The sequence below is a fragment of the Spermophilus citellus genome, assembly GCF_964194105.1.
Source record: "Spermophilus citellus genome assembly, chromosome: 10".
NCBI classification, from domain to species: Eukaryota; Metazoa; Chordata; class Mammalia; order Rodentia; family Sciuridae; genus Spermophilus; species Spermophilus citellus.
Genome location: NC_138197.1, coordinates 125,274,884 through 125,416,785, shown reverse-complemented (window position 1 = coordinate 125,416,785; position 141,902 = coordinate 125,274,884). Strand labels below are relative to the sequence as shown.

Here is a 141,902-nt window from a genome sequence, read left to right as displayed (position 1 = left end):
GGGGGAGTCACTAGCCCTCTCTGGCCTCAGCTTCCTAACTCTAGAGCAGGAGATGATCCAGGGTCTATGGGACTCTACAGGTCAAACCTGTTCCCTCCCATGCCAAAGGGGAGAATCCACTACACACTGCAGGAGGGGTTAGGGTTAAGGGAGATGGTTCAGGCAGGGTACTTAGCAGCCTGGTACTTAGCACTCCTATCAGTCTAGGGCTAAGCACCACCCCCACAGCATAATAGACACAAGCACTGGGTCCCCTCACAGTTCCAGTATCCACTTTGAACTGACTTATAGGCACAATCCAAAGTCCACAGTGGCTGGGGATGGCCTATTCCAGCAGTCACCTCCATCCCCCACAGCCATCAGCCACTGGGTGTGCGTCACTCCTGCTGTTGAAATGCCATTTAACAGATGAGGAAAAGTGGCTTGGGATGTTAGGAGATGCCACAGTTCCGCTGTGAAATGGTCCTGCCAAGGCTTGAATCCACACTACCCCTTGTCTTCAATTAGAATTAGGGCAGGAGCACAAGATCTGAAATGAGATCACTTTTGCTTTGATTTTGTCCTTTTCCACAGCTGTGTGACCATCTGTTAGTTACTTAACCTCCCTGAGACTTTCCTTATCTTCATCAGGACTGAGGTACATATGTATAAAAACTTGCTGTGACCTCAAGGACCGTCACTTCTCTTATCTGAGCCTCAGTGTTATTAGGAAAATGACTTCCTTGGACAAGCATCTCTGGCCCTAATCCCCACTTAGTAACTGGCTGGAGCTGGGAAACACCTGCCCCACCCTCCACATGCCTGTTCCCACCAGGCCACACATACCTTGAAGCCCTTCCGGGTCACCTGGCCCCTCTGGAAGTTCCTCATGAACTCTGCATTCTCTGCCTGGGCGTGCACCTCCTTGGTGGCCTCCTTCAAGGCCTCGGACAGATCCTGGGGCAAGCTGTGGAGGCGAGGGAGGGAGGGTAAATCAAGGGTGGCTGGGGTGGGGTTCTCCCCTAGCTGGCCCCTGAGCTGCAGAGTGCCACCTGCTGTCCTCAGGGCTTCAGGAGGCCGCTTCTCCCACAGATCTGTAGAGTTTATGACAGGCCACCATCCCAGCCCTGCGAACACTCCATCATCATGAAAGCACTATGTAATAGTCCCCCAAACAAGGGGGCAATTCCTGTCCCCAGTTGCTCCCAATGAAGGAGAGGGGTGAGTGGGAGCTGGCCAGTGGGAGCACTTGAACTTGACGTTAGGTCCTAGGGATGGGACCCAGGAGCACTTCACCACTGAGCCACATCCCCAGCCCTTTTTGTTTTATTTAGAGACAGGGTCTAGCTGAATTGCCTAGTGCCTGCTAAATTGCTGAGGCTGGATTTGGACTTGGTATCCTCCTGCCTCAGCTTCCAGAGCAGCTGGGATTACGGCATGTGCCACTGTGCCTGGTTGCATTGAACGTTCATTTTTTAGGCCTAATATTTAATTCATTTCTTCAGCCAAAGTTTCAAATACAAATCTCAGATGAAGGGCTGGGGATGTGGCTCAAGCGGTAGCGCGCTTGCCTGGCATGCGTGCGGCCCGGGTTCGATCCTCAGCACCACATACCAACAAAGATGTTGTGTCTGCCCCTAACTAAAAAAAAAATAAATAAATATTTTAAAAAATTCCTCTCTCTCTCTCTCTCCTCTCTCACTCTCTTTAAAAAAAAAAAAAAAAGCACCACATACAAAGAAGTTGTGTCTGCCGAAAACTAAAAAATAAACACTAAAAAATTCAAAAAAAGCCCACAAATCTCAGATGACACCCCATAACGTTAGGTTCAACATCTCTATATTAAAAAGCCAGAGAAATTCTGCTTTACTCAAAAGTCCCTTACTATTGGGCGCCGGCCTGTAATCCCAATGGCTCTGGAGGCTGAGGCAGGAGGATTGAAATTGGAAGCCAGCCTCAGCAAACTAAGGAAACTGTCTCTAAATATAAAAAGGGCTGGGGATGTGGCTCAGTGCCTGTACCAAACAACAACAGAAACTCTGGGAGCATTTCTGCCATGTGACCTCCCCATTGTGAAGAAGTGGCTTCTCTTCCGCAGCCCCCTACGCAAGCCGAGAAGGGAACGTGGCAGCCTCGGGAGCTGGAACATCGGGGTTCCACCTGCGAGCTGCCCAGCCACAGGCCAGGTGATGTAGCGCTCTAGTCCTTGCGGCTGCGCCCCCCGGAGGCGACACTGTCCGCCGGCCCGGGAGCCGCGGGGATGAGCGCAGGCAGAGCCTCCCGCGGCACCTGGGAAGCTGCTTGCCGACGGCGGGCGCGCCCGGGGACACCCCGCTCGGCTCGTCGCGGGGACAGGCCGCCTGTCAATCGCCTCGTGTGCCTCCAGCTGCCCCGGCTCCGCTCCCCTGGCGGCGCACCCGGGCCCTCGCTGTCCCCGAGGTTGCGCCGTTGCTCCCGGTCCTGCGCACTCGCCCCGTCCCCCGGGTCCCCGCGTCCCGGGCTGCACTTGCCTGTCGCTCTGCGGGCGGTCCATGGCTCGGGCTGGCTGGCTGGCGCGGTGGCTCTGGCTGGCGGTGGCTCTGGCTGGCGGTGGCTCTGCGGAGGCGGAGGAGCAGGCAGCGGCTGTGACTGCGAGGCGCGGGCCGCGGCCTTTTATGCTCAGGAGTCACGTGGGCGGCGCCCAGCAGAGGCCCAGGGCGTTGCGACACCCGCCGCCCGCCCCTGGCCCCTGGCCCGCAGGGAGTTGGGGGCGGCGGTCATGTGACCCGGGAAACAAAGCGCGGCCCCAGCGCCCCTCCCTAATCTCTGCCCTCCCCAATCTGGGAGACACCGGATTACCCACCCTTCTTCCCAGTTCAGGCAGATTGATCTGTCCTTGAGCTCACACCCACCTGCAAAGAAGTAATCCAGACTCGGGGGATGGGACCCGAAGATCTCAGAAATGCCCACCTCCCAGATTAAAAGTGAATGACCACTCCAACAGAGACCGCGTGGAATGTCGCCTTTGAATCTGGCTTTAATAGCCCCCTGTTCCTACTGATGGGCAGAATCACAGCCTCTGGGACAGGAGTCCCCTGTAGCAGAGCAATATACCTTTTTCTTTTTCTCAAAACCTCTATATTGGATTGGCATCAGGGACAAGGACCAAGCTTTCCATAACAAGATGGCAAATAAATGGCTGTAACATTTCTGGGCTGTCAGGAAGGACCATCCCAAGCTACAGTTACCCACTGTGACCCAGCCAGGAGCTATGGAATGCTTCCCGCTGCAGAACCCAGACTACACACCCCCACATCTAATCCTGAGAGCAGCCACACCCCAGATATGTGCAATCACCATTTCATCTCCTTTTGTCCATGTAAGCTCCATGGCACAGACAGGTTAATAATGTTCCTATGTCACACAGCCAGGGGTGGCAGGGCTAGGATTATAGCAGTTAGAAGCCAGACTGTACCCTCCTGTCCCAGAGTCCAGACCCTCTCACAGAGGGTCCAGGATTTAGGCGGAAGAGGGAAGAGGTTTGAAAGCTGGCCACTTGCAGGTCGAGGCCTATCAACTCAGGGACCCCAGAAGGTCAAGTTCATCTTATTAAGTACCTGGGGAGCAGGGGCCCCATGCAGGAAGGCCACAGGCTATGCCCTCATTTGGGGATGGAGTCTTCAGTGACCCAGGGTGCCTGGCTCCTGGCCCCAGTTTATTCCCTGGGAGCCCCCAGACTTTGCTAGAACAGAGACCACACAGAGAACGCTGGGGCTGAGGCGGCCCAGGGCAGTGCTGGCGCAGACCTATGTCATAGTTCTGAGCTCCTGAACCTTGCCCAGCGCTGACTCAGCTTCCTGACTTCCCCTTCCCTTTCCTCGGGCAACCCAATGAACCAAGTGCCCTTCTCCCAGCAGCTGGAGGCCAACAAGACCCCCAGAGACGCCCACATCCCCAGGACCTGCGAATAGGTTGTCTATGTGACAAAGGACTTTGAGGATGGGGTTAAGTCAAGGATCTTGAGATGGGAGATTATCCTGGACTGTCCTCCTGGGCCTGATGTCACAAGAGCAAGTCTAGATGGCTCCAGCGGCAGGAGGTGATTCGACAAAGGAGGTAGAGGGACACTAAGGGATTGGAGGTGCTGGGCACCCAGCTCTGCGGACCAGATGGAGGCTGGGGGCTTCTGAAAGCCTGGAGCTCCAGCAGAGGCCCAGCCCTGCCCCACCACCCAAGGACTTTTGACCTCAAGCACCCCAGACAATAAGTTTGTGCTGTTTTGAGCTACAACACTGTGGCATGACAGACCCCACTCAACACCTGCCTTGCCAAAACCAGGGCAGATGCTCAGCTTCGGGAAGCTGGGAAAGCATGGGTAGAGGCCCTGGGGGCCCTGGGGCCCTCCTGCACCCCCATATATCTCCTAGCATGAGGTCTGTTGTTCCCACCCTGGAGCTTTGCTGTTAGGAAACCCGCAGCCTCCTCTCAGCCCTCTCTTGTCATAGTCTTCTGTGGCCAAAAACCACAGAGCCCACGTGTGCTCAGGATCCTAATGGAGGAAATATGGGAAATGACCCAGGGAGGGGCATGGGTACCGAAGAGGGCTGCATGTGTGCAGAAATTGGAAAGACTTTGCATTCGAGGGCTGCCCTCAGCCAGGCACTCCCCCAAGCATATCTCTGTGGATCCTTCTGTAACAGTGTCCACTCTGTGCTTTGAGTACAGCCCTTGCTGCTCGGTCACTATGACTTATATTGGGCTGGGGATACAGCTCAATTGGTAGAGGGCTGCCTTGCATGCATAAGGCCCCGGGTTCAATCCCCAGCACCACACACACACACAAAAAAAAAAAAAAAAAAAGAAAAGAAAAAAGAAAGAAAAGAAATGTTTCTTTCCCTCCCTCTCTCCCTGCTCCTCCCTAATCTCTCCACTCCCTAATCTCAGGGAAAATTGGGTCACCTTTCTTCCCCATTTTAGGCAGATTGATCTGTCCTTGAGCTCACACCCACCCAAACAAGTAATGCAGAGTTTGTAGATGGGACCAGAGGTTCTCAGAAATGACTATCTCCCATGTTAACAAGTGAATGACAACTTCTACAGAGAACACGTGGAATGTCACCTTTGAGTCTCTCTTTAAAAGTCCCCTGTTCCTACTGATGGGCAGAATCACAGCCTCTGGGACAGGAGTCCCCCGTGCTTCACCTTTGCTAGCAAAGCCATAAAACTTGTTTTTCTTTTTTCTCAAAAGTATGTCCTGGTTATTGGATTGGCACCGGGGACAAGGACCAAGCTTTCCATAGCAGTGTGTGTGTGTGTGTGTGTGTGTGCGCGCTTGCACACGTGCATGTGCACTGGAGATGTAACCCAGGTCCCCTGCAAGTACAGCACATGCTCTACCACTGAGCTGCACGCCCAGCCCCTCATCTCATCCTTACCAGCCCCAGGGGATGGGCTATCCATGGTGGAAGGAGCCCAAGCCTGGTACCTGGAGCCTGTGTCTGTTGGCACATATTCATACACATGAAAGAGACCAGAGGTGTCAAGGAGGACTCCAACATTTTTGCCCCAAGCCACCGGGAAGAGGGAGTTCCAGGTTATTGCCATCAGACGTGCTGGGAAGCCTAGTAGTGCCCCCACCTCGGCTTGGAGAGACGTGCGCCCGGCTGTGCAGACGTGTACAGATCCAGAGATAAACAAGAGTTTTCTGCTCGCTTCTGGAAGTTTCGCTTCCTCGTGCTGACAGCTAAGGTTGCCCTTTCACCAACCATCCAGAGAGAGGCCGGAAAGCAGCCGTGACTCAGCAAAATCTGCCTCCCTTTGTCTCCGTCCCCCTCCCAACCGTGACACAGCAGAATCGCAGCTGCCGGCTCCGCGGAAACCTCGACTCAGCACCGCGCGGCGCCGCCAGGAAACAGAAGTGGTTTGGGCTGAGGGAGGGCGGGCGCAGCTCCCGGAAAACAGAGACGTGGCGCAGCTGCGGCCGGGACGTGGCGGGGGACCCGGGAGCGGCCCTTCTCCCCAGCTAGGTGACCATAAGGAGAATGGGACCCTTGCCTGGAGAGTCTCTCAATCTCTTCTTTTTTTTTTTGTACCAGGGTTTAAACCCCAGGGTGCTTAACCACTGAGCCCCATCCCCAGCCCTGTTTTGTTTTGTTTTGTTTTTTTAATATTTTTTTGGTTGTTGATAGACGTTATTTATTTATTTATATGTGGTGCTGAGAATCGAACTCGCTGCCTCACACATGCCAGGCAAGTGCGCTACCAATGAGCCACAACCCCAGCCCCGCCCCAGTCCTCTTTGCGTTTTATTTTAAGACAGGGTCTAGTTAAGTAGCCGAGGCTGGCTTTGGACTCACGATCCTCCTACCTCAGCCTCCCTGGGATTACAGGCATGGACCACCACACCAGCTATATTGCAGGGTAGTCTCAAGCAGGGGACCTCACAGAGGGTGTCCTGACCCATGCAGATCCCCGCCAGTCAGGGACCCCAGTGATGGTCTGCAGCCTAAAGGGAAGGAGAGGTAGCTCAGCCAGGCAGACACGCCCAAATCCTAGAGAAAATGCCCCTGGACTGAAGGGCAAGGCACACTCCTGATGGCAAGAGACCCAACCCCAGGCAGATAATGCGCTAGCCACACACATCATGGACAAGAGATGGACATTCCTAGTAAAAGAGCTCCCCGAAACAGAGTGACAAGAGAGGGCCACAGCTAGCTGGCACCTGGCACAGGGCCCCTCCTGAGAGAGCTGGGGGGAAGAGCAGAAGGGGGCATCTCTGGCAGGATACCTTTCCACTTCTTCTCCCTTTGACTCCTCTTGCCCCCTGGGTTTGCAGATAAGGCGCCAGGTCACTAGGCCACTCCTCTAGTCAACATTCTCCATAGTTCCCCACCACCCCACGAGGCAGAGCAGGCTCTTTATCCTGGCCCACCCAGCCCACTGGCTCCCTCACACTGGCTTGTGCTAGTCTCAGAGGAAGGCTTACTAGCCTCTGGGCCTGTGATGGGGTGGAGGAAGCCTGCTCTTGCTTCTTTACCAAGCTGCTTATCTTCAAGACGCTGCTCAGAAACAGATCCAAGACATAAAAGAATTAACTTTATACTATATACAGGATCAACCATAGGAGAGAACCTTAATGACCTTAAGTTTGGCAAAGATTTCTCTACACACATACACAGACCCAGAAACACACAAGCTGAGCATCAAGGTATATGCCTTTAATCCCAGCTCCTCAGGAGGCTGAGGAATGAGGATGGCAAGTTTGAGGCCAGCCTCAGCAATTTACTTTTTTGTTTTTTGTGGTGCTAGGGATTGAACCCAGAGCCTTGTGTATACGAGGCAAGCACTCTGCCAACTGAGCTATATCCCCAGCCCCAGCCTCAGCAATTTAACCAGACTGTCTCAAAATTACAAAAAAAATTTTTTTTTTCTTTTTTTTTTTAATATTTATTTTTTAGTTCTCGGCGGACACAACATCTTTGTTGGTATGTGGTGCTGAGGATCGAACCTGGGCTGCACGCATGCCAGGCGAGCGCGCTACCGCTTGAGCCACATCCCCAGCCCACAAAAAAATTTAAAAGGACTACAAATGTAGCTCAGTGGTAGAGAAGCCCTGGGTTCAGTCTCCAATACCACAAAAATGAAAGGAAAAAATAAACAGGTTTTATAAAATTAAACTCTTTTACTCTACGAATCATCGAATCATCCTCTTACAAAAAAATAAGAAGCAAACCAGAAACTAGAAGAAAATATTTGTAAAACATTGTCAACAAAGGACTTGTATCTAGAAGAGATTAAAATTCATACAATTCAATGTAAGACAAATAAGAAAATTATCAAATGGGTAAAAAGTTTGAATGGAAAATTCACCAAGGAAGATACATGAGTGGTGACATCGCACAGGTCATTAAGGAAGTAGATTAAAACCGCAATGGCTAGAAGTAAAAAGATGTGCTATTCCCATTATTATTGAGGCTGTAGGCGATCAGGACGGGACACCCCAAGACATGCCTCATTGACATAAGGAGTGTTCCAGCTGAGGATCCCTGGGAAACAGACTCCCAGGAGAGCTCTGTGCAATGCACCCCCAACCCTGCCAGAAACAGATCCAAGACATAAAAGAAAAAGTTAACTTTATACTATATACAGAATCAGCCATGGGAGAGAACCTTAGTGACCTAAAATAGCAGTCCTCCAACCCAGAGAAAGCACCCAGAGGAATCTACCCAGGAAAACTGCTAAGCTAAACCTTACCTTCCTTAGTTCCCCCATATATTTTTTTCCATCAATTCTCCTCTTTCTTGAGATGCTCCCCAAGTCCAAATCTAAACACTCCTTGAGTTACTCACCCGAGTTTCTCCCAGGTGTACGCAGACGGTCTGTGTTCATCACGATTATTATCCTGTTCACCTGTCATCTGTCAGTTTAATTTCCAGGCCCCCAGCCAGAGAACTAGGCAGGTACAGGGAAAAGGTCCCTGGAGTACAGTCAGTGTGTAAAACAGTTTGGCAATCTCTTGTTCTTTTTTTTCTTTTGGAAAAACTACTTGGGTTTGGACACAGGGTGCTCTACCCCTGAGCTATATCTCCAGCTCTTTCTATTTTTTGAGACACCCAGCAAGGTGGTCCACACCAGTCATCCAAGCTGTTTGGGAAGCGGAGGCAGGAGGATCTCAGGGCCCAGGCTGACTTTAAACATGCAATTCTCCTGCCTCTGCCTCCCGAGTTGCTGGTATTATAGCCTGTGCCAGGGGCCTGGCTGGCAATTTCTTGAAAGGTTAATCATTCACCTCCCATCCAATCAGGGATTCTATTCCTAGGCATTGACCTGTGAGAAATGAAAGTGTAGTCCACACAAAGACTTGTTCAGGAATGGTCACCACAGCCTTATTTTGGGTCTAAATATATTATGGATATTCAGGAATAAGGTCATTATAATTCAAGGTCATGAGAAAACTTTTGGGAGAGATGAGTATGTATGAATGACTCTCAAAATGATTACACTGTGGGGCTGGGGATATGGCTCAAGCGGTAGTGCGCTCACCTGGCATTCGTGCGGCCCGGGTTCGATCCTCAGCACCACATACAAAACAAAGATGTTCTGTCTGCCAATAACTAAAAAATAAAAAAAAAAAAATTAAAAAAATGATTACACTGCATAAAACAAAAGGGTGTTATGACATCATTTCATTTATAAAATATTGCATATAACCTGTATATAGGACTATATAGAATTCTAGAAAATGTAAGATAAACCAGTCAGATCAGTGGTAATCTGTAAAGGGCAGGGATTGCCAAGATCATGAGAAAATTTTGGGGAGTGATGAATAAGCTCATGATCTTTTTTGTTTTGTTTTGTTTTGTTTCTTTTTTCTTTTTTTTTTTTTTTTTGATACCAGGGATTGGGCCCAGGGGCTCTTAACCACTGAGCCACATCCCCAGCCCATATTTTTAATATAATTTATTTTCATACAGGGTCTCACTAAGTTGTTTAGGGCCTTGCTAAGTTGTTGAGGCTGGCTTTGATCCTCCTGCCTCAGCCTCCCGAGCTGCTGGGATTACAGTCATACACCACTGCTCCCAGCAAGTTCATGATGTTGATGGGTAAAAAGTTGTGAGGCTTGCTGATTATGTAGTATGTCAAAACTGATCACAATGTGTACTTTATTTATTTTTTAATTTTTTTTTATACCTTTATTTTATTTATTGATTTTTATGTGGTGCTGAGGATCGAACCCAGGGCCTCGCACATGCTAGGCAAGTGCTCTACCGCCGAGCCACAACCCCAGCCCCCCACAATGTGTACTTTAAATATGCACAGTTGATCGTATGTTATTTTTATCTTCCACGAAGCTGCAAAACGGACTTGGCCCGGGCTTTCCTGCAGTTCTTCTGTTCACCTTCCACACAGCCACCTGTGCCCCAAGCTGCCCCCACCCGTTCCTAAATTTGAACTCCTGGAAGGCAGGGAGGACCATGGTGGATCCATTCCTTGGTCCAGAGCTGGCACCAGGCAGACATCCACTACATATCTGATGGATGAGGCTTGGCAAGCAGGGTTAGCCTCCCTGCCTAAGGTCAGACTGCTCACCTGGTATTCAAGGTCAATCTCAAGACACTCATGTTCATGACACCTGTGGCTCAAGAGCCCCTGGGCCTGGGCATCAGGGGTGCAGAAAGAGAATGCCTTTTCCAAAGACTGTCCAACCTCTATCACACAGACTCGGGGCCTGAGACCTACAGCCAGTACAGCCAGGCAAGGCGGTAGCTGGCCAGTCTGGAAAGTGCAGGCCCTCAGGATGCTTCTGCCAGCATGCAGGCTGACCATAGCTCTAAGACCGGTTTCCATCCCATGGCGGGACTCCTCTTCTAGATTGGCTAATGCAATGAACTCTAAGCAAAAGATCGCAGGCAAATCCGGGATCATGACTTATCAGCTGTGGGTACTTGAACCCCCTAAGCTTCTATTTCCTCATTTGACAAAATGAGGATCAAAGACAGCATAGGCTGAAGGGGATGTGGTGGGATTAAATCAGTTTAACATGTGTAAGAAGCTTAGAAATGGGCCTGGCACAGAGGAAGTACACAGGAGGCTTAGCTGTTATGTTTGGTCACAGAGACAGCCAGTTCCCCTTTCATGATTCAGCTAGAACCTTTTTTCCTAACTAAAAATTTTTGGAGGATTCTGCACTTATGGGGGTGAAGGGGCATTAACATCTGACAAATGTTATTCTCTATCACTAATTTTGTTTTTGTTATTGTTGCAATACTAGGGGATTGCTGAGAGCCATAGCCCAGTTGGAATGACACATGGCATTTTTTCCAGAGTGGAATGATTGAGAGGTGACACCAGCAAGCCATTGAGATGATGATGGTTATGTTAAGCTGTGTATTCAATTGTATATTAGACCCCTGTTGTCTGCCTCAGGCGCCAGCTACTTTGGAGTTCTCTCACTACTTTGGAGTTCTTTCGGGGATTCCTGGGGAGTTCAAGTTGGTTGGGGAAGTGCTGGAGGAGGGATTTCCGGTTGGTGTGGTGTCCTGGGAGAAGGCCGCGTGTGTGGCGTTTGAAGGAGTTCAGAAATAAAGTTTGTTCCTGCTTGAGTGGCTCGTGATTTGTGCCCAGCCAGACTGTGGCAGGGGATTGAGCCTTAGTGGAGCTCTACCACTGAGCTACATCCTCAGTCCTTTTTATTTTTTATTTGAGGCAGGGTCTTGCTAAATTGCCCAGGCTGGCCTCGAACTTGTGATCCTCCTGCTCAGCTTCCCAAATTACTGGGTTTACAAGCAGGCACCACTACCCCACTGGGTCTCCTGCTTAGGAAGAAAACCTGAAGTGGGAGTACCTTCTGGCACCAGATTTTTTTAAATGCCTTTATTCCCAAATAGTCCTTATGCCCAAGTGGCATATTCCAAACTTCTTAATATAAAGTCTATTCTGTGTAAAAACGCCACTAATTAACACCTTTTGTAGCCGGTTCTCAGCTCAGGGTCCAACACACAACTCTGCATGTCAGGTAGTCGCCCAGCCTCTGTGATCTTGAGGCCTTTGTTTCATGACCTTTATGTTTTACAAATACACAGGACAGTTCCATTTATTTATTTATTTAGGTACCGGAGGATTGAACTCAGGGGCACTCGACCACTGAGTCACTCCCCAGCCCTATTTTGTATTTTATTTAGAAACAGGGTCTCACTGCTTAGTGCAGTCGTCTTTGCTGAGGCTGGTTTTAAACTCGGGGTCCTCCTGCCTCAGCCTCCCGAGCCTCTGGGATTAAAGGCCGGCTTTTTGCAGATGCCTCTGGGTCTGAGCAGCGCCCCACCTTTAAGTGGGTTTGTGACGCCCCCACCGGCGCCCGGATTTGAAGTGTGCAGCGCCGGCACAGCGCCTGGGAGACGGCTGAGTTCTCAAGGGCTGCGCGCGGGCAAGGCGAGGAGCTGAGGTGCTCTGCGGGCTCAGGGCTGGGAGGACGCGCTGGCCCGCAGATCCCTATCAGCGCGACTTCGCCTCAAGGGATTAGGCTTTGAGCAGCAGGAACCGTGACTCAGCGAAAAACGACCTCGGGACCGTGACTCAGCAGAAAGCCGCCGCGGACGTGACTCACGGGAGGAGCAGCGCCGCTCGCCAAGGATTACTCAGCCCGGCCGCCGGGGCGCGCGCTGCAGCCAGAGCGGCGAGACTCCGCCCTCCACCCGGGCCCCGCCCTCCGTCCTCCACCCCGGCTCCGCCCTCCATCCCAGCCCCGGGCTCCGCCCTCCCTTCATCCCGGCTCCGCCCTCCATCCCAGCCCCGGGCTCCGCCCTCCCTCCACCCCGGCTCCGCCCTCCACCCCAGCCCCGGGCTCCGCCCTCCACCCCAGCCCCGGGCTCCGCCCTCCACCCCAGCCCCGGGCTCCGCCCTCCATCCCAGCCCCGGGCTCCGCCCTCCATCCCAGCCCCGGGCTCCGCCCTCCACCCCGGCTCCGCCCTCCATCCCAGCCCCGGGCTCCGCCCTCCAACCCGGCTCCGCCCTCCCTCCACCCGGAGCTCTGGCGACGCGTGGCAGGTAGAGGCTGGCTGGGCTGCAGAGCACCGTGGATGTCACCTGGCACCTTAACAAAGGGTCGCAACCAAGTCGCCCATCGCCGCAACTGTGCTGTGAATCGGACCGTCGCCTCCAGCTCAGTTCAGCACACCTGGCTGTCCCTCTGGTGCATCAGTGTCCCCATCATAAATTGAGCAATAAGGACGATTTCCCGTCCACTTAACCTTCCAGGGATCCATCCATTATCCTTGACTTTTAAATAAAATTAAGAAAATAATACTAAAAAAAAAAAAACCCGGGAGGGGACTATGTCTGTTGGTCAGTGGCAGAGCTCTTACCTCGTTTGTGTGAGGCACTGAGTTCCATCCTTACCACCACATTAAAATAAATAACAAAATAAAGACAGGCTGTCCATCTGCAAGTACAAAAATAAAAATGAAAAAAAAATTGGTGTGTGGGGGGGTACCCGGGATTGAACCCAGGGGTGCTTAACCACTGTGCCACATCCTCAGCCTTTTTTATATTTTATTTAGAGAGAAGGTCTCCCTGAGTTGGTTAGGGCCTTGCTAAGTTGCTGAGGCTGGCTTATACTCTGACCCTCCAGCCTCAGCCTCCCCTCCCCCCATGCCCCAGACAACTTAACATTTTAGGGTGTTTCTTTTTTACTTTCTTACTTTTTTTTTTTTGGTACTGGGGATTAAACCCAGGGGTACTTTATCCCTAACCCCACCCCCCTTTTTTTGGTACCAGGAATTGAAGCCAGGGACGCTTAACCACTGAGCCACATCCTCAGCCCTTTTTTGTATTTTATTAGAGACAGGGTTTGCCTAGTTGCTTAGGGACTCACTGAATTGCTGAGGCTGGCTTTGGACTTGAAATCCACATGCCACTCAATCTCAGCCATTGAGATTACAGGTGAGCACCACTGTGCCTGGCCCCCAGGTCTTTTTATTTTTTTTATTTTGAGACAGGATTTTGCTCAGTGGCTGAGTGTAGCCTCAAAGTTAGAATCCACCTGCCAGAACCTCCTGAGTTACTGGGATTACAGGTATGTGCCACCACCACTGCCAATTTTAGAGTGTTTCTTAGAATTAGAAACTTTAACCATCTTTTTCTATGGAGATTATATATCATTACAATTGCAATGTGTATTTTGTATACTTTTTTCTTTTGCTTTGCTTGAGTGTTTTCCCAAATTATTAAAAGCTCCTTGTAGATATCATTTCAAAAATGTTGTACAGAAAACCATTGAGTGAACATACTCATTCATTCAAGGGGTAGTATCCTGGGGGCTGGAAGTGTGGCTGGGGCTTCCCTGTAAACCCAGGGACTCTGGAGACTGAGGCTGGAGGATCACAAGTTCAAAGCCAGCCTCTGCAATTCAGCAAGACTCTGTCTCAAAAAATAAAAAGGGCTGTGGGTGTAGCGCAGTGCTCTAGAGTTCCTGGGTTTAATTCCCAGTACTGAAAAAAAAAAAAAAAAATGCGGGGTAGGGGGATGTTATTGTCCTGAGTGCCTGCCTCTCCTGTTAAACCTTCCAGTTGTTTTTCCCCCTATTCAGCTGAGAGCCAGGACAGGATGGGGCGTGAGCAGGGGAGACAGCAAGAAATGGACAAGGAGGGGGCCAAGGCCCTGCCCAGGCCTGCGAACTCTGGACTGCACAGCTTGGAACACGTGAGTGGCCCCTGGGCTGCCTGGCTGGCCCTCTCCCTCCCAGCCTCTGGTCTGTGCAGAAAAGAGTAACTGGATTTGGCTGAGAAAGGCCTCTCTGCCCCTGTGGAGTTGCAGGTGGCACAGCCTTAGTGTCCCAGGCAGAATCTGTCCCTCAAGCTCACATGTGGAAGCCCTGACCGCTCACACTTCAGACTGTGTGGAGACTGTATTGAGGCCCTTATGGAGGAAGAGAAACCAGGCCTTCAGCATGACCCACAGTGCAACCTGGCTGGTACCCTGATGGGAGGAGAGGAGGACAGACAGGCGCAGAGGGTGGCCGTGAGAAGATGGCCATGTGCCAGCCAGGAGAACGGCTTGGAGGGAACCAGCCCTGCTGCCTCCTGGGCCTCTGGCTTCCAGCCTCAGCACCATGAGGAGAGGTGCTGTCCAAGCCGCCTGGTGTGACGGCTTTGTCACAGAGCCCTGGCCAGCTCCTCCAGTGTCCTAGACTCCATGGCTGGAGAGCCAAGCCTGAGACACCGGCTCACCCAGACTCGTCTCTACTAGCTCTTTCTCCCTTTTTAATGTGATGATTTTCAGATGACCAAAAATCCAGGAAGAACACCACCATTCACCCACCATGCTCACAGCGTGCTGGCCTTCCGCTCTTATTTACTTTTCCCCCTGGAACCGTTTGGGGACATACTGTAGACTTCAGGACTTTTCCCCACTAGGGCAAGGCCACAGTGCACACGGCCACTTTCACCTGGGGGCATCACGGCAGTGCTAAGGGATGGAACCCCGGGCCTGGTGTACACCAGGTGAGTGCTCCCCACTGAGCCACAACCCAGCCACTCTCTGTTCTGTGGCATCTGGAACAGGCCTGACTCCCAGCTGGCTCCCAGGAGGCCTGCCCCCCCCCCCCCCAGGTGGGAAGGTTCTTGTTATCTGAGGCTGGGTCCTTCTGCAGTCTTCTCTACATGGAAGAATTGTTTTGCTGGGTGTTGTGGCCCATGATGGTAAAGCTGGAGGATCTCAAGTTCAAGGTCAGCCTGGGCAATTCAGCAAGACCCTATCAGAAAGAAAGGAAGGAAGGAAGGAAGGAAGGAAACAATAAAGAGGGCCAGGGGCGTAGTTCAGTGGTAGAGCACTTGGCGAGCATGCACAAGGTCCTGGGTTCAACACCTAGTACTGAAAAAAAAAAATTATTTTGAAGAGAGGGGCTAGTCGTCTGAAAATGTCCTGTGTTCTCAGCCAGGAGGCCTTTCTCAGCACAGTGGCACACGTCTGTAATCCTAGGGGCTTGGGAGGCTGAAGCAGGAGGATCATGAGTTCCAAGCCAGCCTCAGCAATGGTGAGGCGCTAAGCAACTCAGTGAGACCCTGTGTCTAAATAAAATAAACATAGGGCTGGGGAGGTGGCTTAGGGGTCAAATGTCCCTGAGTTAAATCCCTGGTATCCCCCCACCAAAAAAGAAGAAGAAGAAAAAAGGGGAGGAGGAGGAGGAGGAGGAGGAGGAGGAGAAGGAGGAGGAGGAGGAGGAAATGTCCTGTGCTCTGTGTCTGTCCTTTTCCTCCAGGTTAGATTCTGGCTAAACACTCCAGGCGAGAATGCCACATGGTGATGTTAAATCCCCTGGTAAAGGAGCCCAGGAAACCCACGAGCTGGAGGCGGAGTTTCGATACATCCCAACGCTGCGGGATGCCAGATGCCCACTTGCCTGAGAGACAGACAGTGCCCTCGTGTGAAGTGGCAGATTCTCCCTGGACAAAGGCCAGTGGGCTCTAGTCATGTAGATAATGCCGCCGCCCCTTCCTTATGAAGCCTGGTGCTTAAAAACATTTCCAGGCCTGGCTTTGAATCCATGAGTCATGAACCTTTAATGTCATTTAGTGTCTCTGGGCTTCAGTTTTCTTATCCATAAAATTGGGCTAATAATAACATTCCCCTCCTAGGCTTGGGTGACAGATAAACGAAAGAATTCATGTTAAATGATTAATATCTGCCTAGCTCTTTGTGATTGTTTAGTAAAAAGGAATTGTGGGTTTTGCTTATGATGATTGGCCAACAAAAGTGCCCTGACCTGCCGCCTGCCTTCTTTCCCTGTCTGCGGAGCACCTGAGCAGGGGTCAGAGGTGGAAGAGTCCGATGGCCTGTAGCGTGAGCTTGAGCAGAGTCCCACACCAGAGGAAGGCCTGGCCTCGGGAGGAGTCCAGGCCTCAGGAACACGGGACAGCACAGGTCCAGAGGCTCAGTGCATCCTGGGAACTTGTGAATGGCCCCTGCACGGGGTGGCGAGAGCCTGGCTGCTGTTCAGGTGGCCCAGCAAGGCCGCGTGAGTCCATCCAAGGGGCATCCGGGCCACTGACTCCTTGCTGTACAGGTGAGGAAACTGGGGCCTCAGAGAGGAAAGGGGACCTGCTAGTGGGGGTAGGGCGGCAGAGGTGGGGTCAGACCCTCACCTCCTGCCTGTCCTGCCAGTTTCCAGAAAGTAGAGGAAGAGGATACTAAGGAGGGTCACCAAGGCTGGAGGGCTGGGCTGAGCCCCGCATGCTACTCTCTGAATCAGAGCTAGTTAAACTGGCTCTCTGGTGACTAGTCTGTGGACACTCTGTGGACTCTCAAGTGCTGGGAAGCATTTGGTTCCCGGCCCTGCCCCAGCAGGCAGCTCTTGGAAAGCGTCTCTACAAGGGTCTGAGGGGCCTCCTTAAGAAATTCCAGCTGAGCCCAGCTTTCTACGGAGGAGGCATCAGTCTGGGAAGCTGGTCTGGGGCATAGGGTGGGTTGCATCTGGTCTTTGGCATCAGACAGCTGGGTGAGGGGTTCTGTGTGGCCTCCGTTTCTTCATCAGGAAAATGGGACCAAAAGTCTCTCAATCAGCCAGAGTCAAATGAGAACATGGGTGTAATTGCAAATTCAAAGCCAGCCTCAGTAATTTAGCGAGGCCCTAAGCAACTCAGTGAGACCCTCTCTCTAAATAAAATATAAAAAGGGCTGGGGGTGTGGCTCAGTGGTTAAGTGCCCCTGGGTTCAGTTCTCTGTACACACACAAAAAAACCCAACAACAATAAAAATGACCCAGTGATTTCAACGTACACTGAGAACATGGGTGTAGGAGCTTGGCGGTGTGTGGCGCAGAGCAGGTGCTCAATTGGGGACCCTGCTCCCCTTCCCAAGGAATTATTCATATTGAATAATCAGTAATATTGAATGATCAACAATGGCCATAATGATCAAGCACCGTGGAGCACAACTGTAATCCAGTGGCTCCGGAGGCTGAGGCAGGAGGATCGAAAGTTCAAGGCCAGCTTCAACAACTTATCGAGGCCCTGGCTCAGATAAAATAAAAACAGCTGGGAGGGCTGGGGGTGTGGCTCAAGCGGTAGCGCGCTCGCCTGGTGTGCGTGCGGCCCGGGTTCGATCCTCAGCACCACATACCAACAAAGATGTTGTGTCCGCCGAGAACTAAAAAATAAATATTAAAAATTCTCGGGCTGGGGATGTGGCTCAAGCGGTAGCGAGGCCCGGATTCGATCCTCAGCACCACATACCAGCAAAGATGTTGTGTCCGCCGAGAACTAAAAAATAGATATTAAAAATTCTCTCTCTCTCTCTCTCTCTCTCTCTCTCTCCCTCCTCTCTCACTCTCTCTTAAAAAAAACCAAAACAAAAAAAAATTCTCTCTCTCTCTCTCTCTCTCTCTCCTCTCTCACTCTCAAAAAAAAAAAAAAAAAAAAAACAGCTGGGAATGTGGCTCAGTGGTAGAGCTCCCTGGATTCAATCCCTGGTATAATAATAATAACAACAATAATAGCAATAATAGCATCAGATGTTGCCCGAACAGTTTGGTGTTGAGCACTAGGACTTGGGAGGCAGCCGGTGCAGGTCATTCCGGCTCGGCCACTCCCCAGCTATGTGACTGTGGGAAGGTGAATGGAGAATCTGCCTCGGGCCTTATTTTTGTGGGACAGGGATGGCATCAGAGCCTGTCCCCCAGGCCACCCAGAGAACTGAACTGGGTAAGGCCAAGCAGTGGGAGTCCCTGTGGGTACACACCTGCTCAGCTCTCTTCAGATGCTCTGGGGTCCCCCAGCCGTGGTCCACCTCTCCCCTGCAGGCCACCTGCCGAGAGCAGGCTCACCATGAGGCTCGTCCTGAAGACCTTGCCCTGACCATTGCGGCTCCTTCCCCAAGTCCCTCACCCTGGGGTGGTGCCTCCCCTTGCCTGCCTCTCCCCAGACGCCTTTCAACCTGCCCAGCTCAGTCAGTGGGCCGTGCCCTGGGACCTTGCCTCTTCCGGCACAAAGAGTAGCCCATTTACGATCAAGAGGCAGCTGGGGGAGAGATGAGTTGGGACGAACCCTGGGAAGGTGTGGATTGTGTTCTGGACCCTGGTGACGGAGGGAGCCCCTCCTCTGGCTGCCTAGCTGCCCAGCCCCTTTTCCACACAGGTGAGCATGCCGTGCCGCCCGCCAGCAGCGCCCCCCAGAGGTTGTTTGAGGAATTTGAGTGAGTGCTGAGTGGCCCGTGGAGATTTTAAATCTTTCTGGTTCCAGATGAGTTTCTTACTAGCCGTGCAACCCTGAGTAAGTCACTTGCCCTCTCCGGGTCTCATCAAACTCATCCATGACACAGGGATGTTGGATTGGATCAGGATCCCGAACTCAGAGGCATCCAGGGGCTGACAGGCAGCCTGAGTGACAGGATGGAGCTGGGGGGTGGGACTGAGGCCCGTTGGAGCCCAAATGCCTCAAAGCGGGAGACAGACTTCAGCTCCCCCAACTCTTCCAATTATTGTCACAAAGAATACCCCTTCATCATCATCATCATCATCATCATCATCATCATCATTATTTTGGTGCCAGTGATTGAGCCCAGGGGTGGTTTACCACTGAGCCACACCCCCAGCCCTATTTTGTATTTTATTTAGAGACAGGGTCTCACTGAGTTGCTTAGCGCTTTGCTTTGGTTGAGGCTGGCTTTGAACTTGCGATCCTCCTGCCTCAGCCTCTGGAGCTGCTGGGATTACAGGCGTGTGCCTCTGTGCCCAGTTTAGTATTATTTTTAGACCTTGACAGTAAACTGGATTAAAAGTAAAACCCTCTGTAAGACCTGACTTGGCCCCAGGGCCACCAGTCAGACCTCTGGCTTAGCTGGGTCTCTTTCCCTCCTGCTGCCTGGCTGGCTGTGATTGCGGGGTGTGCCTGTGACTCCTGTGTGGTTGTTTTTTTGGGTATCTCAAGTATGACTGGGTGGGGTTTAACCCTAATTCCTGCCTCCTCTCTGCTGGCACCTGCTGCCCTGTGTCACCCGACATTCCCGAGGTTGCGGTGTGCACCTGACAGTCTGTTTGTGCAGAGCCGAGGAGCCACAGTCATCTGGGCCTTCGTCATCCACCGCAGCCAGGGCTTCAGGGTGGGCCATGGCTCCAAGCCCAGCACCTGGGCTGGGTTTCCTGGAGGCAGGAGACCTGAAGGTTCAGTCGATCAATCAGTCAATCGGCCAGGGCTGCTTTTCTCTGATAGTCCCTGTGTCTGCGAGAACAAGGGCTGTGACCTACTCCCCGCTGTATCCTCAGAGCTTGGCCCACTGGGGTCACAGTGGGGGAGGGGACAGAGGTGGGATTTGAAGCTGGAAGCACCGAGCCACATTACTGAGCCAGAGAGGGGGCGTTGAAGGAAAGCCCCCAGGGTGGGGGGGCTGGGGTGGGCGTGCCAGAGTCAGCCTGATGGCAATTTCATTTATATATATATATAAATGACCACTGAGTCACATCCCCAGTCCTCTTTATTTATTTATTTTTATTTAGAGTCAGGTTCTCACTAAGTTGCTTAGGGCTTGGCTAAGTTGCTGAGGCTGGCCTTGAACTTGTGACCCTCCTGCCTCAGCCTCCCCAGGATTACAGGCGGGCACCACTGTGCCGGGCCCCAGTCCTTTTTATTTTTTGAGACAGGGTCTCGTTAACCTGTGAAATGTTTTCATGATCTCAAACTGAACCTCCGAACCCATCAAACACTGGGACCACCTGAGTTTATGGCTTAACTTGCGGGTCGGTGCTGGGCTGCCCAGGTCACGTGGCCCCCGGGAGGTGTGAGTGCCCTTCTCTGGGATGTGCAGGGAGGACCTGAAGGCACCCTCCCGGCCTGGCTCGTGAGGGGGCGTTGTGCCTGTGGGTTGTGTTTTTGAGTGTCCAGAGGACGTGACTTGATCTGCAGTTAATCTGCCTTGCAAACAAGCTAGTTCAAAAGCCCCGCGGCACCTCGCCGGCCTCCAGCTCATGGCTGGGCAGGTTCAGCGCCCAGGCGTGGCGAGTTGGCTCTTGCCCGGGCTGGCTCTATAGCTTTCTAGAAACAGCAGCCCCTTCTCTCCTCCTCCGCCAACGTGGGCGCGTTGGACAGACCGGCCCCTGGTGATGCGGCCAACGTGTTGACTGTCCCACTTCCCTGGATGGCAGACCCCCAACTGGCTCTGGATTCAGGAAAGGTGGGCCCAGTGCCAGGAATGAGTCACTTTTGTTCTAAGGTATAGACTCTACGACATTCTATGATTATTCCATTCCTCTTTGCCTGTGTCATCGGGAGGTGAATCCCGTGACGGATGAATGACCCACCAGGAGATAAAGAGCGGCTGTCTGAGGAGATGACACTGTAGCAGAGCCCTGAAGGATGAGTGAGTTAACTTGGAGGTGTCCTACAGGACATGTACAAAGGCCCTGTGGTCTGGTGCTGAGACTTTTGAGGTGTAAAAGAGCCCATGTACCTGGGTGTGAGGGGGCCAGATCCCAGGGGCCTTAGAGGCCAGGCCAGGAGTGGGTCTATTCTATTCTAGCTGTTTGCGGAAAGTGGTCCTGGGTGGGCAGTGTCCACACTTCAATCCCCAAACTCCAGGGCCAGTGAAAGCCCGAAGTCCTCCTGAAGATCTGGGGCCCAACGTTTCTACCACGACCCCGCCCCAGTGCCCATGCTTCTTCCTGGGTGTTTCTGCTCAGTCCTGGGCTGACTCAGATGTGAAACTTCACCCTTCTCCTTTCCACAGAGCCCTGCTCTTGACAAATAAGCGTGACCAGGACACTTGCTAAAGATCTTGGTGTTACAGGGAGGGCTGGGATCAGGTGACATCCGGGAAGTGCCTGTCTCTCCTCTGGTCTTCCCCTGCCCTCTGCCTGGTGCCCATCTTGCCGCCCCCAACTCCCTGGCCTTACTTGACCGTCCGTCTGTGGCAATCGCAGACCTGGACTGAAGCGCAGCTGTTTCCTCTGTGGCCTGGGACCTGCCCTGCACCCTCTTGTGCCCCTGGTGAGCCCCAGGAAATTCTGCTGACGTCCTTGTCACCCTCAAGCATGAAGAACTCCAGCTTCTGTCTGTTTTGTTCAGGGCTGGGGTGGAAGCCGGTCGCTGTGCCACGGAGCCACATCCCCAGCCCCCTATTTTAGGTTGACGCAGGTTTTCACGAAGTGGCCCAGGCTGCCTTGAACTTGGGATCCTCCTGCCTCGGCCTCTGAGTAGCTGGGATCACAGGCGTTGCCCCCACACGGGGCATTTAATCTCACATCCAGTGTAATACCTACCTCCTGCCCCGTCCCCAGCACTTCAAGGCTGCCGGCAGGTACAGGGGTTGGACCCACAAATGGCAGGGTGGTAGATGGGCCATGGGTGGAAGAACAGGAGGAAGGGACACGTAAGCCCAGCAAAGCGGATCCCACCCCAGGAGCCTCCTCTCTGGAGTCTTTGAGAAGCTGCAACGTGCCAGCTCTGTGGGCAGGGGGTGGGCTCCTGGTTGGAGAGTGGCTGGGGAGAGGGGAAAGCGGGACTTCTCACTTGGCACTGGGTGTCTAAAGGCCCAAATCACCAAGTTCCAGGGATGGCGGAAGAAGCAGGGCTGAAACAGGAAGCCACCTGAGCGCCCAGGGACCCCCGGAAACTGGTTTGTAGAGTGGAGAGCAAAGTCATGTTCACGTGGGGCCAGTGCTGGGCCAAGGGTCACTGACGGGGTGTCCCAGGAGCATGACGGCCGAGGTGGGCAGCAGCGCAGCAGAGCCCCTGGCTGGCACCGGAAGCCACTCCCCTGAGCGCCTGTGCTTTTCGGTTGGGGTTTCTGCTCCAAGCCAGGGGGCCATAGGCTGTGCCATCGGAAGATGAGGGGACAGTTTTGGGGACAGGGCTGTGGAGTGACTGGAGCACATGGGCTGGAAAAATGTCTGGGCAACACCCACAGTCTGCTCCCAGACGAACGGGAAGGGAGATAGGAACTACTCCACCCCTTGCCAAGTGCCTGGTACAAAAGCATCTGCAGCCTAAATCCCAGGTCCCGGGGAAACCCTGGTGGTGGAGCTCCTCAGGGACAGGTTGGTGACCCTGTGGGTTAGTTGGTGTCCGAGCAAAGCCTTCTACAGGAGCAGAAGGGAGGGTGCTGAGGAGATGCCCCGCTGCCCTGTGTCCGCATCTGGCCAGGTTGCTCCAGGCAAGTCCCAGATTCTCATTCTTGTCCTGTGTGGCCTTGGGTAAGTCTCTGCACTTCTCGGGGCCTGAGAAGGGACCTGCTTTGGCACGTCCATCTCTATGGCTGGTACAGCGGCCCCTGCCCCAGCCCCTGCCCGGGCACTGCCTCTGCCCTGCAGCTGCTGCAGACTGAATGGCACCATGAGGCCCAGCGCATGGGGTAGCCTACGCGCACATCTGTGTGCCTGAACACACACACACACCACACACACACCACACCACATACCACACACCACACTGTGCAGGCAGCACGCGCGGTGCCTTTTCTAGCCTCACCCTAGAGTAAAACGCTCGTCGCCCTGACCGCCCTCCACCCAGTAGCCAGGTTCCCCCTCTTTGCAGGAGAATGTCTCAGAAGCTCCCCTCAGCGGCGTGACAGCCTGGTGGCCTTTCTGACTTACCTTCCGAGGGCGGCAGGGAGGGTGGGTGCCGAGGGAGCTGGCACCTCCTGGTCCTGCCGCTTCCCCTTTCTGGGGGCAGGGTGGGGGGGAGGGTCCCCAGCCTGGTTTCGCTTCCTCTGCGGCCCTCTGGCTCCTGCCTCTCAGTCTTGTCCCATTGAGCCCCTTGTCCCATTGAGCCCCTGCAGTCCTGGGGAGGGGGATAGACCCAGGGGCCCCGCACCCCCATCTCCGTAGATGTCAGGTTCTTCTCTGGAGGGGGATGGTGGAATTTGGAGACAGGATGGAGTAGCAAAGGCTGAGGGGACCTTAGGATCCTGGTCACATCCCTCACTTAGCAGCTGGGGAAACTGAGACCCAGAGAAAGGGCTTGGCCCAGATCAAGCAGTAGGTGGGTGGCCATGTGGGCTGGGCATTCCTCCACACAGGACCTGCCTGACCAAGGCTCTGGCTGGAGTCTCACCCTCTGTCCCTGCTCTGCCCTCTCTTGGTTGAGGCTGGGCTCCCTCTTCCTCAGGCCAGGCTGGACACGGAGCCTCCTGGGACTGCGTGGGGAGGGTCCCCTCTCTTCCCAGCTGGCCCCCTCTCTGGTACATTCCAGTGACCTCTGAACGTCTAAGGGCCCCGTTGGCTTGACTCTAACCCACTGGGGAGTTGGGGTGCAGGCCAGCCTGGGCTCCCCGCCTCTGCTGGCCAAGCCCAGGCTAGTTCAAGCAGGGGTCTCTCAGCCACCACAAGGCCCCATTGGGGGGGACGCTGGTGCTACATGTGCTCTCATCTGCAGAGCTGGTATATGGGAGGGCGGGCCCCAGGCCTGGAGGACATCGGTACATCTGATTGCTGTTGCCTGAGTGTGTCCCCACAGGTTCATATGCTGAAGCCCTAGTCCCCAGAGTCCCCAGACCTCAGCCGGGGACTGTATGTGGAGACAGAACCTTTGAACAGGGCCTAAGGTAAAATGAGGTCACTGGCTGGGTCCTGATCCAGTATGACTGATGTCCTTTTAAGAAGAGGAAGCGGCGGCTGGGGACATAGTTCAGTTGGCAGAGAGCTTGCCTCAAATGCCCAAGGCCCTGGGTCCAACCCAGCACCCCCCCCACACACACACACCAAAAAAAAAAAAAAAAAGGAAGAGATTGGGGACAGGACACACAGGGGGTGGCCACCGAGGACACAGGGAGACAAAGGCCACCTGCAAGATGCTGAGAGGCCTCAGGAAGCACCCTGCACACCTGACTCTTGGGCCCCTGGCTGCAGAATCAGAGAGAACCCACTTCTGCAGGCTCAGCCCCGTGGGCGCTCCCGGCCCGGCGCTCCCCGCACACACTGACCAGGGATGGGGTGAGCGGGTCGTCTGGAGGTGCAAATCCTAGAATCAGACAAACCCCTGTGTGGTTTGTGGGGACGGTGGGACCCGGATGTCACTTCAAGGCGCTTACCCTGACCATCTGCTGACACAAAGCCTCCCCTTTCTCTCTCTTCCTCCCCCATCCCTGGGTGGCCAGGCAGGGACTGCTCCGAGGGCGTGGGGTGGGGGCTGCAGCGGCCCAGAGTGGACCGGTGCCTGGGGCTGGTGAGGAGTGGCTGTCCAAGCAGGGCCACGGGCCACTGGAGGATGGCGGGAGGACATCGGCAGGGGCTGGGCAGGGGCAGTAACAGACTGGGGACTGAGCAGCCAGTTAACAGAGGAAGGACAATGGGAATAAGGCTTGTCGCCTTTGGACCAGGGCGTCACAGATATGGAAAGAGGAAAGGGGAGGGGATCCGCTGGCCGAATGCAGCTAGAGCTGCTGTCATGAGCGCCGATGGCCGAATGCAGCTAGAGCTGCTGTCATGAGCGCCGATGGCCACATACACACAGAGACGCGGGTGCCCACTCAGAAGAGCCAGAGCCCGGTCCCAAGGAGTTTGCCTGTCGCCTGCCCACCCCAGCTCTTCCCCACAGCCCCTGAGTCGGGAAGGCGTGGGAAGACCTGAAGTCCCTCGTCCTATCACAGCTGAACCAGGCTGTGGGGCCAGGTCCTCCGGCCTCTAGCTCCCGGCCCTCTGCCATTGTTATCCAGCCTCACGGGGCCTGGGGGGCACACCTGTAATCCAACAACTCAGGAGGCCGAGGTGGGAGGATGGCGAGTTCAAGGGCAGCTCAGAAACTTAGCAAGACACTGTCCGCCCCCCCCCCACACACACACAAAAAAAGGCTGGGGACATAGCTCAGTGTAAAGAGTCCCTGGATTCAATCCCAGGACTGAAAAAATTAGCCCCACCAATAAGGTGTGCATGCACGCGTGTGTGTGTGTGTGTGTGGGGCAGAGGGCGGAGGGTCAGGAGTTTGTGTGGGGCAGTGCTGCAGCTGGCAGCCACCCTGCCCCTCCCAATGTCATTATAGAGTGGTGGTCCCGGCCCCGAGTCCTGGTAGGATGGATACATGCAGCACTGCTGCCATCTTGTGGTCACCATGGGATACTGACCCCGGACCAGGGCCTGCAGCGCCCAGCCAGAGCATCTGGCCACCTTAGAGAGGCAGGGCTTCCTGGAGCCCCCACTGCACGATGGCACGCCCCCCCCCCCCCCCCCCGTCTGCTCCTGTGGCTGGGATGAAGGCAGCTGGAGCAGCCTAAACGAAGAGGAGGGGCAGGCACATTCTCTGGTTCTCGCCTGCTGGGGAGAAGGCAGAGAGGTGGCCCTGAAGGGAGAGACCACACAGGAGAGCTGGGAAGATGAGCCGGTGTCCCTGAAATTACCCAGGACCAGGGGGCAGTGCTCTGAACCGGGTGTCCGGAGCAGGGGCCATGCTGTAATGGACAACGGGATGACTCTATGTGGCCGGCGCTGTGCTACCTGTTTGCTCAGTCAACCCCCAGACCCCTGTGATGGAGCAACTGTTATTAGCCCATTTTATGCATGAGGAAACTGAGGCAGAGAGGTAAGTCATTCACCTGACCACACACAGCTCAGAAGAGGCTGCATTAGGACTTGCTGATGGGTGACAGCTGGAGAGGTCAGGACGTGGACACTGACATGGCAGGAGGTAGAGAGGTCACTGTCCAGGCCCAGGGTCCAGGGTGGGGCAAGGGTGCAGGTTCTGCAAGAGCTTCTGGGCGGCTCAGGTGAGCACTTCCTTACAAGCCCAGGCTGCCCTCAGGGGCCTGGCTTGGCTCTGCTCCAGCCCCTCCCTGATGCCATCTTGTCCCTGGCCCGCGGTGGCCTTCCAGTTGTGACCAGGACCAAGGGGACAGTCACACTCCCCTCTGCCACCCAAGGCCCCACCAGGCAGCTGCTCCTTTCTCATGGGGCCACGATCACACTGTTGTAGGATGGGGACTCAGCCTGGCTGTCTTGATGGCCTCTTGCCAGGGCCTCCCTCACCACCGCCCAGCCCTGCAGCCTCCTCTCTGGAGGAACAAAGCTCCCTGCAGCCAGTCTCAGCCAGCGGGAGCCCAGGGACCCCACGGGGCCCTTTCTGTCTGCACCCCAGCTCTCCGGCTCCACCTCCACCAGCCTCCCAGCTCCCGACTTGGTGCTGGCATCCAGTGACCCTGTCCTTCATCTCACAGCGGGAACATCTGTCGGGTGTCCTCATTGCCTCTGTCCTGCAGGAGCACCATGTCCTCAGGCTTCCCTCCTCCCCAGGACCACACCTGGGCACAGCGGGGTTCAGGGAACCCGGTCACAGGTGGAACTAACCACTGCAGTTTTAGCTTCTGGTGGGGCTGGGGGCCCCTGGAGCCACCCATGGAAGGTTCCTTGGGCTTCCTGGTGGCCACAGAGAAGAGGCAGCTTTGGTTTTGATCCTCACGAAATCACGATTCCCCTAAAGACTCAGTTGTGGGGAGACTGAGGGAGCAGGCTGTAGGGAGCGGCAGGGCAGGTGGGCTGCAGGGTGAGGGGACCAGGGTCCCTCTCTCCCATCAGTCAGTGCCTCCCGGAGCCTCAGCCTCCCCACTGCAAGTGGTGTTCGAAGCACGGTCCCCACTGGGATGTCGTGAGGGGTGGCTAGGACAGGCCAGGTGTGACGGGGCCCTGGTTCATCTGCAAGCCCTGAAGCTTGGCCTGGACCATGAGATGCCCTGGGGGCAGCACTGCAGGCCTGTCCCCTGCGTGGGGGACAGGGTGGGCCTGGGGTCCGTGGGGCCTGCCTCGAAGCCGCTTTCTTTGCCTCCGCTGTGCCTGCAGGGCTGGGCTGCATCTGATCTGCCACGTGCCCAGCTCCAGGCCACGCCTCAGAGCACAGGTGCCACCCAGACAGAGAGCGCTGGAGCAGGAGCTGCCCACAGCCTGGCCACACTCGGGAGCCCCGCCCTGCAGACCTAGGTGTTCTGACCCTGCTGCTCTCCTCAGGCAGGTCAATCTCTGGGGCCCTGGTGCCAGCTCTTCTGACCACCACCAACAGGGCTGGACCAGAGGGTGCCTAGAGCCCCACAGCAGGCCCTCCTGGGGGCCTGGTGTGGAGTCTGGACCCAAAAAGGTGGTGCCCCAAGACCCAGGCGCTCTGCTGCTCAGAGTGACGCAGCCAGCAGGGTGGTTTTCTCTTTATTGGAGGATACAAAAGGCACCTTGCCCTGTACGAGGGATCTTCCAACAGGGCATGGGGCTGCCGGGAGACGGAGAGGAGGGGAAGGCAGTGAGGGAGTGGGGTCCCAGGGCCCCATGGCCTCATCTTGCAGCTGTGGGCTGGTGAGGCCTTGCCCCTAGGGTGGGTAACCTACCCAGACAGCAGCTCAGCACAGCCTCCGCCCCTGGCCTGCACAGCAAGCCAAGGCCTCCGAGCCCCCCGAGGCACCGGGAATGGGTAAGGCCTCGGTGGGCAGTGTGGGCCCTGAGGCTCCTCTGGGGACAGGAAAGGAGAGCCACACTGGGGCACCAAGCAACCAGGCAGCTGCCTGGAGCCCCCCAGTTCCCAGCAGCTGCGGTGGCTGGTGTGGGGAAGGGGCCGAGCAGCCGGGGTCCAGTGGAGAGCCAACCCCGTCCCCAGTGCATCCCGCCGTCCCCCTCCCCGGAGTAGCACGGCCTAGCTCCATCCTCACAGAAAGAGGGGTACCCAGCCACAGCACTGACGGGGGAGGGAGAGCCCAGGGCAGGGAGCAGCAGGCCCTGGCTCATAAGGCAAACAGCATGTCCTCGTCCTTCTCCTGGGTCTTCTTCCGAGGGGCTGTGCCAGGAGGGGGTCCTGGTGGGCCCTCGGCTGAGGGGCTGAGATTGGGCAGCCGCTCGGCAGCTTTGGCCCGTTCTTCCAGGAACTTGTCAAACTCTAGTGGGAGAGAGAGAGGGGTGGGCTGGGAGGCAGGTCCCTGGGGGACGGGGGTGGGCGGGAGGGGGTTCTACCTTCACTGGTGACGCCCGTGGGCTCCTCGGCGTTATTGCCCTGAAGAAGAGGGAGACAGAGGTCAGAGGGCCACCGGGGCTCATCCTTCCAGCATGGCCCTGTGGAACTGGCCTGGGTGACACACCCGGCTCTGACCCTGGCCAGCCCAGGACCGGGGCCCGGGTCCCCCTTCCACTGAGCTGCAGGTCTTGGGTGTCCCCGACTTCCTTGAGCTTTGGTTTCTCCTTCCTTCAAGCAGGGAGGCTGGGACTAACTTGGCGAGCTACACACAGACTGTCCGGCCCTGGTGTGCTGCCCAGGGACCCTCGGTGGGGCTAGTTCCTTCCCTCCTAGGGCCCAACTGGGTGGACAATCTGGCCCCATGGAGGGAAGGCTGACACCCAGATGTGGGGCCACTGTGCTGGAGGTGAGGGCTGGGGAGGGGCTGGGGCATCTGCCCCCAGACAGGAGGCCCCGAGTCCTCGCCCCTGGCTGACTTGGGCACCGGCCTAGTCTCTCCGCTGGCAGAAGCAGCCTCTGGCCCCAAGTTCCAGATTCTTGTCTGGTCCTTGGTGCTCAGAGAGGTGGGTGGTGGATACTGGAGTAGGAGCCCTGGTCACTCTGGTCTCCTTCTGGTCTCCAGGGGCAGGGTCGCAGGGCTTGGGGGCGTGGACGCCTGCCCCGGTGCCTCCATTAGAGACGAGTGGCGAATTGCCCTGGGCTGGGCCCCTGTAGCTGCCTGGCAGTCTTCTGTCTATGCCAGGGGGGCAAGCTGGTCTCCCTGACAGTGGCTGAAGTCTCCATGGGTGCTGCAGGGACGGTGACTGGCACCGCTGATCGTGTCTCCCCTAGGGGGGCTGATACCCCCTGGAGCCTCACACCAGGATCAAGAACCTGGAAGGGTGCCGTGCCAGGGGGAGGCAGATGGTGGCCAGGAACAGGGACCAGATGTTCACCCTGGTCCCTCTGGGGGACAACTCTACCCTCATCTTTTTTGTGTGTGGTGCTGGGACTGAACCCAGGGCCTTGTGCATGTGAGGCAAGTGCTCTATTAGCTGAGCTGTGTCCCCAGCCCTCTACCGTCTCGCGGCCGCTCCTTCTTTCCTTTTTAGAGCCGCACTGGGCGTACTTAATGGGGGTCTGTTGTTGCACATTCATTTGGGGCCGCTCAGTCTTCAGGAGAAAAATGGGATTCCCTGCCAGGACTCACCACGTCGGCAGACAGCCACTGCTCTATGTCCTCCATGAGGCAGGCCTGGGTGACAGGGATCTGGAAGGAAAGGCGGGGGTGAGGCTGGGAGGGGCAGTGCTCTGGGTGACCAGGCAGAAGCCCCAGGGTCCACCAGCTGGGTGGCAGTGGCCATCCCCATGCCTGCCTGAGCTGCTGCTTCCGCAGACCCTGGGATTCCCTCCTTTGAGAGCGCGGGACCCACCACCTGCCCTGTGCCCGGCTGGGGAGGGGTGCCCGACCAGGAGACCAAGCAGGGGATGGGGACGGGGTACTGGAAGCTGGATGAGGCCAGGTCAGGGGGAGCCGCTCCCCTGAGTTCTGACACGCCAAGGGCGCAGTGGGGCTCCAGGCTGGGGGAGCCCCCTGCAAAGGCCCAGGGCAGGGACTACCCTGCCCACAGATTCTCAGAAGCGAGGCCCAGGGAGGGACCAGAGGTCTCTCTCTAGCCATCAAGGTGGGGGTAGGGACAGGGTCGGTGGCTAGGCACCACCAGGTCCTGTCCCCTGGCACCTGCACAGACTCAGCTGATGACAGAGGGGAGCAGAAGGGCCCGAGAGAAGTGAGGTGCTGGGTGGACCAGGCAGTGGCCTCGGAGGGTGGCATTCTAGACGGGGACATTTCAGTTTGGACCTCAAGGATATGGTCTCTGCCACAAGGACAGTGGTTTCCTTCTCCACCCATTCTGCAGCTGCGGGTCACGGGCACAGACTTGGAGGCTGGCTGGTCCTCAGAGCAGCGTGACTCCTGGCAGCCTGCGGAGCACCCTTGCGCCTCGGGTGCCCTCACCTGCAGGGGCACCGCCCTGGAGGCTGTGATGGGGGTGGGGGAAGCGGGGGTGGGGGTGAGGCCCACGGAGCGCTCACATGGCGCCTGTGCGGAGTTGGGGTTCAGGGGCCGTGAGTTGCTGCTTGACCGCTTTCAGAGAGAGGGAGAGTGAGTCTCTCCAACCAAGCCAGCGTAGTCTCCAGCCCTGTCCCCCAGCCCTGTCCCCCAGCCCAAGAGCCCACTGGGAGGAGCATAGCCCAGAGAGAAGGCAGGGCCGGCTGCCAGCAGCAGCAGGGGCTCCACTGCCCGCGCTGCCCCGCGCTGCCCCTCTCTGCCTGGGGAACCCCGACAGCCAGAGCGGAGGGAGCAGGACGGTGCTGAGTGGCGGCCAGCCCAGCCAGGAGTGGCCTAAGCCATGGCCCCTTGGTGTGTAAAAGTGCTGAGGGGTGGTAGGCGCCACTGCACAGACCGGAGGCCTGGAGTCCCTGCTGGGTCCCGCCGACCCTGCTCTCTGCATGGCTCTGGGTGACTTGCGAATGGCTCAGAAGCTGAGACACAGGAGGGAGGGCCCAGTCCCCAGAGTCGCTGGGCTCCTGCCTTTCCTGCTGGCCTGGGGACAGGCTGGATGACTTCCACAGCCTAAAGGGTGTCCCAGCTCCCTTCTCAATCCTTTTAAAATCAAAGTCAGATAAATGTCCCTCCTGATCTCAGCACCTTCCAGTGACTTCTACCTCACCTAGGGCAGAAAACAGTCCTCCCAGCCACCCCCAGGCCCTGCCACCTCACATTTCCTCTCCCACCGCTCGGCCCCACCTGGCCTTGGAAGCGGTCATGACCCCGTGCCGCCCCTGGCCCTGGCTTCTCCAGCTTCCTGCTGTTCCCAGCAGCTCCCGGGAGCCCTGCCCTGGCCAACTGGAAGGGGTTCTCACACTGCCGGACGCACAGGCAGAGGTACAAGGGTTGTGCCTGGAGCTGTGTCCTCAACTGACCACTGGGAATAACTGCGTTAGCCACATAGGACCACTGGAGAGCCAGAGGGGGAAAGGCTGTGGACTCTGGGCCCAGAGCCCAGCAAACAGCAGGCCCGCCTTTGGGAAGGTACCCGGTAGGACTGGCCCTCTGCTTACCCCTCCAGTGCTCTGCTGCCGGGCGTCCAGGGCTCCAGCCAGGCCATCTGTTGCTTGTGGGGCTTCATACTTGACCCTGAAACACAGAGGCATTTGTGGCCATCAGGTGCTGCCCCGGCCACACCAGGCCTGGGCAGGAGATGAGCTGGACTTGGAGTCCCTGTGCGGACTTGGGTGGGGCCCGGACAGGGGCAGCTCAGACCACAGGGCAGGTGTGGGCTGAGGGCTCCTCCTCCCAGGCCTGCCTGGGGATGGAAGAAAAGACCCCATTTTCTGCCTCTGGGGACCGGCTTAGGCACTTGAGCTGTGTGACAGGCGCCAGCAAAGCTGGAGAATGTAGGGGGGTCTTTGGCTAAAGACCCAGAACAAGATCCCCAGTGGCTACGGCCAGGTTTGGCCAAGCTGAGAAACGCTCCAGGATCCACGCTCACGGAGAACGGTCTGGGGGGCCTCTTGGGAGCATTTCCTGTCTCATAATTTCATCAATTGGTTCTGAAAGGTGGCATCTGAAGGGCACCCGCTGGTCTGCTGCTGAAAACTAGGGTGTGGGCTGCCGGGGGAGCTGCGCCTTGCCTGGCTCACCAGTGCTGGGACCCTCCCTGATGACCCGCCATGGCCCTGCCAAATGTTGGGGGAGGCCAACCTGCCAGGCAGGGTAGAAGGGGTAGGGCTGGGAGGGACAGGGCTGCTACTCGGCTGCTGGCCGATGAGGAGAGGGTGGGAAGTGTGTGCTGTGACGGAGGAACAGCCCCAGAGGGACCAAGGGCATCACCCAGAGTGGGAGGGAAGCTGGGCCAACAGGGCGTCCAGGCGTCCCTCCCTGCTGTGGCGGGGCCGTCCAGGGCAGGCACTGGGACCTGCCCTGGTGTGGAGAGGGTGGTTGTTCCCACTCTGGGCAGCGGTGAGGAAGCGAGCCACGGGCCCAGCCCAGGAGAAAGCCCGGCGCAGTTAGGGCTCAGGCTGCCCTGGTGAGGGGCACTGCTGCTCTGCTGAGGTGGGGACTCGGGAACTGGAGCCCCAACACGTGGAACGGGTGCAGTGCCAACGTGCCTTCCTAGGAATGCAGTAGGTCTCACTGAAAGGGGCTTTTTTTTTTTTTTTTTTTTTTTGGTGCTGGGGATAGAACCTGGGGATGCTCTATCACAGAGCTGCATCCTCAGCTCTTTTCTTTAAATTTTTAAAAAAATTTGAGAAGGGTCTCGCTAAAATGTCCAGGCTGGCCTCAAACCTGTGATTTTCCTGCCTCAGATTCCCAAGTCACTGGGATTATAGATGTGGCCTGAAAGAGGCTTATTTTTTAAAAAAATTAAAACCATTTTTATTTTTGGAACTGGGGATTGAGCCCAGGGGCGCTTAACCACTGAGCCACATCCCCAGGCAGTTTTTTAAAATATTTAATTCAGAGACAGGGTCTTGCTAAGTTGCTGAGGCTGGCTTTGAACTCATGATCCTCTTGCTTCAGCCTCCTGAGTTGCTAGGAGTCCAGGTGTGTGCCCCTGCACCTGGCTGAAGGGGGTTTCTTGGGGAGACCCCCACGTCCCACAAGCACTGCTACACACCCTCCCCCAGAAGGCGCAGCAGCTGGTGGAGTGCAACTGTGGGCTGGCTCATCCTGTCCCTGGTAAGTGACGATTTGCAGGGCCATCCAGAGCCAACCTTGAGGCCAGCGTGGCCTAGGGGTGTGCTCATTCCCTTAGCATCCTTGGCTAAATCTGGCAAGAGCTGTCGAGAACACAATGCCAAGGATCACACACCCTGACCCAGAGGCGGCTGCTAGTGGGGGGCAGGCAGCAGCCTGGATGCCGCCTCTAAGATATGCCAGGTGCATGTGGGGAGGGCTGGGTGAGGCTCGCTGGCCTGGGAGACTTGGAGAACCCTGCTTCCCTTCACTCCAAAGAACTGCGTGTTCTTTCCTGATTCCTTCTCGCCCTGCCCCTCTCTCCCCCACAAGGAGTAGCCTGAAGCCTGAGGCTCGGCTGGGCCGGGGATGGGCCCTGCAGCAGCAAAGGGCAGCACAGCCTGTGGAGCGGCCCTCGACCTCCTGGCCAGAGGCTGGCTGCCCCAGGCCAGCGCAGGAGGGAGGAGGGCCTCTCTTCAGATGGTTCCTGTGAGGCTGCTGGGCAGGGGACAGACGGGGCCACTTGGAAATACACTCATCTAAGAGCTCCAGGCCTGGGTGCTTCCTCCCCTTCCCCTCGCCCCTCGCCTTGTCTGTCCTTGGGTGCCCTCTGCAGAGCTGCCCACCCTGCTCTGTGCCCATAACGCCCGCCCCTCCTGCAAGTGCTCCCACAGCACAAGCAGCAGCCGCAGCACAGGCCACTCTCCCGGGGAGACTGCACTCTGCAGAGCAAGCTCCAGGTGCCATCTTCCCTGTCCCCAGGGCCTGTGCCCTGGAGGAACAGCCCAGTGAGAGCACCCTCCAGATAGGCTGGCACCGGAACACTCAGACACACTCTCCAGTGTGCCAGGGCGCCTGTCCCTGGGGCCTGTGTGCACGGGCCACCCCACAATGGCAAGTCCCCCCTGACCCATTAGCTTCCACCTGCACAGCAGCCTCAGTAGCATCCCTAGCTCCATGGCAACCGCGAGCTGCAGGCCTGGGGCACCTGGGCTTGAGTGTGTGCACTCTACCAAAGTGAAGCCAGCCTACGGGGCATGGTGACAATGCGCACCTCCAGTGACAGCTACAGCTACTCAGAGGCTGAGGCAAGAGGATTGAAAGTTCAAGGCCAGCCTTGACAACTTAGCAAGATGTCTCAAAATTTTTCTTAAAAAGGGTCCAGGGATGTTACCCTATAGCTCAATGATAGAGAGCTCGCCTTGCATGTGTGAGGCCTGGGTTCACCCAGTACCAAAAACAAAACAACACAAAAGACATAGCTGCTGGTGGCCCAGGGCTGGCTCTGGTTGGGGGCAGGGCAGAACACCTTGGATCCAGGTTGTGGAATCCTAACTTGGAGGGAGGGCCCCTCCTGCTGGCCATGGCCTATCAGACTGGACCTGGATTTGCTGGTGTGGGCAGGGGATCAACACAGAGTACCCAAAGCCAAGTGGCAGCAGCTCAGAGGATCTTAATCTAGAACTTTCCTTGGCTGTAGGAATCCTGGCTGTCCACAGCTCAATCTGGGTGGTCATAAGCAAAGGGATGAAGAGGCCACTAAAGGAAATGCTTCCCCGACAAGCACGTGGGGAGCCAGTTTGGGAGAAGTCAAGGCCAGGGGTGGGCCCTCAGACACACCTGCCTCAGCTGCTGAAAGCAGATCCCCAAAATGGACAGCGTGCAGGAAGGGCAGCCCACCTCTGTCCCAAGGCAGGCAGGCCTGAGTGGGCCACAGGACTCCCCTGAGAGCAGGTGGCTGGGCTTGAGAGCCCCGAGGATTCATTAGGGAACTTCCCTGGCCTCTGGGGGCTGGGGGCTGGGGACAGTTTTGGAGCCAGACAGCCCTGGGCTCCCAACCGAGTGACACCAAACATCAGTTGCCTGGCCTGACCCAGTCTCTCGGTGCCTCAGTTGCCCTGTGACCAGATTATGTCAGACTGAGGCAGAGGCGGTCCCTGTCTGTAAGCTTCCCTTCTGGGCCAGCTCTGCCTGCAGTCTGTCCCTTGACCACAGGGCTCTGAGGCCATGCCTGACTGATGGACGCATGCCTCTCCTCCCCGTGTGCCCACCACCGTGCCAGGTTCAGGGGTCCTGAAAGTCCCTCTCCTGACAGAGGCCCTGTCTGCAGGGGACCAGGGCAGGGCAGGGCCACTCACTCTTTCCGTTGGTCAGCCAGCGAGCTGCCCCGAGTCAGCGCAAACATGTCAAACTCGTCCTCCAGGCGGCCTGGAGCATCCAGAGACTGCAGGCCAGTCCTCACGCTGCTGGTGCCCAGGTCTACAGGGACAGAAAGGCCACAGGAGGCATCCACCTGTTACCCCTGTGCTTCCCTGCCAGGCCCGGGGTGTGGTGCTGGGGGAGCGGCAGGGCAGGGGTGTGGGCGGCAGGTGGAGGGGCGGGTGGGGTGGGGAGCAGGCCACGGCCGGCCGCTGTCTGCTCCTTTCCGAGGTGCAGCAGGTGCAGCACATCACTCCCTGGGAGCTGCAATGAGGGTCAGGAAACAGGGGAGGGGCTGCCCCCTACATCTGCTGGAGGAGGTGGGGGCAGGGCAGACTGGCTTTTCCACCAAGTGTTTCTGGGTGCTTCGGGTGGGGTCTGAATGACTTCCTGGACTTGGTATGAAGCAGACAGTCAAGAGCATTCAAACCAACCCCATGGCTGGGGCGGGGCTCAGTGGCAGAGCGCCTGCCTAGCATGTGTGAGGCACTGGGTCTGATCCTCAGTATCGCAGATAAGTAAATGAACAAAATTAAACAAACAATCCCTGTGACAGTGATGACAATGCCACCGTTCACCAAGAGTGGTGGGGCTGGGGTGTGGCTCAGCGGCAGAGCAAGTGCCTAGCACGTGACAGTCCTGGGCTCCATCTGCAGTTCCACACACAAACCCAGAGTGCTCTCCAGGCCTGGCACTGGCCTGAGCCTGCGTCAGCTGTGAGCTTGTCCCATCCTCCTGACCCAGGAGGAGGGCCCAGCTCCCTCCTACTGGTCACCAAGAAGCAAGGAGAGGCACAGCGAGTCCAAGTCACTCACCTAAACGCACCCAGATGACTTAGGCCCTGGGGCATCAGCGCAGAGGGACACTCACACAGCAGTGGGGTCTCTGACAAGCAGGGCCCAGGGCCTGGGGGACCCCTGGGGCAGCCCCAGTGTTTTTTCCTGAGTGCCAGCCTTGCCATAAGAGCTGGCTTGGGACCTGGTTTGGAGGGACACCGTCTGATGCTGGTGACAACGGAAGCGCCCAGGACAACCAGGCTGCTATGGCACCGTGAGGTGCCCTCGCTGAGCCCCCCGCGGTACTTACTCATTCCTGCCAGCTGGGATGAGAGGTTGCCGGTGGCCACAGGGTCAGGGCCCATGTCGATCAGGTCAGCGGCCGGCTCAGCCTCACTTGGGGCCTGGGGAGGAGAGCCCCAGTGTCCTCCCGGCCTGCAGCCCCGCTCCCTTCTCCTGAAGCGCTGGCCCGCACTCTCGGCCCCCAGGCTCTGACTGGGAGTCAGGGGGCTTCTCCCCTCCACTCGGGCCCCTGCTCAGGGAAGGCCCTGGGCACCAGCTGGTGGCAGAGCTCTATTTGCCATGAAGGGGCAGGGCCGTAAGTTAGGAGACCTCCCTGGGAGCCCGGGGGCAGCTCCATCCTGCCTGGGGTGCTGGGGGAGGCCTCCTGCCTCCCATGAACGCGCTCGCTCGAGTCGCAGCACACACGACTTTTACCTTGGCAGTTTGTCCTGTTCGGAACCGTTCAAACCTACAAGACACAGAAGACCCCAGTCAAGGGGATGGACAGACAGACACAGCTCCAGAGGAGCTCTGCAAACCATAGGTCTCAGAATTGACTCAGTGGGTCCACGTCAGGGAGCCCAGCTGTCCTGGTCCGCCCAGTGAGCGCCTGCAGTCTGTGCGTGCTGTCAGCCGGGCCCCTCCTCCATTTGCTAAAGTGTCCCAATTTAAATGGCAGCCAGAAGGCCACCTCAGTCACGACCAGCAGCCAACAAGCATGGCTAGAACAGAGGAGGGGACGGGGGCACTGCCCTGGGACACCGTCTCCTCCTCTCACATGCCTGTGTGCGCTGGGCTCGCTGCGGTGGTGTGGGAAAGGTGCGGGGTCTGAGCCTGCCTTATGGAGCCACGGAGGGGCTGAGGAGCTGGAGTGGAGGGAGTGGCTTGGGGACACGGGAAGTGGCATCACTTCTGAACTCCTGTCCCCTCACCTGGTGTCTAGGGTTGGGGGTGCAGAGAGGACACTGACTAGAAGCAGCTGAGAACAGAAAGCACTGCACAGGAGAGGCCTGGGGACTGGTGTCGGGGGCCACGGCACAGCCCACCACCTGAAATGCGGGAGAGGCCCTGCATTCCCCCGGGCCTTGGAGCCAGAGAGGTGGGCAGGCGGGGACATGGGGCCCTTTCAAGTTAGATGGGGCTGGAGGAGGCTGGGTGGCCAGCATCAGGCACCAGGCACAGGTGTGTGGAGGTCTCCAGGCACCGGCCCATGGACTCAGTCACCACCAGCTGCCACAGATGTGACAAGTGGAGGGCCACCACCTCTCGGGCCCTGCGGCCCTGTCCTCTTCCACAGCAGCAACTGAATGCTCTTTTGGAGAGCTGTGCTCCCCATCTCATGTGATCCTGATGGCCTGTCACTGAGAGGCCTTTTCCCCTCCCCATCTGGTGGGACAATGAAGCTAAGCCAGTCTTGAGGCTTCTGAAGCTTGATGAGTGTTGGGGGCTGTCACATTTACTGACGGTGGCACCCGGGACATGGTCCAGGAATCTGTGTCCCCACCTTGACCTCAGACCCCAGAGCTGCCCAGGGCCATCCTGCCTGTTTACCGGCAGCTTCACTGCCTCGCTCTTCTTTGGATTCTGAAAACTACTTATTTAATAAAGCCTAGAAAATTCTTTTCCGAGCTTATTTAATAAAGCCTAGAAAATTCTTTTCCGAGCTTCTCCAGGAAGGCCCTGAGTAGCCTACAGCAGGCCTAATTAAGCCGAGTCATTGTCCATGGGCCCAGGGGCTGGAGGTGCACAGCGGGCAGGGACAGGCCAGACAACCACAGCTGCAGGGCCCATGCTCTTGCCCCGCCTGCCCAGCCCCCGGAGTGGACTCCTTGCAGGCCGCAGGCTGCTCCAGGAAGGGGCTGAGGGTGTGGAAGGGCGGCTTTCAGGCCGTGGGGAGGGGGCACTACCGTTCGTGGCGCAGGAACACGTTGTTGAGATTGTCGTTCACGATGAGCAGCTCCTCGGTCAGCTGCTCGTTGGCGATGCGCGGGATGAGCTCCAGGACCCTCTGCTGCATGGCCCGGCACGTCCGATGAAGCTCCTGCAGGGGCGGAAGTGAGACACATGGTCACTTGGCCCAGCAGGGCCATCCCTGGTGGACAGCGCACCAGCCCTGGCCTGGCCTGGCAGGAGGGAGTGGTTTCCAGGGGATGGCTCTTGGTTCTACAAACGTGAATGCACACACTTCACTTCCTGTTTTCTATACCAAAATTAATCAAATTAATTGGTCTTGAGATGGGGCCTTGCTATTTTACCCAGGCTGCCCTGAACACCTGGGTCCAAGTGATCCTTCTGCCTCAGCCTCTCCAGGAGCTGGGACTATCGGCACTTGCCACCTTGCCTGGCTTTACCTTAAAATTCAAAGCTCAGGCGATCCCAACACGCTAACTGCTGCCGGTTTAACCTGGTGTGGGAGGGTCCAGAAGGAAGTTTCTCCCACCATCTTTGCTTAAAACAAAACTCAAGACTGTTGGGGACACAAGAGTGATGGCTGAACACAGTGTCACCACTTCTTTGGGTGTAGAAAAAATACAATTTGACTCTAGCCGTTATCCACATATGCTGATTATGAATCTTTGCCCCATTATTTTCACTAATTTTTTAACTTGGGATGATTTCAGATTTCCAGCATTGCAGAGAGCGCGAGAGCTCCTGTGCCCGGCACCCAGTTGGACACCTGTAAGAACCAGGTGGTGACACTGGGTGGGGCTGCCAACTCGGCCGCGTGCTGGGGCCAGTGTTCCAGGGCCCGCCCACACTGCACTCGGTGGCACGTCACTACTTTCCTTGCGAGTGTCTGGTTTAAACTTACTTGGGGAAAATAAAGAAATGAAAGCCCCCAGCTTTGTAGGTTTGACTTGCAAGACTGTCTGTTCTCTGCCCAGGTACCTGCCGCCAGGTGAGCAGGGGCCTCGGTCGTGAAGTGGGGGTGCAGAGAGCCATGGGGTGTGGCTGATGTGCACTTTCTCTTGGGGCAGCAGGACCAGGGCTGCTTGCATGTTGGTTTCGGCTCCTGTGCACCCCGACACCCACCCTCCCCGGCCAGGCCTCCAGGGACTCCTCCTCAGCACTAGCACAGGCAAGGGCATCTAAGGTGGCCGTCAACATCTGGGGCCTCTGCTCTTCCCTCCGTGACCAAGCACTCCGTGGCGTGATTTCCGTTGTACGTTCTGAGTGAACACAGGGCTACCTATTTAATACAGCCTAGAAAATTCTAGAAAATTCTTTTCTGGGCTTCTCCAGGAAGGCCCTGTGTAGCCTACAGCAGGCCTAATTAAGCCGAGTCATTGTCCACAGGCCCAGGGACTGGAGGTGTGCAGCGGGCAGGGACAGGCCAGACCAGTGGGCAGGAAGCAGAGGGGCTGGGGGGCAGCACCGTGGTGGAGCCGGCCTCCCATGAGTGGAGCCCTGGGTTCTACCCTCAGCACCATACTAAAAATAAAATAAAATAAAATAAAGGTATTGTGCCCATCTACAACTAAAGAAAAATGTCCTCACAGATCCTGGGACATAGGAGCCAGGCCCCAACGTGTGGGAGCCGTTGCTGTGTCTGCCTGGCCAGCTTCTCCCTCCTGAGTCCCCTAGACCACTCAGAGCTACCTTGGCCGGGGACACATGAGCTAGCTGCTTGCAGGCCCCTCACCCAGCCCTCAAGTCCAGGCGTCCAGCCAACTCCAACGCTCTCCCACTCCCACAGGGAAGGACTCCTGAGCAAGTCACCTCCTTAGGCACAGGGACAAGAGAGTGACGCAGGTCAGACAAGCACTGAGTGCTCTGTCCCCTCACAGATTCTGCTGACTCCTGGGCCTTGGAGGTCCCCAGCCTTCTTGGTGTTCCTATGAACTGACTTCCACAGGGAGGGGGCCTCTCCCCAGACCCAGCCCTCTGTCCAGTGGCACACTGGCTCATGCCATGCAGCAGTGACCCTCAATGCTCCCACCTGCCTGGGCCCCTGAGACCCATCTCATCTCAAAGTCCACATGACCCCGCTAAGACGCCCGTCCTGAGCAGTGGCTGAAACCTTCCAGCTCATCGCAGGGCCACCAGGGGGCTGACTGTGGACACGGGGCTGGCGGTTCCATGCAATTCCTCACTTAAGGCTCACATCCAGCCTGTGCCAGAAAGACTACTGTGGCACCTGACAGAGAGGAAACCGAGACAAGGGGGGTTCTTTGGTCCAACAGAAGGAACAGAACTGAGGTCTGAGCTCCCATCTGAGCAGTCCAGAGCCCCTGCTGTCACATTTCCTCTGTGACCTGGAGGTTCCCAGCGAGCTAGGAAGGTTACAGCGTGGTCTGGGAAGGAATGTGGGTGGGCAAAGGGGCAAGGGGCACCTGGGCAGGGCCCTGGCTCACCTGCAGCAGCTCCAGGTCTGCAGGCTCCGCCTGGGTGGGCACCAGCTCCGTCAGCATCTCCGACATCACCCTCACGTTCCCACTCACCATCTCCAGCTCGCTGCGCAGCTTCCCGATCTGAAACCCATGGCCAGGAGTGAGGGAGCAGGGTCTGCAGCCCCTGGCGCCCGGGCGTGACACTGAGGAGCGGCCTGCCTGGCTGGCCCCCTCCCCAGGCAGCCTCGCTCCTGACTCTCGAGACACAGCCCAGCCTCAGGACCTGTGGTGGGCTTGTCCCCTAGCCCCAGGGCCCCGCACAGGGGCGTTACCAACCGTTGCCATCTCCAAACCCAGGAGCCAGGTCTGGAAGGCAGAAGCGGAAAGGCACAGGCTACAGGGAGAGAGGCGCCGTGTGGCAGCAGTGCGCCAGCCTCTCCTGGGCCCAAGGTGGAGCTAACAAGGCCCTGGGGATGGGGGCTCCTCAGGGAGGGGACAGGCTGCAGGCCCTCTCTCTCCAGGGAGAGCTGGGGCTTTGTCTCTCTCTCTCCTAGGAGGATGGGGACTTTGTCCCCCACTCCCTCCTGGGGGACTGGGATTTCTTTCTTGACCTTGGTCTGCTTTAGTGTCCCATGTGCCACTACCCTGAGCTTAAAACTCAGCTTTAGCAGTTGTCTCAATGACCAAAGGGAGCCAAGGGCTTGGGCTTGGGGGACAGCGTGACAGTAGCCTGAGGTGCACAGCGAGGTGTCTTCCGTGGCGGGACCTGGGCATTCTGTGCTCACAGAGGTTTGTACGCTGATCACCCCCATGAGACCTGCCTGCAGAACCCCTTCCTCACACATCGGCTCCTGGCTCCGGCAGCCACAGGACTACATCGTGAGAAATGCTGATGGACTCTGAATAGTGTGACCATGTCACAGTTGTCTTCAGAATATGAATGCCACCGGGGAAATTCATGACTGTGATAGCCCACCATTCATGGGCTGCTTCATAGGAGCTAGCACACGGGTTGCTGGCTTAACCTTGGCCACAGGTAGATGGCCTCCCACGTCTCAGCTTTCACAGACCAGGGACAGTCGGAGCCCCCGCTCTGTTCACAACACCTGAAACCTTTGAACCAGCGCTGTGGTGTGAGAGCGGGGAACGCGACACATCCAAACCACAGGGTCCTGACCGCAGGAGCCTGGGGGTCGCCCACCATACCCCTGACGCCATCACACGTTCCAGGGGACAAAAGCAGACTGTGAAACTAACCGAGAACCTCTCAGCGCTGCTTTGCGAGGACCTTCTGGTACTTGGAGGTCACCAGTCTTAACCTATGAGCTGCTAGACTGCAGGCAAGCTGCTCGAGGTCATAACCAGGCGGATGATTTTTGTTTAGAGGTGGTTTTACATTTTTAATATGCCTTGAATTATTTTGTCCAGTTGGCAAAACTTTTCTGGAGGTATCTATGATGCTGGGGTGATTTCACACTGGCCAGGAGATAACAAGGCAGAGGTTTCATCAGCTGACTCTGGAAAGGGCCCTGCGCAGGCTCCAGCCACCCAGAGCCCACCTGAAATGAGCAGCTCACACCAGTCCTGGCCTCGGCCAGCAGGGCTCCCGCTAATGGCTGAGAGGTCGTCTGAGATGGGCCACCCCAAAGCTGGCCAAGAACCTGGTAAAACTGCCCTAGACTCTCCTGCTCCACCTCAGAGCTCCCGCAGGAGGCTCGTGGAAGCAGGAGGGCGCCGCCGCGCACGGGCCACGTTGAGTTTCTGTGTTGCCCTTTCGGTCACAGCCTCCGTCAGGATGAGACCTTAACCGAGCACAGCACCACACAGATAAAAGGGGAGCCCGAGGCTGGGGGGGCTATGTACTTCTCTGGTGCTGCCTGGACAGGCAAAATGGTTTGGAAAATGTCAGGTCTCAGACAGACCTGAGCTGCCTCCCATGAGCTGTGTGCCTCTGGGTGAGTGAGTTCACTCTCTGAACCTTGCTCTAAAGTGGGAACAGTAGCACCCCAGATACTGACGGGGACTCCACCCCCACACCTGCCTGGACCTGAGGGCTGCTGGGGGCTCGTCTGCCTACCTGCTCCGGGGTTGGTGTGATGGGCGCATCGCTGGGCAGTAAGGCTGGGGTGGGCAGAGGGGTGCTGTGCTGGCTCAGCTCTCCTCGCTGACCGCTGTCAGAGCCCAGGGAATTCTGTCCTGATGATGTCTCTGAATTGAACACGGTCTAGGGGCAAAAGACAGTTGAGCAGGGCCTCCTGGAAAGGCCAGGCCACAGCAGGACCTGGGGGTGAGCCTGCCCTGCCCAGAATTTCAAAGTGGGGTCCTCCTCACCCTCTGGGGCGTGTGGATGGGTGACAGCATGTCCAGGTCGGTCATGGGGAACTCCAGGCCCTTTCTCCGCAGGTCCTCATAGACGGCGACGACGCCTGTCAAATCCGGGGAGCTGCGGAACGCGTCAGCCCAGGACTGAGAGGCGACAAGGGGACATGGCCAGTGACTACTGCTCACCTTCTTCCCTGTGAGCCTACCCCCCTGGCACCCTGGAGGGAACAGAGGCCCTTTCCCTGACTTGCCAGTCCTCTCATTACCACCTGCAGCCAGCGAGGGACAGAGTGACCAGGCTCGCCATACCCACTTCCACACCATCTCCTCAAGGCAAGCAGGGCCTGGTACCGGCCCCCACCCCCAGCCTGGGGCGAGCGGGACTCGGAAAGGACCCCCCCCACTCCTCCACTCTCCCGGCCCCGTCCCCGGCACACCCCAGGGCTCACCTGGATGAGGCTCAGCACCTTGTCGTGCACGATGGTGGGCGGGTTGTTCCTGGGCAGGATGGTCCTCACCAACACACTCTCCACGAAGTCCTGGCTGGCCACCAGCACGTGGAAGCGGTGCCCGCAGTTCTTCACACAGGTTTCCAAGACCTGAGGGCGAGAGGTGCCCAGGTGTGCCCCAGTTAAAGGAAGGGAAGTGCCCAGCCTCGTCCAGGCTCCTCCTGTGTCCCAGGTGGGAGGTGGGGCAGAAGAGAGGGGACTTCTTAACGTGCGAGGCGCCCCGGGATTGTGGAAAACGGGGGGCGACGCCAGTACTCGAGCTGTCTCCGGGGTGGGGAGGCGCAGGGGCTGGTGTGCTGGCTGCAGCCCTCCTCCACGGGTCAGCGGCCCTTGGACCCTGATGCTGGTCCTCAGCTGAACTGTCTAGAGGGGAGGCGGCTCTCCAAGGGGAAACCAGAACCCGAGCTGCCACACCTGGGGGGGCTGGGACAGAGTGTGCTCCTTCCTATGCCCAGCCTAATCCCCCTGGAGCCAGGACACCCACTTGTGCCCGCCCCTTCTGGGGCCTGGACGGGCTCAGGACGGTGGGCAAACCGGTTCTCAGCCCCTGGCACTGCCCTGGGTTCATTTTTTGGGGTGGCAAAGAGTCAGGCAACACCTAATTTCCTGCCACACCCACTCCCTGGGCCTGGGTTTCCTAAGCGCCTGTAGGTTCTCGGTGCCAGTGGCTCGAAGGTGAGGTGGCCTCTGTCTGCTCCCACATCACCATCACTTTGCCCTCCAAAGAGGAGCCCAAGGGTGGACTGTCTGCTGGGCCTGAGGGGAAGTGGCCTGTAGCAGACTGTGGTCCTGTCGTGTAGTGGATGGAGGGGAGGACGGATGGACAGACAGACGGGACACTCACCGTGAGAGCCAGCATCACCTCGTGGAAGTTCTTGTTCCCCACGATTCTCTTCTTCACTGCGCGGAAGGCATCTCTGGGGCTGAGCAGAAGGAAGAAAGACAGACTCAGGCAGAGGACCCCTTCCTCACGGAGGCTGCGCATCTCAATCCAGGGGGCCCTGGAACGCCTCGGTGCTCCTCCTCCCTGAGCTGTGTCCAGATGGGCTGCTCAGCAGGGCTCCCTGTGCGGGGCCCAGGCCTCCTGCTGGACGCTCCCTCTGGGGAGAGGTGCGAGTGCTTGTCCAGAGGCAGAACCACAGGCCTCCCCTGCAGCCTGAGCCTGGTCTGCACCGCGCCCTGCCCCGCGGCGTCTTCCTCACTGAGGCTAATGGCCTGCGGGCAGTGTTCTAATGCCCCGGCCTGGCCGGCCCTCTATCTGTCCATCTGGCCTTCAAGTCTGACCAAGCAGGGACCTGCCAGCCAGTGCTGATCCATCAAGGGCGACCCAGGGAGCCTGGAACCCTGGCACAGGTCCTGGGCAGGAGGGAAGGCGTGGGCAAGGCCTCCGGGGCAGACCAGGTGTGAGGCGAGCTGGGCCAGGGCCAGTGGACAGGACAGGACAGGGCAGGGAGGGCCTGGCCCAGCAGTTCCATGCAGTGCACCCTGGGTAGCTTCCTGCCCTTCCTGGGCCCTTGTGTGGCCACTGCTATACTCTGGGTGTGGAATGACCCCCCAAGGCCCATGTATTAAGGCTTGGACCCGGGGGGTGCTATTGGGAAGCTGCAGAAGCTTTGAGAGGTGGGCTTAGTGGGAGATCTTCAGGTCACTGGGGTGGGTCCCTGGTCTCCTTCTCACTCTTCTTTTGCTTTTAGGCCATGAGGTGAGCGGTTCTGCTCGGCTCTGGACTCCTGCCACCATGGGCTTGCCTTGCCAAGGCCTAGAGTAACCCCAGAACTGTGAGTTGAAATAAAGATTTTTCTCTTAATAAGCTGATTATCTCGGGTCCTTTGTTATAGTGATGGAAGCTGACTGGCACAGGTGCCGCTCTGGGGGCCACTCCAGGCTCCAGAGGGACTTGTCTCTGCTTCTCACAGCATGGCTGGAGGAAAGGGCAGTTAGCGCATGCTGTGCACCTGGGTGTCCAGCACCCTGCTGGGAGCCAGGTGGATGACAAGGAGGGCACAACCCAACGGAGAGACTGTGGCGATGACACTGAGACTGTCGACACGCAGGCCCAGGGAACGGCTGCCTTCGTTCACGGCCGGCCCTGAGCCTGCTGCCGTCCTGGGGTCAGCAGGGAGATGGAGCTTGCTGTCTCCAAGGACATGGCAGTGACCTCCAGCATCACATCCACAGGGCGCCAGCCTTTCCGGAGGCTCCACGAGGGAGGCCTTCTGCCTGTCTTCTCTCCTAGTCCTGCCCTCTGCCCACCATCCCCTCCATTTCACTTTGACAAGTTGAGACAAAGTGAGCATCAAGCCACGGACACGGACACTGGAGGGACCCAGCAGCCTCTGCCTCTCCTGACTGGGCCTCCACTCTGGGCCCTCTCCATGCAGAGTGCACCTGGCTGAGAAGCTCTGTGCGCTGGCTGAGGGGTCACTAGATCACCCCAGTAAAAACCAGAGAGGGACATGCCGACTCACTGAACACAGGACGCACCTGGCTGCCTTCCTGTGGCCACCACACCCCTCCCGCCTGTCCCTGCAGGGCTTTCCTGAGGACAGTGACTCCCCTCAGGGACTTGGGCTACCGTTGGAAGGATCTAGAAGAGCTTTTCCACGGAGGACAAAGACCTGGAGAGTGACAGGGCCTGTCCAAGGTCGCGTCACACAGCTGGCTGGCAAACACTAGTCAGAGGAGAGAAGCTGAGACCCTGACACCTCACATCACGTCCCCTGGCAGGGCTCCACAGCACGGGAACACCACGCCCGCTGCCCGACTGCACGGCAAGTGCTGCTTGGACCTGCCCTGCTGTGTCCAGATCTCAGGGAAGTGAACATGTGGCCCGTGTGCGCTCTTGCTCAAGAGGGAGCCTGCTGTCCCTGACGCATAGTCCACCCCTCAGGATGCAGAAGGGCTTCAGGCCACTTCCTCCTTGCCCTGGGAGCCTCCAGCTGGCCTTGTCCAGGGAGCTGCTGCGGCGTGGAGAGACAGTGTGGGTGGCAGCATGCAGGGACCTGCTGTGACACGGGGCTTTGAACCTCTTTATGACTCTCAGCCCCCAATAAAGGGACTGGCTTGGATCATGGTCCAAAAATGTTTGAAATGCTACATGGTCACCTAGGTGGGTTCAGAGGACCTGGCGGCCCCTCCCACAACAGGGCCATGAGCTGGGCGGGACTTTGTGGCTGGGATGGTGAGGGGCTGGGCGGGGCTGGCAGGGATGCAGGTGTGGGTCCAGCAGGTGTGGACTTCCTGTGGCTGGCCCTCCCGCCTGAGGGTCCTTAGCCCTCCGAGGGTCCTTAGTCCTCCGAGGGTCCTTACCCCTCCTCGGTCTCATTGATGATGTCGCAGATCTCCATGTTGAGGGCCCAGTCCTCGCCCTGCAGGGAGCCGTCTGTAGCCTTCTCTGGGGAGGAAGCAGCCACAGGTCACAGGTGTGCGAGGGCCCGAGTGGGCAAATGGGAAGAGTGGGGTGAGGAGGGAGGGGGACACAAGGCAGACCCTTCTGGGCCCTTAAGATGGGCCAGCTTGACATACGTTAGCCCAGTTGTCATTTGACTCTTGTGGTGGCCACCTGGGGCTGGGGGCACCCCTGCCCTTTGGCAGAAGAGAGGAAACCGTGGCCCAGAGTCTGCCAAGTGGATGAGCAAGGCCAGGAATCTAGGGGGCCTGGTCTCAGACTGCTTGTCTTTGACATGGTGACAGGGCCAGTATTCCTCTGATTTTGTAGAGTCCCCTCTTGACTGTATGTCGTTGGAGTTGGGAACCATTCATGAGGTTCAAAATGTAGAAATTTCCAGATCAGCATACAATGGAGAGTAGATCTCTGTGTCCCTGCCCCAGCCCCCCACTTCCTAGAGGGACTCGCTGTGACCAGCTTCCTCTGCAATCTCCCAGGGACCTTCTTTATATCGGAATCGAGGACGGCACTACCAACAGGTGACCCGTCCTGTCCCCTTTCAAGCCACAGTTTCTGCCCACCGATCAGGCTAATGAAGAATTGCACTGGGACACAGTGGTGGCAAGATGCACAGAGACACTGCCCTGCGGGCCCAAGACTGGCCCAAGAACGTTCTCAATCAGTCTGTCGAGGACCAGGAGGGCACCTTGGAGGGCAGGCTCATCTTTCAGGACATGCCCATGTTGGGCTGGGGACACTCCTGCTCTCAAACTGGGCCTTCCCCGACTCTGGTTTGGAAACTGACCTGATCTCAGTGCCACCCTTGGGTCCCACAGCCAGACAGATGGCTAGTGGCCCAGAACATGGTCAAGTGGCAGAGGCGGAAGGGCGTTAGCGCTCCCCCGGACTGTGGCCAGGGGCAGGGATGATGAAGGGCTCCTTTTTTTTTAATATTTATTTTTTAGGTGTAGATGGACACAACACCATGCCTTTATCTTTTTATGTGGTGCTGAGGAGCGAACCCGGGTCCCGCCCGTGCTAGGCAAGCCTCTTCAATCCCAGCCCTGAAGGGCTCCTTTGAAAGGGCTGACAGACGGACTTGTGCCTCCCACAGCTGTTTACTGAGGGTGGCTTTTATGTGCCACACTCGTCAGCTCGAGGGCTCACACGCCGACAGCCACACGGAGGGTCCAAAGGTGCTGAGTGAGTGTCCCTTTGAGCAGAGGGTCCCACCTGCTGCAGGAGGGGCAGTGGACACTCACACACGACACTCTCACGTCCCAAACCATGATGCTGTGTCCCCAGGAGAGGAGAGTGGCCATTATGTTCAGGGCGTGCTGGGGGGTTGGTTGGTTTGCATGTGAGGTGACCCCCAGAAGCTCACGCGTGAGACAACGCAAGAAGGTTCAGAGGACCAGTGATGGCGTGGTGACAGCCTTAACCCAATCAGTGCCTTGATCCCCTGATAGGAATGGCTGAGTGGCCACTGAGGCTGGTGGGGTATGGCTGGAGGAGGTGGGCACTGGCAGCTGGCTCTGGGGAAGATACTTTGATTCTGGTGAGTGGAGACCCCTCTCTGCTCCCTGAACATCACGTGCGCTGCTTCCCTCTGCACTCTCTTCCGCCATCACGGTCAGCCTCACCTCAGACCCAGAGGAGTGAGCCTGCTCTCTATGGACTGAGACCTCTGAAACCATGAGCCCCCAAATTAACTTCTCCTTTAAAGTTGTTCTGGTCTTGGGGCTGGGGTGTGGCTCAGCGGCAGAGTGCTTGATCAGCACGTGCCAGGCCCTGGGTTCAAACCAGGTATAAATAAAGATATTGTGTCCATCTACAACTAAAAAGTAATGTTTTTAAAAAATTGCTCTGGTTGGGTCTTTTAATCATAGCAGTGAAAAAGCTGACTGAAACGGGGGCTTTAACAGGCTCCGACTGGGGGACCACCAGAGGCCGGCAGGGAGCCAGGGTCAAGGGAGGGCTTGTGTCCCACAGGCCATGCCCAGCGGCCCTCTAGTCCCATGGGTCAGAAATCGTGGAGTCACCCCTAACTCCAGGCTTACGTAGCCTGGCCAAGGCCAGCTCCCAGTCTCCTTCCGTCACAGCCGTTCCCTTCCTGCTGTCCCCAAGCCGCCCACCTGTGGACAGCTGCCTCCGCCTCTCCCTGCTTCCAGTGGGCTCCAGCCCACCCATTCTCCAGGCTGCCCGAGGGAGCATCCTGGAACTCCCGAGCGCCCACACTTCCCCGGCCCCCACCTTCCATGGCTCCCTGGTCAGCCTGACCTCCAGGACCTTCCACGGTGATGGTTTAACCTCCACAGTGACCTGCAGCATCACCAGCTGCCCTCGTCTAACCAACCAGGAAACTGGGCGTTCGAGGGTCAGCAGCCTGGAGGCGGGTGGTGGCCTCCAGCGTGGGCTGAGGGCGCCTAACACTGCGACGCTGACCTGTCTCTCGCTGGGGGCTGGGAGCTCTTCACGGCCAGCGCTCTGCCCTTCCTGAACCTTTGCTTCCAGTGCCCCCAGCTGAAGCCTCTCGAGACCCCCCAGCACACCCTGAAAATGATGACCTCCCTCTTCTTCTGGGGACAGAGCACTGAGGTTTTGGAAGTGTTGGAGTCATTTTGGAAAGACAGCGACTGTGAAGGGGAAGTGGACATTCCCAGATGAGGGGGATCCCACACAGGAGGCAGCGGGGTGCAGGGGTCCCGGAGCACGAGTCTGGCGCTCCCCAGTGGGCAGAGCCACTGAGAAGGTGGAGATTCTGGGACTGGTGTGTGGCTCAGTGGCAGAGCCCTTGCCTAGCACGTGTGAGGCCCTGGGTTCGATTCTCAGCACTGCAGATAGATAGATAGATAAATAAAGTACACTGACAACTGAAAAAAAAGAAGATGGAGATTCTAGCCAGGAGGCTCAGGAGGCCAAGGCAGGAGGACCACGAGTTCAAAGCCAGCCTCAGCGCTTTAGCTGAGCCCTGGGCACGGACGGCAGGACTGGGCGTGTGGACTACTTTGGCACCAGCAGGCAGGCGTGCCAATCAAGGGCAGAATTCCAACCCACAGGAATCTGAGGCTGTCATGTTTTTAACAGTGACCCAGCTATTTTAAGAAGGGGCAATAAAATGAACTGGCTCCTGACCCTGACCTGCTGGCAATGCTTCAAGGACAGATGGGCAGCGGGTGTCCTTGTCTCCCAGCACCTGAGGGAGCCAGACCTGCCAACCCACGCCCCTGGGCGACTTGCTGCTGCCCCGGCCTGGCACTCCCTGGTTTGGGGTCACGGGGTTTTGGGTCAAGTTGGGGGGGCGAGTCCCAGGTTTGAGTGGGTCTGGCAGCCTGTCCTCTCTGTGGTGGGCCTGGTGCAGACACGTCCCGCTCAGGGGGCTCCAAGTGATCTTCCTAGCTTGAGGGTGACATCCCCTCCCCTCACGACAGTCAGGCCAAGCAGCGGCCCCGACTCTGCACGTGCGGCACCAGGCGGAGCGGCCTGCCTGGAGGGAAAGGGCAGCGAGGCGCAGGCGAGGGAGGGCTGTGACAGGCCCAGAGGAGGGAGGAGGCCACCACAGCCATGTGGCACCTGCCTCACTCCGGGCAGCTGCTGGGCACCCAGTCCTGGCCTGCTCCTCCCGAGCTGTGCCAGAATCCCAGGAGACATCCTGTGCTGCCCAGGAGGAGGCCGCCTCTGTGGGAGCTACAGGGAGCCACCGGCCACTCGGCCTTCCCTGCCACCGGCCACTCCAGCAGTCGCCCAGCCTCTCCCCGCAGGGCTGGCTCTGGATCAGGCCCATCACCTGCCCAGGTGGGACCACCACCTGCAAGCTCTTTTTCTCGAACATAATCTAACCAGAGCTCCTCTGTTTAAACCCCGTCTACGACCCCCAGCTGCCCAAGGGTCACAGACCTGACCTCTTCAGGGACCATGCTCCCCACCTCCTGGGGCCCGTTCTTCCTCGCCTCGGGCTCTATCCGGACCGCCACCCCTTATGCAGGTGCCAACAGTGCGTTCTCTCCCTCCCTCTCTCTCTCTCTTTCTTTCTCTCTCTCACACACACAGACACACACAGACACACACACACACACACACACACACACACACACACACGAGCGCTCAGCACACCCACAGACACAGATGCCAAGCTGAGGGCTCGGGGGCTGGTAACTTGCCCACGGCCACAGTTTGTGAGCTGCACAGAGTCTCCCCAAGGGATCCCCCAGGTTCATGTCACGGGTCTCTAGAACTGTGTCCAGGACCCACGGAGACGTGGGGGAGTAAAACCAAAGTGGCCTCACCCTCAGTGCAGATGCGGTCCCCTGGGAGGTGAAGTCACTGGGCAGGGAGGGAGGGCAGGTGCTGAGTCAGTGGGAGGGCCCAGGAGGCCGCAGAGGAAATGAGCGGCCACACCCACCCCAAGGCCTGTGTCAGCTTGTGGGCAGGCTGTGTCACTCCTCATCCTGGCCCTGACAACACTGAATAATGACAGAATGACTGGCCCCCGCTGAGCCAGTGTCACCACCCTGCACCCCAGCTGCTGGGATGAAGAGGTCTGCTGCTCAGCCGCCCAAGGGCTCCAGGACTCCGCCCGTTCCCCTTCTTGAAGGCCGCCTCCCCCCAACTCTCAGGAGGCGCAGAGGGAGGGTCACCATGTGGGGAGCGCGGGACTGAGCCTCCAGGCTGCCCGGGTGCAGTTTGATGTGAGGGTCACCCTGCCCCACCTCCCCCAGGACCCTCGTACACTGCATTCCACCCACCAACCTCCAGGCAAGGACAGAGTGGGGACGGGGTGTTTAAGGACATCGTGAGCTGTCACACCAACCCCAAAGCCCCAGGCTTCTTGCTAGAACAGGGCCGAGGCTTTCTTGGTACTTGCTGCTGAAAGTGGCCTTGATCATGACTCCTCCATGTCCACCACGAAGGCCAGCTGTGCTTACTCTGGCATGGACCTAAGTGACAGGGCTTCCCTCAAGTTAGGGGGGCGAGGCCCAGGTTTGGGTGGGCCTGGTCCTTCCTCCTGCCTCTTCCCGTGGCTTGGCTTCCCGCCATGCCCGGCCTGCTCAGCCTCCCTCAGGCTCCTGTGCCCTCAACCTGCCCTGTCCTAGGAATGTGCCCCCACTTCCCACGCCCCTCTCAGGCTCCTAGCCCAGCCCGAGGTGGGATCTCCAGCTCTCCGTACTTGGTGGCCTACAGTATGCTGCTCAGGCACAGCTGGCAGCCACTTGGTGGACTCCTAGAAAGACTCTCTGTCTCTCCCACAAGGCCACGGGTTCCTCCCAAGATGCTCAGTTCTCCTATGGAGGGCCCTGGCCCAAGGTAACCCTGTAAACCTGCACACCTGTGTCCTGAGCAGCTGAGCGGGCTGAGAGATTCGCCAGCACGATGCCCCTTTCGAACATTTATTTATTTTTATTGTTATTTATTTAGTTGTCAATGGACCTTTATTTTAGTTAGTTATATATGAGGTGCTGAGAATTGAACCCAGTGCCTCACACACGCTGGGCAAGTGCTCTCCCACTGAGCCTGAGCCCCAGCCCCGACAGAATATTTATTTAGATGAAGTTCTTGCACCTTTTGACACTCATCAATTCCTTGGTAGCTGGTGGGTGGGAATTCTAGTCTTTCTTTCAACTGGAATATTTTTTAAAGTTCCATGTCTCTCTTCCACCTGTCCTCCAAATTAATACCATCAGAACCAGGACCACTCCACTCTGGAGGTGGCCTTCCAACTGACTCCCTGGACACAGACTAGCTGCACTGGCCACCAGGAAGCTCAGTCAGGAAAGGCAGCTTGGGAACCTGCACCCTGCCCTCACCTGCACGTGCTGGACGCTGGACTCACTCTTATTATCTCCCCCGCAAGGACCGTCCGCAATGGCCTCACTGCGTTTAAAGACATGCTCACTGGCTCATGGTATTTTGCTTTTCTAGTCTCCCTTGCAGCTACTGATAGCCCCCAGACACAGGTGGTACCCCTCAGGGGCTCCTGGGCTCTCCTAGTAATAGACACAGGAAGCTGGTGCCCTTGGTTAAGCTTCTGGTTGCCAGGGTGGATCCAATGTAAGGGGACAGGACCCAGGAGGAGCTGTTACCGATCAGACTCATTCTGGATGGACACGTGTTTACACCAAGGGAAGCCCCAGAGGCCCTTTGTTCCTAAGGGCAACAGTGAGGAGGAAGAGTTAGAAGCATGTGGTATGGACCCAGACAAATCCCACTTCAATCCTGGCTTGAGCACCTACTAGCTGAGTGGCCCTTGGTGAATGTCTCAGCCTCTCTGTGTCTTATTCCTTCCGCAGAAAACCGAGCACTTGCCTTCAGAGTATGTGAGGTGAGAGGGTGCATTTTAAGCACATTTTGTCCACTGAGCACAAAGCACACGCCAAAATGAATGTGATCTGCTACAAAAATATTGTCCACGAATGATCTTTTGAAAGTTTCAAGTACTCCCATAAAAAAGACTTTATATATTCACAGCTAGTGGTAGAGTGCTTGCCTAGCATGTACAAGGCCCTGGGTTCAAACCCCACCACTAAAAAAGAAATAAATAAAAAGAAAAATTAATTTAAAATTAAAGAAAGAAGTTACCTATATGCAGGGGCCAACTTCTTTTTTTTAGCCTGCATCTTGTCTTGAAGGCTATTTCTACATGGAGAGTTCTTTCCAGACCTAGCCTGGAAAGTTCCACCAGCTTCCTAAGTTGTTGAGCTGACCTTCCTCAAAACTCTGGCGCCTCTCCCTGTCATTTTTTAACCACAGGCCACTAGAGAACCCTAAAATACCTTGCAGAGGGTATTACTTTCGCAATCCACAATTTTCAACTTGGTTTAACTAACTATAGGACCCAACTGAAAAAAATGTCAGTTAGACAAAGGAGTTTTTTAAAACCACTCACATAAGAGGGAGAAGGCTGTGCAGGCCAGGGTGTGATGGCCGCTCCCCTCTCCCAGTGCAAGAGGCTGGAGGGTGGAGAAGGGGCTTGCATTAGGGTCCTACACACACACACACACACACACACACACACACTCTCTCTCTCTCTCTCTCTCTCTCTCTCTCTCTCTCTCTCTCTCGGGATGTTGATTGATTGAGGGAATTGGCTCATGTGATTGTGGAGACTTGGAAGATCCAAAATTTGCAAGCAATATAGGCTGGAGGGCTGGAGGCCAGGGCCAGGTGCAGTTCAAATGCAAGGGCAGTCTGCCTGCAGAATCCCCTCTTGTTCTGGGAATCAGTCTTTTTCTATTAAGTCCTTCAAGTGATTGGACAAGGCTCACCCACATTTTGGAGGGCAATCTGCTTCAAAGTCTACTGATTTCAATGTTAATCTCATCTAAAAATATCTTTCCAGAAGCATGTGGAATGTTTCACTAAATATTTGGGTACCATGGCCCAGGCAAGTTGACATGTAAAGTTAGCCACCACAGTGGCTGTACTGTACCCAAACAAATTCAAGTTGAACAGTGGATACCACTGTCTGTCCTCAATTCTCAGGCTCTGTGGTCTGGCTGGTCCTCTCCAGTCCCTGCTTCCCCTCAGGAGCTCCCCTCTGCACTTTTTGGGTGCTCTATTGATTGCCAAGTTTCCCGTGTCCTTTCCCTATGAACCTCACCTGCCTTAGGTACACAGATGGGAAAGGGAGGGACCGGCACCTGAACCCAGCTCCTCTGAGGTAGAGGCTAAGCTTGGAGCCCTCGTACAGCTGCTAAGACCAAGGCACCAAAATGTGTCACTGGAAAACCCAGTAGGCCAGTTCCCGGGCAGACATCAAGACACTTATAGACGGACATTAACTTTAATGTGGGATAGGAAAAAACCAGGAACTAGCTTCATCAAAGCCATGACTACGGGGATATAATTACACAGGATAGATCAAATTAAAATAGGCGAGGCAAATAAAGCAAAGATGGACCCAAATAAAGGTGGCATGCGGGTCCACGGATCACGAGTGGGACTACAGCTGGGTGAGCACTGGCCAGCGAGGAGGGGGGGCTAACCTGCCCCAATCCCGCTTCTCACAGGGGGATGGCCCGAGCTAATGAGAAGACACTGAGGTGTTTGTTTTCGCTTTTTCTAAAACCAGAAGAGTGGAAATCCTTTCCAGGACTTTACTCTTATTTCTCTGAGCTCAGTGAGGGAATAAAACCTATTTACCAGTTCCATCCAGAGTCAGGCAGAGAGGCCTTAATTCCCAAGTGAGACTCCACCCCACAGGCTGAAACCTGACCTGTGGTGAGGGAGGCTGCCTCCAGCCCGGGCTCAATCCTCAGGGACACAAAGACCCAGAAAGAGACCAACACAGGGCTGCACTGGAGTCAGGGCCCTGGACTGGCACCTTAGCTCTGACACTAACTCTGTGCCCAGGAATTGACAACAGTGAGCATCACCATGGTACAGTCACCTCCAGTGCGCAGGCCCCAGGCCAAGGGCTCCACAAGGCCGCACATAGCAATCCCCTCTGGCAGGTGCCATTATTAGTCTCGTTTTACAGATGAGAAACTGAAGAACAGTTTGGCCAAGTAACACGCCCCATTTAACAGAGCTAGTGAGGGTCCCTGGGTCAAGTTCACCCTGGGCCTTACTACTATGCTTTCAGCTGGTGCTAAGCCCTGACCCGGCATTCCATCACCAGCCTCCACATAGAGACCTGGGCTCTGATCTGGCTCCTGCATTTATGGGTCAGAAAACAGAAGCTTTAAGATGAGAGGACATCTCAGGGACCCTGTGGATAGGGGTACAGATTCTGACTCGGAGGGCCGAGGGCCTTGGCACCCCCAGCCTGGGTGCTCTGGGACCCCATTTTGAGGAGCACTGCCTTCCACTGTTCTGCCTCGGCCAGCTGCTCTGATCAGAGAGCTCAGCCACCTTGGAGTCCAAATCCAGTGCATGTTTGAACGCCCTGAGAGTTATAGATGGTCTTCATGATTCTAAATGGGTACGATAAAAGCCCACGAATATTTCATGACAGGTGAAAATTACACAAACTTAAAATCCCAGTGCCATAAATAAAATTTTATTGGAGCACAGCCAGGCCAGTGATTCACCTGCTGTCTAGGGCTGCTTCTATGCACTCATGGCCACGTGGAGCGGCTGTGACAGAGACCAACCATATAGCTCACGAGGATTTACTATGTGGCCCTTTAGGGAAAAAGTTTGCAGACCTTGGTTGCATCCACCCTGTGAGGCAGGAGGAGTCCTCTGTGCAGGGCCTTCTTCTCCGGCCCCTGTTTTCACACCTCTGGGATGGGGAGCTCACTACCTTGCTGCACCGTGAGCTGAACTCTGCCTGTGAGGTCGCAATGCCCCCCTGGGCCTGTGCAATCAGGTCTTTCGTCTAAAGAGCCATCAGTTTCCTTCTTCCTCTAGCACTGTCCTTCCTCACCAGTCCTCTGGGAAGGACAGGATGAGTGGTGGTGCCTTCATGTCACAGGTAGGAGATGGGCAGTGGTCAGGGAACGACGCATGGGAGGACCAGACCTGGAGCCTGCTCTCCTGTCCTTACAACATGGCTTGAATGCCACTTGGGCTTCTAGTCCTGCCTCCCCAAAGGGCCCCTGAAGGGGGGTCCCTCATTTCTGATTGCTTTCTGCGGCTCCCCTGGTGAGGACTTCGCAGACCATCGACAGTTCTGACTTTTCACCTCTCCCTCAGCTACAGGGCTGTCCCAGGCTCTGCATTCTTTTCTCCTCCCGCCCAGCATCCACCACCCAGGCTGCTGGGGTGGTGCCTGGGGACTGCCTGTATTCAGTCTCTGCAGCTGGCTGTCATCAATCTGCTGGGATTTGGACCTAAAGTGCCAGGGGTGAGCTGACAGCCAGAGATGAAAAATGGGATTCTTGGGTTGACTTCTGACATCAGCCTATAAAACATACCAGGAAGACTTATAGTACCTGCGAAGAAGAGGGCTGTGTCTACCTTACCGATTACTAAGGAGCTGGGCTTCTCTTGGCCATAGGCTGCTGCCCTGGGATGTTCTCCTAAGAAGGGCGAGTGCCCTGGAAGAGTGTGCAAACCCATGGGCATGTCCTCCTTTGTGGGGGATCCTTGTGTGGACCTGCGGGGCCATGGCGGTGGCAGGCGCAAAAGCAAGGCTGGGGTTGGACTCTGGCCCCAGGAGCTGTGAGACTCTGGCAGGGCTTCCTTGGCTCAGACTTACTTTTGGTGAAATGGGAAGCAGCAGAAGCTCACAGGGTCACCATGAAGATGAATACCAAGGACCCCAGCAGAATGCTCTTTACTCTCAAAATGTCACTTTTCTACTTTCTTCCCTCCTGGTGCCAGCATCATGCTGGGTGCTGGGTGGCTAGATAAGTGGGGGGCGGTTCCTGCTCTCAAGAAGTCCAACCTAGCTGAGACAGACTCAAGAGGACAGCGGTGTCTCCGTGTGATGATGGAGAGCTCATGCTTCCACACACCTGCGCTGCACAGGCACTATCTGGGACTAGCCTGCTCCGCACTGACAGCCACAGCTTCAGGGATTCTGGGAGGCAGGAGCCTGGGAGAGCGGGAAGCAGTGACTGGACCTGAAGGGCCCAGGGAAGGCCTCAGGGAGAAGGATGAGTAGAGCTGCTCAGAGAGGAAACAGGAGCAGACATTCCAGGCTGTGTGTGGATGGTAGTCAAGTGCCTCTCACCCTAGTGGTATCATTAGAAGCCCCTGTCCTCAGGGATGCCAGTCCTACAAGCTTTCTTCTCATGAGGGTAGGTCGGTCGGCAGATCTGAGATTATTTCACTCCTGTGGCAATTACATAATCCTGTGGCCATTACCACACGGATGAGTCAGTAAGACATTAAGTATGGAAAGAAGGGCTTATCTAAGATGCCACTTTCCCAGTATGGATTTAAGTTTAAAAGTCACCAAGAAGAAGAAAGAACTTCAGGGCCGTCATGGTTACTTCATGCAAGACAGGACCACACCCAGACTGACCCTTTAGTGTCCCTTTGGCCTTGACCTGTGCTGAGGAATGGGCACCTAAGAGACCTACTGCCGGTGATCTCCAGGGATTCTGGATCCCCACTCGGTGGTATCTCAGTAACAAAGATAAAAGTTATTAAGAATTTCTTTCGCATAGCCCTGGCCACGTGCTGGGCACTGCTTCTGGACCTCACGTTATTAACGAGTTTAATCTGCACAAGTCCAAGGAGGCAGGGATCATTACTCCCTAACGACTATCGAGAAGCCCTGAGCACAGAGGCTCTGCTACATAACTCCGTGTCCTGGTGACAGGGCGCGGAGACACTCAGTCCCCAGCAGGCCCCGAGCCCTGGGCTCCTGCGAACCGCACGTCTGGGCAGGTGCTCTCTGCACAGCCACCTGGGGGCCAGGGAGTCCGACCCGTGGTTTCCGAGCCCAGCGAAGGGCTCTAGAAGCGGGGTCGCTCGGTGTAGCAGAAGAGGCCCGAGCGTCCTGAGCCTCGCGCGTCCGGAGCCTCGGGTCTGCGAGACCCGCCGGCCGGTCTCCCTCAAGTCGTCTCAGGCGCCAAGCCCTAGCCTCCCAGGTCAATCGAGAAGGGACGTCTGATCCCGCTCAGGTATCCACGTCCCGGCAGCGCGGCGAGCCAGGAAGCAGCCCGCAACAGTCTGGCAGCGGGGCCCGCAGGAGAGCACGCGCGGGAAGCAGTCCACCCACCAACTCCTACCCAACCACGCTGTCCCTTTAACCCCGAAAACTTTCTCCCTCCGCTCGGGACCCCAGCACGCGCACATTGGCTGAGCCGCGCCCGCCTGGACCCGTCCGCTCTCCTTTCCTATTGGCACTCACAAGCATCCATCCCTATCCCGGCTTCCTAGTGGCCCGCGCTATTGTCAATCAAGGGTGGGCGGGGAAATGGGCGGGACGGCGACACGCCAGCCTTATCACCCTCCTAGCCTCCCAGCGCCGAGACTGGGGACCTAGAGGCTCCCTGGGGACCAAAGCCGAGTGAGGAACACTGGGGAGGGGCTGTGCGGGGCTCCAGGGACTTACCGATGCGCTGTCCCACCGGAGAGCTGAACGGGTTCCCCAGGAGAAAGTCCATCGCCGCGGCTGCCGCTGCCACCAACCCCGGGAATCAGCTGACAGCAACCGCCAGCGCCACCGACCCGTCACGTGACACGGCGGACAGCCCGGGGGGAGGTGCCGATGGGGGCGGGGCCCAGGCGCCGAGCCACAGGCCCCGCCCTGACGGCGAGGAGGGCGCTCTGAGATCGACGACCTCGCCGCAGCCCCTCGGCGTCGGCGGACGTCACGCATTCGGAGGGCTGGGGCGGGGCTGGGACCAGGGCCCCTAAGCCACGCCCCTAGAGCGCTCACCTGGCTTTTAGGGGCGTGGCCTAAAGGTGTCAACACCTCTGGAAGACTGACCTGAAGGTTAAGGAGACTGTCTCTAGGCCTGGGACCTCGCGGAGACTACACACCTGAGAATGGGGCTCGCCTGCTCCCGCCTGATGATAGGACTAATATCTGATGTCAGGTTTCCCGGCTCCAAGTGCGCCCCCGCTTCACCTGCCTCTACTTAGGACTGACAGGCTAGCGAACAAGATGTAGTCAGGAAAGGGCGCGGTGGCACTCTCTGCCATTAATTTACCTTGTGATCCAAACAGCGAGCTCATTTTCTCTGGATACTGGAATTAGATCAAGGACTCTTAACCAATTTATTTTATTTTATTTTTTTAGGTCACAGGCTCTTTTGAAAAATTGAAGAGGAAAAAAAGACAGTGATCCAATTTTGCTTAAAACATCAGGGAGTTTAAAACCTAAATTAGGACTATGTTAGTCACTTCTGTGATTTGTTTTATGTATCACTTGTTTGAGCTGCCATGGGACATTTTTTTCTGTATAAAACTGTTTTGAAGTGTTTCAATAATGTTCATAAGACTTGTAGACAAGTGCCCTTCCCCCTACCTAGATAGCTCCATGAGGGCTGGGATACTATGTCTTTTGGGATCCCTACAGTCGTCTAACACAATGACTAGCATATGTCAATTTTCAGTAGTGGTATTTGGATTATGAAGGGGGATGTGTACATTTAAGATGAATTTCGTAAGTTACTTTCTATGTCTTTCTTTATTTAAGCACATTGCTTGGTTGTTTGGAGTATACCGAACATGAGATTTTGGATTCTTCCATTAACAACCTTAATATCCCCATACTGGATGGACTTGCTTGAAGTTCTTGTAAGGTTTATTCTTCGTGACAGAAAATCAGAAAAAAACCCAAATATGCCTAAATAGGAAGCAGAATTGTATTGATTCCATGCATACTACATAGCTATTAATACAGAAAAGGAAATATGTCAATTTTATCAAAATAGTCGATAGGGATATAAATGACAAAAGTATAATATTTATTTAGTTGTAGATGAACGAACACACAGTATCTTTATTTATTTTTATGTGGTGCTGAGGATTGAACCCAGTGCCTTACACATGCGAGGCAAGCACCCTACTCACTGAGCTACAGTCTCAGCACCCTGACCAAAACTTTTTTAAAGTGTACTAATAAGAAACAAATTTATCCAGTAAAAAGTCTGTTTTAGCTGGGTGCAGTGGCACATGTCTGTAATCCCTGTGCATAAGGGTCTGAGGCAGGATTGCAAATTCAAGTCCAGTTTCTACTACATAGCAAGGCCCTAAGCAACTTACAGAGACTCTGTCTCAACAAAAAGGGCTGGAAAAACTAAATATTAAAAAAAATTCTCTCTCTCCTCTCTATCAAAAAAAGAGTTGTCAACTCATAAGATCTACAATTTTGGGGCTGGGGATGTGACTCAAGCGGTAGTGCACTGGCCTGGCATGCGTGTGGCCCGGGTTCGATCCTCAGCATCACATAAAAACAAAGATGTTGTGTCCACCTAAAAACTAAATATTAAAAAAAGGGCTGGAGATGTAGCCCTAGTGGTAAAGTGACCCTGGATTAAATCTCTAGTACAACTCTGCTGCCCAAAAAACCCCCAAAAGTCTGTTTCAATTTAAATTTTTCCTTTTAGTGTTGTTATATTAATATTATTCTTTATTAAGGTAAAAATCTTTAAGTACCTTAAGACTGACATACTACATAAATGCAATCTATATCCTTTATGTACTTTTGGAGAATAATCAAGATACAATGCCTCCAAAACTTAAAGTCAACAGAATAAGAAGAGTGAAAGCCTGCTGAACTTCTGGATAAGGATAAGATCTCATCTGTTTCTCTATAATCAGGACTGTAGAAAACAGGATTTGAATTTGAAAGTAGGTTGGGGTAGAAAGAGCCTAGGTTTTGGGGTAGCTGTACCAACGTTCTTATTCTTTTTTATTACATTTATTTGTATGTGGTGCTAAGGATCGAACCCCACTGTAGCTCAGTGCCTCACACATGCTAGGCAAGCGCTCTACCACTGAGCTACAGACCCAGCCCCAGTGTTCTTATTCTTACTTTGCCACTTACTAGCTATGTAAACTTGTGAAAAGTACTTTTCTGCATTTTTCTCCTCACAGACAGTAAAGGGGAATAACATTCAAAGGCTTTTGAGAGGATAAGGGGAGACGAAATATGCACGTCAGTCTCACAGTCCTTCCCTGTTTGACAGTCTGTTTCTTGCTGCTTCTTCATAAGATGTGGTCTTTTAAAAATTTCCTTGTGTGTGTGGCACTGGGGACTGAACGCAGGGCCTTGCATGTGATAGCCAAGTGCTGAGCTCTACCCTAAGACCTATTTGTGACTTTTAACATCTTATGTTCACACAGACTTTTTACCTTGAAAAGTCAAATTTCCATATAATCAATGTTTGTAGTATTACTAAACTTTGATGTCAGGCTGGCTGGCTGAGGCTTGGAGATAGGGAGGTGAAATTACTCTATTTTACAGATGAGACTTTGGAAGCCTATATAAAGGTTAAGTGACTTAGCCAACATCACTAAGCTCAGACAGTATTGAAACAGCATGAAATGTGTCATATTTAGCAAATTATACAGCTATGACTCTTACCCAAGATTGATGGATCTTTTCTTGAATTAGGCCAAAACCAATGTATAAAGTTTCGTTGCCAATAAATACAGTCACAGCTATCAGTTACTGGTTTTGAAGTTTATAAAAGAGAACCGGAAGCTCTACAATATAAAAATTAATACAAAACACAGTAAGATATATTTTAGGAAAATGGTTGAGATTAGAAACTTGACCTCTATTCCATTTTTTTAAAATTTTTTTTAAAGAGAGAGAGAGAGAGAGAGAGAGAGGAGAGAGAGTGAGAGAAAGAATTTTTAATATTTATTTTTTAGTTCTCGGCGGACACAACATCTTTGTTGGTATGTGGTGCTGAGGATCGAACCCGGGCCGCCCGCATGTGAGGAGAGCGCGCTACCGCTTGAGCCACATCCCCAGCCCTCTATTCCATTTTTTTAAAAGAAAATTATAGTAGCGTAGAATGTGAAAGGGGTTTTAATTTTGTAGCAACTATGATTAGCACAAATAGGGAAAAGACAGCTGAGACTGAACTACAAATATTAAAAATGTGATTTTTAATAATATAAGTACAAAATTTTATTTCTTTATACAACTGTAATGGGATTTGGATCAAACCACTAGAATTTATTTAAAAAACAAAATAAAACAATGATATAAAAACTGCAAGAAGGCCCGAATCCAAAGTTTTTCCTCTAATAGTACCAAATACCACAAGGTACAGATTATTATACAAATGTGTACAAATCTTAAATACAAATACAATAGGACTGGGTTTCGAAGGAAAACAAACAAAAAAGTGGGTCCTCATTGGGATTTCATTCATGTATACAAATGACAGTGGCAGGAGTGAGTTCTTTCTGTCCTACCATGTCTCCCTGCCCCTCCCTGATATCCTGTGTCGGAACAGGAAACTTGCGCGGGACAGATGAGGCATGGCACAAGGTTCTGACACATGAAAACAAGCTAAGATTTCTGCTTCTCTTGATTCAATTCCTAAACATTCCGGTTTCTTTCTATTTCCTGGATTAAATCTTAAAACTGCTCTGAGCTGAGAAAGGGACTAGGCAGCCAGATGCCTCTGGGAAGCACAACCCTGGTAACACTGGTGGAAGAAAGGAAGGAATGAATGGGATGCCTGCTGGCTGCACTGTCCCCAGAGGTCACTGTGATGCTGTCCTGCTCTGTCTAGGCCGGGGAGGAAAGCACAGTTGCCTCAGAGCTTGGTTTTGGCAGGGAATCTCACACCAAACAGAAACCACCCTGAAGTGTCCGACTGTATTCTTTGCAACTGGGAGGCAGGTCTAGGTCTTTGGAAATAAGGGGAGCTGGGAATGGTAATGTTTCTTTTTATTTCACTTTCTCAACATTATTGAAGGCCATGAAGTTCTTTATAGAGAATTAGAATCCCGACATAATGATTCCTTTTTGAGGTACAATACCTTGAAATATAGGTGATTTAGAGTTTTTGGAACAGCCCAGAGGAAGGGAGGATGAAATAATAAATCTGTATCTTCCACATGCTGTTGCTGGTGGAGGCTTTTGTTATTAAATTATATATACATAAATTTACAGGATAAATTAAAATCTAAGAAATTTCAAAGAGTTAAATACACATAATTAAAATACACATTCACACACACACACATATAAATAAACCTACATGAGAATTGAGTACTTTTTTTGCAACTCACTTACATGTGGAACACAGAACACTGTGTATCTGCCCACCAAGGGAACTGTTAAGATAAACCCAAGAACCACGCTGGGCCAAGTCTACCTTCCATAACCACCAAGCAAATGAGCAGCAGGATTTCTGAGGACTTGGTGGCCAACCTAATGCTGCCAATGAAAGATACCAGCTCTTGGTTTTACAAACCAAACACTCTGGTCAGCTAAGAGAATACATGCAGGTCCAACGGTGGCACCAGCAGCATCACCTTCTCCAAGGTATTTTTGCTGCCAGGAATCGCACAACTCCTTGGCCTCTGCTGAGGCTGCCAATGGTACCAATGATTACGATAAAGCTTGAGACATGGACACTGTACAGTAGGACTTGGAATGAACCCCCTACTTAGTCCATCTAAGCCACCTTAATAGCCACAGTGGGAATGAGCTCATCACCTCCCACCTCCGTCACTTCAGATTGAAAGCCTTTGTACTTCGGGTCAGCTGGCACCCTCCCATAATCTCTCTTATTATATGTCTGACTATTAGACAGGTAAGGCAAGTGGTCAGTGATGGGTCTGGAGGTACAAATGAGTTTGGGGAAAAAAAAATCACATTTTAGCTATCCATAAGGAGATGCACGTGGCACCCAGAACAAGCCCCCAGCCCCAAGATACACTGATTTTTAAGGCAGATTTACCCACCACAAGAGAAGAAAGATCCCAAGCCCATACTCATGCCAAAGATTCCTCTTGGCTAAACCTTTGCCATTTCATAAAATTATTAAAAGCAAAGTACTTACAATCCTATGTATATATTGTACATTACATATATACAGATATGTATATGTATATATATATGTATAGATATAAAAATGTAAAACCTACACCCAGAGGCCAGCGAAGGGGTTTGAACAGTCATATATACACAAACCTATACACAAAGGGTAGGTGAGGCTTCTGCCCCAGGAGTCTCCGCTGTCACAGTCCAGGCATGATGTAAGCAATGTTGTCTAGCGTGTTTGACTGCAAAACAAGGAAAAAAGGTTCAGTTGAAGGGTACTTTACTGTGATTTCTTGAGATATGTTTTTTTGTTCAGGGAGAGAGATGAGACAGAAAAGGTGAAGTCAGAGAACACAGGATAAGAATGATGATGGCATCCTGCTGTTTGCAGGAGCTTTTCTGCTGACTTCTCCCATTAATCCCAGTAAAAACAGAGAAAATTCCTGCACAGTATATAGAAGAGTAAATGGGAAATGCAGGAATTATAGCACCTCAAGGGCTAGACTTCCTCTCTCTAACGTACCAGTTTGGGAAATGGCATATTTTCTAGTTTCACTAAGCATAACATGCATTTGGTAAAACAGAACTCATTCCATGGGCCGTGCGCAATGAACCAGAAAGCCCTAGGAGTCTACCTGACAGCACCGGTTAAGGCAGGGCCTCTCTGACCTCCTAGAGGTCTGGCCCTAAAAGTCTAAGGAACACTCACCAAGACTTGTTTGGGACAGCCATTCAATTCAGGTAGTTGTGTAGTCAGACATGCCAAGGGGCCAAGGGCACAGATAATGGAATCAAGAAGCACTGACAAACTGCCAGACACTGCCACCATGCCCTGAAAGGAGAAGACATTAACTCAAATCACACGCTTGATGCTCTCTCCATTTTCTGGTTAACTTCCTTCTGGTTTTTAAAATCCTGGACACTTCTAATCACATGACATAAAACCTACAGCACAAATGGAAAGTTTCTCTTTTAATTACTCTAAATACTTTAAAAGGATACTTCTTACTATACATTTTCAGGTTTTCTTTCTATATTCCTAATCCATTTTATCTTCTATGTGTCCTGGGAAAGTCACTTGACTCCCTTCTCCTGAACCGTGAAAAATGCCTTCCGTACTCCAGAGAGATACTGGGAAGATCTGTGAGATCTGTCATAAACTCCAAGAATATAGCTCAAATATGATACTATGAAAACCCTACAGTCCCACACAATATCATTTACAGAAGCATATATGTACTTCTCTACAAATGTAGTATTTTCTTTCTTTTTGTTGGGGGGGGCTTGTTTTGTTTTTGGTCTTTACTTTTTTTGGCACTGGGGATCCAACCCATGGCTTTGCACATGTGAGGCAAGCATTTTAGCACTGAGCTACATCCCAGCCCTATGTGGCTTTTGATAGCAGGTAATATCATTCTAGGTTAAATTGTTCACTCTCAAAAAAAAAAAAAAAGTACACTTGGGGGTGCTTGGCACACACTTGTAATCCCAGCAGCTCCAGAGGCTAAGGCAGGAGGATTGTGAGTTCAAAGCCAGCCTCAGCAAAAGCGAGGCGTTAAGCAACTCAGTAAGACCCTGTCTCTAAATAAAATGGTAAGGGATGTGGCTTAGTGCTTAAGTGCTCCCGGGTTCAATCCCTGGTACAAAAAAAAAAAAAAAAGAGTGTGTTTGATTAATTTCAAAATATGACATCTCATTTAATTCATATTATCTACATAATTATGACTCAGAAAGATAAGAGGTAAGATTGCTGGCTGCAAATTCCATTTCCCAGCTCTTGCATAATCTGCTTTCATCAGAAGCACTGTGAGGATATGAAATCATCTCAAGAGGCAGCATAGGAGAGAATGGCTCTGAATCTGGACTGCCTGGGTCAAGATCCTGGCCCCACCTCTCATTGTTTTTGGTACCTGGGCAGTTGCTACACCTGCAGAATGGACTGCTATCGGCAGATGGGGTGGAGATAGGATGTGAAGTACCTGGGATGGTATCTGGTAGCTGATTAGTACTCAAAAAGCACCAGAAGTTACACTATTACTGCCAACACCTTCATCTCCAGAGCGGCATTTCTGGTTGCCTGCTGGGTCCTTCCCGTTGGCCATTCCTCAATTTCAACACACCATCAAGAGCCAAACCCACCCTCCTCTCAGCTTCCATTTATCTGCCAAAGTCATCACCTTTCTCACAGCTGCCCAGTCCCAAGGCCTCATCCCCGGCTGGCTCTTCCTTTCCCTCAACCCCTGTCTGACATCTCCTCTCTCTACTTTCTGGGGTACAGTCCACCAAGAGGTTAAGAGCCTGCACCTTAAAGTCACTCTTTAAATTCAAGGCTCTGATTCAATACTTAGGGGCTGAACTCCAGAAAAGGGACTCGACCTAAGTTTCTGTTTCTTCTTTTGTAAAACTGGGGGACAACAATGCTACCTCCCAAGCTACAGTGTGAATTAAACGAACTAATCGACATGAAGCTCTGAAGCAAGCCAGCTGAGCAGCACTCAGAGTCTGACAGCGTCAGCAGGCAGCCAATGCGGCTGACCTGTGCCCTGTAGTTAATTATAGCTAATATTTTATGGCTCAGCCTGAGTGGATTCTAAGTCCCTTGAGGGCAGGAACCATAACCTACACATTTTAAAGTTCTCCTATAACTACTGCTGTCCCACAGACAGGGAGTTGGGAGAGGCTGGAGGTGATATTTTTTTTTAAATTTAATTTTATTTTTTTTATTGGTTGTTCACAACATTACAAAGCTCTTGACATATCCTATTTCATACATTAGATTGAAGTGGGTTATGAACCCCCAATTTTACCCCAAATGCAGATTGCAGAATCACGTCGGTTACACATCCACAATTTTACATAATGCCCTATTAGTAATTGTTGTATTCTGCTACCTTTCCTATCCCCTACTATCCCCCCTCCCCTCCCCTCCCATTTTCTCTCTCTACCCCATCTACTGTAATTCATTTCTCTCCTTGTTTATTTTCCCATTCCCCTCACAACCTCTTATATGTAATTTTGTATAGCAATGAGGGTCTCCCTTCATTTCCATGCAATTTCCCTTTTCTCTCCCTTTCCCTCCCATCTCATGTCTCTGTTTAAAGTTAATCTTTTCTTCCTGCTCTTCCTCCCTACTCTGTTCATAGTTGCTCTCATTATATCAAAGAAGACATTTGGTATTTGTTTTTTAGGGATTGGCTAGTTTCACTAAGCATAATCTGCTCTAGTACCATCCATTTCCCTGCAAATTCTATGATTTTGTCATTTTTTATTGCTGCGTAGTACTTCATTGTGTATAGATGCCACATTTTTTTTTTATCCATTCATCTATTGAAGGGCATCTGGGTTGGTTCCACAGTCTAGCTATTGTGAATTGTGCTGCTATGAACATCGATGTGGCAGAATGAATTTGGAAGAGCTCCCTCTTTTTCTATTTCCTGAAATAACTTGAAAAGTATTGGTATTAATTCTTCTTTAAAGGTTTTGTAAAACTCCGCTGTATACCCATCCGGTCCTGGGCTTTTCTTGGTTGGTAGTCTTTTGATTGCTTCTTCAATTTCATCCATTGATATTGGTCTGTTCAAATTGTATCCTCCTGACTCAGTCTGGGCAAATCATATGACTTAAGAAATTTATCAATGTCTTCACTATCTTCTATTTTATTGGAATATAGGTTTTCAAAATAATTTCTAATTGTCTTCTGTATTTCTGTAGCATCTGTTGTGATATTGCCTTTCTCATCCCGTATGTTAGTAATTTGAGTTCTCTCTCTTCTTTCTTCGTTAGCATGGCTAAAAGTCTGTCGATCTTATTTATTTTTTCGAAGAACCAACTTTTAGTTTTGTTAATTTTTTCAATAGTTTCTTTTGTTTCAATTTCATTGATTTCCGCTCTGATTTTAATTATTTCTTGCCTTCTGCCACATTTGCTGTTGTTTTGCTCTTCCTTTTCTAGGGCTTTGAGATGAAGTGTGAGCTCATTTATTTGTTGGTTTTTTCTTTTTTGAGGAATGACCACCAGGCGATGAATTTCCCTCTTAAAACTGCTTTCATTGTGTCCCATAGATTCCGATATGTTGTGTCTGTATTTTCATTTATCTCTAAGAATTTTTAAATTTCCTCCTTTATGTCTTCTGTAACCCATTGATCATTCAGTAACATATTGTTCATTTTCCATGTGATGTAGGATTTTTCCTTCCTTCTTTTATCATTGATTTCCAGTTTCATTCCATTATGATCAGATAAAATGCATGGTATTATCTCCACCCCTTTATATTTACTGAGGGTTGCCCTATGGCATAATATATGGTCTATTTTTGAGAAGGATCCATGTGCTGCTGAGAAAAAAGTATATCCATTTGATGATGGTTGATATATTCTATATATGTCAGTTAAGTCTAGGTTATTGATTGTGGTATTGAGTTCTATAGTTTCTTTATTCAACTTTTGTTTGGAGGATCTGTTCAATGGTGAGAGAGGTGTGTTGAAGTCACCCATAATTATTGTGTTGTGGTCTATTTGATTCTTGAACTTGAGGAGAATTTGTTTTATGAATGTCGCAGCACCATTATTTGGTGCATAAATATTGATAATTGTTATGTCTTGTTGGTGAATGGTTCCTTTTAACAGTATATAATGTCCTTCCTTATCCATTTTGATTAACTTAGTCTTGAAGTCGATTTTATTTGATATGAGGATGGCCAGCCCTGCTTGCTTACGAGGACTGTGTGCGTGGTATATTTTTTCCCATCCTTTCACCTTCAGCCTGTGTATGTCTTTTCCAATCAGATGTGTCTCCTGGAGGCAGCATATTGTTGGATTTGTTTTTTTAATCCATGATACCAGCCTATGTCGCTTTATTGGAGAGTTTAAGCCATTAACATTCAGAGTTACTATTGATATATGGTTTGTACTTCCATCCATGTTTGATTATTTATCCTTTTTTAAAAAAATTTAGTTTGTTTCTCCATGATTATCTTTCCCCTCGCCCTCTGTCTTTACCGAGGCACTTCCCACTGATGGTTTTGGTTATTGTTTTTCATTTCTTCTTCGTGTAGTGTTTTGCTCAAAATGCTTTGCAATGCTGGTTTTCTGGCTGCAAATTATTTTAACTTTTGTTTATCATGAAAGATTTTTATTTCGTTGTCATACCTGAAGCTTAATTTTGCTGGATACAGAATTCTTGGTTGGCATCCATTGTCTTTCAGTGTTTGAAATACGTTGTTCCAGGATCTTCTCGCTTTCAGCGTCTGTGATAAAAAAATCCGTTGTTAACCTTATTGGTTTACCCCTGAATGTAATCTGTCTCCTTTCTCTTGTAGCTTTTAATATTTTCTCTTTGTTCTGTATATTGGATATCTTCATAACAATGTGTCTTGGCGTTGGTCTACTGTGATTTTGTGTGCTAGGTGTCCTGTATGCATCTTCAATTTGTATATCTGTTTCCTTTTTTATTTCTGGAAAGTTTTCTGTAATTATTTCATTCAGCAGGTTACTCATTTCCTTGGTTTGAATCTCTGTACCTTCTTCTATCCCGATGACTCGTAAGTTTGGTTTTTTTATGTTATCCCATAACTCTTGGATGTTTTTCTCGTGATTTTTTACCAGCCTTTCTGATTTGGCTAGACTCTTTTCAAGATGATATATTTTGTCTTCATTATCTGACGTTCTGGCTTCTACTTGCTCCACTCTGTTAGTGATACTCTCAATTGAGTTTTTAATTTGGTTTATCGTTTCCTTCATTTCTAGAATTATTGTTTGATTATTTTTTATAATCTCTATCTCCTGATAAAGATGCTTAACTTCTTCTTTTATCTGTTTATGTAATTCATTCTCAATGTGTTCTTTCGCTGCTTGAATCTGCTGTCTCGTATCCTCTTTAAGGTTCCATTCCATCTGTCTAAGGTGTTCCTTGAGTTCTTTATATGACCATTTTTCTGATGACTCTAGGTCCTCCTGAATATTTAGGCTGTCCTGCATTGTTTGTACTCCTTTTCTTCCTTGCTTTTTCAAGTTGCTCATGTTACTTCTTGTTTTGTTTGACTGCTGAGTTACTGTTTACTCTTATAAATTTATTTGATGCTGTAGCCGCTGGTTTCAATGAAGTTATCTCCTCCGCTGCAGTCTGGTGACGTCAGTTCTCTGCCATGGTGGTATCTCTTGCAAATGGCGACAGTTCGTTTCCCTTTGCCGGGTGACCAATGCAACGGGTGGGTCCTTACTGTCTCTCCCAAGCCCCGTTTCAAACCTGTGGCCACTACCTATGAAGGCTCGGTAGGCATTTACCTCTGTAAGAACAGAAGGGCCGACCAGTTGTTTCAGCCGGATGGATTAGTGCTGAGTCACAGCTGTTTGTCTGCGGGAAGCAGGCGAACGGGAGCTTGAATTCAGCCGATCTGGGCTCAGTGTGTGTTCTGAGAGGTCCAGACTGATCGCCCCAGATCCACGTCAGTTCAGCATTGCCTAGTGATCATAAACTGTTTTGCTCTGTGTCTGTGTTCTGTCTTTGGGGGTACCAGCTTCGTCCTCAGGTAACTCCTCATGCTAGAAAAATGGATCAACAATTCTAGTCTTCAAATCAAGCGTCCTTGGAGGCTTCCTAACTCTTGGTGTGTCAGGATACCTCCAGATGGCTACAACCAACACTCTTTCGAGGAGTTGTGGAGCATGAACAAAGGCAACACTTGCTGTAAAAGATATCAGTTTCGCCAAGCCTGCAACTCAGCAAAACTGGGCCGGGCCTGGACTAGCCTCAGAGAAAATGGGACCCCTGGAGGTGATCTCACAGCAAGTCACATCCACTCACATGCAACCGAGTAAGCTCAACAAGCATCTGTCGAATTAAATTAAAAATTTTGTCATGTCTAAACTATTATAACTTCTCCCCAGTTCTGGAGTATTTTCATTTATAACTTAAAAAGGAAGATATTCTCAGAGAAAGCCAAATGGGGACCTCTGATTCCTGAGTAGCAGAGTGGAGACCTCCGTGTCCATGAAGACCTGCTGCAGTTTTGAGTTCTGGCCTTTATTTTCTACTGTAAATACTGCATGATCCAGTTTTACTGCTAAAATGATAAAACATACTGTTTCAACTCTTTTTTTTCAAATAAAACTTTCTAGGAACCCCAATATATAAAACTGCTAAAAGATCTGGCTAAAGTGGGGATGGAGGTTCAGAGCCTCAATGGGGCTCATATCCTTCTCTAAAAAGACCCTGCGGTTGAGCAATGGAGGGATGCAGTGTTCTTGGATTGGAATGTCTCTCCAGGATCTCTGTAGGATACAACCTGCCTATCAATCAAGGTTTACTCTGAATGCCACCCCCTTTCACAAGGCTGCTCCTGCCTCCTCTAACTCCCCAGTCTCCTACCTGCTTGAACTAGCACAGGACACCAAGGGAGATGCAAGCAAGGCCAGCAGGGCTGTCCCTCTGGCTCCACTGCCAACAGTTGAGTCAACTTGTGATGGTCAGTGACTTTCATGAGGTTTTAGGTATTCAGACTCTAAATTAGCAAACTATATAAATCAATGTTCCTTAAAGTTGTGATATATAATTTTAGGTGGCATATAGATGAAGATTAATTATTATTACTTTTGAGATACTGGGGATTGAACCCAGGGGTGTCCTACTACTGAGCTACATCCCCAGTCCTTTTTATTTTGAGACAGAGTCTCACTAAGTTACTGAGGCTGGCCTTGAACTTATTATCCTCCTGCCTCACTGGGTGAGGTGCGCACCACAATGCTCAGTGAATATTATTTTGATAGTTACATATCCAATATGATGTGCATTAGAAAAGAATTATAGCATCATTCTTGTGATTTCAAGGATACCATTATAAAAGCATAGGCAGATTAAACTAAAAAGTAAATGATAGTATAAGTGGCACATAGAAATTGCAAAATTGTGAGAATATATTCAAGTAATAAAACTCTGGGGATAAGCCAACTGGGGAGGGAATGGGGAATGACTCCCAACGGGTATGGGGTTTTTAGGCAGGCAGTGAAAATGTTTTGGAGTTGGATAACAGTGATGGCTTGCAATTCTGAAAATGTACTAAACCCACTAAATTCCATATTTTAAAAGCATGAAATTTATGATATACGAATTATATCTCAATATAACTATTATAAAAAAAAAAGCAGACTAGAGAATCTGCAAAGTTCTTTTCCTTTTCTGGTTATAGTAGTTACCCCATATATGGAGTTTCCCTTTCTACAGTTTGTTATCCTCAGAGGTAAAGATGTGGCTCAGTGGTAAACCTAGCATGCATAAGGCCCTGGATTCGCCAGTACTGGGGGGGGGGGGGGGAGCAAAAGCAAAGCCAAAACAAATGAACGCGAAGACAATTAAAAATTTCAATTCCATGTCGTTCTGAATAGCACGATGACATCTCTATTCCACTCAGTCCTGCCCCAGATGTGAACTGACCATTTGTTCAGAGTATCCACACTGTATATGCCACCCACTTGTTAGGCACCTCAGTTATCAAGCTGACTACTGTGTTATCAGTGTGCTGGTATATAGGGTTTGATACTCTCTGCAGTTTCTGGCATCTACAGAGGTCTTAGAACATATCCTCCACAGGCAAGGGAGTACTGTACTATGTATATAACTTTCATTGTAACTCTTCATAGAAGCTGGTTTGTTTCAATTTATTACCTTATTTTTTCCCCTTGCTTTTTTTGTTTTTCAGGGCCAACTGAACTCAGGGTCTTGTGCATGTTAGGCACACATTCTGGCACTGAGCTAAATCCCCAACTCCTGTTTCAATTTGTTGATTATAAAAATGTTCTGTCTTTCCAATTGTATTATAAGTTTCCTAATAATTGGCATACTGTGCCATTCAGATTTTCTACACCAAGTTCTTGGAAAAATGCCTAGGTATTCAAGAAATATCTGCCAAACTACATGGAATTATCTGGGAAAACCTGGAATATGAAAGGTGCTTTAAAACACTTTTACTTCTAACTTTTTAGGAAACATATGAATCATTCAATATGAAAAACATAAATAAGGACCAGAGAATATATTCTGGAAATACCAAAGAACTCAGATAGCTTCACCTCTTGTGGCCTTTGGCATTTATTTTATTTACTGAATGATAATTCCACTCCCACAAAGAAGCAAGTGATTAGCTTTATACTTCTGCACTGATTTCTTAGCTTAAAAATGGCTTTAGTAGCTTAGATTGCATTGCTGAAATGCCTTACGAGAACTGAAAGATGAACTACTATGCTACTGAGTTGGCTAACAGGCACAGTGGTTAGAAATTGAATACGGTCATAGAAATGGAGCACGGCAGCTTCACAGGTTAAGCGATTTTGAAATTGAAGCTTAAAAGGACGAACTTCTCCCCTGAGCACATAGCACTGTAATTCAAGGGCACTGTAACAAAGAGCTTGAGAAACTTGACTTCCCCATTTGCTACCTATTCTCAAGAAAGAGGGACTTTTAATCCCCCACACAATGTTGTCTGTCTACTCAGAACTTTGCTGAAAATGCACCAAAAAGTTCCAAGTCCTCTAGAAGTAGTAACAATCTGAACTGCAATGGATTTGCACTTATCTTTTACATAACATTTTTAAAGAACAAAAATTAGCTCAAAGGGTATTCTAACTTCTTTTTATGCCACTGGGTGGTATTAGTGTAGCGACAACAGGTAGATTCCAAGTTTCTGTTACCATTGTGTCTTCTTTTCAGTTTCCTGAGTGCCCGGCACAATCTAACCTCAGGGAATAACATCAGGGAGTGTGTGTTGAGTGAGTGGGTCTGCACTGCACATCCAGCATGGGTCCTGCTGCCGGCGCTGCACTCACCTCTGTCTCCTGTAGGCGGTGTCCGATGAGGCTGAGAGACTCTCCCAACAGCTGAAGGTGAGCTGCAACATCGATGGGCTCTGTCTCAGGGGCTTTGGCTGGTGATGCTGGTAACAGCATGGTGGCTGGTGGGGACTTCTTTTGGGGTGACAATACTCCCACCGAAGCAGCTGAGAACAGAGGAATTTAAAGAGAGGTAAAATTTGTGAAATAAGATAAAATTTGTACAGTAAGCCTTGAACACCAAAAAAACATTACTTTTGGTTTTTCCTTCAACTATTATCAAAACTATGGCCTGTGGACTAAATCTAGCCCAAGATCACATTTTGTGTGACTTGGGGGTTAAAAATAGTTTTATATTTATAAAGCGTTGTAGAAAAAAACAAAGAATAATAGGGTGGGGGTGTGGCTCAGGGTAGAGCGCTTGCTTGGCACATGCCAGGCCCTGGGTTTGATCCTCAGCACCACATAAAAATAAATAAATAAAGGTATTGTGTCCAACTACAACAAAAAAATAAATATTTAAAAACAAAACAAAACAAAAAAACAAAGAATAAGTGACAAGAGAGTGCTCATTGCACATTAAGGCCTATACTTACTTTCTGGGCATATATACACATACACACACACACACACACACACACACACACACACAACACACACATATAAAACTGAATCTTTTCCCCCCTCTGCCTATACTATTCCGTAATAATACCTGGGTATAAAGTTTTGCTTCTAATATCAGCTGCTTTCCCAATTTCCTAGTAAGGAAGCAAAATTTACATCACTTTAGAAAGAAGAATTTTCAGCAGGAAGGGGAAGTGGTCACTACCTTTGACTTTCATGGAACCTTCTGAGCTTGATGCTTTTCTTTTCACAGTTGTAGCTTCTGCTTTGTTCTGTTTATGCTGCAGATACTGAGCTTTTTGTTTCCAAATCTGCAACCAGATCAGTGTCCAATAGATTAAAACAAATTGCAAGGACAAAAAAGTGAAATAGAAAGCAGTCATGGAGGAACAAAATGAAGAAAGGAACAGTGGAGGGCAGGTAGGGATTAATGCTAACTCTTAAGCTAAAGGGCCACTGAATTGCCTTTGGACTGTTGTTTGTATTGATGTTTACTTGGAAATCATAAACGTTCCTCAGTGCTGATGGTCAAATTTCAGTAGTGACTTGTAAACCTGTGGCTCTGTATAGTGTCCAGGTGGTTTAAATACTTCCTGTAACCTCATGGTTGACAAAACCAATAGTAAAACAAAAATGTCATGGAAAACAGCAACGAATGCTAATCTATCTGGGTGAAAACCAGTTGTTTCATCTAAAGAGTTGTACTTTTTTAAAAAAATTTTTTTATTTTTATTTTTTTTAAATGAGTTGTACTTTAACTGGCAGTTGTTCCCATACAATTTATGGATCACCCAACTGGAAAATGACTCTGCATGATTAAGATATGAATTCACCATTGTCTTCTCAGCTGCTTGATGAGGATGGGGACCTGGAACCTGGCTAAGTTTCCATGATTTTATTGTCTGAGGATGATGATCCTCCGTTCTTAGACAGGACTATTAGGTGTTCATAGTGAAGGGCTTTTTGGTAATGGGGACTGATCTCAGGGGTACTTAACCACTGAGTCACATCCCTATCCCTTTTTTGTATTTTATTTAGAGACAAGGTTTCACTGAGTTGCTTAGAACCTTGCCAAGTTGCTGAGGCTGGGTTTTAATTTGTAATCCTCCCATCCAGCTTCCCAAGCCACTGGGATTACAAGGTGCAGCCAGCCAACTATAAAGTTTTTTTGGAAAAAAAAAATCAAATAAAGTCACCTCCCTTTAGCTAACTCCTTGCCTGGAGTAAATTGGCAGCAGCACTGCCAGTCCCCTTGCTTGCTAAATCGTTTTCCGTTAATTTGTGATTTAAAAAAAAAAAAAAACAACTTTATTTTATTTGTTTATTTTTTATGTGGTGCTGAGGATCCAACCTAGAGCCTCTCATGTGCTAGGTAAGTGCTCTACCGCTGAGCCCCAGCCCCAGCCCCAAATTTGTGATTTTTTTCCCCCACTATGTGTGGATGGATGGTCTGGAAGAACTATACCATTTGGGAAGGCAAAAAGCAAAGAAAATTATATTTATAAGAAAGTGTACCTACCAGTTTGTCCTTTTCTGGCAACTGTTTCCACACCTCAGCCAGTTTTTTACTAAGTTCTCCAAAATCTGGCAGAAGAGTTGAAAGAAAGAAAGACAACAATACAGATTAGGGCCAACTCAACAGAACAAAAGGCTGGTGAGAGCCAAAACAGAAAAGAGCATCCCATTGAAGTGATGCTGGCTCCCTCAGGAGCCCCCCACCCCCAGGTGCTCTGGCCAGGAGACAGGCTCCAACCCTCCACATCTACTCTCTAGGGATTTGTTCCTCAGGCATTTTTTTGGGTGTCCTTTCATTGAACTTCACAATAGAAGACCAACCAAGTTAGGTTAAAGCAATATGCTACAGAGAATTTGATCAAAGATGCTACGTTTCTACAAAATTTCTGAGATCAGAAGCCAAAAAGAAGTTTCCTAGAGCAGTCCAGAAGTGTAATATCATCCTTTCTTTTGTATGGCATGTTTCGTCTGTGAGACCTACCCAGGTCACCTCAAAGCAACCTAGGAGTGGGCAGAGCAGCTACTTTACACAGTAGACCAGGGAGGTTTATAGGTGTCAGTGACCTGTCTGAGGTCTCTGCCCGCAGTTCTCTGCTCACTGGCTTCTAATACGAACACAAACAGGAACAGCATAGCTAAGTCACCTCATTGTAACTCTACACGCAAGGACAGTTTAAGGAAAAGGTCAAGATAGAATCTTGGAAGTAACTGTGTATTTATGCATATACATATGTATTATACTTTATAACATTGATTTTACAAAGTTTCCCATTTTATCAGTTTAAGAGATATGTATAGAAAGCTCCTATCTTTTATGCATAGGGCAAAATCTAAGGTGATCTGCAGATCTGAGGAAAAAAATGTGATTTGTGCTCTAACATTATGGGAAGAAGTTGCCTGCTGACTGGATCAATTAACTGCACTGATTCAGAGATAAAGTAAAAAAACTAAAGATCAGAAATGTTCTTACCTATCCCTGGATGGTCAGCCACGATGGTTACACGATATTCTTTACAGAACACTTGATAGGCCGACATGTTCTTCTTTTTTGGCTAGTGCCACATAGAAAACAGAAGGAGGCAAGACTTGATTAGAATTCAAGTTTAAACTCAGTCTAGGGCAACAAAGTAGAAAGGGCACCTAAACTTTCTCATTCACAGAAAAATTCCATATTACTAAGCAGAACTCCTAAACAAGATATATATGAGGCTGCTGGGATTACAGGCATGCACCACCACGCCCGGGCCAGCCCCATTTTTATGCTTTATTTTGAGCTAGGGTCTTGCTAAATTGCTGAGGTTGTCTTGAACTTGTGATCTTCCTGCCTCAGCCTCTGGAGTGGCTGGGATTACAGGCAACTGCTACAATGCCCAACAAGATAATTAGTTTTTAACCTTTGTTGCTTTTCACTTAGGAGTTGAGTCTCAGTTTTACTTTAGAAGGTAAAAACACAGGCTCCCTTATTTTTAGATTTTCTATGTTGTTGTAGCTCCATGCTGTTTGTAAAGCCTTTCACTCTTCTGTCTACACACACTGCAGAATTTTTTTTAGAACTCAATGCTAAGACAATCCTCACCTTTCCTGGGGTGTCTATTTTTCTTATCTTTGAAAATCAGAACCACTTAATTTCCTTTTAAACTCTGGGGCTAGAAACCCAAGAGCCAAATCCATGTTCTTTCTGTTTCTCTAATGTTGATTTCCAATCTTGAATTTTCCTGATCCTGTTTTCCTATCATTTGAAGTTTATCATTATTTTATTGTCCATATTCCTGTGGTTCAAGGTCAGAAGTAAATAAATACTGAAGACAATGTATTGGCAGTTATTGTCCGACAAACCTCTTTTGCTTCAACCCACTACTCTGTACACTTGAAGCATGTTTGTTTCTCACTGTATCATGACAATGCCAAAAGCAATGTATAGTTTTTGAGATAAAATCAAATAACCTTCAAAGCCAGTTCAACAAGGCATATAGAAAACAAATGATTATATTACTACATAGTTCATTGTACAGCTTTCCATCGACTGGGGGAAAAATTTAAGTTTTCCTACACAGAAAGGGGCACTAGGTTAGATGTCATTCTATCTCTCATTTTGAGGATGAGAAAAAGAAAACTCAGAAAAATAGTTTTAATAACTAGCATCCAAGACTACTAGAGCCCACAGTAGTCCTGACTTAGGGTCATGCATTGTGGGGAAAGAAAACATGATTTTTGTTTGTTTGTTTTTGAGTACTGGAGACTGAACCCAGGGGTGCTTTACTTCTGAGCACATCCTCAGCCTTTTAAATTCTGAGAGTTTTGCTAAGTTGCTGAGGCTGGCCTTAAACTTGTGATCCTCCTGCCTCGGCATTCTAAATTGCTGGGATTATAGGTGTGCACTACTATGCTCAGTGGGTAAAATGCTTCCTTACAGAAAATGTTACTATTTAAGCTTTTTTTTTAAGGTACTGGGGATTGAACCAGGGCCTTGTGCACGCAAGGCAAGCACTCTACCAACAACGGAGCTATATCCCCAGCCTGAAAAATGTTACTATTTGAAACGAAGAGTTATCATTTTATAATTTTTTAAAATGTTTTTAGTTGTAGATGGACACAATACCTTTATTTTATTTTTATGTTGTATTGAGGATCAAACCTAGTGCCTTCCACATGTGAGGCGAGCGCTCTACACTGAGCTACAACCCCAACCCTCACTTTATAATCTTAATCTAATAAACTGAGATGTTTTCAATATGGCTTTCCTCAAAAAAAAAAAAAAAAAAATCAGACTTTACTCAACTGTAAGCATCAAAATAAAATACTAATCTTCCTTCTCTCCTATGAGTGCCCTTTATAGTCTTGCAATTACTAACAAAAGTAACAAAAGTTACTTTGGGGTGGGGCTGGGGCTGTAGCTCAGTGATGGAGTGCTTGCCTAGCATGTGTAAGGCTTTGGATTTAATCACCAGTAATGCCAAGAAAAGAAGTTGCTAGAGCTGGGCGTGGTGGTGCACACCTGTAATCCCAGCGACTCCTGAGTCTAAGGCAGGAGGATTACAAGTTGAAGGCCAGCCTCAGCAACTTAGTGAGGCCCTAAGCAATTCAGTGAAACCCTGTCTCTAAAAATAAAAAGGCTGGGGGTGTAGCTCAGTAGTTAAGTGCTTCTTGGCTCAATCCTGGGTTAAAAAAATAAAGAAAGAGAGAAAGTAAGTTAGTTAGTTAGTTAATGGGAATTTCTGTTTGCCTTCAGAGTCAGATTTATGACCCCAAACCAACAAATACCAGTCCTGTCTCATAACTTCAGAGTTGCATCTTGTTTTGAACAAAGCTTGATCACATACTGTTTACCTGATATAGTTCTTAATGTAATTTCCATAAAATAACTATCCTCAAATATTGTTTCCACAAAATAACTTTCTCAATGAAAAGCATGTGTAGTGGCTCTGACTTTAATTCCAAAAGGAATTCTGAAATCATTTTGTAGAATGGAAACATTCCTAGATACCCTCCAAAGCAAAGGCATTGAATGTGATTATGTTTACTTGGAAAATTGTGGGATGTTTACTGAAAATTTAGTTTCAAAATCTTATGCTAATTAAAAAAATGGCTTATCTGTATGCTTAACATTTACTGAAGTACAATAATCTGTACATCTCCAAGTCTTTCCCAACTGTAGAATCAAAGTCACTACCAAACATTGAGAACATTAGAGAGCACATATGCACGAGACTCTACAACTCATTTGGCCACAGCAGAAAACTTGCAGGAAAGGCATTTTAACAACATTTTCCCAAACATGATACAAGACTCTAAAATGTTAATGTCCCTATTCACAAGGCTATCTATAGCTGTAAAGTTAAAACTACTTTAATAAAATTAATCACAATTTTTGGCCAGTATACTAGATCCCAATTTACCTACTGAAGGGGATTTCCTCATACCTGTTATAATTACTTTATTCTATTATATAGAAAATAAACTAGCATTTACTGAATAACTTACTCAGGGTGGTGGTACAATAAATAGTTAAGAGCATGAATTTTAAGGCCCAGATTATAACCTCAGGAAGCTAAGAGCATAAACTGGAAATACAGGAAATCTAAAGTCTAAGGCCCATTATCTCGTCTCAGCTACAGCATATACTGATTATTTAATAGTGAATAAAACACATGAAAGTGGGTAGCTTTTCTGATATGTGATATTAAAAGTATTCCAATGGCAAAGAAAGAAAAGCAGAGACTAAAAAGAAATATTTCAAAGGTAAAAGAAAAATGTTACCGATTAAAGTACTCTGACATTCATTTATTAATACATATTTACCGAGAGTCCACTATGTACTGGACATTGGGAACACAGCCAAAAATGAGATATAGAACATGACAACACAGACAAACATGGCATTTTAACAAAAGGCAATGTTATCATAGGGAAGATCCTGGTGCCATGGGCACATGGATGGGCACATCAAGTCAATATGCCAAAGGAGAATTGAGAAGTGGAATTTAATTTAGACCTGAAAGCTGGGTAGAAATAGCCAGAAGAAGAGTAGCTAAGAATGTTCTGGGCAAACTGGGCATGGTGGCACATGTCTGCATTCCCCAGTTACTCAGGAGATGGTGGCAGAAAGACCATAGAATCTGAGGTCAGCCTAAGTAACTCAGCAAAACCCTGTCCCCAGATAAAGCCTAAAAGGGACTGGGGATGTTACTCTGTGCCCAGGGTGCCCCTGGGTTCAATCCCCAGCACTAGAAAGAAAATGGAGACAACACAAAACACAACAAAAAACCACAGCAGGCAGAGGGAACCATGGGACACTCCAAGACGGCTGCAAGAGATGAATTAGAGAAGCAGGCAGCGATCACGAACTGAAGCTCCGGGTCACGTGGACTCAGATGGAAAGGACAGGTCAGGTGTTTGCAGCAGGCAGCTCCCCAGGCAGGGCCATACTTTAAGACTGTAGAGAATGGACTAGAGAAGAGCAAGAGCAGAGGCAGGAGGGCAGAGGCAGGGACTGCTGTCAGAGACCTGGGAAGGAGGATGGCAGCCTACAGACAAGACAGCGGCCTAGAGAAAAGCAAGTACATACATCAGAAGGACAGGAGAGTGACAGGATTTATAGAAAGTGCCTGGGTTTTGAATACCAACAGAGCTGAGTTAGAATCTCGACACTAGTAATTACTAGTTATACAAATGGCTTCATTTCCCTGAGCTTTAGCTTCCCTGATGGCACCATTTAACTGGAAGGTGGAAGTTAATCAAATGGTGTTTGGCGCTGCAGTAGGTACTCAGTAACGGTATTTTTGTGGCAGGCACAATTCCAACATGGTTCCCAAGATTTGGCTCCCTGCTGTGTATGGGCAAGTCTGGTGAATATGAAGGTCACCAATCCCAAGATCATGTTTCACTATCAGGCCAAGGGAATTTTGCAGATGTAATTAAGGTACTGGTGAGCTAAAGAGACTTAATCAAAAAGGAGATCATTCTGGCCAGGTACAGTGGTGCACAGCTATAATCCCAGCAACTTGGGAGGCTGAGGCAGAAAAAATGCAAGTTCAAAGCCAGTCTCAGCAACTTAGGTTTCCTGGGTTCAATCCCTGGTATCAAAAAAAAAAAAAAGAAATGATTCTGACTGGACCTGACCTTGTCAAGTGAATGCTTCAAAACTGTAAGATAGTTTAGCAGGTTACTTTGTAGACATCAGCAAACTAAAGTTTCTGTAGAGAGGCAAATGACCCAGAATGGCTACACAGTGTCGAATTAGAACAAAGTTGAAGGACTGGTATCACTCCACTTTCAATATTTACCATAAAACCACCATAATCAAGCTACAGGGTGGTATTGGTGAAAGAATAGATAAATAGATCAATGGAACACAACAAAGAGCCTAGAGACGATGCACATAAATACAGCCAACTGGTTTCACAAAGGAGCAAAGACAACACAATGGAGAAGAGACACAGGAGATATATTTTCTTTTTTTTGAGAGAGAAAGAGAGAGAGAGAGAGAGAGAGAGAGAGAGAGAGAGAGAGAATATTTTAATATTTATTTTTTAGTTATTGGCGGACACAACATCTTTGTTTGTATGTGGTGCTGAGGATTGAACCCGGGCCGCACGCACGCCAGGCGAGCGCACTACCGTTTGAGCCACATCCCCAGCCCAGGAGATATATTTTCAACAAACAGCATTGGAACAACTGGATATACACAGGACAGAAAAATCAAAAGGGCCTGGTATGTGGCTCAGTAGTAGAGAGCTTGCCCAGCATGTGCAAGGTCCTGGGTTCAATCCCCAGCACTGCAAAAAACAAACAAATGTAAAACTACAATTCCTAGAAAGTAACATAGGAGAAAATCTAGGTGACCTGTGCTTGGCAAGGACTTTTCAGATGTAACACTAAAGGCATAATCCATAACACCACAAAGAACTGATGAGCAAAACTTCATTAAATTAAAAACTTCCACTCTGAAAGACACTATCGAGACAATGAAAGTCAATACACAGGCTGAGAGAAAATACTAGCAAAAAACACATTGGATAAAAGACCATTATACACAAAGAAAAAAAAAATTTTTTGGTAGTGCTGGGGATTGAACCCAGGGCCTCACATGGGCTAGGTAAGCACTCTACCAGCCCTCACAAGGAATTCTTAAAATTCAACAATAAGAAACAAACACCACAATAGAAACTGGATCAAAGACTGTAAGAACTACCTTATCAAAAAGATATACAGATGAGCCAGGTGTGGTGGCACACGCCTGTAATCCCAGTGGCTTGGGAAGCTGAAACAGGAAGATCACACGTTCAAAGCCAGCCTCAGCAATTTAGAGAGGCCCTAAGCAACTTAGTGAGAACCTGTCTCAAAATAAAATATAAAAGGGCTGTGCCCCTGACTTCAATCCCTGGTACCAAGTAAATAAATAAATAAATACAGAAGGTAAAGTCAGATTGTGATACCATTTAAATGTCCTTTAGAATGGCCAACATCCAGAATACCAATGCTACCAAATGCTGGTGAGGCTGTGAAACAGCAGGAACCCTCACTCACTCCTGGTGGGAATGCAAAAGAGCTGAGGCACTTTGAAAGACAGTTCAGTGGTTTCTTATAAAATGAAACATTTTTATCATACAATTCATACTCCTTGGTATTTGCCCAAATGAGCTGAAAACTTATCTCCAAACAAAAACCTGCACATGGATATTTAAGAAGCATTATTAATTGCTAACACTTGAAAGCAACCAAGATGTTCTGCTGCCAGAGAGTGAATCAACTGTGGTACTTCACACAATGCAACGCTACTCAGCACTGAAGGAAACAGCTCTGAAGCCCTGACAAGCCACGGAGGACGCTGATGAGCATACTGGAGAGGGAGGAAGGCCACCAGGCCACAGAGGACATGAGTCCAACGTGCGGAGAAGTGTGCAGCAGACAGCAAAAAGTCTTGTGGCTCCGGGAGGCAGATGGGGGGGGATAGACCTCCAGGGCAGGGAAGATACTCTGTATGAAACTCCAATAGCAGATGCGCAGCACGGTACACTAGTCAAACTCAGGAAGGACACCACCACAGAGAACCCCATGTGCACTCTGGACTTCTGTGGAGGTAACCTGTTGATGTAGGTTTGGGTTCATCAGCTGCAACCCAGATTGATAATGAAGCAGGCCACGCACACGTGGGGCAGGGGATACACGGGAGAGCTCGCTCTACTTTCTTCTCAATTTTGCTGCGAATTTAAAACTCAAAAAAAATTTTGCTTTACAAAAATAAAATCTTAGAAGTTTCCTGAAACAATTTCACATATAATAGAAACCATGTTAAATGAGAATTAAGGAAAAAAAAAATCAAAGTAGAGCCCAGTGCAGAGGCACATGCCTATAATCCCAGTAACTCAAGAGGCTGAAGAAGGAGGATTCTAAGTTTGAGGTCAGCCTTAGCAACTTAGTGGGGCCCTAAGCAACTTGGTGAGACCCTGTCTCTAAATAAAATATAAAAAAGGACTGAGGATGTAGCTCAGTGGTTAAGCACCCTGGGTTAAATTCCCAGTACCCCCCCAAAATAAATAAATACATAAAAAGATGTAGCTCAGTGGAAGGTCCCTGGCTTCAATCCCCAGGAACAAAACAAAACAACTACAACACCCGCTCCCCACCACCCCAACCCAAACCAAAAAAGAGACAAGCAACTGTTGAACTTGAAGAAAACAAAGTTTCCATGAATTCTACAACTGCAAGGAACTGAATCCATCTGACAACCTGAATGAACTTGGAAGAGGCCTTGAGCCTCAGATGTGGACCTGCCCAAGCTGACATCTTGATTCGGCCCTCAGAGTCCCTAAGTGAAAGAAGTGGCTGAACCTCATCTGGACTTAAATCTACGAAACTGGGAAGAAACAACGTTATTTTAAACCGCTAAGCTTATCATAATTTGTTATGACACACAACAGAAAATTATTTTATTTTTGAAAGAGGAGAGAGAGAGAGAGAGAGAGAGAGAGAGAATTTTTAATATTTATTTTTTAGTTCTCGGCGGACACAACATCTTTGTTGGTATGTGGTGCTGAGGATCGAACCCGGGCCGCACGCATGCCAGGCGAGCGCGCTACCGCTTGAGCCACATCCCCAGCCCAACAGAAAATTATTATGAATTCTTTTTAATTTTAATGAGGAGAGAGAGAGAGAGAGAGAGAGAGAGAGAGAGAGAGAGAGAATTTTAATATTTATTTATTTTTTTTAGTTCTCGGCGGACACAACATCTTTGTTTGTATGTGGTGCTGAGGATCCAACGCGGGCCGCACGCATTACCGCTTGAGCCACATCCCCAGCCCTTGTCAAAATAGAAGTCACGGCATACAAAAAGCCAATGTAAGCTCTTTTACAAGTAGGAACTGTGGTAAAGGAGGACAGGGTGGAATAATCTCAACTATATGAGACAAGGAGAAGAGCGGCAAGCCCTTTATTTAAAATCTTTTTCATTTAGATAATAAACATCTTATTTCTTAGTATTCTTCTACTAAAGTTGTTTGGAGATGTTACAGAAGTGAGTTTTGGGTGTTATATCTCCTTTATTAACTTAATAGCAGCTTTATATCCCCAAATGTTTAGGTGTACTAATTAAGGATCCTTCCTTTTAAACCCTCTTTACTGGGCCCACAATAATACAACAGAGTGGCATTACACACACACACACATAGCTCGTGTAAGGTTTATATCTGGCCATTCATCTGGGTGATTCTACCTGTCATTCATTTTACTATAAGGACAGGGGATATAAATTTATAGATTTGCTTTTCCTAGATAGTTTCTGTAGATCTCAGTGTGTAGAACTCACTACCTAAGTGGCTTACTGACTACTTACTGTGACTCTTGATGCAACATAATTTTCTTAAAAAGTAGAACTATGGTTCTTGAACATATGCCAATGGCATCATATGGTACTGAGAATTCAGAAAAGTCTAGCTGCACTGGACTAACATTCTAGTGGACTGAGAACTTTCCTGCCTTTAAAGTGGAGCCCTCTCAAGGGATTTCCGAAGGAAACTCTGACTACATAAAATATGACCTTAGAACCTAACCACTGCATAAGATAAAACTCTGTGGATCTCAAGTTCAGACTTCAGAGTGAAGGGTTAAAAGTTTTCCAGGGCACAGACAAAAATACACAAATAATGGATGACATACAGCTATACATACAACACATTTCTACAAGATTCCAAACGCAAGGCCATTGGAGTGGTCTAGGCTTTCTCATGCAAGAAAACAGACAAAGATGACATGTCAATCACAGCTGGAATACACAACTGTGCTGTAATGAAATGTTACTATTTTGAAAACTTGGATACTTTATGGTTAGTAGCAAACTGTCAGCAACAAGCCCATTGACTATTTACTAAAGGTGACTCTTGTTGTAACTGTACAGCCAAAATCTCCTTATGTTTGATGAGATATATTAACAGTATCAAGATGTTTCAAAAAGCAACTTCTTAATGCTCTTTCTAAAGCAGTTTTGCTTAACTTTCTGGGATCATAGATAGAACTCTGAGAATCTGGGGAAAATCCTTCCATGAATTCTAAGACCCAGTTTTGAAAGATAAAACATTTAGGTGTGAAGAAACAACACTGCTTATGAATCTTAATAAAATTCAGCTTTCTTTAATGAAGATTTAACATTTACACACCATACCATCTGATGTTCTTCTAACCCAGATGATGATCTGACTTGATGATCTAGCTGAGGGAGATGCTACTAAATGAGTAAGGTTTTTATACTAAAGCTTTTATTTTAGCCAATGTGAATGGAAATCTTTCTAAAACACATACCGTACCTCTGCTCTCTCTCATAATACATCACTGAATATAACTTACAACACTCTTTCTGCAAGTGAAAAGAGCACGGATTGGCAATTAGAAAAATGAGTCCAAATTCCTGTTCTGCATTTAGCAGTGTGCATCCTGGGACTGGTGATTTCACTTCTCTGCTCTTATTTCTGTGAAATGGGATGAAAACACCTACAACATACCTAAGAGCCCCAATACGGCCATCGTGGCTATGATTTCCCAACTCCTGCTTAGCTCTTCCCTACTTCCTGGGCACGCCTTGCAGCAGCTCTTCCTACCTGCTGTGCCAACTCCTATGATCACTCTATGCCCACTCAAGTCTTCGCATCTACACAGAAGTTTTCCATCTGCTGACTGAAGTGCCTGTTTCTTTTCCCACCTGATAATTTCTACTCGGCCTTAAGATTTGGTTCCAATGATACCTGTCCCAGGGAACCTGTCATGTAGGCTCCTTGTCCTCCTCAGCCCTCTGCTCATGCCTCTGCTGCAGTTCAACATACCGAATATTTTCTGATCTCTCTTAACAGACATGAAGATCTTTGACAACAGATACTGTGTCTTATTTCTTTTTGTACTCTTAGCATCTGGAAAGTGTCTAACACTATCTAAGTGCAGAAAAAATCTGTACTGGATGAATAAAAAGCCTCAGAACTGCATGGGGAGAGGTCAGAGTGTATGGGTATTGCCATCACCTCAACCTGATCTTTTTCCACACCCTTGTAAGTAAAACACTGGTTACTAATTCCCCAATTCAAAAAGGAATAGAGTCAGTGGGGTCACAGTCTCCCCCAGAGACCATGAAGCTCTCCAATGAGCTCTGATGCATTGTGGGACTATCATTTTATAATATCTGCTTTTGCTTTTTAGAGTCCTTGTTTTCTTTGTGCTCTTACTTGTTTTCCTAAATAAGTGAGATCTTGCAGAGTTTGGGGTATTACCCTGAAGGGGCTATTAGATGCATAAAAACAGTCTCCTAGCTTAGTCAACCAATATGTGGAATGAGTGGCTAAAAAAGAAGTTTTAAAGACAATTTTGCACATACTTTAAGTTTTTGCAGAACTTGAGAAGCAAGCAACAGCAGTTGTAACAGCAGCTAATATTTACTGAGTCATGCCCTATGCTAAGTGTTACATGTACCACTATTTAACATAAAAAACCCATTTTACTAATGAGCAGAGAATTGAGGGAGCAATCTCAAGGGAACACAGCTGCCAAGTAGCAGACAGATAAGAATTCAAGTCTGCTGAATCCCAGTCCAAGCTTTGTACCACTTTATTACACTCTGCTTCTCAAATTAAAAAAAAAAAAAAAAAAAAAAAAAAAAAATCCTTCACACTTCTCTTCAAGAGGGCAAATCTCCAACACCAAGATACTCAATGAGTTCTCCATGAACTGGAATTTGCTTTCAGCTGGGTGCTGTGGCGCATCCCTGTATTCCCAAATACTCAACAAGCCAAGGCAGGAGGATCCCAAGTTCAAGGCCAGCTTCGGCAACTTAGTGAGACCCTGTCTCAAAATAAAATAAAAAGGGCTGGGGTATAGCTCAGTGGTAAAGTATTCCCGGGTACAATCCTAATACCGCAAGTGCACAGCCAGGGTCTGGACCAAGCGGTCTGGCTCCACAGTCTGCCCTCAAACACTTAGCTCTGCAGCTGTCCTGAGTCTATGTTATCTCCTGCCACACCAGCTCTGCTCCTCAGCTTCTCTCTTCTCGTCAGTCCTCGTTATCAGCACTTCTAGGGTGGCTCTTCAGCCTCTGCTCACTGCAGGCTAGGGGAAGGCTATCCCTGAGCGCTTCTTCTCTCTCTGGTTGGACTCTGTTCCTAACTTTTAAGATTTTTTTTTTTATATGAAACAAACCTAGGAAAAGGATACTCTTTAAAAGCATCACAGGAAAATTTTATGCTCAAGTTAGGCTCAAAAAAACATGATATATGGGGCTGGGGATGTGGCTCAAGCGGTAGCGCGCTCGCCTCGCATGCGTGCAGCCCGGGTTCGATCCTCAGCACCACATACCAACAAAGATGTTGTGTCCGCCGAGAACTAAAAAAAAAATAAATATTAAAAATTCTCTCTCTCTCTCTCTCTTCTCTCTCACTCTCTTTAGAAAAAAAAAACATGATATATGCACCACAAATATTTTTTGACTAAATAAATATAGATTCAGAGTTAGACTATTTCTGACATTTTAGACAGTCACTATCAAATATTAATTCATGTTAATGTTCTTGCTTAGAACTAAAATTCTTAGCACTTGCTACCACCCAGGGCATTACAGCAGGGCAAGTCTCTAACCCTTAGAAGCTTACTGTTTTCCAAAGCACCAGGTTCAAAGCGTTAAGGGCTGCCCTCCATACTCATTTGTTTCCAGCTTCCCTGATGCAAGCCTGATCCCTTCCACTCAGTCTTTTCTGAATCTGTCTCTTCAACTTTCCCTGCAGACCTTCTGGACTATCGCAACTCCTGAGTGCTGTCACAGTCTAACCCATCTTGTACAGTTCTATCATTTCATTTTTAAATTATCATTTGGATCACATCTAAAGCTTGCTCATAAACCACAACTCGCCAAGTTCCTCATTTTGGTATGAAAGCTTCTCCACAGTTTGCTCCCACCCTGGCCTTTTCAACACCATGTTTCCGTCCATATATTCTTGCACCTGACATAAACTTACCAAATGCTTATGAAGGACACAGAGGAGTTAAAGTGACATTGACTAAAACAGTGCTTATCATTAAGGAGCTTATGGTGTCTAACAGGGCAGAGGGAATACTTACAAAGATAGCTCTAATATAAGGAAGAAAATAAGTGCAACAAGAAAGGAAGTTGTTCCAGGAAGTTCACAAGTGAATTCTGACATGGGTTTGGGATGTCTTAGAAGAGGTGGCATGTGCTAAGGTCTTGAAGGGAAGGCAGAGCTTGGATGTGTGAGAAGGGGAAGGTCACTGCAAAAATGAGGAAAAGAGAAATGAGAATGTATGAGAAAAAGTTGGATTTCCACACACGGTATATAAAATAAACCAATAAGAGGGAAAGCCGCTGAAAAAGTAGGTTTAGGGCTAAATCCAGACAATGATGAATGCTTGCCAAGGTCTGTACCTTGATGTTTATTTATCCAACAAGTGCTTACTGACTATCTACAAAGGGCCAGAGGCTGGACAGGCACAGGCAGAGCGGAGAGCAGGAGAGCCACGGGGCTAGAGCTCTCGCAGCTCACAGCCTCCCACGCAGTAGTAAGGGTCCCACAGAGGACTCGTCATTGCAGGGGTACCTAGGAGCACTCTGGAACCAATGTGTAAGATGAACTGCATAAGGGAAGCAGCGGAAAGGAAGCCATCTGTCACACAAGTACAGGGAGGGATGAGGCCCAAGATAGTGGCAATGAATAAAGGCTTAAAAGTCATCAAGGAAGACTAGAGAACAAAAGCCAACCATAAAGTTAGAAGACGAATGAGTGGCAGCTGGCTCTGGGGGCGGGGCTGGCCAGGAAGGGAGTGGGAAAGAGCTCTCTGGCTCAATGGTAAGGTCTATATGCTGACAGAAGTCTGGTCACACAGGCTGTGCATTTATCAAAACTCAACAAACGTCCACCTAACCTCTCTCATTTTATGTGAATTTCATAGAACAAAGAAAGCCTTGAAAACACTGACGTCAAGCTGAAGTGCTTAGGGGTAAAGTGTACGCTACCCACAACTTACTTTGAAATACATTAAAAAAGGTAAGATGGACTGGTGGATGGAGCTATGATAAAGCAGAAAGCAAAATATGAACTGAAGACCCTCAAAGGAGGTATATGGTGTTCATCATACAATCTTTCAATTCTTACTGTTTGAAAAAAATTTCACAATAAAATATTGAGAAAAATCTAAATACACAGACTGAAGTTTGGGTTGTTTGGCAGGACACAGGGCATATAGAAGGAAATGGAGGAGACGGGGGTTTGGGGCCTGGTTGACAAACTCAATTAACAATACAGGGGTTTGAGGTACCCAAGGCATCCACATGGAGATATCTACCAGGCGGATGGAAACACAGGCCTGGGGGTCAGGTATTTTTCTAGGCTGGTTCCTAAACACCTCTCTGCCTCTGTGTGTTCCCTCCCACCTACACCCTTTCTTTTCTTCTAGCTTTCTCTGACAACCCTGCACCTCCACATTCAGCACTGTGATATTAGCTTATGGCACTGTCATGTATCACTAGAATGGAAAGTCTTAGGGACAACAGAATCATACAGAATATACACTTTGTACTTCATGAAGCAACTTTCAGACAGATGGATAAAACCTGCCTTAGCATTTAAATATACAGATTTTTAGGCTCACACTGAATCTTAGCTCAGAGGTTAGTTTTGTTCTCCCCACTTTGAAGTGTGTACACATTCTCTCTCTCTCCTTTATCTTAAAAGGCACCTTGTAAGTGGGGAAAATAACTTGTACCTCATAGATAGAAATGAAATTTCCATTCTCAAATTCTTAATATATTTATTTTCAGAATAAGACTTCTTTGCTTTGTTTTATCAGTTTGTAAATTTCTATATATCACTCCATAACAGGGACAAAAAGCTCATTTTTAAAAGAAAACCTTTAGCAACATAGCCATCAGACCCTAAAATCCAATTGTTGTAATTTAACTGGTCACTGTTCTACTAATTTTGAAAGGACATTTAATAAAAAAAAAGTTGGGGCTGGGGATGTGGCTCAAGTGGTAACGCGCTTGCCTGGCATGCGTGGGGCACTGGGTTTGATCCTCAGCACCACATAAAATAAAGATGTTGTGTCCGCCGAAAACTGAAAAATAAATATTAAAAAATTATCTCTATCTCTCTCTCTCTTAAAAAAAAAAAAGTTTTAAAATGAACTCAGAGGACACCTTTCTGTGTCCCAACTGCCAGATAGTTGCTGCTAAGGGAAAGGAAAGAGGCTGGCTCAGCTCTTCCCATGAACTCAGAGGAGTCCAGGAGAAGCCACAGCGTTCTAAGCCCAGACTGGCACGACGGGAGGACAACTCTGCTAAGGAGAACCATTAGTAATTCAAATTGGGATCGGTTCTTCTTTGCGTACCAGATAGACTTGGCCACTGGTATCATTCCACAGATGCCCTGACCCTCTGCGCTGGCCTAGGTGCCCCTCGGCTGCGGAACTCCAAGTCCACTTCCTATGTGAAGAACTTGTCTCATCCCCTACCCACTGTCCCCCCTTCAAAAAACATGTTACCTTTTCCCCCCTTTCTCTTTCTCTGTCCTTCTCTTCTTTCTTCTTTTTTTTCTCACTGTGCCCATCTGTGTGGAAGCTGGGAGGTGGTGGGGCAGGGGCGGCGGCTCCAGCGTGTGGGACGCTGGGGGGAGGGCCGGGTGTCATTGTGACCTCTCCCACTGCTGCAGTAGACAGTCCCGAACTTCTCTTGGACTTTGAGTGCCTCCTCTCTTTGTGCTTCTCCTTGTCCTTCTTCTTTTTGCTCTTCTTTGACTTCTTTTTCTTCTTGATTTCCCGGTAAGAATCATCTATCACTAACTCGCCAGCTTCTAGCTCCCCGCCAGAGGATGAGTCTGATTCCACCAGAATAGGTTCAAGCCCTGAAAGATCAAGGTTAGCACTGTGGGGTTCGGGGGCCTGGGAGGCATCAGGCCCGCAGCCTTCAGGGCCAGGAGACGAATGTGGGTCTGAGGATGACTTGTGCTTCTTCCGGGCTGTTTTCAGAAAGCTCTGTAACTCGTGTCCTAGGAGTAAAGCACCTTGCTCATCCCGAGCTGACTTCTTGGAGGACTTTTTCAGAGTCGCTTGTTGAGAGGGGTACTGAAAAGACTCCTCATCAACTGAGCTGCTTCCCTTCTCCTTTGGTGAGAGAATAAGTTTCATCTTCAAGCCATCAGGCTCACGGAGGGTCAGTGTCTCTGTGTTTACATAGAGGGGCTTCATTTTTTTGGATTTGTGGGAGCTGCCGTCCTCCAGGGAGAGCTCCCCGCCACTTCCGCTGCTTTTCTTCCGGTGGTGTTCTTTCTTGCTTTCTGAATGGCTTGAGGAGCTGGAGGACTTTTCCCCAGCCTTTTTGGAGGGCTTGGAGCCTGTCGCCAGTGGGGAGGTGATGGCTTTCAACAGGTCCATAGCTGTATCGGCAGGCTGTGGGCTGGACTTCTTCTTTTTCTTTTGTGACGATTCCAGAGACGAAATGTCTGGAAATAATTAAGAGAAGTACTGTCAACAGGACAGGCAGCAACATCCATCAAGTTTCCTCTCTCACCAAAACACCCAACTAGTATGAGGAAGAGGCTAACAGGAGTGATTTGAAGGGACACCCTTTGATTCCTAATGTTCAGCGATGACGCCCATGTGCCTCCTGGTTTGGTAGTCTGTCTTCAACCCTTGAGACCATCCTTGTCACTAAAGTTGTTTCCCTTCACTGAGTCTTCCACAAGCAACCAGAGAGCAAACCCAGAAGAACCGACTATAGCTGTGGATTAGGGGTAGTTACGATTTACATTAGATCGCAAGTAAAGTATCATTTGATTCTGTGCTCAGGAGAAACTCATTAAGGTAAAACATTAGTCCCATCAGCTATGTGCATAGCATAGCCAAGAAAGCTAACTGGTTTTGTGAATGGATATACACTGGTTGAGAAAAGACCCACAGTTGCAGGCCAGAGGGCCCAAGGACCACATGTGGCAAAAGGGAGGCTAGATAACATGGTGCAAGATAAGTGGATGACGGGGGAGAAGGAACCTGGTACCTGGTATATCACAAATGAAGACTGTTCTTCTATGCTGAATCCTCCAAAATACCAGCCCTCCACCTCTCTCCTCCTTCACACTGGTTTATCGGCACTCAGAACAAGAACCACTGTCCTGTTAAATAGGCCACTGAGTCAGCAACATCTGGACCTTTTCCCCTACCCCGACTCCAAGAACCAGTGATGTGCTTGTCCCGCCTGTCGCCCTGCCCATCCGTACCTGCATAGTAGTAGTCATCAGAGGAGTGCTTCCGCTTCTTCTTGTGTGTGTCCGTCCCCAAGAAGTAAAGCTCACTATCCTGCAATTAGAAGGAAGAATTGGCCAATAATGAGATGAGGAAGGCAGTTTGGAACAACACTGTTCTTTGACGGTTTTTGACTTTGGAAAACAAAGTAGAGCATGGAAAATAATTACATGTCAACAATGTTTATTTTTCTTTCCTAAAGTTTTAAGAACACACTTTCATTTTCAAATATTAGGAAAATAAGTATAAAAACTTTTCTATCTTAAATGTTTAGAACTTACCTTAAACTTCTTCTTGGAAGAATTCCTGACCTGAGCAGCAATTTCTTCCTCTTCCCTTAAGAAATCTTTGTAAGAACGTTTCTTTTCTCGTTGGCTTCGGCCAGCTGCAAGTCCTATGTCCTCAAAGCTGTGGTCACCATCAAAGCAATCTGAGCAAAGGTTAATTTGGAAAAGGAAGTGAGAATGACAAGTAAGTAGCAACCAAATGTAACAGTGCCTCCATTTCTAAATTACAATTATGTTTCAATAAGTTCACTAGAATATAGGGCTAAACCCAGAGGGAGAAGAATATTTTTTGATGACCTGGCTGCAAACACAAGAATCAAACCTGAAGAAACAATGTTTCCATGCTATGCAAGACCCAAAGTGCATCCTCAGACATAGTTTCTTAGTTGTGATTTGACAGGTAGACAGACTTGCAGAGGTAAGGCTGAAAGTAATGATTCCTGTGCTGCGCTGCTCTGTGGGCGTCCAATGTGTGATTCCTATCCCCAGACTCCTGCACTGGAGCTGGCAGGACCAAGAGTGCTGCAGGGGATCACCCCAACAAACCAAGGCTCATATTTCAGACTCTCATGTTGGAACCCCTGTCCTGGTTTTCATTTCCATGGGCCCAGTCTGGGGAGGGCGTGGAGGCTGAGGTCATAACAGTGCTCTGGACCATCACTTGGGAGTCTAGGCTGTGATGTCCAGTGCTGGTTTCTACATCCTTGGGCCGCGAGCACTGAAGAGGATACCCCCTTTGGAACGCTTCTCAGGTAAAGGGGTCATACCTTCTTTCTTCATGGAGTCATCATAAGCCATGGCGGTCCTGCAGGGCCTTTGAGAATGTGTCACTGTGTCCAGGCTCCTTCCCGTCTACAGGACCAGGTCTGAGAAATAAAGAAGGAAAACCCTCCTGTAACGCGAAATCTGTGGAGAGGCAACCTTCCAGGTGGAATGCGTAGCGATCCAAGGGCCGACTGGAAGGGCAGCAAGAAACAGAGGAGTGTCTTGTCACCTCCTCATTTGGTTGTAATTATACTGGGGTTGAAATTGTAGGAGGTGTGTTAAGCTTAATTAGATTTGAGTCATAGTTGTCATTTGGAGAAGTATATAAAATACTTCCAGGATAAAAATTAATTCCAAAATTAATGAGAATTTCTGAAATGCCAACAGGACCAACAACATAGAGACAGGGCAGAAACTGACATGAAGTCAGAGGGGTAGGTTCAATCATGGTTACAAGATGCACAGGTAAAGCAAGATGCAGAGGAAGACAGATTACACCAAATGCTTGAAGACCACAAAATCCTACCAAGTGGATTGGAGAACCAGTAAAATTTATTGCAACTTAAACAGAAATAGTAATGGTATACAGATATTAAAGACTTTTTAATTTTTTGGTTTGTAGAAATATAAAAGTAGCTACACTTCTCATAGTAGTGAGTCATGTGAGTTTTCACCACTAACAAGCCTTTTTTAAAGGCTAGGTGAAAAACATGGAGAACTTTCATTTGTCTACAGGTGATGAAATCTGTATGATTTTAAGATTTTTATTGATTAGAAGAATTAATAATTTAAATGTTCTATATATCATATTGAATTTTTAGAACTTCTTTTGGCATTCAAGTTTAGATGTGCATTTGACTTTGAAGATAACATGGCGGTACACGGCACTGGATGGTCAAGTCTTTCAAGGACTTTAGGACAAGCAGTGTCAAGTCTTTCAGGAAAAGTCTTTGCAGGATAAATAGAATAAAGTGTTAAATAGTTTGAAAACATTCTCATACAGTTAGTCAAATGCTTAAAAGTTGACCTGATCGGTTATTTATTTCCATTTTATTTTACTTTCATCATTATAAATGGGATTTAGAAATAGTGAAGTATCCTTCAATGACATAGCAGTAATTCCTTCAGGTAAGTACAAATAATAAGTATGAAAAGATGAATTGGATTAACAAGGGAAACTTTCATAAATTAACATAAAAAAGACTTATTTGTACACTTAGATAAAATGCAACACAAAGGTAAGCCTAAATTGAAAACAGAAGGAAAAAGATATTGCCAAGAATGATTTACAAGATCAAGAAAAGAAGTACAAAAAGTACTTCTCCACTCCCTGGGAAGTGAACTGAAGATCGAACTTGCGAGTAAGAGACACTGGAGTGAAGTAAAGAAACCAATTGGTCAAAGGCAAAATGGGAAACTGCTTGCTCAAAAGGCTTTTTCAGGGGATTAAAGGGGATATAAGGTTAGGCCTCATGGATAGATAACAGTCAGTTTTCATGTTCCTGCATTTAAATACTAATTTTTCTTGAATGGAATCACTATCCTCTCCTTCCTACCCAAATGGTGCTGACTCCAAAATGGGTGAAGGTGGGTCACAGGGGATTATATCTATTGGAATGGAACATCATCTCACTGGCATTACAACATAGAGTTTATCAAAAAAATATACAGGCCACTTTGGTTTTCAGAGGCCGACGATACCAAAGAATCAAAACAGCTTGAGCCCTCCAGTTAAATGCTTTTCATGTCTAATGGGTTTGGCAAAGAACGTTTTGAGAAATAATGGCAAAACCAAAAAACACTTCTTCAATCTCATAAACACAGACATCAATCTGTGGTCAAAACAAGATGCACTTTTAAACATAAGCAAAGGCAGGTTCTGAGACTTACAAGCAGGCCTGCCCTTGGCAATCAAAACTCAGAACAGAGTTGAGCAATGTGGTCGGAACAGGAGCAAGTGTCTCTGCAGACAGTATAAGAAAGACTTCATAGGTATGAAAAAGCCCTCCTGTCTCACACCTGACTGCTCTGAAAAACTAGTGCACTATAGAAAAAAAAAAAATAACAGGTGCAAAAAGGAACAGAAATTAGCAACTGTCCCTCAGAGGCAGGCCAACACAGAAAACATGCTGGTGTGGACATTGTGTGTGAGAATTAGGCCTGATATAGTTTAATTTTTCCTTCTTTTTTTTTTTTTTTTTTGGTACTGGGAATTGAACCCAGGGTCTTAATACCTGAGAGGCAAGTGTTCTGCTACTGAGCTACACCTCCAGTCCTAAATCTTCTTAAAGATACCAAAGGGCACTTCATAATTATAGGATTAAATATCTATAGAAAAAAATGAATGGGACCTGAACACAAATCTAATTCACTAATGGGCTGGGGCAGCCAAGAGCTTGAGAAACAGCATGGACTACAGTACTCCCAGATTAGGAAGGCTGATTGGCCCAGAATTTCTAGGCTCTTTAAATTAGGGTATTATTGCAGCTCAGGGGTTAGTTGTGGTTGCTGAGTCATAAAAGAAAGATGATACCAGATAAAGAAGTCTCAAGCAACAGGATGAAAGAGGCAGAATTCAGGCAACATTCATACAAGGTTGGATGAACCCCTGATGTTTCTTCCAGGTCTTAAATATTATCCAAGATAAATTCAGAGTTCAGGGGTAGGGAGAAGATTGTGAAGATTAATGAAAAAAAAATTAGGTTTGCTTTTCACGTTAGAAAACATAATTACATTAAACGTTGGCAAATGTAAAAGAGGTGCTAAAACACATTCTCCTGAATTCCATGATTTTGGAGTTTAAAATTTAACATTTTCAATTTCAAGAGGCAGGAACAGTTCTACAATTATGTTTGTCTCAGTGTGCTAAAAATGACAACATAAGTAAAAGTTTATTATTTAATATTGTTTATGGAAGTAAGAAGCATGCCATTGTTAAAAAAGCGCATGCAGGAAACGTGCAAATTGTTAACTGGCTCTTCTGTGGAAAAGGGAAGGTGGCGCGGCTTTTCCACTTGGAGATAAAAATTCAGCTTGTGTTCAGGCATAGGCTTTCTGGATGACCCAAGTATTTTTGAAAAAAATTAAAGTCATCAGATGCTGTATTTGTTATTTTTAAAATTCAAGCTGTAAATACTGAAAAAGTTTCAGAAGGTGATTTTTTTGAAATAATCTGAGCCTCAAGCTTCATCCCGGGTTATAAATAAGAACTGAAAAAAGGAAACCAATTAAGCCTTGTGAACTGGGCAGTAAGTGAAACCCTAAGATCCAGGTCTAGTCCAGGATGAGCGCTTTGTCCAAGATTGTTCTCCTTTTTCTCTTCTTCCAACACTCCTTTCAGGAACTCACTGCAGGTAAAGGAAGACACATCCAGCTGTTGCCAGTTTAGAAACTTTTGTTGTTGCCATTGGTTCTAGGATAGAAGCAGCAGATGTCTTCTCATTTTCACGGTTTCCTCCAATCTCTGGAACGCAGTGGCTCGAATTCTTGCCACTCCCTTGTCCAAGAACCTACCTATGCAGCACTCACAGCCCCTGCCAGCTCTGGAAGCCGCAGATCCCACAGCCCGGGTGGGGATAGACTCCTCTCATTGCAGTACAATTCAGCGGAACCACGACCACCGCACAGATCGGCTGACAAGACACATTTCCGTGAGACCAGCAATACAAATTTTGACAAGCCTTGTGCGATCAACAGGCTTTACTTTGGGTTGAGTGTTTTTATTTACTCTGCTAGGAGGCCAAAGAACCTGCCACCGACTTAGCCGGCAGAGAAGGGAGATAGACGTTTCTTCTCTTTTGCATGATTTAAAATAAAGCGAAGCTACAAGTAATAATTGCAGAGGGATAAAGGGCCTGTATGGAGAAGATTCCCGCTACGAAGGCACAAACTGGGTCGCACGCAAAGAATGCACACAGTACCAGGTTGTTTATGCAAACGGGCCCCCAGGACCACCATTTTTGGGGTCCCCACCGCAATCCAATGGGATTCTCCCGGCAGCCGTGCAGCAACAGCTAGTTCAACAAAGCTCTGGGAAGAGGAGAAGAGGAGCTCCGCGCAGCCTCTCCCGCCGGCCCAGGACCCGGCCCTCCCGCCGCCCCGGTCCCGGCCCCTCTCCCCCGAGCGCCGGGACCCCGCGCCCTGCAGCCCGTCCGCCCAGCCCGGTTCCCGCGCGCCGGGCGCCCCCGAGGGCGGAGCCGCAGGCAGGGGGAGGGGCGGCCGCGGCCCGCAGGCCCCCGGGGCGGCCGCACGCCCCCTCCCGGCCCCGCAGCTTTCCCGCCTTCCTCGTTTGAACAGCTCGCGGCCGCCTTCCTCCTTCGGCCCGCTCCAGCCCCTTCCCGGGGGCGGCTGCGGCCGCTACTCCAGTCCCCGGCTCGGCGCCAGGGCTAGGCCGCGGCGGGCCTGGGGCGCCCCCGCGGCGGTGTCGCGGGCCCAGGGCGGCGGGTGGCGCCGGGCCGGGACCGATGCCACCTCGAGGTGGGGGCCCAGCCCGGCCTCGTGGGGGCTCCGCTCGCCGCTACCTTCACTCGGCTCGCCCGGATCCCGCCTCAGCGCCGCCGACCGCCGCCATCTTGGAGAAGGAGAGAAGAGTACGAGCAGCCAGGGAGCCTCAGTCGAGCTCAGAGCGCAGACTCCGACTCGAGAGGGGGGGAAAGAGCGCCGAACGCTTGGAATGAATCTGCGCTTGCAGAGTTCAAGTGTTTATTGAGAACTTGCTCTGTGCCAGATTTGGACTAGAAGCTTTCTGAACAGTATATTGTTAAAAACTCACTGCATCCCCGTGAGGTCGGTTTTGTTGCATTTTGCAGAAGAGAAGTAGATTGAGAGAGGTTAAGTGACTTGCCCCATGATGCAATTTGGAATGGGAGTCAGGATACAACTTCAAGTCTTCTGACTCTTAATGCAATGCTTTTCGCAAGACTATAGTATTTCTTTCAAGATATTTTTATTCAATAATCCCCCTACTTGCAAAACCCAGAGCCATGCAGATTAACAGCAGTGCCACTTACTTGTAATTTAGCATCTATATTTGGATATTAGGCTGGGGAGGTGAGGTGGAAGAACATATCTTTGAAATGACACACTGTAAAACAATTTGCATGCCTATTCATCTACATTTCTCTGCCATAAATTATTTTCACTTAAAAGTTTAGAAATGGTCTTCAGAGAGATGAGATGTCATGAGAGAACTTGAAATCTTTTTTTTGAAAACCGCAAATAAAAAGTTTAATTTCAGAAACTGAATCCATCATTTATGAATACACTAAAGCACAGTCCGCTCGAATTGAGAGTGAGCGTAGGTACAGTATTCAACAGAAGGACAGCTTCCTAGGGGGCCATGGCAGAGGAGCACATCGCCTCACCCACAGCACCCAATGGTCTGAAGTGACGAAGAACAGGAACCTTTTTCAGATGTTAAAGCAAACACTTTGAAGACATATTGTTAAAAGAATATGACAACTTATAATTTCACTCTGATGTCCTGGGATTCTAAAATATCCCAGTGATGGCTGAATCTTCCCTATTATAAAAAAAAAAAAAAAATCTAAAGGCCTAAGGCTAGCCTCATCGCTGTAGCCTGCCAGACGCCCCTGTTGGTCACCACCACCTTGAGGGCCCAGCTGTGGTCCCAGCACCTGGGTCAGCGCACTGAGAGCTCCACTGCTCAGGGACGCTCGGTCAACGGGCCCCCTGTTGCACTGCCACGCTCTGCACCGGCTGAATCCCCAGCATGGACACACATGGGACTCCGATCTCAAGGAGTCAGGACAGTCAGGGACCTCTGAGGGAAGGAACGGACCGTGCAACCCTGAATGCAAAGACCTGAATCAGAATGTGTCCGTGACCACGTCACTGTAACTGCACACTCCGTGAATCACCCAAGCACAGTTTTGTTTTCAAACTCTTTGTGTCTGTGGTAAACAGTTAGCTTCCAGAATATTCTCTCCACTCCTCGACACATTTTAGAACCTGCAGTTAAAACTGCTCAGTCAGGATGGCTTAAGCTCCACCTCCTATTTACAGGTTTCATTTCACAGCCACAAAAGCTGTGTTGTTGCAATTAAAGCAATATTTAACTAAAACACAGTACCTGATTCATGGTTTTTACACAATTGAATAAAAAGCCTACAGGATAAAACTGTTTACATCTTGTCTCCATTCTAGGAAAACACATTTCTGACCCCTAACTTTTAAAAAACGTTGCAGTCATGAATTAAAACCTGATCACCCCACTTCACAACCCACGAGACAGGCTGCTTCCAGTGGACTCCCAACATATTGCGACCTGGCCCAACAGGAGTAAGGCACGGGTGACCCAGTGGGCAGTGAGGGTCAGGTACTCACGGCTCTGGGTGCCCGTCCAGATTCCCGATGTGAAGTGGACCACGCCACTCTCGGCCTCCCTCAGCTGGGACAGGACCATCTGCTTCATGCTGTTGTACATGCCTGGGATGGCGGTGCTGCAGCAGTAGGAGGGCGGGGGCACGGAGTACTGGGGCCTCAGGTACCCCAGCAGCCTGTTGAAGCCAGCGCTGTCCACGAGGGAGTAGGGCTGGAGGTCCAGCGCGATCATCTCTGCTATCAGGCTGGAGATTTTTTTGGCAACTGGGTGAGAGTCATAGAACTTCTCACTGGGGTCATGGAAGGAGGACGTGCCCGACAACTCTGTGCTCAGTGGCCCCCGGACTCCTGGAGAGCGGGACAGGGTGGTCTCCGGGTGGACATTGGCCTTGAGCACATGGCCGTGGAACCTCTGCAGGTGCCTCAGGAGGCAGCTGGTGCCCAGGTTGGTGGGCTTCTTGCCCCTGCTGATGGTCCGGCCACAGTGCAGACACACCACCTTGGTGGAGTCCGCAGAGCAGACGGAGAAGTGGTTCCACAGCTTGGAGGTCTTCTTGCTGCTGACGGCCTGGTGGTTCCTCCTGACCAGGCTGGCAGGGCAGGCGTCTTGGAGGAGTAGCTTTCTGCGTAAGCCAAAGTGGCATACGGAGAGTTCGCCAGACTGGCACCCAGAAAGCCCTTCTGGGTCCCGGACCACCTCAGGGTGGCGTCTGTACAGATGCCGCATCAAACAGCTGGTGCCCACATCCCCCTTCTTCCCCCGGCTGATGACGCAGCCACAGTAGCGACACATGGCCTTCAGACTGTCGGTGGGGGCCAGGGAGAAGTGGTGCCAGACCTCGGACTTCAGCCTCTTCATGACCTTCTTGTTTTGCTGGAAGATAGCACCAGGCTCGCACCTCCTGGGCTCGACCCGCTGGCCTGCTGCTTCTCAGGAGAGGCGCCCATAGAAGCCTCCCCCACGTCCTCGAAGGACTACAGCCGGACATGTCCCAGCCAAATGGGTCCCCAGGCAGGTCCTCAGCCAGCCTGTCTGGGGACGAGGAGGCCCAGGGGCACTCTTGGACCAGCTTTCCTGGAGAGGATGACATGGAGTCCGGCTCCCTGCCTGGAGGCAGCAGGGTGGCGGGCGTGGGGTACACGGGGCCGGGTGCCCAGCCGCCCCCGTTTTCCTGCAGCACGATGGAGCCAGTGTGCTCTCTGCATGTGCCGGATGAGGCAGCTGGTGCCCAGGTCCTTCCCGTTCTTGCCCCTGCTGAACTCGTTCATGCAGTGCACCAGACGGCCCTGGAGCTGTCCAGCGGGGACAGGCAGACGTGCTTCCAGACCGCCGACCTCCTCCTGGACCCCCATGTGCCTCCTGGGAAGGCATCTCTCCGCCAAGCCCTGTGCAGTCTGCGTAGTGGAGTGGGGCAAGGTGGGGAGATGGCCCCGCCAGGGCCTCCTCTCTGCTGTACTTCTCAGTGACCGGCACATCAGAGACCTCAGAAGAGAGCATGGACCCGGGCTCCTCCTGCATGCGGTCAGGGGACGGGATTGTAGCTGCCATCTTGTGGGCAAGTCTGATGGAGCCCAGGTCCCCGACGTCCGCGGGCTGCGGAGGAAGCAGGAGCGAGGGCCAGGGCAGGGGGGAGCTGGCGCACACACTCCCGTTCTCCTGCGCGGGCTTGGTGGGGTGTGCCCGCCGCAGGTGCCTCAAGAGGCAGCTGGTGCTCGGGTTCTTCTCGATCTTGCCCCTGCTGAACTCCTTCATGCAGTACCGACATATCGCCTTGGTGCTGTCCCCGGGGGGAGATGAAGAAATGCTTCCACGCTGGCGACTTCTTCCTGGAGCTGGTGTGGCGGCGGGAGAGAAGGCTCTGGGCCACGGCCTCCAGGGCCACGCTGCACTGCGGGCTGCTGGACTGGGAGAGCAGGGAAGCAGCTGCCCCCTGCCCGGCCCTCCGCCTGCTCCTCCCCACTGTCCGTGTGCCTCCTGCCCTCCTGCTCACCCTGAAAGTCCACTCCTTCCAAACAGCGGCTGGGAACTGGATCACCTTCCTCCTCCTCTATTTTGAAACTTCTTTTATCAGAAACACAATCACTGTCCCCTCTGGGATAAGAGTCCTGGTTGTCCTCCAGGGCTGACCATAACTACCCCAGCTCCTTCCTCATGTTAGTGTCAGCGGAGAGCTGGTCTGAGTGCCCCTGTGCGCTGGCCCAGCATCACCCGTCACCCTGTCACAGCTGTCACCCTGTCACAGCCGGACTCTGGGCTGCTCCTGTGAGTGCTCCGTGCTGGGCTCTGCTGCTGCGTGCCTGGCGGTGGGGACGCTGGTCTGCACAAGGGAGACTGGCTGCAGGTCTTTTAGACAGGGTCCCCACCACCTGGACAGCACACACAGCCCTCCTGCATGTCTGTATTCATGCTTCCAGAGGTTCACTTCCCATTTCTCACTCTGCAAACTCTAGGCCTGCCAAGGATCTCCCCGTGGCCCGTCCGGGCGCTGGGGACGGGGAACGCGTGGCAGGTGAGCCCATTCATTAGGGACTTTTGAATTTTCTTATTTACTGTGAAGAACATGAACCATTGGTTAAGCATTATAGTGTACAGAGCTTGTTTTAATATGAAGACTTTATTTTCCTAGCACTAGTATAATGGACTACCTTGTGAGCTCTCCATCACAGGAAGAGTCCAAGCAGAAGCTTGGTGTCCTGGTTACTGTAGAGCAGGGTTAGAGATACAGATTTGCTTTTAGAGATGAGAGAACCCCATGAAACTATGCAAAATCACTTGTATGTTTTTCTGGGATTTAGGCCCCATAAAATATTAAGAAATCCTGTCCTAAAAGGCTTTCCATTCCAGAACTAGATGAGTATTTGGAGAGGATGTAGTTGCGAGACCAAGAGGAGCAAGGTGGCTGGTCTCAGGCCTCACTGGTAGTGAGTGATCAGTTGAGGATTAGAAGCCAGATTATTGGACTCTGGACTCCATCCTGTTTTTGCTTTATCCTGCTCTACCAGCCTCTGCACTGAGTGGAAGATTGAATTTGTTTAATTGCTGCTCTTTCCACTGTCAGATGTTGATATGTTAAAACTCCTGTGACAGGGTTGCTGAGTTTATTCCCCAAAAGGTAAATGCAAAAAATAATTAAAACTGATATCATGACCTGAGTCTCCTCAATCCTCGTCCTGTTCAACCAAAACACAGGTCATGGCCAGGCAATGCCCTGCTCCCATAATCCCAGTGGTTTAGAGGCTGAGGCAGGAGGATCACAAATTGAAAGCCAGCCTCAGCAACTTAGTGAGGCCATAAGCAACTTAGCAAAAACCTGTCTCAAAATAAAACATAAAAAGTGCTGGGGAATGTGGCTCAGTTGTTAAGTGCCCCTTGGTACAATCCCTGGTACCAAAAAAAAAAAAAGGCAATGTTTTTCACCAAAGGGTGAAAATGGCACTTCTGGGACAGCTTGTCTGATGTAGGCTTCCCTGGAGGGTTTAAGAGCCTTAGGACTGCATTTCCTCTTTGTTCTTTATTACTCTGTATGTATTTATTAGTCAGGTTGTTTGCAGTTGTAAGTGACAGAAACCCAACTGAAAATAGTTCACTAGAAAAGGGGAATTTATTGGCTTATTGAAAGGATAAAGGAATTGAAATTGAAATATAAAGGACCAGGTTTTGTAAAGTTTCTAAGCTGCACTCAGAACCTGAAATTCCTGTGGCAATTAAGACAATTCCCAGAACTGCCCATTAGATGTGTGTTGAAATCCCCCTGACCACCTAGTAGCTTAACAACCCAGACACCGTGCACGTATACACCTCAGGGCTTAAACCAATCAGTTTGAATGTATACCCCTTTTTAGTACTGACCAATCACTCTCACCCAACCTGTTCCCGCCAGTGAATGTGCTAATCATGTTTTAGAGTTGTTATTTGATTTTCCTGTGGTATGTGATGATTTGCTAAGGGATGCTATGATGTATGTAAAGTCCCTGCCCTCTCCAAAGAATGTATATAAACTCTGCTTAAGTTGTTCTCGGGGCTCTTTGTTCTCTGCTCCTCTGAAGTGAGCTTTGAGCCCCAGCATGCTGGACCCCCAATAAACCCTTTGCTGTTGCATGAGACAATCTCTTGGTGGTCTTTTCCTCCGACGTTCGCCCGACCTTTTCATTATGGTATTGAAATACCCGGCGCCTTCAGGCATGGCTAGATCCAGGGAGGGACTCAAGTTAGTACCCCGATCTCTCTCTGGAGTGCTTTCCTCTGAGTTGGCTTTATGCTTAGACTCAGGTGGTGACCCCTACAGCACCAGGCTTTACCTTTACTGCTAACAGTGTCCCTGGGGTGGGAATTTCTTTTCCCCCTTTGCTTCAGCAAAAGTCAAGGGACATTGACTTTTATTGCCTGAACTGGGTCATGTGTCCAGACAGGAAATAATCACCAGGAGCGAGAATGTGGGGTAAACTGAGTGACTGAGTCATCTCACATGTCACCCGCAAAAGCAGGGTCGGGGCAGACCCAGGGAAATCAGGGCATATTGTCAGGCACAAAGTGCAAAAGAGCAGCTGTCCACCTGTGTACCACCAGCTTGGACCTGATGGCGGCTAAATGCGTCTGTGCCTTAATTCTTTCATCTCACCAGGGATGGGGCATATCAGGTTCTTATTCATCTTAAACGCCACAGCTCTGCAGCCTACTCCCTGGGTCACAGAATACTGTTGCCTTGCTCCTAGCCTTGGATCACTGCACACCCTTCATTCATTCATTCATTAATTCACTGAACAAATCCTGATTGAAAACACAGCATACATCAAGCACAGGTGTTGGAGATAGAACAATGAGCAGAATCTAGTCTTTGACTCCTTGGAACTAATAATATTCTAGTTGGGTTGGGAGGCAGAATATAATAATCGTTAAAAAAAAAAAAAGACACTACTTTAGGTGAGGATCAAAAATGGAGAAAAAGTAATTGTTGAGAGCCAAAGCCGAGTAGGGACAGCGCCTAGCATTTTGCCAGTAGGAGTGGTTGAGAGGTGACTCCAGTGAGCCATTAAGATGATAATTAAGTTAAACTGTGTATAATTGCGGTGACTGGATGATGCTGGATTGAAACAGGCTGTGTATTCAGTTGTATATTAGACCCCTGCTGTCCGGCAATAGGGCGGCTCCTGCTGCCTCGGGCACCCGCTACTTTTGAGTTCTCGCTACTTTTGAGTTCTCTCGGAGTTCTGGTTGAGCTCTCCCGGGATTCCTGGAGAGTTCCAGTTGGTTGGTGAATTTCCGGTGGAGGGAGTTCCGGTTGGTGTGTGGAGTTCCTGGAAGGGCTGCATGGGTAGTGTTCCCGTTAGTTCGGAAATAAAGTTTGTTCCTGCTTGAGTGGCTTGATTTGTGCCCAGCCAGACTGTGGCAAGTAATGCTGGGTAGGATGAGGAAGTATCACCAGGAGGAGTCGGCTGGAGGGCTGTTCTTTAAAATATTGATCGGGGAGGCTTCTCCAATAAGGTGCCTGCTAGAGGCTAACTCAAAAGAGAGGGTGGTGGTGGGAGCCAGGAGGTGAACCATGTTCAAGTTATCCTTCTGAGTCTCAGTGGAAGAGTGTTCTCTGTCCAGTATCCTATCATGATTCTTTTGTGTTTCTGAAATTTGAATGAAAGAGAAACAAGGACACACCCACCCTTAGTAGCCTGAGATGGAGGGGGGCAATGAGAATCAGAATGCTTTCAGAAGTTAGCCTAATGGAAAACAGAACAGCAATGGGAGAAAATCAATTCAACAAAAGTCTAGCTCTTTTTTTTTTTTTTTTTTAAATCAGGGATTGAACCCAAGTATGCATGCTTAACCACTGAGCCACATCCCCAATAAAAAGATTTTACTTAGCGACAGGGTCTTTCTGAGTTGCTTAGGGGCTTGCTAAACTGCTGAGGCTGGTTTTGAACTCATGATCCTCCTGCCTCAGCTTCCTGAGCCACTGGGATTACAGGCCCGCACCACGGCACCTGGATACAAGTCTAGCTCTTTGATAATATTACTGAGAGAGAGATGGAGAGAAGGAAAGGGAGGGAGAGAACAGAATACTATGTAATCAACAATTTAAATGAAACAGAACAATTATTCAGAAAACACAAACTACCAACAAATCATTTTACTAGCTTTATAACTGTTAAGTAAATTGGATTTACAGTTTTAAATTTCTAAAAAAAAAAAAAAAAGCAAAAAAGAAATATTCAGGCCCAAATGGTTTTACTGGAGAAGTCTCTAAATATTTAAAGATAACTAAAGAAAACTCTACAAAATCTCTTCCAGAAAACAGAAGAGGAGGGAACACTTTCAAATTCATTTTATGAAGCTGGTATTACTGTCACAGCAAAACCAAACATAGTACCAAAAAATTATAAGTCAATATCCCTGATGAGTATAGACATAAATAACCTTAACAAAATATTAGTAAAGGGAATTCAGCAACATATAAAAAAATTGCACAATTATTTCAGGGATGTATGGCTACTTCAGTATTCGAAAAATCAGCCAACATAATCCATTATAATAACACATTACAGGAGAAAATTCACATGATCATATCAGTCAATGCAGGAAAAGCTTTTGATGAAATTTAATATCCATTTCTGATTTAAAAACTAAGGAAGAGAGGAGAACTTTCCAAATTTGATAAAGAGCATTCACAGAAAACCTACAGTTAACATGCTTGATGAAAGACTGGGTCACAGAATACTGTTGCCTTGCTTCTAGCCTTGGATCACTGGGAGCAAGGTAATAATGGGTGTTCTCATTCAAAAAAAATCAGTGCTGGAAAGTGTAGCCACTGCACTTAGGGGAGAAAAGAAAGTAAAAGGAAAGATGATGTGATTATTCATGAAGAAAATCTGAAGATATTTACCTAAAAATATGGAAGTAAAAATTTCTTAAACAATAGTCTATCAGCACCACAGGACACAACAGACATAGACAATTGTATTTCTATATATTAGCAAGGAACATGCAGATACTGAAATTAAAAATACGATAGAATTTATAATCATTCAAAATTATTCATAAAATACCATTTACAGTTGTTTGCAAAAAGAGAAACCCTTAGGTGGAAATCTAATGAAACGTAAAAAAATGCTGGTGAAAGAATTAGAAAGACTTGTATCCAGTTTGGAAGACTCAACTTAGTAAAAATGTCAATTTTCCCCCAATGATATGTAAGTTTAATGAAATTCCTATCAAGATCTTATCAAGATGATTTTTATATAGAAAGATTATTCTAGAGTTTATGTAGAAAGGCAAACAAATTAGAATGATAAAACAATTTTGAAAAAGAAGAACATGTCAGAGGAATCAATCTATCTAATTTTAAACATTATATAGAGACATCAATCAAGACTCTGTGATATTAGCAGAAGGAGAGACACATAGGTCATTAGAACAGATTCTAGAAGCCAGAAATTAACTGGCACACATATACCACATTGATTTTTGACAAAGGTGGAAGAGTGACCTTACAAAGGGAAAAGAGCCTGTTCAACAAATCCTGCTGGAGTAACTGAACCTACATCTGCAAAAGAAGCAGCAACACAACAATAGCCCCAGTAACAACCAAACCCTGAGCTAAGTCTCACTCCAGGAACCAAAATCAACTCCATGGATCACCGACTCCAATGTAAAATGCATGTCTATAAAACTCTACAAAAACCTAAGGAGAAAACCTTCAGGACCTAGGTGTAGGCAAAGAGTTCTTAGACTTGAAACCAAAACATGATCTCTAAAAGCAAAGAACTGACTAAAGGGACTTCTTCAAAATTAATCACCTTTGCCTGTTAAGGACCCTATTAAGAGAATGGAAAGGGAATCCACAGTGGGAGAAAAATCAAAGCATGTGGGAGTAGTACCTACAATACATAAAGACTTTCCACACCTCCACAGGGTATGGTCTGTAAATACTTTCTCCCAATCTGTAGCTGAGTTAGCCTTTTGAATGGTTGTGTGTGTGTGGGGGGACTTCTTGACTCTGTTGCCCGAGCATTAGTTAGTAGCTGGGTTCCTTTTGACAAAGTCAGATCGCCTGAAATTTGATTTACTCCATTTCAGTCCCTGTTCCCGACAGGCTTTCCCTCCGCCCACCCCCCCCCCCTCAAACTCCACTGACTTTCCTGTCACTCATTTATTTATTTATTTTTGATGGGGCGCCATACATATTCACAAAGGTGGGATTCACAGTGGTGTCTTCACACATGCACACAGCATGATTTTTATTAAATTCTTCCTACATCTTCTCCTGTTTTCCATTCCTTTTCCCTCCCTTTCTCCTTTTCTAGGCTTAGTTCTTTGATGCATTCTAGGTTGATTTGGTGCCTGGTGTAAGATAAGGGCCCACAGTCATTTTTTTGCAGGTGGAAATCCAGTATTGCCAACACTGTTCAGTGAAGATACTGTCCTGTCCCCCATTGTGTCATCTTAAAGGCTTTGTCAAAGATTAGTTGGCCATATATACTTGGGGTTATTTCCGGGCTCTGTGTTCTCTTCCATCGACTGAAGTGTTTGTATTAGTGCTAGTACCATACTGTTTTGATTACTATGACTTGGAAATGTAACTCAGAATTAGGAAATACGATGCCTACATTTGTTTTTCTGTCTCAAGATTGCATAAGGGGTTAATATCCAAGGTATTTAAGAAACTTATACAGCCCAGTAGCAGTAAACAAGTAAATAGCAAAAACCTCTGAAATAATAAAAAATAGCAGAGGACCTGAATGGATATTTTCCCAAATGAAGATATAAAAATGTCCAACAGAAATTTAAAAAGCAGCAAAATATCTCCAATCAGGAGAAATGCAAATCCAACCCATGAGGACCTGTCACCTCCTACCTGTTCACTGGTTATTATGACAAGAAAAGGGACCAAGCATTGTTGAGGGTGTGGAGAAAAGGGACCCTGTTCACCACTGTGGGAATGTAGCCTGGAGAAGCCATTTAGAAAACAATATGGAGGCTGAAGACAGTGGCGCAGGCCTATAATCCTAGCAGTTTAGTAGGCTGAGGCAGGAGGATCGAGTTCAAAGCCAGCTTCAGCAACTAAGTGAGGCCCCATCTCTAAATAAAATACAAAACAGTGTTATGCTCGAATTCGGGACCCCCAAAAGACCACCAGAGACCAAGATCGATGTAAGCAGCAAAGAGGTGTTTATTGTGAGCTAGCTCAATCCTCCACGTGCACACACAGCAACTGTGTGACACTGAGAGGCCCTGAGCCCGGGGTTTGCAGCAGTTTTATACATTCTTTAGAGAAGGCAGGGACTTCACATACATCATCGCATCTCTTAGCAAATCATCACACACCGCGGGAAAATCAAATAACAACTCTAAAACATGATTAGCACATTCACTGGTGGGAACAAGTTGGGTAGGGGTGATTGGTCAGTACAAAAGGGGTATTCATTTGAACTGACTGGTTTAAGCCAAGAGGGGTGTACGTGCTGAACTACGTGGTTTCCCAACACGTTATCAACCACCATAAACTACTGGGAGGGTCATCTGGCATCCCAGGTATTTCCCTGTCTCATGCTGATTGGTGGTTGCTAGGGGGTTGCTATGGATCCCCACCTAGCCTAACTGAGTCAGGGACACCTGGGCAGCAGATCTCTCCTGTTATTTGCAGATAAACAACTTAGCAGGCTGGGAATGTGCCTAGGAGTGCTCTGTGGGTTTTTCCAAGGACAAAGGTGATGTCCCTTCCTTGGACAGGCTTTGCTCTGAGGTCGAGGCTGGTTTTTCAACAGGGCTGGGGATATGGCTCAATGGTTGACTGTCCCTGAGTTCAATCCCGGTACCAAAAAAAAAAAAAAAAAAGAAAGAAAAGAAAAGAAAAGAAAACAATATCGAGGCTCCTGAAGAAATTAATACAGAACTACCTCGTGGGCAACAACACCTTTGGATACACACCCACAGGAAAGGGAGTCAGCCCCTCCGAGGTATCCAAGCCCCTGTTCCCTGCAGTACTATTCCTAGCAACTAAGATGTGCTCACATTCCCACGGGGTCCATCAACAAATAAGTGGATTAAATAATTGTGGAGTATGTGGCTATTGTCTAACCTTAAAAATAGGGAGGGGGGATGAAGGTCCAGGTGAAGCCAGAATTAGACGGGCAGTCAGTATAGGTAAGAGTCAGGTGGGATCAAGGAGGCCAATTTTGAGCAAGTGCGGCTAGTTGGAGACTGTCCCTGAGGCATTGAAATGTTAATTCCTTCAGAACCCTTCCTCCATCCTTATCCAAAACCTCCCCCTGCTCCAACCTGTGGCTAAGGTCACCTGTCCCAGGAATTGTCCCTCCCTACAGGAAGCTATAAGGTGTTGATTAATGTGTCCTGGGCTGCTGCCTCCTGCCCTTCCCCTTCAGCCCCGCTGTGGGCCAGACCACCCAGTGTTTCCTGGGCCTCGTCCAGTAGGCAGGAAGGAGAAAGACAGGGGAAGAGTGCAGGAGAACAAGGGAGCCTAGGACACTCAAAAAGGGCAGAGCACCTTGCTTCTGGGGATACCAGGGTACAGCTTTGGCCCCTTCTCCCTCCCGGGAGAAGTCTATGTGACCCCCTTTTAAATAGACCCTGCTTTACAGGCTCGCCCCCCCGCTGCTTCTCTAATGCTCAACCTTCAACTTGAGGGGAAGCAGGAACCGCCCTGGGACCTTAGGCTGAGTGAAATAAACCTGAAATAAAACTAGGTGAGAGTTAATTGGCTTGATCCACTGGCATCTCACTACACATATCAATACCATGCTCAACACTCGAAAAAGCTCCATAGTGGAAAACCAAGTAAGCCAACCACCAACAATCCAAAGAGCGAATGGACAAAAGAAATGAAGAACCCTGTCACCAAAGAGGAGGTACAGACGGTAGACAAGCACATAAAAGGATGTTCTGCATCATTAGCCTCTGGAGAAACACCAGTCAAAGCCGCCATGAGACATCACGACACACCTCTCAGAATGGCTAAAATCAAAAAACAGCGACAGCACCCAATGCTGGTGAAGACGTGGAGAAACTTGATCACTGGTGGGGATGGAAGCACCACCGCCCCTCAGGAAAAGTCTGGCAGCTTCTTAAGAAGAAATAAACAGGCAACTATCCAGCGGCATGGCATTTGTACCCCCTGGGTATTTATCTCAAGAAAATGAAGATTTATATTCACACAAAACTGGTACACACACATTTATGGCGGGTCTGCGTGCAGCAGTTCAGACGGAACACTGTTCAGAGAGAAACAGAAATGAGTTCAGATCAACAACCTGGGCAGGTCCCCAGAGGGAAGGGCCAACCCCCAGAGATGAGGGAATGTGCCACTCCACTGAAATCACACTCAGGAGATGGCAAAATCATGGAAAAGGAGAACAAGGGAGGGGTTGCCAGCAATAAAGTTGGAGTTGGGTGGGGGGGGAGTGGGTGAGGCTATAAAGGGCAACAGGGGGGTCCTGGGGAGATGGAAATAGTCTCTGTGTTGGCAATACCGATGTCATTCCAGCTTAACTTCCAGCTCCCCGCCCCAGGGTGAGCATCCCAGGGAGAGCGCCCTCATCAGTCTGTCTTTTCTTTCTTTTTTCTTTTGTGGTGCTGGGGAATTGAACCCAGAGCCTTGCGCCTGTGAGGCAAGCCCTCTCCCAACTGAGCCATATCCTCAGCCCCGGTGTCCATCTATTCTGGCAGTCAGGTTTAGTGGAGATTATTCCAGTCCACAAGATGTATATTAATTTCTTTACACTTCACAAGGAAGGGATCCGAGTTCCCTTCTGGAAGAGCTTCTCATATGTAAAATGCAGCTACAAATAGATAACTAAAAAGGAAGCGGTAAAATGACTGTAGCCGACACCCTGTTCATCTCCTGCAGGTCTCCACATTCTAGGTGTTTGCTTAGGACCAAGTTCCTGAGACATTAAGAAATTAGAGTGCTTGTCTTGCACGTGTGAGGCACTGGGTTCCATCCTCAGCACCACATAGAAATAAACAAAATAAAGATATTGTGCCCATGTATAACTAAGAAAAATTTAAAAAAAAATCACGTAGTTCCCTGCCTCTTCACACCTACTCCTCTCCCAATCTTTCTTGCTGCTCAAGTCTAGGACAAATTGAGCATAAAAACAAATAATGGTAGAAGACATCGCTCCTATGGTGTTTTACCCACAGTGCTCAATCTGAATCTAATGTTTGAGGAAACATCAGGCAAACCTGAAATGAAAGACATCCTACTATGTAACTAGCATTCACCCTGAAAGGTGAGGCATGCACCACGTGCGCACACACACCCAAGGAACTGTTGGAGATCAACAAAGGCAGAGAGTCGTCTTTGATTGCAACACATGGTCTTGGATATTCTTATATATATATATATATATATATATATATATATATATATATATATATATATATGGAATTTAACCCAGGGGTGCTTAACCACGGAGCCACATCCCCGGCCCTTTTTATTTTATTTTTGGCCCTTGGGACTGAACTGGGGGGGGCGGGCACCTGACCACTAAGCCACCTCTCCAGCCCTATTCTGTATTTTATTTAGTATCTCACGGAGTTGCTTAGCACCTCAATTTTGCTGAGGCTGGCTTTGAACTCGCAATCCTCCAGCCTCAGCCTCACGAGCTGCTGGGATTATAGGCGTGCGCCACAGCGCCTGGCTCTTTTAATTTTTTATTTTGCAACAAGGTCTTGCTAAATTGCTTAGGGCCTTGCTAAATTGCTGAAGCTGGCTTTGAACTCATGTCTTCCTGCCCTAGCCTCCTGAGCCTCTGGAATTACAGGTGTGCGCCAGGTGCCCAGCTGGTCTTGGATATTCTTTTATACAGGTGACATTACTGGGACAGTGCTGAAATCTAAGATCCGTAAGGTCAATGAGAATATTATTATTATTATTCTTTTATTTATTTGTTTATTGTGGTGCTGGGGATCAAACCCAGGGCCTTAGGCATGCAAGGCAAACACTCTACCAACTGAGCTATATCCCCAGCCTCCAAAATATTATTATTATTATTTTAAAATATTCATTTTTTAGTTGTAATTGGACACAGTATCATTATTTTACTTATTTATTTTTATGTGGTGCTGAGGATCGAACCCAGGGCCTCGCGCATGGTAGGTGAGCGCTCTGCCGCTGAGCCACAACCCCAGCCCCAAGAATATTATTCTACTTTTGTTAATTTTCTGTTTTAGTCAGTTTTTTCACTGCTGCGACCAAAAGACCTGGCAAGAACAATTTTAAAGAGGGAAACATTTATTTGGCACTCACGGTTTCAGAGGTCTCAGTCCCCAGGCAGCGGGCTCCATGGCTCAGGGCTCCAGGTGAGTCAGGACATCAGGGGAGAGCAGCAGGGGACAGAGCGTCTGGGAGCAGAGAGTGAAAGAGAGAGACCTCCAGGGGCGTGCCTCCAACAACCCGCCTCCTCCAGCTATGCCCCACCTGCACAGTCACCACCCAGTTAATCCCCATCAGGGGCTTAGTGCACCCATTAGGTCTTGGCTCTCATAACCCAACCTCTCACCTCTAAACTCTCTTGCGGTGTCTCACTCTGGGGGACATCTCACATCTAAACCATAACACTGATTCGGATCCTTGAAATGTGATGATATAAGAGAATGTCTTTAAGAAAATTGGTACCAAAGATTTGGGGACAAGGGAAGGGTCACTTCTGAACTGGCCATGGTTCAGAGGTTGATGCGGACACACTCAGGTTACGTCCCAGGAGTCAGACAGAGATAAACACAAAGCTTATGTGGGAACCTGCCCGTGTGGGAATTTGGCCACCTGAAAATTCTTTGTTATTCTTCAACTTTTCTTAAGGAGGCCACCAGATCGCGGTAGGAGGGGAAAACAAGAGAATGCTCATTTAGTTCGGTTGATCTCACGTCATTCATTTATGAAGTGACTTTTTCTAAAACCCTCGATGTTCCCTGAGTTAGAGAGGTGCAGGGAGCAGCAAAGTTGATAAACTCCTCCTTCAGCCTCCAAGGGTCAGAGAAAGGCACGAGACGGACGCCCCGCCCCCTCTCCCCTGCATAACATAAGGCCTTGGGTGGTCCTGGGACCGCCTTCAGATGAGTTGATTCAGAAGCACAAAAAGATGTCCCCGCCCATAAGTGATCCTTAAAAACCAGCATATTAAAATGCCCTTTGCAGAAGGCACTTGCTGTGAGTTGCGGTATCTGATCCTTGGAACCATCCTCAGGGCTGGGCATTTATTTCATCCTGTGAAGATACAACTTATTTACAGGTGGGGAAGCTGGAGCTCACAGTTACTCACTCCAAAACAAACTACAAGTAACGACATCTGCACGCTCACCTCTGAATTTCTAATAATTAAGCCACGATTCGTATTGGGAGGGCTTCGGCTGCAGAATGGGGGCTTCCCGGAGGCCCAGAGCTGGCCACTGGACGACCGGTGGGTGCCGCCTTCCTCCCTGAAGCCGCTAGAGGGCGCTGCTGGCCCAGTTAGGGAGCACATTTAGGTCTTGGAAAGGAGATGTTGAGCTGAAGAACTTGAACTTGGCCCCTCGCCTGCACAGACTCCTTTGGTACCCAATTTTGCATTGGTAATTTTGTGTTCTTTTTCCACAGAAAGACTTCCCGAATAAGCTTTGGGGTCCCCGAATCTGCATTCACCCCTGCTTCTGCAATATTTCATTAAGTGTTAGGAGCTGGGACCTTGATGGTCCCTAGCAATGTGGCACTTAGGTGGATTTCCAGCAGGCCTGGCTGTCCCCTCCTCTGAGTTGTAGGGTCCTGGAAAGCCTGGACTCGGCCCTCTTAGGCCTTGATTGTGCTATGTAAATCCCAGTCAGCTGTCTGCAAATGTTTGTTGAATGAATGAAACAACAGGAGATAGGACTGTCCCCTCCCCTCCTGCCACTGTCACTATTTTTATCTCCCCTCTGGGTTTCAGGTTCCCAGCCTTAAAGGTGGGGGCAGGTTGGGCTAGAGAGTCTCTAAGGGCCTTGGGAAAGGATGGGGTCCTCAATGGTGCATGCTTCCTGGGTTTCAGGAACCAGGGACAGTGCTAGGTGACCATGGTGGACTCAATGGGGGGTGCTTTGAATGTCAAGGACTCACAGTGGCCCTCTGGCCTCTCCTGGGACCTGGCTTCTGACTGTCCTTTCCCTGCTTTGATGGGTCTCTTGCAGTTTCCTTCCTGAGCTTGTCCCATGCATTTTGGGGCTCTGCGGGCTACACCCGCTCCCCTCTGCCTCCTTGTTCTGTGCACTCCTCCTGGATCCCCCTGACTCACAGGCTGTCTGGGAGGACTCCAGGTCTCTCTGCAACCTAGGGGCTTCCTCTGAGCTCCCGCCCCCTTTCCACAATCACATGTCCCTGGCACCTGCAGATCAAGGCCTCTAACATTTTTTAGCTTAACGAGGCATAATATATGTACAGTACGATTGGCCATTTAAAGTGGGCAGTTCTGAGTTTTGACCCCACCGCTGCCGTGATGATACAGAACATTCCATCACTCCCCGGGGTCTCTTCCTGCCCGGTGTCTCCCTGATCACTGGCAAATACTGATCTGCTTTCTGACGCTGTTTTGCCTTTTCTAGAATTTCACACAAACAGAATCCTATAGAAAGAATGTGGTCTTTCATGTCTTCTTCGCCGTTGTTCATGAGTAGTCCTTTGTCCCTTTTATCACTGAGTGGTACTCTGTTGTTTGGATGCATCATTTTTGTTTATCTATCTACCAGAGGAGGAATGAGATGCTCCAAATAAAACTTGCCTCTGTTTGAATTTAGGGTCTGCTTGGCATTGCCCATATGGTCCCGAGCAAACCTGTAGCTTCTCCAAGCCTCAGACACTTAGGGACAGTGACCATTTGCCCCTAAGGTGGTCCAGAGAGGTCAATGAGCTCTGTGTCTGGTGCTCAATAGCTAGTCATCAAGGAAGGTACAGAACCTTCTGGAGCAGGTGGGGCACATATGCTCTACCTTATCTCTACCACTGCAGGCTGGTTCTGCAGCTTGCTGGTCCTTTGCTGCCAAGGACTTCGATTCTGAACCCGGACTTTGAGAAGAAACTAGATTCTCCACTTCACCTATTTCTTTCTGGGTTCCTGTCTGGCAAATTTGGAGACTAAAATCCACAGACAATAACTGAAGGCAAGAGTGAACAAAGTAGGATTTATTTGAGACAAAAGAGAGAGAGAGAGTAGCTGATAGCAAGTTTTTTTTTTTTTTTTTTCCCCATCTAAACGTACTAGTCTAAGGACTTATAGAATTTCCAGGTGGGGGCATTGATCAAAACTCATGCTAATTGGTATTGGAGAAGTGTTCAGGTGACTGGCTTGGTCTGCTACCCTTTGTCCTTCAGCATTTGAGTCTGAAATTTCTGGGAATTTCCATTTGCATCTGCCCTCACTTTCCATTTTTCCTGTTGCTCCAGGACAAAGGCGTTGGCTGGAATGTTTGGAATGTTTCTACAGGTTAACCTCAGGGAGTGGTCTTCACATTTGAAAAAAAAAAAATATTGGGCCCCCGGGTTGCAGCTCAGTGGTAGAGCGCTAGCCTAGCACCTGTGAAGCACTGGGTTTGGTCCTCAGCACCACATATAAATAAAGCAAAGGTACTGTGTCCATCTGCAACTAAAAAACAATTTAAAAAAATCTTGGCCTGGGGATGTGGCTCAAGCGGTAGCGCGCTCACCTGGCATGCGTGCGGCCTGGGTTCGATCCTCAGCACCACATACCAACAAAGATGTTGTGTCTGCCGAGAACTAAAAAATAAATATTAAAAATTCTCTCTCTCTCTCTCTCTCTCTCTCTCTCTCTCTCTCTCTCTCCTCTCTCTCTCTTTAAAAAAAAAAGATAAAAATAAAAAAAAAATCTTAACTGAGTCCCTGACCCCATTGCCTGACCATTGACTATCCTTGTCACCAGGAACCTGCACTAGGTGGGTGGGTGGGGAAGGCTGGGAGAAACTGGCAAAAGGTCCCCCCACCCCCCACCCCCCTCATGGGTCCTCACAGGTCCCGTGGAAACCTGCCTGTCCTGCTCTTGGATGTGACAGTGCAGCTCCCGTAGGGGCCCTGCCAGTCCTTGGCCCCACCACTGTCAGGGTAGCCCACAGCTTCTTGCTGCTCAGGTCACCCAGGGTGATGGCCAGATGGCAGGGTGGGACATGCAAACAGCCTTCGGAAGCCCAGCACCTCTTTGCCTGAGGGTCTTCATGATGGCCTGGACCCCTGGGCCCGAGTGGCAGGCTGGAAGCGGACGTGCCTGGTGAGTGTTGGTTTTGGGAAGGGGACAGCCCTTTCTCTCTTCACCCAGAGTTGCTTGCTGTCTGACTCCCCCAGGGGTCGTGGAGCTTTGGTAGTGGGATCTGGAGGGAGGAAGAAAAAAGGGTCAAGAACATTTTTACATATGGGTTGACATCATCAGTGTCGTCGATGTCATCACAGGTATGGCCTAGCGTGGATTTGGGGCTAGCTCTCTCTGCCAGGCACTGGATGGATTTTCTGCAGATTCCCCAGCTGCCTGAACCCATCCTAGTGCCCCGGGTGCTGCTGATCCACTGAATGAGGATAGGCAGTCCGAGGCCAGGCCCACAGGGAGGCCAGGCCCACAGGGAGGCCAGGCCCACAGGGAGGCCAGGCCCACAGGGAGGCCAGGCCCACAGGGAGGCCAGGCCCACAGGGTGAAGGGCCGCAGTTAAGAATTTTTTTTTTTTTTTCAAATGTAAAGCCCATTCCATGAGGTTCAACTGTAGAAACATTCGGATGTCCCAGGCGCCTCCTTCGTCCTGGACTGGTGGGAAAATGGAAGGTGGAGGCAGGACCTGAGCCAAAGTTCAAGCTCAAGGGCTAAAGGAGGGCACAGCCAATCAGAAGGTCACAGGCCAAGCCTTGGGACTTTCCTGTTAGTGCTTAGCATGCATTCGGTTCCTGTCCTACCCAGAGGCCCTGCCTAGTGCCCTTGTCGGCACCTCTAGGTGGACAAACTTTCCATCCAAGTCTCTGGCCTTGCGAGGTTGGCTCACTTTTCTTCTGTCTTAAATGAATCCTACTGGGTTCACTCTCGCCTTCCGTTATTGTCTGTGGATTTTACTCTCCAAATTTGCAAGACAGGAACCCAGAAAGGAATTGGTGAGGCAGAGAATCTAGTTGCATCTCAAACTCGGGTTTCACGTCTCTCCCAAATCCCCTGTCTTTTCACACTCACCCCTTCAGCCGCTGGCCAGTGTCCCCTCCTGGGGCGGCTCTGGGGTAAAGGCTCACAGACAAGTGGTTTCTTAGGGTGGAGCTCCCTGGAGGAGGCTGTGGGAGCTGGGAAGGAAGGAGGGGGAGGGAGGGGAGGGGTCAGGGCAGCTGCCAGCTGGGGTGAGACCCTGGTGCCGGGAGATTCCTTTTGGACTTCAGGGTTCCTCCCAATTCAGGAGCTTGCGAATTCCCACGGCACTTGCCACTGGCCAAGGACTGGCCCTGGGAGACTGTGAAGCTGCCAAAGCCACACTAGTCACCCCAGGACAGACTGCCAGAGAGATTGCAGGGCAGCCTTTGAAGCAAGGCACCTGGAATCTTGGGGTGGCCCCATAGGGCACTACCAGGGTCCCTAGCACCATCTTACCTGGGCTCTGGGGGCTGTTTTATTGCCCAAGTTTTATTCCCCCAGCAATCAGCACCCCCTGTTTACCCCATCCTTGTGTTCAACCCCTAAAACTCCCTGAGGCCCACAGAGGTGTGGGGAGAGTGTCTTGGCCCAGGCCACCCCGCCCCCGTTCCCCCCACACCCATCTCAGCCCATCAGCATTCACATCAACCTCGACACACACTTGGTGGATTTCCATAACGTTGTCAGCTGCCCGTGTAGAGCCAAGAATATATTTCCCCACTTTAGAGCGCTGGTAACTCAATTTTTAGCAATTTATTCCACAAAAGCAGACAGTAACTCAACTGGAGAAGCCGGGGGTGGGGTGGGGGGGGAGAAAAGATCCTACCAACCCACCACTGTCTCTCTGTGCTGGCAATCAAAATGGAAATGCATGGAATAGATTTCTGCAAGTAATAGGCTCGCCGGCAGACGTGTGAGCTGAGCTAAATGCCTTTTAAGTAAATCTCAGCGTGAGTTACTTGTTCACTCAGACTGGCACACGAAGACAGACAGTGCCTGCCGTAACTGTCATTATCCCACACTGGGGTTCTTTGTTAGTATCCACAGGCAAAGTGACTGCATGTTTTCTGATCACTGTGACAGGTGGCTACCAGTGTGAGGTGGACGTGTCCACCCATCCTTCCATCCTTTCTTCCTTCCTTCCATCCATCCATCCATCCATCCATCCATTCATTCCCCAAACCTTTGCAGGCTCAAGATGCACCAGGCTTTGCTCTAGGTATTGCAGGCACAGAGACATTCAAACAAATCACACCTAGAAGTGTGGTGAGGGAGAAACAGAGAGACAAACAGGTCAGGCAACGGAGCGGGACATGTAATGAGATGGACGAGGTCATAGGCTCTGGAGTCTGACTGCTAATGTTGGAATCCAGCCTGCCACTTACCTGGACAAGATGCTCAACCTCAGTTTCCTTATCTGTAAAATGGGGAGAGAAAATGGAATCTACCTGAGAGTGGATGTGAGGATTACATGACAGTATAAAATGAGTAGCAGAATGCTTCCATTATAGATTGTATATTGGCATTCAGATCAGACTACAGTAAGTGCTCAGTAAATATTATTTATTGTCATCATTATTACTGACATCTATACAGGGCTCAATGTAAGAGAAGGTCAAAAATACTCGCACAAAAAAGATGATGTTGTTCAGATATTTGGATGAAGCTGGTACATTTAAGTCAGGCAAGGGATTTATGTGCAAAGGAGGTAAAATAGGCAAAGGTTCAGACAGAGAGTGTATTGGGGAGGGTGTTGGAGTTTGCATTAGTCAGCTTCAGCTGCATAACAAAATACAACAGACAGGTATTTTCTATAGTTCTAGAGGCTGGAAGTCCTAGATGAAGTTTCCAAGTGATCAGTTTCTGGTGGGGCTTTTTTTTCTGGCTTGTAGATGACTTTGCCATGTCCTGCCACAGCCCTTCCCCTGTGCACATGCAGAGAGAGGTTGAGATCTCTGGTATCTCTTCCTTTTCTTACAAGGACATAAGTCCACCCTCATTTATCCTTCATTACTTTCCTAAAGGTCCCATGTCTAAATTCAGTCACCTTGGGGGTTGGAGCTCCAAAATATGAATTTGGGTCTGGTGAGGGGGTGCAGACATTCAGTCTATCAGAATTGTTGGGCAACTGGATCTAACACCAGTCTGTCCTTCCTTCCTAGCAATGTGACCTCAGGATCTATAAAGCTAGTCAAAAATGGTTACCTCTTGGGACTTTTGCATAGATTAATTCAGGCATACATTGTTTTGGAGTGACAGAAAATGTTGAAGACTGTGGTTAGTTGGCAAAACAATGGAGCAGGTTTTGGCTCCCACTGAAGAAGGCAAACGTGAGGGTAGGGACATTTCAGTTCCCTGTGAGCAGAGCAGGTGCCTATCCCAGAGGCTCGGGAGAGGTCAGTGCCCAGGTGTGTGCAGAAATTCTAACCTCTGTAAGTGAATCAGTCTGCGACTCCCACTTCTGTACCTGGGACAACCCATGCTGCAAGATCTGTTGGAACCTTTCGAATCACGAGATGCGGTATGCGCCACCAGCCCATCAAAACAGGACCCTGGCTTTCTGGTGAGTCCTTCCTCAGCAATATGTGAATAAAACCCAAAAAGGAAACACAGACAAGCCCATGAGACAGACAGCGAGCTGATCACCACTGTGTCAGTGCCAGGGATGACCGCTGAGGGTGCAGAATGGCAGTAGTCTGTCATGGTCATTGGGAGGGAGTCAGGCTGGCTCTGGACAATGTCAACGCTAATTGACAACTGCTAATTGACACGATGTTAAAAAAAATCACTGCCAGTCTAAATTGTAGGCCAGTTCACACCCAGGCTCAACACGAGTCCCAAGCCACGCCAAGCCAAGAAATATCTGTCCATGATTCAAAACTAATTGAAAAGGCAATTAAATTTTTTATTGTAGTCCTTTTAAGAATGATGCAGGGAATTTATGTGGAAGGCGTAGAAAAAATTAAAATTCCTTTATCTTGATTCACAGGCTCTTAGTGTCTTCCCCAGACTCGGGTTCCCTGCACCATCCTCCCGGCTGGCAGATCGCTCTGGCCCTGCCCCCCACCATGTAGTTAAATTACTTTCTTTTCCAAATTTGCACTATGTCTCTCCTCTATGCCAAGATCTGTGAATAAATGGCAGACCAGAGACATATGATTCTGGTTTTTTTTTTTCCATAATTTTCCCTCCCATCATTGAAATTTATTTATTTATTTATTTTTGGTACTGGGAATTGAATCCAGGGGTGCTTAACCGCTGAGCCACATCCCCAGCCCTTTTTAATATTTTATTTGGAGACAGGGTCTCGCTGAGTTGCTTAGGGCCTTGCTAAGTTGCTGCGGCTGTCTTTGAACTCATGATCCTCCTGCCTCAGCCTCCTGAGCCCCAGGGATTATAGGCTTGCGCCACTGTGTGCACAGCCTTATGGGAATTCAGCGGATGCACGGCAAACTGCGCATACCTCATGTGCATACCTGATTGAGTTTTGACCAATACGTACAACTGAGAAAGCATCACTAGACTCAGACACGTGGTCCTTGCTTCCTCAAGTTCATGTCCCTTGGTTGTGGGTATGTAGTATCTTCCCTCCCCTGAAGACCTCCGGGATCCGAGTCCTACGTGGACTTGTCACCTTGGAAAGGATCATCAGGACAAGAAAAATAGATCCAACTTTGGAAGGAACTTTAGAGGAAATCTGGCTGGTGTCTGGGGTTCTAGACTGTGAGGACCCCCCTCTACAGTAGTCTAGGAAATAGCAGGCTTTGTTCTGGCTGACCCTACATGTCACCTGCAGGGGGCTGTGGCCTTTCCTGTGCAGGCATACCTCAGGGACATTGTGGGCTCAGTTCCAGACCCCTGCCATAAAGCAAGTCGTGTAAAAATCTAGGTTTTCCAGGGCACACACGGGTTACATTTATGCTGGGCTTCAGCGTACAATTGTGCTATATCTTAAAAAAAAAAAAGCACATAACTTAATTAAAATACTTTATGACTTAAAATGTTAATGATCATCTGAGCTGTTGAAAAAATGGTGCTGGTAGACTGCCCAGGGTTGGACTTCCACCAACCTTTAAGACACAGTGTTGACAAAGAGCAATAAGATCAGGTCTATCCATTGACTAGGTGTCTAGTAGGTGCCCAATAAATAATCTGTGAATGGCGAATTCCTACTTCTAGGAGGCTTCCTGTTTCAATATTTTATAACTCTAACTTTTTGTTTTTGGTACCGGGGATTGAACTCAGAGGCCACATCCCCAGCCCTTTTGTGTATTTTATTTAGAGACAGGATCTCACTGAGTTGCTTAGCACCTTGCTGCCATAGCTTAGGCTGGCTTTGAACTCACAATCTTCCTGCCTCAGCCTCCTGAGCTGCTGAGATTGTAGGCCTGTTCCTGGCTACAACTCTAACTTTTATTTTATTTTTATTTTTTTTTAAAGAGAGTGAGAGAGGAGAGAGAGAGAGAGAGAGAGAGAGAGAGAGAGAGAGAGAGAGAGAGAGAGAGAATTTTAATATTTATTTTTTAGTTCTCGGCGGACACAACATCTTTGTTGGTATGTGGTGCTGAGGATCGAACCCGGGCCGCACGCATGCCAGGCGAGCGCGCTACCGCTTGAGCCACATCCCCAGCCCCAACTCTAACTTTTAAAGATAATTCATTTTGCAGTGTAGGCAGTAGAACCCAGGACCTCACACATGCTAGATAAGTGCTCTACCACTGAGCTCCACCCCAGCCCACTTTAGATCTTCAGACAATTCTTAATATTGAGCCCAAATCTGCCTCCCTAGAAGGTGACCTCATTGCTCTGAGTGCTACCTGCCCACGTTGGCACTGCTGACACAGCTGTTCTCTCTCAGATGGATCCTTAGACAATTTTGGAAACACCTTTTTAGGATTTGTTTTTGGTGTTTATTTCTGAGCCCGACCAGATCACTGAACTTGATGTGTTGTGTTAATATCAGTGTCCGGGAGTCTTTTCTGTGTTGGATTTGCAGTGATCCCATGTTTGGACTGACGGAGACTCAGGTGACCAGGGAGGCAGTGGCGGGATAACAGAAATTCTGTAGTCAGCTGAATGTTCCCCAGGGCTTCTCATTATGTGATTTTTAGATTGAAATTGGGTGCATAAATATTGTTGCCATGGTTTGTTTTTTTAAAAATTCATTTATTCATTCATCAAACATTTATTTAGCACATGTGCCAAGCCTTATAGTAACATTGTGCCACCGTAATGAATGGGAAACCTCTTTTCTCAAGAACCTCAGCCCAGTGGAGAAAACGTCATAAAGATAGATAATTGCAGCCTAGCAAGAGTCACCCTATAAAAATCATCTTCATAAGACACAGAGGGTGTCCCAGGGAGGGAGGGTCAGCCTGCTTAGCATATGGAGTTGGGGAAGTCTTTACTGAGAACTGACACTTGAACTGGGTTTTGGAGGAAGAGCAGGTGAACAGTATTGAGAAACGACTTGGAAGAAAAGACACAGAAAACGCAAAAAAGCTTGGGGTGAGCATGGAAACCAGGTCTGTCGGGGGAACAAGAGTGCGTATGTACAACAGGGTCAGAGAGTGTTTCAGTCAGTTTTCATCACGGTCACCAAAACACCTGACAAGAACAAAGTAGAGGAGGAAAAGTTTATTTGCTGGTCATGGTTTCAGAGGTCTCAGTTCGTAGATGATGGACTCCATTAGCTCTGGACCTGGGGTGAGGCGGAGCATCATGGCGGAAGGTCACAGAGGAGTGCCACAGTCTGGCTGGGCACAAAATAACTGAGCCGCCAGGAGGCACTTGTAGGTTCAAACAGGAACTACTTTATTTATTTATTTTTTTATTGTTGGTTGTTCAAAACATTACATAGTTCTTGATATATCATATTTCACACTTTGATTCAAGTGGGTTATGAGCTCCCATTTTTACCCCGTATACAGATTGCAGAATCACATCAGTTACATTTCCTTTGATTTACATATTGCCATACTAGTGTCTGTTGTATTCTGCTGCCTTTCCTATCCTCTACTATCCCCCCTCCCCTCCCCTCCCCTCCCCTCCCCTCTTCTCTCTCTACCCCCTCTACTGTAATTCATTTCTCCCCCTTGTATTATTTTTCCCTTTCCCCTCACTTCCTCTTGTATGTAATTTTGTATAACCCTGAGGTTCTCCTTCCATTTCCATGAAATTTCCCTTCTCTCTCCCTTTCCCTCCCACCTCTCATCCCTGTTTAATGTTAATCTTCTTCTCATGCTCTTCTTCCCTACTCTGTTCTTAGTTACTCTCCTTATATCAAAGAAGACATTTGGCATTTGTTTTTTAGGGATTGGCTAGCTTCACTTAGCATAATCTGCTCTAATGCCATCCATTTCCCTCCAAATTCTATGATTTTGTCATTTTTTAATGCAGAGTAATACTCCATTGTGTATAAATGCCACATTTTTTTTTATCCATTCGTCTATTGAAGGGCATCTAGGTTGGTTCCACAGTCTTGCTATTGTGAATTGTGCTGCTATGAACATCGATGTAGCAGTGTCCCTGTAGCATGCTCTTTTTAGGTCTTTAGGGAATAGACCGAGAAGGGGAATAGCTGGGTCAAATGGTGCTTCCATTCCCAGCTTTCCAAGAAATCTCCATACTGCTTTCCAAATTGGCTGCTCCAATTTGCAGTCCCACCAGCAGTGTACAAGTGTACCCTTTTCCCCACATCCTCACCAGAACTTGTTGTTTGACTTCGTAATGGCTGCCAATCTTACTGGAGTGAGATGGTATCTTAGGGTGGTTTTGATTTGCATTTCTCTGACTGCTAGAGATGGTGAGCATTTTTTCATATACTTATTGATTGATTGTATGTCCTCCTCTGAGAAGTGTCTGTTCAGGTCCTTGGCCCATTTGTTGATAGGGTTGTTTGTTATCTTATTGTTTAATTTTTTGAGTTCTTTGTATATTCTGGATATTAGGGCTCTATCTGAAGTGTGAGGAGTAAAGATTTGTTCCCAGGATGTAGGCTCCCTATTTACCTCTCTTATTGTTTCTTTTGCTGAGAAAAAACTTTTTAGTTTGAGTAAGTCCCATTTGTTGATTCTAGTTATTAACTCTTGTGCTATGGGTGTCCTATTGAGGAATTTGGAGCCCGACCCCACAGTATGTAGATCGTAGCCAACTTTTTCTTCTATCATGCCCAGATTGAGTCAGGAGGATATAGACAACCTAAACAGACCAATATCAATTGAGGAAATAGAAGAAACCATCAAAAGACTACCAACTAAGAAAAGCCCAGGACTGGATGGGTATACAGCAGAGTTTTACAAAACCTTTAAAGAGGAACTAATACCAATACTTTTCAAGCTATTTCAGGAAATAGAAAAAGAGGGAGAACTTCCAAATTCATTCTACGAGGCCAACATCACCCTGATTCCTAAACCAGACAAAGACACCTCAAAGAAAGAAAACTACAGACCAATATCTCTAATGAACCTAGATGCAAAAATCCTCAATAAAATTCTGGTGAATCGGATTCAAAAACATATCAAAAAAATTGTGCACCATGATCAAGTAGGATTCATCCCTGGGATGCAAGGCTGGTTCAATATACGGAAATCAATAAATGTTATTCACCACATCAGTAGACTTAAAAATAAGAACCATATGATCATCTCGATAGATGCGGAAAAAGCATTCGACAAAGTACAGCATCCCTTTATGTTCAAAACTCTAGAAAAACTAGGGATAACAGGAACATACCTCAACATCGTAAAAGCAATCTATGCTAAGCCTCAGGCTAGCATCATTCTGAATGGAGAAAAATTGAAGGCATTCCCTCTAAAATCTGGAACAAGACAAGGATGCCCTCTCTCACCACTTCTGTTCAACATAGTTCTCGAAACACTGGCCAGAGCAATTAGACAGACGAAAGAAATTAAAGGCATAAAAATAGGAAAAGAAGAACTTAAATTATCACTATTTGCAGATGACATAATTCTATACCTAGCAGACCCAAAAGGGTCTACAAAGAAACTACTAGAACTAATAAATGAATTCAGCAAAGTGGCAGGATATAAAATCAACATGCATAAATCAAAGGCATTTCTGTATATCAGCGACAAATCCTCTGAAATGGAAATGAGGACAACCACTCCATTCACAATATCCTCAAAAAAAAAAAAAAAAAGAAATAAAATACTTAGGAATCAACCTAACAAAAGAGGTGAAAGACTTATACAATGAAAACTACAGAACCCTAAAGAGAGGAATAGAAGATCTTAGAAGATGGAAAAATATACCCTGTTCATGGATAGGCAGAACTAACATCATCAAAATGGCGATATTACCAAAAGTTCTCTATAGGTTCAATGCAATGCCAATCAAAATCCCAACGGCATTTCTTGTAGAAATAGAGAAAGCAATCATGAAATTCATATGGAAAATAAAAGACCCAGAATAGCAAAAACAATGCTAAGCAGGAAGTGTGAATCAGGCGGTATAGCGATACCAGACTTCAAACTATATTACAGAGCAATAGTAACAAAAACAGCATGGTACTGGTACCAAAACAGGTGGGTGGACCAATGGTACAGAACAGAGGACACAGAAACCAATCCACAAAGCTACAACTATCTTATATTTGATAAAGGGGCTAAAAGCATGCAATGGAGGAAGGATAGCATCTTCAACAAATGGTGCTGGGAAAACTGGAAATCCATATGCAACAAAATGAAACTGAATCCCTTTCTCTCGCCATGCACAAAAGTTAACTCAAAATGGATCAAGGAGCTTGATATCAAAGCAGGAACTACTGTATTGCCTGAACTCTCACTGGCACTCCACGCGCTCTCCCCGGGAACTCTCTCTGCCCTCCACCGGGCTCCACGGAACTCAACGGAACTCAACGGGAACTCCAGGGGAACTCCATGAGTAGCCTTCCTATTGCCGGACAGCAGAGGTCCATATACAACTGAATACACAGCCTGTTTCAATCCAGCATCATCCAGTCACAGCAATTATACACAGTTTAACTCAATTATCATCATCTTAATGGCTCCCTGGCGTCTCCTCTCAACCACTCCTTCTGGTAATATGCCAGGCGCCATTCGGACAGGGAGCAGCATAGCACATGGCAATCAGGAAGCAGAGAAAGAGAGAGAGAGAGAGAGAGAGAGAGAGAGAGAGAGAGAGAGAGAGAGAGTTCTGCTCACCAGGCACAAAATACAAACCCCAAAGGCTCGTCCCCCATGACCCACCTCCTCCAGCCACACCCACCTGCCTTCAGTACCACCCTGCTAATCCACTCAAGTGAATTAAGCCACTGATTGTGTTAACCCCGTCAATTCACCTCTAAACTTTCTTGCATTGTTTCATGCTTGAGCCTCTGGGAGACGATGTCTCATCCAAGCCATAACAGAGCATGTGTGCAGGAGAAGTGACAGAATGGCAGCAGGGACAGACGGTAGAGGACAGGTCTGCACCAGCTCAGAACTACTTTTTGTGTTCTCAACAAATTTCTCTTCATTCCATATGCTTAATGGGGAATTATTGGCTTTAAGGAGATCAGAAAGGGATAACCAGACTTTTAAAAAAATCATAAAAAATGGAATATAGAACAAAGTTGAGAGATGGGAGAGAGAGTCCAACAGACGGACATCGCTCGGACTCAGCTTACCAGGGTTGATGTGGTTCCTCCCTTCTCTTTTTCCTGAAGTGTTTTAAAGCAAGCCTTAGACCTACTGGCCTTTTACCTCAACATACTTTGTGTCTCTCAAATAAAAAAGGTCATTTTCTTACCTAATCATGCTATTAACACACCTAACAAAATTGCTATTTTCTCCTTTCATCTCATTTATAGTTTATAATAAAAAAAAATCCCCAAGTGTCTCAAAAGTAATTTCTAGGAGTTGGGTGGTTCAATCCCTACAGGGTGGTAGGAACACTAACTCTGGAGAATTAGCCTGAGAGGTGTCAGTGAGGGTGTCATGGCCGGCAGGTCCAGGATGGCTCCTGGTGACCCTTTCTCCTGGGGGCCATGTCCTTGACTAATGCCCTCTGCTTGAGGGAGCAGGATCTGGTACTTGCTTTTTTTCGCGGGGGCGGGGGGCCTGGGATTGAACCCAGGACCTTGTGCATGTGAGGAAAACACTCTACCAACTGAGCTATATCCCCAGGTACTGGCTTTTAACCACAAGAACACAGCAGATGTGAAGGGACATCATGCCTCTGCCCCCAGCTTCCCTAGGCACCTGCCCCCACCGTGCTAGTGGATTCTCTCCTTCGCTGCCTTTGATGAAGTCGGCTGACACATTTTTGAGTTTCCCAAGGGAGCAGCCATGTGGCCAGGAGTTGGGGGTGTCCTCCAGCCCACAGCCAGCCAGGAACTGGGGCCCTCCATTCAAGAGCCTCCAAAGAGCCGGATCCTGCCACAACCCGAGTGCTTTAGAGGAGAGTTCCGGCCTGGGGGGGCACCTGGACCCCACCTTTTGGAAAACCCTGGAACACAGGATCTGGCTCCTTGACCTACAGGAAGCGAGAGATTAAAAAAATATACCTATGTGTCCTGGTTTAAACTGCTGTGTGCATGGTCACTCATACACAGTAGTAACCAGTGAAGATGTGCGTCCCCGCAGGTAACAGAAAACCCAACTAGCAGTGGCTTAAAGGATAAGGGGTTTATTGTGTGTGTACCAGGAAATTAGTCACGGTGCTATTTGATGACTGGTTTAGTGATGGCATCCTAGGCCTTGACCTTGACCTTCTGCTCTGTCATTGCCAGTGTGTTAGGGGACGGCTTCTATTAGGATGGGAACATGGAGGCCTCTGCTTCAGGCACCAAGTCCTGAGCACAGTGACCAGGCTCTGAGGAGGAGGGCACCTATCATACTCCCTGACCATCTCATCTTCTGGAACTGGGCCAAATGCACTTACCTGGACCTAGGACCTGACAAAGGGAAATCAAACTAGCTTGGACTCATTATGGTTTGTATCCCAAGGGCCCGCTTGGACACAAGGAAGGAGGAGGAATGGAACTCGGCAGGCCGCCCTGGACCTGCCGGACTCACTGCCTGTCCATGGGGCACAGATGACCTTCCCACACGTTGGGCTGTCTTGGGCCCCTTCCCTCGGCCTGGCAGGAGCCTGGAGGAACGTCCTCTCCCTCTGGCTGAGGGCTCTGGTCACTGCCGGTCTCCACTGCTCCCTATTGTAATGTGTCTGATAATAATTCATGTCCATTCTCATGCTGGGATCTGGCAGAACATGTTGATCCCCCCTAACTCAGCTGAGATAAATGCCCGAGGGGCCTAAGAGGCTGGTGCACACTACGGAATGAGCCAGGTGTCACCTCGGGTCTGTCATCACCTGCAACGTTAGCTTGGAAAATGACCTCTGTGAGCTTCCAGCACCTTAACTGTAAAATGGGGATCTAATACCTGCTTCTCAGGGTTATCGTGAAGATTAAATTAGAAGCCACGGACTGAATATCTAGCACAGCACAGAATGTGTAGTGAGTCCAGATGTTCCTCCATTTATAATGGGGTCACATCCCGGTAAACCCAATGTTAAGTTGAGGATGTTGTAATGGAAAGTGTGTTGAATACACATGACCTACTAAAACTGTAGCTCAGCAACACAAAGAGTATTGGTTGTTTTCCCTCGTGGTCCTGCGGCTGACTGGAAGCTGCGGCTCAGCTTGCTGTGCTCCAGCATCACCAGGGGATATGGTCCTGCATTTGCTAGCCTGGGAAAAGAGGGAAATTTAAAATTTGAAGTACAGGTTCTATGGAATGTGTATCACTTTGGCATAATCTAAAGGTGAAAAGCCTACTGAGTTGAATAATGGTTAAGTTGGGAACCACCTATGCTGCCTGTATCAGTCAGTTGTTTCTTGAAACAATGCTCAGTAACAAACAATCCCCCAACTCCTGGGCGTGAAGCAGCAAGTGGTTACTTCCTCTTGCATGGCTTCAGCCACTGGTTGCTTCTCAAGTCTAATCTGGGTGTAGCTACCTAGGTCAATCTCTTTTCAGGCCAATGACAGAGCACAAAAAACCCCAGGTCAAATTATCTTTGCAAGTGTTTTCTTGCTTCTTGTCTGCACACTTCTACTGGCCACACAAGTCACTTGGGGAAACATCAACTCCAGAGGGATGCCCTGCAGAGTCTCGAGGCAGACGACATGTGCTTCTATTGCAGGGAGAGAGTGAAGGATTGGGATCATTAATCCAACTCATCTCATCAGGATGCTTCTGCTACCCTCATGGGTAAATACTTGTGGAGAGACTCTGAGTTTTGGGGTTTACTGCTGCAGAAACATGTCTTCCCTCTTTCCTATAATACCAAAGCCGAGTACCTTGGACTCTTCCTTTTCTTTCCCAAGTCCTGCCCAAGAGAGCTGCAGCTTGGGTGTGGCAGAGGGAGCCCTGGTCCATAGCAGACCTTTTCAGACAAGATTTGCCTTTTGCAACCAAAAGGTGAACAGACAGATGCTGGAAGATGTTCCCACAGAGGTTATTTTCTGTGCAGGGCTGTGGTGGTCTCCATGCAAGAGTGTGGATCTAGCAGAGTCTTTAGTCTAGAGGCAATCGTGTGTGAGGACCCTCCCTTCAAGGCCCACCAGCCTAATGTACTTCTTTGGCTAATGTTGACTCAGGTGACTCTATTTTGATTTTGATAGTTTTCATACTCATTAAAATTCTTTTGAACAAATGGGGGTGGGGGATGCTTTGGTTCAAATGATCCTGAGGCATGGGAAGGCACAGCTGGAATTCAGGGACAATGGGAAGGGGTCTTGATGTTGGCAAGGTCCCTCTCCCCACCTCATCTTTGTGTCGTGGTGCCCGGGCTTCATTCTCTGGGCTGACTCCACCCTTGCTGTGGGGACCATTGTGCAGACACTGTTCTTACAGAGCTCAGTTTCATACCGGAAGGGGACACAGATCTGGTTTCTCTGGCTCAACATCCCGGAGAAAGGTTCCATGTGAGTCAGAATCAAAGCCAGGGCTTGGCTGAGGTGGGTGTGTCCTAATGAAGCCAGATTTAAAGTTAGGTAGTCAGTGTAGTTAGGTAAATCGGGTCTAATACAGAGTGAAATCTAAAATGGAGGCCATGCTGGGAATGACTCAGGGAAAATACAGGACAATGGAATGTTAATGAAGTCCTGAAAAGGCCCTAGGCCAAAGTCCACCTCAAAGAAGTGTTAATGAACAGCCCCCAACAAACTTAAAGATACCCCATCCCAAAGAAATGATAATGAAGTCCTTCCTGCCCAGATGACTTCTTTGGCCCACCTGTGTCCCAACCCCTCCCACCTACATTCCATCCCCAAAACTATAAGAAAGGGAAACAACCGCACTTCCACGGATTCCACCTCTTGGGTCCCCTTCTTCCTCCGGGAGAAGTCTTTTCTGCTGTCCTTTAATAAACTTCTACTTTCTACTCTGACCTTGCCTCGGCGTGCTTCTTTGGTGTTATTCTTCAACATCGGGGAAGCAAGGACTCGTCACCGGTCAACAGCGGTATCACTACTGAGGAGAAAGATATGCAGTCTCAAAAGAGAAGTGCCCATGAACCTTTGAAAGGCAGAACACGCAATCCCGAGCATCCCAGTCCCTGCCCGGGGCCCATGTCCACGGCATCCTTGCCTGCAAAAAGTGACATGACCTGAGGGTGACGGCAAGGGCAGGGAGAACTGGCCCAACATTGTGTCACTCTGCCCTGACTCCTCCTCTAGTCCAGCCTCCCGTGACTGTCCCTCTACAAATATCCACACCACAGACCTAGTCAGGGGTCGCTTCTTGCTCTGCAGGTGGCCCGCGTTCCCCCTTGTACCTGTCTCTACCTTCCTAAATAAACCTGCCTGTGACTCCGACTGGCACCGGCTGAAATTCTCTTCCATCTTGTACGCCAAGGACTGTGCTTGTCCTGAGTCCCTTCTCCAGGAACTCCTCCTGTGGCACTCCCAGGCTGAGTCAGGGCTTCTGGAAACGTCACCCATGGCTGGGCAGAGAGGCTGGGGAGGGGGGCTGCTCCCATGGTTGAGTGGTGTGGAAATGCTCCAGGAAGCAGCTTGGTCTAAGAGGGGAAGGGGCTCCAGAGGCACCCACCCACCCACATACTCTCCAAAGTTCCCACGATTAGTTCTTTGACTTCCTGTGGAAAACATTTAATTTAAAACAAACAAACAAAAAATCTTCTAAAGCCGAGCCCTGAGGTTTTTCCAAAGAACCATGCAAGTGTTTCAACCAGGGGACCGCTGGGGACTTTCACTGGAATTGCCACTAAGAACCTGAACACTGCACTTTGGAAACTGAGGACTAAACCCCACCGCCTACGGCTGCTAGTTCTCTTTTCTTCCCACTTCTTTTCAGAAAAGACTATTCACCTCAGCTCCTGGAGGACCTGTGGGGTGGAGCCTCACACCATGGGTCAGTCCAGGAGAGGGTGATTCTCTAGGTGGAGTTGGGGTGGGGAGGGTGTTCATAGCAAGTCCCTTCCAGGTGGGCCTCAGCTGAGAGGGGCGTGGAAAGGAAGGGGGCCCCTTCCCTTCACCAGGCTGCACCTTACAAGTCCACATGGGCTGCTCCCCTCCTTCACAACCTCCCAGCTTCATTTACTATTACTTCCTGTTGGGTTTGGCACGTGCGACTCCATCTTGGATCTGGGAATCTTACACAGGTTACCTCTGGCTCCATCCCTGGACAAAGCACTCTATTGTTCTGTTTATTGCCGCCTCCATGAAATGGGGATGTGCCTAACAGTCACCTCATGGGCTTCTTATGAGGAACAGATGAAAGGATGTAAGGAGAACCACTCTTTAGACTAAAAAGGCTCCATGAACACAAGGAACAGTGTGCATTTCCCCCTTCGCCCGACCTCCCAGCCTGCAGCTCCTCATCACGTGTCCCTAGAGGCAGCCCTGGGGCTGTGACTGTGGTAGGAACAAGCATTGCCATGTCCAAACGAGCCCCCTGCTCCTCCCCAGGTGCTGAGGGATTCTGCCTTGGTGAGGTGGGTTCCTGGGTCCCTGAGCAGGCTGAGGTAATGATTTGGGGACAGAAAACATCGTTATAGGTACTTTGAGTAAGAATTTAAATCGCTTTTCAAAACAAAAAGCCCATAGAACATAGACTGTTACTTTTTGAAAACTGAGTTGAGACAATACTATGTCTAGGCAGGGCCCCAAGGCACACTGTTTTTTTCTCCTACCCTTAAGAAGGAGCAGAGGGTGGAGGCTTGTACCTCCCTGTCTTTGGAGATTGTCACAGGAAGAGGTAGCGCTTTTAGAGGGGGCAGCCATCTTGCAAGCATGGCAGGAAAATCAGAGCCCCACAGAGAAGCCAGATCCTCACATCCTGAGCCTGTGGCTCCTCCAGCCCAGGGGCAGTTCACCTCTGCACTCCTTGTGAGGCAGAATTACAGGTGTCCTGCATTTCTGTAGGTGCTTTTAGTTCGGTGTCCATTAGTGGGCTCGTCCATTACTCATTCAGCAGTTCATTGATTTGGCAGATATTTATGAGGTCCCACTGTGTGCCCAGTCCAAGCTGGTGAGGATAGGGCATTGATGTTCCTGCCCTCAGGGACCCTTCTTTCACCGTGAGGGAAGCAGAAAATGAACAAATGGATAAGTAAGACTTGGAGAACTTCAGATAGAGATGGGGGCTGTGGATGGGGTCGGGCAGGGGGTCTTGGAGGAGGGGTGGTCTCTCCATCGGGAAGGCTGCGTGGCATGAGTACAGAGCATGGGGGCGAGGTGACAGTCAGCTTTTTGTTGTCATGACCAAAATACCCCACAAGAACACCTTAGAAGGGAAAGTTTAATTTGGGGCTTGGTTTCAGAGGTTCAGTCTGTGGCTGGGTGACTCCACTCCTCTGGGCTCGGGGGAAGCCAAGCGTCATGGCGGAAGGATGTGGTGGAGGAAGTTTCCCAGCTCACGGCAGCCAGGAAGCAGAGAGAGAAAGCAGGAGCCAGAGACAAGATGTAGTCCCCAAGGACGGTCCGGTCCCCAGGGATCTACTTCCTCTAGCCCGGCCCCACCTTCCTATAATTACCACCCAGGAATCTATTCTAATTATTAATCCATTAAATGGATTAATCCCCTATGAGATTACAGCTTTCATAATCGAATCATCTTACATCTTAAACTTTGGGGGGACATCTCATATCCAAACTGTAACAGGTGACGTGAGGGTTCTGGGTTTCTCAGGAGGTTGACATACAGAGGGACCAAGGGCATGATGGGAATAGTCCTGGGGGTCTTCAGACAGTTGGTAATTGGGAGGGGGTGATTATTGGGCCAGTGGGGGAGGGGCAGGGGCCTTGCTGGGGTCCTGTATGGTTCTGGGTCTCCCTCTTGCCCATGGGTGGGCATAGCCTGCAGCACGTGTATGGGATTCATGAGTACTGGTCCCCCAGCATCCTGTTGATCCTGAAGGCCTCCTGGGGACACCCACCCTAACACTAAGTTCCCACAGCTTGAGTGTGGACGGGACAGGGCCTGCTCTGAGACTGAGGGGAGGCTCACAGGGGAGTCTGTGTACTGCCCTGTCAGTGGGGACCCCAGGGGGAGAGCCCTGTGGACTTCCTCACATCAGTGGGCTGGGGTGTTATCTTCTGGGAGGCCGTGGCTAGAGGCCATCTGACTTCTGCCACCACAGGAATTCAGGGTCACAGAGGGCACCTGTGGGGCTCAAAGTCCCCTTCCTGTAACCCACCACTGCCCGCCCTGAGCTCCGGGGCAGCTGGCTGAGGTAGGGGCCAACCTGGGTTATGGTGTGGCTCTTCCAACCACCCCTCTCCCCGAGTCCCCACGGGAGCAAAGCCTGCTCAGTGCGCCTCTCCCCAGGCATATCTCAGAGTTAGCAGGAAAGGCCAGCCAGGGTCAGCATCGGGGGCTTTCTGGAACCTTCCATGCTGGCAGGGCTTCTGCAAGGCGGTTCCAAAGGCCCAGCACACCCCAAGGGAACACTCCATTCAAATCTGGCCTCCAGCATTGACCAGTAGGTCACTTAGTCACTCTCATAATGTGTCAGAGATTCACTTTTCTGTAAAAGGTGGGGACAGTGCATCCTTCTGCCATGGGCTGAGTGTCTGCACCTCCTTCTAAAATTCATATTTGGAATATAGTCCTACGGCTGTTGAGGTGGGGCTGCTGGGAGGTGACCAGCCCTCATGAATGGGATGGCACCCTTATGAGAGAGGTCTGAGGGAGTTTATTGGCCCCCTTTTTCTTTCTGTGTGAGGACACAGAACGCACCATGCATGAGACAGAGGTCAATAGATATGGAGTCTGCTGGTACCTCAGCCTTACACCTCCAGCCTATAGATCTGTGAGCAGGAAGTTGTCTACGTTTGGGGGGGCAGTGGGGGCTGGCCTAACAATGCCCAAGAATGTGGAAGCAGCTTTGGAACTGGGAACAATAGAGGCTGGACAGCGGAGGACCTGGGAACAGTAGAGGCTGGAGAGCGGAGGATAAGGCTAGGAAAAGCTATGCGCAGGTCACTAGGAAGTGCCGTGGCCTCCGAGGCCGTGGCCAGGACGTTGGTGGGAGTGTGGATGTCCCGGGTCACCCTGCTGTGCTCTCAGAGGCGAGAGCCTGTTGCTGGCAACTGGAGAGGAGGCCGTCCACGGTTGGAAAGAGGCAAAGAACCCGCCACACTGTGCTGTGTCCCGGGCTCTGACAAGGACTTGGGAATGAGGAAACCAGAGACTTGGCGGAAGAAGTCTCTGAGCGATGTGTGGCAGGCGTGGCTGCTTCTCTCCACGCTAGGGGTGAAAGGCCGGGAGAGAAAGGCGTTGATTTATTAGAAGGGCAGGATTTGTCATCAGAAGGGGGGTGGAGCCTGAGATTGGGAGGACCCTCAGCTCTGTCAGGTTGTCCAGATGGGAAGGCGTGGTTGACAGAGAACCCCCAGGTGTGGCCGAGCCACCATGTGAGTGGGTCTGGGGGATGGAAGGATGACCTTGAAGGCACTTGGGGGACCGTGGGAGCTACCCTGCACAGCACAGGCCCAGGATGACAGGGTCTTGGGGGGGAATGATTTCAAGGACCGCTCCCTGCCTCCTGGTGCAGCCCGCAACCCTAGTGGGTCCGGGCCACCCCTCCAGATGGCACAGATGGCAAACCTTGGAGGAAGGGTCCGCACGGGGCCATCTCCACTGGAAAGCAGAGTGCACAGGCTGTGGGGGCTGGGCTCCTGGACGCCCCCATCCAGATTGCAAAGGACACCCTGGAGAGCCTGAGGGGGGGGGGACCGGCCCAGGGCAGAGCGACCCCGGAAAGCCCCCACCACGGGTATGCCCAGCGGAGCTATGTGGCCAGGGCTGCTTCCAAGTCCCCAGACCAGTGGAGCCACCAGTGTGCCCCTCCAGCCTGAGAGGGCCACCGGCATGTGACTCCAACCTGGAAGGGCTGTTGTGTGGGCCGTGCCTGGCACAGCTGTTGGGCAGGAAGGCTCAGACCTTGGGCCCAGTGGGTGGGTCCTGTGTGTTCCCAAGGCAGGACGTGCAGGCTCCAGCCTTACGGTTGAGTTTGGGTTGGGACCTGTCACCTCTTTACTCCTTCCCGTGTTCCCCATAGAATGGAAATGTCTGTCCCATGCCCAGGCCCACTCGCTATGATATCTCAAATACAAGTTCCACTGCAGCTCGTTGGCTGTCACAGGTTCCTGTGACAGGAGGAGGGACATCTGCCTTGGGGTGGATTGGGCCTTGAGTGTCATCCATGTTCTGTCGGCCTGCATTTCTCCTGCCGTGGTCAGGTAGTTTGCTGAGGAAGGCGACAGCCCATCCACTGAGGCCAGGCAGGGCTGGCTGCAGGTAGATTGCTTCTTGGAAAGAAATCGCGTGGCCGTTTTACGGACTCACTCTCGGGTTCCCACCACCCTCCTCGGCCTGTCCCTAGCAGGGGGTCCTGGATGCTCTTCGGTTTCCTCATCTGTCAAGTGAGAACAATGAAAGTGCCTACAGCAGAAAGGGGGGGCAGGCCATGGAGACCGACTGCGGCTGTGAAGCCATCTGCAGACCAGGAGTGCCGAGCTGGTCAGCAGGTGGACAGAGGTCAAGGCAGAAGGAGCCCCGGTGGGGAGGTGGGGGCCTCCTGAAAGCTCCAAGTGACTGTCTCTGGGCAGCACAAAGCCTTCCCAGAGAGCAGGCCAAACTGACGGTGTTGCCCCCCCCCCCAACACCCTCCTCTCCCCCCACATTCCTCCTGGCACATCTATCCCCGCCTTGCTGGGTTTCATCTTCATTTGTCTTCTCTGTCCTGGTGGCAGGTGAGTACCAAGGACCAGGAGCCTGCCCCAGAGCGCAATCACGGAGCTTACCTTGCCAAAGAGAGGGTTTGTGACTGGAGGACTGGTTTTGTCCCCCTGAGATTCTTAACCTCAAAATCAGTCGGTGGGGACTAGGAAAATCAAAGCCCCCCCCAACTTTGCCACAGCCTGGCAGGAGAGAAAGGAACTTGCTGTTATTGAGGGTCAGTGCTGCCCCTGGCAATGTCTGAAGCTCATTGTTTATTCATGTTGGAGCACCTAGTATGTGTCAAGTAAATTGTTGAGGCTGGCCTTGAATTTGTGATCCTCCTGCCTCAGCCTCCTGAGTTGCTGGGATTACAGGTGTGCACCATAGCAGACTGGTTCTTTCCTTTCAAAGATGAGGAGGCAGCGCTAAGAGCAGCTGGGGACTCTAGATGAGTGTAATGGCAACCAAACAAGCTAGGCTCACCTCTTGGCATTCATGGGGTTTGGCTCCTGGACCCTGGCCCGCCAGATACCACACTCTGTTGATGCTCAATCTGTGTATAAAATGACTCAGTGTTTGCATATAATCTCTGCAATCCTCCCATAGACACTTTGATTAATTACTTAACTAATTAATTTTTGGAGTGGTGAGGATGGGACTCAGGGTCTCCTGCATGGTAGACAAATGCCTAGCATCTTCCAGTGTATTTTAAATCATCTCTAGGTCACTGATAGAACCTAACATATTGCAAATACACTGTCATAGTTGTGATACTGTGTTTTTTAGGGAATAAAGAAAAAAATCTGCACATGATTTCTTTTTCCCTTAATACTTTTGATTCGGAAAACAGGTTGAATCCATGGGTGTAGGCTGAAGCAGGAGGATCATTAGTTCAAAGCCAGCCTCAGCAACAATGAGATGCTAAGCAACCCAGTGAGACCCTGTCTCTAAGTAAAATACAAAGTAGGGCTGGGGATGTGGCTCAGTGGTCGAGTGCCCCTGAGTTCAATCCCCAGTACCAAAAAAACCCCCAAAAAACAAAAAAAGAGACCAACAGCAAAAGCGAGGAACAAAAAGATACATACTATAATATAATGTGATACAATGTAACTACAATATAATATACTGTAACACATGATAATGTAATTTTTAATTCACCACATAGTATATTATTATTATTATTATTATTATTATTATTATTATTATTATTTGGTCCTGGGGATTGAATTCAAGGACTCTCAACCACTGAGCCATGTCCCCTGCCCTTTTTATTTTTATCTTAAGTTGCTGAGACTGGCCTTGAACTTGTGATCCTCCTGCCTCAGCCTCGCAAGTCACCAGGATTACAGGTGTGTACCGCTGCACCTGGCTGTTTTTCTCCTCTCAAAGATGGGAAGGCAGAGCCAAGAGCAGCTGGCGACTTGCCAGGGACAGCAGCTGTGGGTGCAGAGCTGGCCATCTGAGCCGCGGGGCACACGGCCTGCATCTTGGCCTCTTGGCCTCCCTGCTCCCCCAGCCTCAGTCCTCACACCTGGAAGTGCATGAACAGAGGCCTCTGGGGGTCGACTGAGTGAGGGTGGGAGGAGAGGGCTGCAAAGACCTGCCAAGGTAGGAGGGGGACAGAAAGGCAGGAAGAAAGAACACGGAAGGGAAGGAGAGAGACGCGCTGTCCATCTCACAACCCGTGCTCAGAGTTCCCCCGCGGCCTGCTTCCTTCTCCAGGTCGTTCACTCCCAAATTTCTGAGAAATCTACATATCTCAGAGTTGCCGTAAATCCACTTATTAGTGAAAACTACGCAGTGAGCCCACAGCGCATTTTCAGATGAAAGCAAAGGAAGATGAACTTTCAGAGCCTTCGACACAAGCAAGTCACGAATATTATGGAGCACGCTCAACCTGAAGATTCTGGAAGAAGACCAGACGTCCATAAGTGTTCTGTGAACAGGGATCAGAGAACTGAGTTCACCAGAGCGATGTCATTCTCCCATGCCTTCTCATGTCCCCACTCACCACTGTTCTCTTGAAAAAAGATTCTGAACTCGGGAGGCTGAGGCAGGAGGACGGCAAGTTCAAGGCCAGCCTCAGCAACTTAGTTAAATCCGGTCATAATAAAAAGAGCTGGGAATACAGCTTAGTGGTGGAACCCCTTTGGGTTGGATCTCCAGTACAAAACAACAACAACAACAAAACGAGAAAGAGTCTGAGATCTGACTCTCCAGCACCGGCACCCACTCTTTATTCAAAAGCATATACTACTGTATTGTCCCTTTTACTTTTTCTGCACCCATCTCCCATATTGGGGGCGGATCCAGGGTGCTTGCTCTACCACTGAGCTATACTCCCAGCCCATTTATTTTCTATTTGAGACAGGTTCTGGCTAAGTTGCTGAGGCTGGCCTCGAACTTGCTATCCTCCGGTCTCAGTCTCCACATTAGCTGGGATTATAGGCTTGTGCCACCCACTCCTGGCTCTATTGCTTTCTTTCCCTGAATAAACCTCTATGCTGTGAAAGTCAAGAACCCCTGCGTCCCTCTCCCCCGCCCAGGCTGAGTGGAGGTTCATTCTTCTCTTCGGGGGGAGTTTCTCAGATCTGCCTTCTGGTGACATCTGTGACAACTTCCATGTCTTTTGTGGCATGTCTCAAAATAGTTGGGACAGGTGAGAAATTTGCCAGTGCTAAGTCTCCATGTCCTTGATGGATCCATGTGCGTAATCAACGGCTTTGTCCCTGTGGCTCTAAAGAGAGAAACCAGCTCCGGGGGTATCCGGTCCCCAGGAAGGCGGGAGCCGGTCCAGGTGGGTAAGAAGGAAGCCGTTTCCCAGGGCTCTCTCTTCACGCAGGCAAACTAGCCATGTCTCTCCATAAACAAGGGTGGCTCTGCCAGCAATGGGGTTGGAAGAAAATATCAATAACATGACTAATTATGGAAATTGCATAATGCATCATTAGTTAGTAATTATGAATTTGTCAAGCGCCTGTTAATTTTTATGTAAGAACCACTCAGTGTGTGACATGGAAATATTAGCCTGTCATCCGCCTTCCTTTCTGGTGGGGAGAATGATCTTGAAGGTTAGGTTAATGGTGTGTCGGGGGAGGAGGAGGAGGAGAGGAGGAGGAGGAAGAGGAGGAGGATCAAGCGGAAGAGAGGAGGGGAGGGGAGGGATTCGTTCAGGACAGGGGTGTCACATGCAGGGAGATGAAGCTGGGTGCTGGGCTGCTGGCCTCAGAAGGTGACTTATGTCAAACTTGCCGGGAGGGACAGCTTCCCGCGTCTATCCCAGACCTGAAGAGCTTGCGTGGGGTGTCGACACGTTTCCCTAAGGAGAAGGATTGTCATTTCACAGCCTCCCTGGAGACTCTTGGCATGCCTCATTTTGCTTGAATAAATTATTAATTTGGTCTAATGAGGCTTATCCAGCAGCCTGGAGGCAGGTGGAGCCAATTCGGGATTCCCGTGTGGGTCCACGTGTGTATTTGGCTCCAATGGGGGTCGGGGTGAAAAGCCACCCCCTGCTGATGGGGTTGAGGCAGGAGGGCGGAGGGCAAGGAGTGTGTGGGGGAGGTTTTACCAGCCCCTGGGCATTTGAGGCCCACCCATCCTCCCCCACCCCTCTGGGGTGCTAGGAATTGAACCAGGGGCACTTTGCCCCCCTTTTTATTTTATTTTGAGACATGGCCTCCCGAGGTGCAGAGGCTG

At 49.8% G+C, this 141,902-nt stretch overlaps 3 protein-coding genes across 7 annotated transcripts in view; all 3 read right to left on the bottom strand.

The window, feature by feature from the left end:
- HMOX1 (heme oxygenase 1) overlaps window positions 1–8,389 on the bottom strand; it is an 11,780-nt gene extending 3,391 nt beyond the window's left edge. The window contains exons 1-3 of the mRNA XM_081311227.1: window positions 8,307–8,389; window positions 2,490–2,558; window positions 826–946 (exon numbers count right to left, since the gene is read on the bottom strand). Of these exons, the coding sequence (XP_081167353.1) occupies window positions 826–946; window positions 2,490–2,558; window positions 8,307–8,374 (258 nt within the window). The 5' untranslated portion in view covers window positions 8,375–8,389. The remainder of the gene's footprint in view (window positions 1–825; window positions 947–2,489; window positions 2,559–8,306) is intronic.
- A 19,154-nt stretch (window positions 8,390–27,543) lies between these two features.
- On the bottom strand, window positions 27,544–59,637 carry TOM1 (target of myb1 membrane trafficking protein). 2 transcript variants are annotated; one of them, XM_081309331.1, is made up of 15 exons: window positions 58,830–59,581; window positions 46,801–46,885; window positions 44,336–44,414; window positions 43,432–43,581; window positions 42,992–43,126; window positions 42,738–42,884; window positions 40,685–40,801; window positions 38,237–38,370; window positions 36,765–36,798; window positions 36,358–36,451; window positions 35,211–35,331; window positions 31,455–31,530; window positions 29,542–29,601; window positions 28,352–28,391; window positions 27,544–28,277 (listed from the first exon to the last, which is right to left on the bottom strand). In XM_081309331.1, exons 1-15 carry the CDS (start codon window positions 58,879–58,881, stop codon window positions 28,126–28,128), a joined length of 1,476 nt encoding a protein of 491 aa, XP_081165457.1. In that variant the 5' UTR covers window positions 58,882–59,581; the 3' UTR covers window positions 27,544–28,125. The 2 variants fall into 2 exon arrangements, with proteins under 2 accessions (XP_081165457.1, XP_081165458.1); XM_081309332.1 differs by lacking the exon at window positions 46,801–46,885 and having other exon boundaries at window positions 58,830–59,637.
- Window positions 59,638–62,230: 2,593 nt separating this feature from the next.
- Window positions 62,231–99,133, bottom strand: HMGXB4 (HMG-box containing 4). Of its 4 annotated transcripts, none has more exons than XM_081310648.1 (11): window positions 99,045–99,133; window positions 94,527–94,625; window positions 93,754–93,902; window positions 93,448–93,526; window positions 91,718–92,673; window positions 77,166–77,247; window positions 76,200–76,264; window positions 74,886–74,991; window positions 74,054–74,223; window positions 64,948–65,070; window positions 62,232–64,480 (listed from the first exon to the last, which is right to left on the bottom strand). In XM_081310648.1, the coding sequence occupies exons 2-11, from the start codon at window positions 94,555–94,557 to the stop codon at window positions 64,436–64,438; spliced, it is 1,806 nt and encodes a 601-aa protein (XP_081166774.1). In that variant the 5' UTR covers window positions 94,558–94,625; window positions 99,045–99,133; the 3' UTR covers window positions 62,232–64,435. The 4 variants fall into 4 exon arrangements, with proteins under 4 accessions (XP_081166777.1, XP_081166774.1, XP_081166775.1 ...); XM_081310649.1 differs by having other exon boundaries at window positions 77,166–77,238; XM_081310650.1 differs by having other exon boundaries at window positions 77,166–77,235.
- Between the last annotated feature and the right edge of the window lie 42,769 nt (window positions 99,134–141,902).

Bases quoted from the DNA above. Each gene is read 5' to 3' on its own strand.
- HMGXB4 (XM_081310648.1), bottom strand. From the start codon at position 94,557: ATGGCTTATGATGACTCCATGAAGAAAGAAG. The intron at 93,527-93,753 runs GTAAGTTCTAAA...TTCTAATTGCAG, and splicing joins CTTCCAAGAAGAAGTTTAAG to GATAGTGAGCTTTACTTCTT. The intron at 74,224-74,885 runs GTAGTGACCACT...CTCTGTTCTCAG, and splicing joins AGGTTCCATGAAAGTCAAAG to CTGCTTCGGTGGGAGTATTG.
- TOM1 (XM_081309331.1), bottom strand. From the start codon at position 58,881: ATGGACTTTCTCCTGGGGAACCCGTTCAGCTCTCCGGTGGGACAGCGC. The intron at 36,799-38,236 runs GTAGTGCCCCCT...TGTGTCTTGTAG, and splicing joins GTGTTCCTGCGCCACGAACG to GTTTGAACGGTTCCGAACAG. The intron at 36,452-36,764 runs GTAAAAGTCGTG...TCTCCTCCCCAG, and splicing joins GAACAGGACAAACTGCCAAG to GCCCCAAGTGAGGCTGAGCC.